Genomic DNA, 144,179 nt, shown 5'->3' with positions numbered 1-144,179 from the left:
ATAATGTAATAATGCAAAAGGGTATAATACTAACATTATATCGTATTGTAGCTATACAAACATAGCATAACATAAATACCAAGTGACAAGGTAGCACCCCATAAAATATATATAGTGTGGGAATAATAAATATACAATATATAGAAAATTAATAATGCAATAATTAAAATATATTGAAAATAATATATATGACCTTGTATAACCCTAGGGGTGAAAATTACCCATGCCGGCTCAGGGATCATCTAATGAGGCATAATTTTATACACAGAAGGATTACGATAAAAAATAAATTTATACAAATGAAAAATATATGCAAACAATGACAAAAAAGATGTAATAATGGTAACTCAATTGAAAGCTGCCATGTCTATGTTTTCATTGAGACCATGGGGTTTCAAAGTTTTTAATTTCCATATCCAATAGGTCTCTCTTTGTCGCAAGTGTATGAATCTATTTCTACCCCATTTGGGAGCTACATATTCTATAGGAAGAATACTATATATATCAGTTTCCCCCGAGTGACATTTTTCCTTATGGCGAGGAACACTATGGTTCACCAATTCCTTATTTACATTTCTCATGTGCTCACCCCATCTCTTTTTGATGGGTCTTGAGGTTCTCCCAATGTACTGAACCCCACATTTACATTGTAGTAGCCTGTATCTGTAGTAGCCGGCTCAGATGAACATCTCATTGGTTCATAGTTTTACCGTGCATGCGCATTGTAAGGCTTGAGACGCCGAGAATTGTTTTAAATAGTGTGATGACTGTTAGTTTTTTACACCTGATGAAACGGTTGTTGTGACCGGGAAACACGTAGTGTATTAGGTTATAATAAACTTAATTGTTATATTTTAACCTTGCTGTCATCACGCTTGTTTTATTATACTGTTTTTATCAGCCGATTTTTACACCTTTATCGGCTTGAGCTTTTTATGAGCTGTATTTTTCCCAGATTGGGATTTCACAAACAAGTTTGGCTCATCTCCAACTTCAGTACGTGTGGGGGACTTTGAAGTTAACCCTCTGGCTCTTCGATCGTGAGGATAAGCTCGCTGGACAGCTTTTAATGGTTCAGTCTGCACCTGTGGCACTTCTCAAGTGCTTGCAATCTAGTAAGTGATTCTGTATCGTATTGTGGGGGTCTCTTTCATCTACGATCTCACACTATTGTGGCGCCTCCTTTTTTCTCCCTTCTATCTGCAGATCATCGCTGGTGCCATCAGCCTTGGAAGGAGTGTTTGCTGCCACACACCCGCTATATAGTGGACATTCGGAGGAATATCTCCATTACATGGATTGTGTATGAGGACTATACATATGATCTGTAGTGCCTGGGTACCTTATTGTATGTATCCTGCCTTGCTATCTAACACTGCTACCACTGTGTGTTTTCAATATTACTTGTATTGATAGTCATTTGTCTTTAATACACAGTTAAATGTGGTTTAATATCATTATATATATTGCTGGTTATTAGCATACCACATGTATATGCACATTTTTTGTAACTGTCTGTTTTAGTTTTGTGGATTTTTCGCTCTTTGTTTGAAGGACATCTGAACACATCATAATAGTTTGGCACTGTATATTACGTTATACTTTGTTCACATACATTCACATTATTTTTTTACATACATTCACATCATTGTGAATTTATTATTATTTTTCCTTGTTTAGTTTGGTGGATATTGTAACCAAATTATATCACCCACATTTAGAGGTTTGTTTTCCTTTGTTGAAGGATATATAAAGGACATATATTTTTGCATGCACCATTTCTAGGCGCCTTCACTTTTCTACATCAGAATCTCATAACAAACTACGTATGGAAAAACCATAGACCTCGGACTTCTAGAACCACATTACAGAGACCAATTTCACACGGGGGATTAGCACTTCCCAATATTATTCTTTATTACACTGCGGCCAGACTGTAACACATACACAGCTGGTCAATCGCAGCTGATTCCCCCCATTGGGTCGATACTGAATCAACTGCCCTACCGTCAGGGCTCACATTACCTGACCTACCATGGATTCCCTCACACTATAGGGAAAGACTAGATAATTTACCACCAATTATACTAGACACCCTAAAATTCTGGGACCACATCAGACATAACCCTGATGTAGCACCCACCCCTCTCCTACCCTCACCTTGACTGGAGCCCTCTACTTTCTCCCAGACTCCCATGTTAAGTCTTGGTGAGATCTGCCACCTTCTCTAGTTACAGACCTCTATAACCAAGGTCACTGGATCCCACACTCACAGTTTTGTATGAAATATGATATTCCTATTCTTCTACGTTTCGAAGCCTTTCACCTTAAATCCTGGCTGAAATCTTAGATTTACCCTAGACAAGACTTGAGATCATTGACCAAATGGGAGACAAAGTGGCTTCAGGGACACAACCTTAAACACATTCTATCCTTCCATTTTAATCTTATCCTTGAACCTACCACTCTCCATAAAATATCCCAACATAGAGCTTGGGAGAGAGAGAGATAGGTTTTACAGTTGACACCAATACATGGCATACGCGAATACTCATAACCAAAAAACTCCTTCACTGTGCTACTCTTTGGGAACTACAATACAAAATTATTGTATGGTGGCACTTAGTACCCTCCACATTACACAAGATATATGGCACTCACTCCCCCATATGCTGGCGAGGCTGTGAACAGATAGGGACCTCACTACATGTTTGGTGGTCTTGCCCCAAGATACGTCCCCTCTGGAGATGGCTCTTTCGAACTCTCAATCTACTTCATATAGACCTACCTTTGAAACCAGAGATAGCCCTACTTCATATACATTTCGCCGACTTAACAAAGGCAAAGGAAGCTCTCGCAAACTATCTCCTTATGGCCACAAAATTGGCTATTGCCAGATTATTGAAACATGAGGAGCCTCCTCCTACACCACAGGTCCTTTCTATTGTGCATTATATTAAACAGATGGAACTACAGTATATTCCCATAGATCTCTTGACAAAACTGCCTTTTACTATGAGGTTTGGTACCCCTGGATAGAAACCTTCTCAGACTAGAATGAACTTTCTTCCACCACAATCTCTGCTCATTATCTGTCCACCTTTGTCTTCCCAAACCCCACCCCTCCCCTCCCCTTTTTTTTCTCTCTGTTCGCTTTGGCCCCTCTTCATCCCATTACTTGTTCCCTCCCCATTCCCCCCTACCGCCATCCATGGACGTGGTCACTCCCCATGAGCTGGAAATATTGAGATCAGTTCTCACCAGACTTTTCCTTTGTACACTCTCTCACCTTTTCTCTCCTCAATTACTTATCACATGATCCAGCTACTCCTGACATTCACAGCTTTCAATTTTCATTGGATACAAAAAACCATTGAGGCATTAGGTTCTAGCTTATAGACCAACCAAGACTGTTAATCTTCATTGCTAATTGTATGTTTGTACCTTATATATTTTGTCATATCTTGTTAATGTATTGTTGTATATTTGAACCGAATTCTCAATAAAAATGTTTAAAAAAAAAAAATTTTTTTTACACAGAACATTTTCATGTTTTCATTTCTATGTCCCTGAATATTGAAGATAAGTTTTCAATCACAAGTTTCCTTTACAAAAAATCACCTTGGAAAAAAATATGTTAGATTTGTTTCATCTACAAAAAATACTAGACTTCTGCATTTCAACATGACTGGACTTGGTGCCAAGGGAACAGCCTGTAACCTTCATTTTAATTTTAATACTTTATAAATGGCAGCTGCTCGAAACTACTAAGTGTTTGCAAAGCTTGACAAAATGACATTTGCAGACATTAAACCTTATGCACTGACATGCCTGTATGTAAATGTGCTCTAAACATCTAAAAAAATCTCTTAGGGAAAATAATACTGCATGCAAAAAAAAAAAGGAAAGAAAAAAGGAAATCCGAAAAAACAAAATTGTTTTCTGTGGATTATAAATAGCATATTTATTAGCACTAGTGCAGATAAGTTTCACAGTTAGATAGCAATTCAATAGAAAATGTAATAATCTTGACATTTAAAATGTAATACTTCATTAAAGAAATTACAGAGTACAAGATTCTCCTCATACTTGTACAGATCTGGGACTGCATTAAATTTGTATGAATTCATTAAAATATTTATTTCACATTCATTTACACTTTGAATTTCTAAAGTAGGAGTGGTGTCTGTGGACAATGGATTTTAATATATGAAATAACACAGAAGATTTAAATCTTCATTACTGTCATTAAACTAAACACTTAGCCATTTTTTTAACAGTCTCTCTATATTACTTTTGGTGAGAGTAATAAGGCTAGAGAGGATGTTAGTTGTTGTCTAATAACTAGAAAATGCACCAACTTAGGCATAGTTTCCTTTGAGTTGGTAAATTGTGCAAACCGGTGGTAAAAAACTTTTATCTCCATTAAATATTAAAATGACAATTTTATATGTTACCACCAGTTTCCAAACATTACCACCTCAATGGAAACTAGGCCTAAATTGGAAGAAAATGAAGAAATACGGACAACATTTGTGTTGGGGTGATGCACTAATCCCAAATCTTCTTCACAGAGCTCATGACCACACTAATAGAAGGTTGAGGGGCCCATTTACTATGGTGCTAACGGACATGATCCGATATAGCGGATCATGTCTGCTGCACATTGATAAATGTCATATCATTGCACCAGCAGTTTTTGTGAACTGCTAGTGCAATGCCGCCCCCTGCAGATTAGTGACCAATCAGCTGCTAGCAGGGGGTGTCAATCAACCCGATCGTATTTCTGTCCGCGGCCTCAGAGCAGGTGGACAAGTTATGGAGCAGCAGTCTTTAGACCGCTGCTTCATAACTTCTGTTTCGGGTGAGCCTGAAGGGGCCTAAAGCTCCATACGGAGCTTGATAAATATGCCCCTTAGTGTGCACTAAGCATCCCATTAGCACAGACTGGGGCTCTGTCAAGAGGAGTCAGACGTAGTGTGACTCTCTAGGGAGGTAGAGATAAGTATAACGGTACAGGTGAATTATTTAGATTGTTTGATGAAAACAAATTAAAATGTCTCACAAATATTTAGTATTCCTTTTTGTCTAAAAAACCTGCTGGGCATTTAGAGGAAGCCTTTTTGAATTGCTCATCTACGGCTGCAGGAGCCAGAGGTCCGCTACTCACAGCCCGGTCGCTGCCATCTTCCCCCTCAAGTTCCCGCACTGGGAATAGCCCCGGCTCACAGGCGCACAGCGCTGAAGAGGATTCCGACTCTGAGGGTGTTTATCCGGTGCTACGGCACCTACCCGCAACAAGACCGGACATATAACCCATCGCATTGTACATAGCAACGGAACTGTGAGTACCGGCCATGTTTACTCAGCAGCCCATGTGGGTATGGAGCAACCTTTGGCTCTAGACATGGGGGAAGCGAGGGAAGGGCAGCAATCAATGTAAAATTGCATATGCAAACGGGTCCACGCTACCTCAATTGCACTTTAAAAGGTGTAATAAGGGGTAATAAAAAGCATAAACTCAGCCAGGATAATAAAAAGTACCCGGACATTGCTGAGTCTGATGCTTTAGATAATAAACAGGTACTTCAAGGGCAGGGTACCCCCATCAAGCAGAATAAAACCTTATATATGTAAAAGGTCCCCTGCTATGAAAAAAGTGCAAGCTTCACGGGTGACAATTGATTTAGCAAAAGGCCTCAGGCTACATTACATTACACGTGGCAAAGATGACACGATCCTCTAACTGCTGCACATTAGTTTGAGTAGGGAATGTTCATGAACAGAGTACCTTCTAAGCTTCTTTATTGTTAACATCAGTTACAGGTAGAGGGTTCCTTTTATTTATGGCCCACTAGTCTAGTGGCACCCAATAACTGAACCTACAGAAATAACTACAGCCCAGGGACTGGGCCTACCTCTAATCCCTATATCAGCTCTAAATCTTCAAGAAACACCCTATAAACAGCACGAGACTGACACCTTGTGGTCAAAAGGGATATAGCTACCTAACCTTCTTACAAGCTTCTTTTCAGGCCATGAATTACACACAAAAGGTGCAGACACTGATTATATTGTTTTTCTGACAATAAATTTAAGGAGAGTGAAATGGCGTCAAAAAGAATAAACAGACCAGAGAAGCCGAACAAGTCCACGTCAGTTTCTTCCTTTTTTAAGCCCTCTCAAGGGGACAACACTCAAACTCAGCCTAGGGACATGAAGGAAGCTAATGAATCCATCTCTACGGGGTCAGACCCAGTGGGGGATAATACCCATTTAACCAGAGCTGATTTACAAATGCTTGTCTCTAAACAAGACATTACTAGTAGCTTTGACAATCTGTGGGCCAAAATGGACACTATGCACACCTCCATGACGGAGAGTCTAGGTGACATCAAAAAGGATATTTCAGAGCTTGGTTCAAGAGTGGATACTTTAGAAGATAATAGTGACAATCTGGTGGAAGATGTGGAAATGGCGGTTCAACAGGTGACTCAACAACAACAAGTAATCAACGAGTTACTCAACGAGATTGAAGATATGGAAAACAGAAATAGGAGAAGTAATATTCGCCTGAAAGGTATCCCAGAATCCCAGAGTTGCAGATAGAATCACACTATGACCCTCCGACCCGCAAGTCTAAGCTTAAGTATCTATTAAACTAAATGTTATAGATCTAGGGGTACTATGTTCTCAACTAATCTTTGGTTAATTTGCACAGTTACAATTATTTTAGTTATGTTATTGTTCCACATTTGATAGCTAATCTGGTAACAAAGTACGGAGGATGATTTGAGAGTCTCCATAAGAGTTACTATATTAGGAGTTGAATGGCATTTCTCCAGTTCTCATGTTCTCTCCTAGAGTGTTACATGTCATTACAAATGTTTAAATCTTTATGTTTCACCTCAGGTTTGCTTATACAGTTTGTATGCCTTGGTTTAACTGTTACAAACCTGCTCTGTTCTCTTTTTCAGCTTTTTTTTTCTTCTTTGACACCCCCTCCCCTTTACATTCCTTCCCACAAAAGGACTGCAAAGAATCTCCACACTCTGGCAGAGGTTATATTTTCCAATCTGGATCCTCAAGACTAAAGGATTGGGTGAGCTGGTGGCTTCATTTTACACACTTAAGCTGTTACGAGACATGGGGGCACCCTATATACATAATAAATGTTTCAATGGCAGCCACTAACATCACCTTGATCTCGCATAATGTTAGAGGGCTCAATTCTGATGTGAAGAGATGAAAGGCCATCTCACAATATAGACAGTTAGGAGCTAATGTGATATTTTTGCAGGAGACACATTTTAGGTCTGGGCACACTCCGAAATACTGGGCGAGACAGTTCCCCCTACACTTTCATTCCACTAAAGATAAGAAAAAAAGAGGAGTCTCAATTATGCTGCATTCTTCTCTGAATTTCAAACACATAGATACAATCTCAGACAAAAAAAGGGAGATACATTATTGTTAGGGGTACCCTAAATGAAGTGGAGATTGTTCTCTGTAATGTATACGCTCCAAATGAACGTCAAGAACAGTTCTTTACTAAACTGTCTTATCTCTCTCAGGGTGGAACTCTGCAAGGATTTTCCTTGCAGGGGATTTCAATGTATCCTTATATAATCATGGCCATTTAACACAAACACAGCAGCATACCCCACAGTACAGGGAGTGCAGAATTATTAGGCAAGTTGTATTTTTAAGGATTCATTTTATTATTGAACAACAACCATGTTCTCAATGAACCCAAAAAACTCATCAATATCAAAGCTGAATAGTTTTGGAAGTAGTTTTTAGTTTGTTTTTAGTTATAGCTATTTTAGGGGGATATCTGTGTGTGCAGGTGACTATTACTGTGCATAATTATTAGGCAACTTAACAAAAAACAAATATATACCCATTTCAATTATTTATTTTTACCAGTGAAACCAATATAACATCTCAACATTCACAAATATACATTTCTGACATTCAAAAACAAAACAAAAACAAATCAGTGACCAATATAGCCACCTTTCTTTGCAAGGACACTCAAAAGCCTGCCATCCATGGATTCTGTCAGTGTTTTGATCTGTTCTCCATCAACATTGCGTGCAGCAGCAACCACAGCCTCCCAGACACTGTTCAGAGAGGTGTACTGTTTTCCCTCCTTGTAAATCTCACATTTGATGATGGACCACAGGTTCTCAATGGGGTTCAGATCAGGTGAACAAGGAGGCCATGTCATTAGATTTTCTTCTTTTATACCCTTTCTGGCCAGCCACGCTGTGGAGTACTTGGACGCGTGTGATGGAGCATTGTCCTGCATGAAAATCATGTTTTTCTTGAAGGATGCAGACTTCTTCCTGTACCACTGCTTGAAGAAGGTGTCTTCCAGAAACTGGCAGTAGGACTGGGAGTTGAGCTTGACTCCATCCTCAACCTGAAATGGCCCCACAAGCTCATCTTTGATGATACCAGCCCAAACCAGTACTCCACCTCCACCTTGCTGGCGTCTGAGTCGGACTGGAGCTCTCTGCCCTTTACCAATCCAGCCACGGGCCCATCCATCTGGCCCATCAAGACTCACTCTCATTTCATCAGTCCATAAAACCTTAGAAAAATCAGTCTTGAGATATTTCTTGTCCCAGTCTTGACGTTTCAGCTTGTGTCTTGTTCAGTGGCGGTCATCTTTCAGCCTTTCTTACCTTGGCCATGTCTCTGAGTGGGCACTCCAGTGATGTTGCAGCTCTGAAATATGGCTAAACTGGTGGCAAGTGGCATCTTGGCAGCTGCACGCTTGACTTTTCTCAGTTCATGGGCAGTTATTTTGCGCCTTGGTTTTTCCACACGCTTCTTGCAACCCTGTTGACTATTTTGAATGAAACGCTTGATTGTTCGATGATCACGCTTCAGAAGCTTTGCAATTTTAAGAGTGCTGCATCCCTCTGCAAGATATCTCACTATTTTTGACTTTTCTGAGCCTGTCAAGTCTTTCTTTTGACCCATTTTGCCAAAGGAAAGGAAGTTGCATAATAATTATGCACACCTGATATAGGGTGTTGATGTCATTAGACCACACCCCTTCTCATTACAGAGATGCACATCACCTAATATGCTTAATTGGTAGTAGGCTTTCGAGCCTATATAGCTTGGAGTAAGTCAACATGCATAAAGAGGATGATGTGGTCAAAATACTCATTTGCCTAATAATTCTGCACTCCCTGTATAGAAGTAACAAGAAAATAAAGTCAATATTAAACACTATGGAGGGTCATAATCTTTTAGATTCCTGGAAGGCATTATATGGGACTACCTTTGACCACACCTTTTGCTCTACGGCTCTCCACAAATATATTAGATTAGATTATATATTCGTAAGTCAGACACTTTTAACGAATGTGAGGTCCTCCTCCATTTCTCCTTGTGTATGGTCTGACCATTCCATAGTTGAGCTGAGAGTTGAGGGGCTCCTTTCACTCAATTCCATGAAAACCTGGACCTACGACCCCACACTTATGAAAAACCCACTACACAGGGAGGCAATACTGAGGAACAAGCTAGAATTTTGTGACATTAACACTGACACAGTAGATAACCCTATACAGGTGTGGGCGGCCCACAAATCTGTTTTAAGGGGTTTACTAATTCAGATTAAATCACAGGCTAAACGCAAAGCAAGAGAGCAATTTAACGCTCTTCAAGCAGAAATAGTAATTCTAGAAAAGAGACACAAGCTGACTGGGTCTGCTAGCATATATAAAACACTACAGGATAAACGCTAAGCATTAGATTCCATACTTAATGACCATTCAGTAAAGGCTGGGTTCCAGCTACTATCTAAATACTTTGTTTACGCAAATAAGCCAGACAGATTTTTAGCCAATAAAATCAGAAACAAAATTAAAGATATATCCATTCCCTCACTTCGTGACTCCGATGGGATAATGACTTCTAAACCAATAGATATAGTTAATACTTTCGCAAAATATTACAGCTTATTATATGACAGGAAAAAAGTCAATAAAATAGAGGCGGACATGCCTAAGATTGCCCAATCAGAACTAGACACCCTAAATGCAGATATTACGAACAGAGAGGTACTAAGTATCCTACAAGACTTGAAACCAGGGAAAGCAGCGGGCCCTGATGGCTTCCCTGCAGACTACTATAAGTTATTCAAATCATCTCTAGTCCCTCACTTAGTCAAGTTTTGTAATCATATACTCCAAGGTTACCTCATTCCTCCTGAACTACTAGAGGCTAAAATTATAGTTCTTCCCAAACCAGGTAAAGATAAGACATTATGCCATAATTATAGACCAATATCTTTGATTAAGCAGGACCTAAAAATCTTTACAAACATTTTAGCCAATCGCCTTAAATATCTTCTTCCTAAAATAATCCACCCTGACCAGGTGGGCTTTATTAAAAATAGAGAAGCTCCAGATAACATTAGAAGAATGGTGGCACTGCTAGATTACTTACATGAGACAAAGACGCCTTCTCTGCTGCTCTCTTTAGATGCAGAGAAGGAGTTTGACAGAGTCAATTGGGACTTCATGCATGCAGTATTATCAGTGATTGGTATTAAAGGTCCATTTATTGCTGCCGTCAAAAACATATATTCCTCCCCTTCAGCAAGAGTTAGGGCAATGGGTCACCAGTCTGATAGTTTTGCGGTCCTTAATGGCACCCGTCAGGGGTGCCCACTATCCCCGCTACTGTTAGCAATGTGTATAGAGCCTTTGGCTCAACACATTAGAAACTCCCCGGACATCACAGGGGTCATCATAAATCAATGCGAGTACAAGCTCACTCTCTTTGCGGATGACATCCTTTTATCTTTGACCAGACCTTTGATCACTTTACCAAATTTATATAAAACCCTGGAGTTGTTCTCCAATGTTTCTGGATACAAGGTTAATTTGGAAAAATGCGAAGCTATGCCCATAGAGCTTCTGACTCATACTAGAAAGCTAATAGAACTCAATTTTGAATTTAAATGGGTCCAGAATCATCTAAAATATTTAGGGATTAATCTTACCAGTCGATCTTCAGAATTATATCATGCCAATTATCCCCCAATATATAAGTCTATTAAGCTAGACTTAAACAACTGGAACAAACTGGGATTTTCTTGGTTTGGAAGGTTATCGGCGATTAAGATGTCAGTACTACCGCGGATATTATATTTATTTCGCACCTTACCAGTTAAAGTCCCAACACAAGATCTAGAAGACCTCCAAAAACGCACTGACAGCTTTATAAGGGGCAACAAAAGAGCTAGAATCTCTTCAAACATTCTTAGTAGACATAGAAGGTTGGGGGGGGGTCGGGGCCCAAAATTTTAAGCACTACTACCAGGTGGCTAGACTCACACAAACCACTCTTCTTAATACTCTGGAAGACGAAATAATCTGGACGAAACTGGAATCAGATATTACGGCAACTGACCCACGTGAATTAATTTTATGGGCCCCAAAACAACACTCAGTTAAAACTCCCCAAAAATTTCCAATCTCAGACTTTATGATTGAACAGTGGTCCAAACTAACTTCATCTCTTAAGCTACTACCTTTTAGATCCATTAAAACACTGCTTAGATGCATATTAAAACCAGAATATAAACCGATTATTCGGAAGTGGGAAAATAGAGGACTTTATAGGATAGCTGACCTAATGGACAGGGGTAAATTACTTACCTTTACTCAATTACAAGACAAGCTATACCCAGTTGAACTCCAATGGTTTTTATATGTACAAATTACCTCTACTCTACACCACCTTTTTCCTCTAGGGTTGGGAGGTTCCCTTACCACATTAGAATCTATATGTAGCTCACCCTTCAAACCCAAGAAAACTATAACTAACATATACCAAGCAATTCAAACAGCAGGGGCGAACTCCAAAACTCCTTTACAAATTAAGTGGGAATGAGATCTTAACGTCGAAATTGAAGTAGTACAATGGCATTTGATATTATATAATGCGGGCAGGGGCTTGCAAGGCGCAGATTTGCTTGCGAGTTGTATTAAAACCAGCTTTCGATGGTATTTAACGCTTTTGATTACATCACACACTACAAAAAATGGCTCCAAACTCTGTTATAGGGGATGCGGAGAGGAGGGTAGTTATAGACATATGTGGTGGGACTGCCCTCAATGACCCAGTTATCTCAACTCTTAAGCACTATTTTTAATTGCCCCATTAGGTTAACCATAGACCAGGCACTACTACATACCATTCTTAGAGAGTTTAACAAGTATATAAACCAATTCATCAGATTAGCTTGTACAGCTACAAGAGTGTGCATAGCATGCCACTGGAAGGTAGGGGGCTCCACCTTGGGGAGAGGTTGTTTTAAAGATTAAACACTACTACAACATGTCAGCACAAGCAGCTATTCTCCAAGACAGGCAAGGAACCTTCCAGAAGGTTTGGTATTATTGGATTATGTATGATGTACCACAGTCTGGAGCCCAGAGGCAACGAGGAACCCATATATTCGACCTAGTAATGTCTGCATTCACGGGGCCCCTCCATGTCTCAACAAGTCGCAACAAGTGTTAATCCAGCAATAATAGATGGGAGGTTAGAATCAAACCCAGTCCTCCCTTTATTATCCTTCCCTTCCCCCCCTAACCCAACTCTTTTTTCTTCTCTTACTTACCTTTCCTCTTTACTATTTTTTCTCAATGATAGATAAACTCCGCTATTCAGGTTACATTCAGTGCGCACGGTTTCAACAGGCGGTGTTATATTTTCTTTTCATTTTACTGTGTTACCTTACAGATAATCTGTATGTCTTCAGCAAGTTTAATTCATCTGAGTCCTTTTTTTTAAGGGCGTTGTTTTCATCCTATCAGACGAAGACTTAATACTTGATTGTTATTATTGTTTTTCTTTTCCGGTTGTAAAGATATTAAAATGTCAATAAAAACTATTTCAACATAAAAACCTGCTTATAATCTCTCCCTGTCTCCTCCTCTGACTGGGGTGAATACTTTCTCAATTGCTGTCTACTAAAGGGCTAGATTACAAGTGGAGTGCTAAATATCGCTTGCGCTCAAGAGATATTAGCGCTCCACTGAGTCATACTAGCGCACGCTACTGTACACTGGTATTAAAATTAAGCGCAATGCAAACGCGAGCTTACGTTCACATTGCTAGGAGGCATTGCAATCATGAGCGTGTGCTTCCTTTCGGCTAGATTTAGAGTTTGGCGGCCAAAGGGGTGCGTTAGCTACGCATGCTTTTTTTCTCCCGCACCTTTTAAATACCGCTGGTATTTAGAGTTCAGAGAAGGGCTGCGTTAGGCTCCAAAAAGGGAGCGTAGAGCATATTTACCACCACTGCAACTCTCGATACCAGCGGTGCTTACGGACGCGGCCAGCTTCAAAAACGTGCTCGTGCACGATTCCCCCATAGGAAACAATGGGGCTGTTTGAGCTGAAAAAAAACCTAACACCTGCAAAAAAGCAGCGTTCAGCTCCTAACGCAGATACATTGTTTCCAATGGGGTAACACTTCCTAAGTCTGCACCTAACACTCTAACATGTACCCGAGTCTAAACACCCCTAACCTTACACTTATAACCCCTAATCTGGCGACCCCGCTATCGCTGACAACTGCATATTATTATTAACCCCTAATCTGCCGCTCCGTACACCGCCGCCAGCTACGTTATCCCTATGTACCCCTAATCTGCTGCCCCTAACATCGCCGACCACTATGTTATATTTATTAACCCCTAATCTGCCGCCCCCGCTATCGCTGACACCTGCATATTATTATTAACCCCTAATCTGCTGCTCCGTACACCGCCGCAACATACATTATAGTTATGTACCCCTAATCTGCTGCCCCTAACACCGCCGACCCCTATATTATATTTAATAACCCCTAATCTGCCCCCCACAACGTCACCGCTAGCTACCTACAATAATTAACCCCTAATCTGCCGACCGGAGCTCACCGCTACTATAATAAATGTATTAACCCCTAAAGCTAAGTCTAACCCTAACACTAACAGCCCCCTAAATTAAATATAATTTAAATCTAACAAAATAAATTAACTTTTATTAAATAAATTATTCCTATTTAAAACTAAATACTTACCTGTAAAATAAACCCTAATATAGCTACAATATAAATTATAATTATATTGTAGCTATTTTAGGATTTATATTTATTTTACAGGCAACTTTGTAATTATTTTAACCAGGTACAATAGCTATTAAATAGTTAATAACTATTTAATAGCTACCTAGTTAAATAATTACAAAATTGCCTGTAAAATAAATCCTAACCTAAGTTACAATTAAACCTAACACTACACTATCAATAAATAAATTAAATAAACTACCTACAATTATCTACAATTAAACCTAACACCACACTATCAATAAATTAATTAAATACAATACCTACAAATAACTACAATTAAATAAACTAACTAAAGTGCAAAAAATAAAAAAGAACTAAGTTACAAAAAATAACAAAATATTTACAAACATTAGAAAAATATTACAACAATTTTAAACTAATTACACCTACTCTAAGCCCCCTAATAAAATAACAAAGACCCCCAAAATAAAAAAATGCCCTACCCTATTCTAAATTTAAAAAGTTCAAAGCTCTTTTACCTTACCAGCCCTGAAAAGGGCCATTTGCGGGGCATGCCCCAAGGAATTCAGCTCTTTTGCCTGTAAAAAAAAACATACAATACCACCCCCGCAACATTACAACCCACAACCCACATACCCCTAATCTAACCCAAACCCCCTTAAATAAACCTAACACTAAGCCCCTGAAGATCTTCCTACCTTATCTTCACCATGCCAGGTTCACCGATCCGTCCACCGAAGTCTTGATCCAAGCCTCCGAAATCTTGTTCCAAGCTCAAGCAGGGGCTGAAGAGTGACGTCCATCCTCCGGCTGAAGTCTTGATCCAAGCGGGCAGAAGAGGACATCCGGACCGGCAAACATCTTCATCAAAGCCGCATCTTCTATGTTCTTCAACCCGATGACGACCGGCTGATCTTCAAGACCTCAAGCGCGGATCCATCCATCTTCACCGACGACTTCCCGACGAATGACGGTTCCTTTAAGGGACGTCATCCAAGATGGCATCCCTCGAATTCCGATTGGCTGATAGGATTCTATCAGCCAATCGGAATTAAGGTAGGACAATTCTGATTGGCTGATGGAATCAGCCAATCAGATTCAAGTTCAATCCGATTGGCTGATCCAATCAGCCAATCAGATTGAGATCGCATTCTATTGGCTGTTCCGATCAGCCAATAGAATGTGAGCTCAATCTGATTGGCTGATCCATTCAGCCAATCGGATTGAACTTGAATCTGATTGGCTGATTCCATCCATTTTTCTAATGTTTGTAAATATTTTTTTATTTTTTGTAACTTAGTTATTTTTTATTTTTTGTACTTTAGTTAGTTTATTTAAATGTATTTATTTGTAGGTATTGTATTTAATTAATTTATTGATAGTGTAGTGTTAGGTTTAATTGTAGATAATTGTAGGTAGTTTATTTAATTTATTTATTGATAGTGTAGTGTTAGGTTTAATTGTAACTTAGGTTAGGATTTATTTTACAGGTAATTTGTAATTATTTTAACTAGGTAACTATTAAATAGTTATTAACTATTTAATAGCTATTGTACCTGGTTAAAATAAATACGAAGTTGCCTGTAAAATAAATATTAATCCTAAAATAGCTACAATATAATTATAATTTATATTGCAGCTATATTAGGGTTTATTTTACAGGTAAGTATTTAGATTTAAATAGGAATAATTTATTTAATAAGAGTTAATTTATTTCGTTAGAATAAAATTATATTTAACTTAGGGGGGTGTTAGGGTTAGAATTAGCTTTAGGGGTTAAAAAATGTATTATAGTAGCGGTGAGCTCCGGTCGGCAGATTATGGGTTAATACTTGAAGTTAGGTGTCGGCGATGTTAGGGAGGGCAGATTAGGAGTTAATACTATTTATTATAGAATATGTGATAGTGTATAATTAGTGCGCCAACGGTCTGATAATCTACTGTCAATATGACAGTGAAACAAAATCACAGTGTTATAAAAAATCTAAATATATAACTATCAAATACAAATCGTTATAAAAAAATCCCGATCATATTTGGAATCAAATGAATTATTCCCAAATGGTGATAGTGATAACGTGATACAGTGTTGTCTTAGCAGCGACCACCCTAAATTATAAAGGTAATAAAACTGCAAGGCACTATAGGTGATAAGCACAGCAATGTGGTAGAATCATTAAATGATATAGTGAAATAGTCCCAGTAATCAGAGTTCAAAATGTTATTTAAATGGTGGGCGTAATGTCCAAATCACAGTAGGCAGGCTCTTCTCCAAAAGATCCCTGTTGGTGACCCAGGGGTGGATACTATATAGAAAAAAAGATAAAAGAAGGCGCCAACATAGTGCGGTTACCAATGGGATGGGACACGCTTAGCAAATATACCAAATACTCACAGGATGAAAGACACTTGAGAAGTGTCACTGGTGCCTCCTGGACTCTCTGAGTTGTCCAGCTAACTCCCACTCCACTGTGGTGGTAAGGTTCCGCTTGTCTCTGCCAATTTGGAGGGCTCCGCTGGTGGTCCTGGCTCCCAGCCAATGTTCCAAAAGGACTCTCTTGCGGTTTCCCCAGATCCAGTTATCCAATTAAGATCCGTGCTCTCCGGTGGGGAGTAATACAGCAAGGCTAAAAGTGGTTTGTATAGTGGTGACAAACTACAATATTGCCAATAAAGATGTCAAGAAAAGAAAGTTCGTGGCTGCAGTTATAAAATCAATAAGACTTTATTTACACAACGTTTCTCGGTCTGTACGTGACCGTTTCCTCAGGTGCATAAGTGTATAATGAAACACATGAAAACCACGAACTTATAACAAATAGTACAGCGTCTCCAAATGCATACTGCACATGTACGTGGGTGTGTCCCCATGCTGGGAGTTCCATTGGCGTAAACTATCCAATAAGGTGCTTGTAATCACACACCTCCATAATTACGAGTGTAGTGGGGAATTACTCAGTACGGTATTAACAGATAGATCGCACAGTTTAAAATACCGCAATGGGCTCTGATAATCTAAAAATCTAATGATTGATAAAGTACAATATAAAATAGTATATAAAAATATAAAAACATATCTATAAAATATAAATGTATACAAACTACCAGATCGGGCACACCCACTGGCTTAGTACACAAAAATTCTATTACTAACGTTTATGAAGTCATTAACTCTTCACATATTCAGTTCACATACAGATTGTAGATTTCATATATAAAAGATCTTACAAGTGAAATGCAAACTATGAACAATATAACCTATATGTAAAAAATATTGGAAATATATAATTCATCTCCCCAATGATATGGTTGATTCCACAATTGCACTAGTAAAAATGAATATTAAACCACAGTGTTGGATAAATTCAAATCAATAAACGTGATCAGAGAGAAAATTTCTTAATAATAGACAGAGTTATTAATGAATCGACCTCTCTAGGATAGATGCAAAGGACTTAGAACCACGTCCAACCTAATTGTCAGGAGTTATAATAAATATGTTAGCTCATCTATAGATATTATTCATAATGTGTCTATATTTAAATAGGGTACCTAGACTGAAACTAATTAAACTTACATTAATGTGCATAACGTGACATACATATATAAAAAAGTAAAAATAATAATAGAAATGATAACGATATAATATATATCAAAGTACATTACATTATGAAACCAAATATACATGTGGATGCTATCAGGAGTCAGGAACAGAGCCCTACATGTCTAGATAACAACTAACCTAGGATTAGGATTGTATATATTAAGATTTACTATATGTGGACTATAGTGTGATCAATTAAAGATGTTCAGTATTACTCATAATAGAGTGCTTATAATTTTAGTAAAATTGTTTAGCTAGCATATACCTTCTGTTTTGGATGAAAAAGGTCAAATTCAGGCTAGATAGTAATCTCACATTGATGAAAATGGATATAGACAATAGAGTTCTAATGTATCTAACAGTGTAATATTATCAGTGGGGGGCCTATATACGAGGGTTGGTGTTTGGGGCCTATATTAAACTAAATACAGAGAGACTAATAGTGGATCAATTAGTTGAAGGCAGCCATATCAATATTAGCGTTTAGGCCACCAGGGGACAGGGTGCGCATCTTCCAGATCCAAAAAGTCTCCCTTTGTCTTAAATGCAAATATCTGTTCCTGCCCCATTTGGGGTTCACTTGTTCTAGAGGGAATATGCTAAACACATTAGATGTATTAGTATGGCATGTATTAGCATGCCTAGGAACACTATGATTGGCAATGTTTTTACTAATATTCCTTAGATGTTCACCCCATCTTTTTTTGAGGGGTCTCGAGGTCCTACCCACGTACTGGACCCCACAGCTGCATTCTAACAAATAAACTACAAAGGCCGAATCACATGTGAAGTGTGTTTTAATATGACATTTTTCCTTACTGATATAAGATACAAATTCAGTTCTCTTGCTATTGGTGTATTGGCATAATCCACAATTTTCTTGACATCTTTATTGGCAATATTGTAGTTTGTCACCACTATACAAACCACTTTTAGCCTTGCTGTATTACTCCCCACCGGAGAGCACGGATCTTAATTGGATAACTGGATCTGGGGAAACCGCAAGAGAGTCCTTTTGGAACATTGGCTGGGAGCCAGGACCACCAGCGGAGCCATCCAAATTGGCAGAGACAAGCGGAACCTTACCACCACAGTGGAGTGGGAGTTAGCTGGACAACTCAGAGAGTCCAGGAGGCACCTGTGACACTTCTCAAGTGTCTTTCATCCTGTGAGTATTTGGTATATTTGCTAAGCGTGTCCCATCCCATTGGTAACCGCACTATGTTGGCGCCTTCTTTTTTTTTTTTTTTTTTTACTATTTATTATAGGGTTATTGAGGCGGGAGTGAGGCGGATTAGGGGTTAATAACTTTATTATAGTAGCGGTGAGCTCCGGTCGGCAGATTAGGGGTTAATAATTGTAGGTAGGTGGCGGCGACGTTGGGGGAGGCAGATTAGGGGTTAATAAATATAATATAGGGTCGGCGGTGTTAGGGGCAGCAGATTAGGGGTTCATAGGGATAACGTAGGTGGCAGTGGTGTGCGGTCGGCAGATTAGGGGTTAAAAATTTTTAATAGAGTGGCGGCGATGTGGGGGGGCCTTGGTTTAGGGGTACATAGGTAGTTTATGGGTGTTAGTGTACTTTAGAGCACAGTAGTTAAGAGCTTTATAAACCGGCGTTAGCCCAGAAAGCTCTTAACTACTGACTTTTTTCTGCGGCTGGAGTTTTGTTGTTAGATTTCTAACGCTCACTTCAGCCACGACTCTAAATACCAACGTTAGAAAGATCCCATTGAAAAGATAGGATACGCAAATGGCGTAGGGGGATCTGCGGTATGGAAAAGTCGCGGCTGCAAAGTGAGCGTTAGACCCTTTCCTGACTGACTCCAAATACCAGCGGGCGGTAAAAACCAGCGTTAGGAGCCTCTAACGCTGGTTTTGACGGCTACCGCCCAACTCTAAATCTAGGCCATAGGCTCCAATGGGAGCCTCATTCTGATGCCGTTAGAGACGGCATCCGAACCTAAGCCCAGTGAAGGGGTAAGAACTGCAGCGATGGCAGCAAATATAAATATACATGTATATGATTATATACATATATATTTCTGTTTTAATATGTGTATATACACATATTAACACATAAATATATATGTATATAAGCATATACATGTATATTTACAGGGAACACACAGTTCCCATAGACCTCAATGTAAAGGCAGTGCCGTTTTTTTCTAACACCCTACTCCCACCAACTTTACCCCAAAATACTGTCTAGTGCAGTTATTTTATTAAAAAATAAAAATGCTAAATTTTTTATGCTTTAATAAAATACACTACACTGTTTTTTTGGATCATATTTGTAAAATTATTTATACTTATTTATAATTTAACTTGTAAATTAGTGCTCCACTTGTAATCTAGCCCTAATTGTTTCAGTATTTTTATGGTGTAAACTCACAAAATGTTGTACCAGTTGGGTGCTGTAAGTCCCTACATTTATGCTTAATATGTATCCTTGACCTCACCTCATGGATTGTTAACCCTACATATTGCATATTACAGGTTGTGCAAGTAATAAGATAAATGACAAATGTAGACCTATGGTTCATGCATGCCTGTTTTGAAAAATATTGGCCTGTAGCTGTTGACCTAAATTGTTCACCCTGTTCCGCCTTTTGCCAGGTAATGCATTGACAGTAGTTGGATTTGAAGATCCCCTTCAATGACAGCCAAGAAGAGCCTGACAGTTGTGGGCTCCTAAGATTGATAGGGGATTTTATATTGCCTCCTGTAAGCAAACTGGCAACCCCCATTCACCAGCTCCACAAGACTGCCATCTGCTGGTAATATGGGGAAGTGATGACGAATTATGTCACAATTTTAAAAATATTGTTCTGAGTAGTTGGTAATAAACATTTATTCATTTATTTGTTGGATATGGTCTATTTATATAATCCACAGATCATCTCACCTTCCCAATCATTTTCTTATTATAGCCATGTTTTCTAAGCTGCTCAACTAGGTGATCTAACTGCTCTCTGTATTGCTTCAACTCAGAGCAATTCCTTTTTGGGTTGCAACTTTTAGCATGTAGCAGGGTATTCCCTGTTATTGGTTTTCTGCATCACTCAGAGCATATTCTTTGTCCACATATTCCCTGTAATGTAATATTTAAATAATTAATCCTTGTGTCATTACATTCAGATGTAAAACTGATTCCTGCCCCGTTAATGTTAAACCACTCCACAAACTTGATGTCACTCTCAGTACCCTGCCAATTGAATAGCAGGTCATCTATGAAACGCTTGTATAACACTATCTCATGCCTGAAGGGATTTGCATCCCCAAAGATGTGGTCCATCTCCCACCACCCCAGATACAGCTCCATGTGTGAAGCAGTGGAAGCTGCTCCGGAGCCCTTGCTTCCCGCAATGTAAGAGCAGCGGTCATTAAACCCCTGCTTCTTACACCCTACACCACCTCTGAGGTGGCGAGGGAAAATCACTAAGAGCTAACTCGCTCTCAGTGATTGACAGTCCCTTCAGTCGCGCGAATGAAGGGGCAGGCATTACACACTCCGATGAGTCTGTAATGATAAATATGGGCAAGCGAATCAACAGATCCGCTGCCCATGTGTAGCGAAGGTGGGCGGACAGCTTCACAAGTTGAGAACTTGTCCGTTCGCCGCTTAGTACATGGAGCCCATAGAGGTTAGTGTAGTGGGTGGCAAACTTTGCTCCCATTGCTGTCCCACTTCTCTGGAGATAGAACACTCCCTTAAATGTGAAATAGTTGTGCATCAACAAGAACTCTGTTACTCTAAAAACAAATTCACAAAAGGGCAAATTGTTGCCATGATATTTCTTTATCCCTTTGTTATGGGGTATATAGGTACATAAAGATCTGACATTTACTATTATCAACTTGAAATCACTTTTCCAAGTAATATAGGACATGTTTTCTGTCTGTTACACTGCTCCAGAGTTCCGCTACCATAGGTTGTAATATGGCTTCAATCCACTCCGACAGATGCTCTAAGAGTGACCTAATACCATTCCCTATTGGTCGACCTGTAACATTTTCAAGTGATCTATGTACTTCTGGGAGGTCATTGAATACAGGTATAACTGGGTGATCTACCATAAGATATTTACAGGCATCATCATAAAAAAAAAAAACATTTGTACACCATCATTAACAAGATCCTTAAATTGTCTTTAGAACAGTTGGATCCCTCTCCAGAACCCTGTAGTCAAGTTCATTAGTTAGCTGTCTCTATCATTGATAATATTTTATATAAAATCAGTGGAGCATAATTAATAGAGCAGGGTGTGTTATTTGTCTCACAATAACACAAAATCTGTTATTACAAGAAGAGGGTTAAATAATTTAACCAAAGCATCTTAACGCAGCTAAAATCCAGATTGTATTATAAGTGGTAAACTTGCATGATTCAGATAGAGCAAGTCATTTTAAGACACATAAATTTACTTCTATTTACAAATGTGCTTCGTTCTCTTGGTATCCGTTGTGGAAAAAGAATATTCACATATCATACACCAGTAGGAGCTAGTTGCTGATTGGTGCTTGCACACACTTGTCTCTTGTGATTGGCTAACTAGATATGTTCGTCTTGCTGCCAATAGTGCAATGCTGTTCCTTCAGCAAAGGATAACAAGAGAATTACATAAATTTGATAATAGAAGTAAATTGGAAAGTTGTTTAAAATTGTTCTATCCAAATCATTAAAGAACATTTTGGAGTTTTCTATCCCTTTAAGTGTTGCACGCGAGCACAATACAAAATACTGCTGAAAAAAATCAGTGCCTTTTGAGACCTGAAATAAAGCATTATCACCTGCTAGTTTGCATTAAAAAACACATGAAAATGCTATTTAAAAAAATATTTAAAGGGACACGAAATCCAAACATTTTCTTTCATGATTCAGATAGAGCATTCAATTTTAAACAGCTTTCCAATTTATTTCTGTTATCTAACTTCCTTTGTTCTCTTGTTGTCCTTTGTTGCAAAGGATACCTAGGTAGGCTCAGGAGCAGCAAAGCACTACTGGGAGCTAGCTGCTGATTGGTGGATGCACATATATGCCTCTTCTGATTGGCTTACCTGATATGTTTAGCTAGCTCCCAGTAGTGCATTGCTGCTTCTGAGCCTACCTAGGTATTCTTTGTTTAAAACTGTATCTGAATAATGAAAGAAAAAATGTGGGTTATATGTCCCTTTAATTGATATTTAGGTTTTGTGGCAGAATTTAAGGGATATGGAATGTGGCAAAGGGGGAAGGAAGGTGTCAAAGGTGTATGTGTAGGTACAAGTATATGTGTTTGCATATAAATATATATGTGTGTGAATGTATGTATATGTGAACTGTTTCATACATTTCAATATTTTTGTTAAAATAGTATAGCAAATAAGAACTCCACTACTTAAAAAAATTGTATGCTCTCCACTAGGTTAGCACTCAAGCGATTTGCAACAATAATTTTCCTGTGTGGCCCTATAGAAGTTTATTAAGTTAGGGTTATGTGATATACAGATGTTAGCATGTACTGAATTATTGGCAATATAAGCACAACAATTGAAGTAGTATTGATTGCATTTGAGTAATGTTAACACACAATAGCATTAATGTACTTTTGCTCCACTTGTAATCTAGCTTTAACTTTGATGTCCATGATAAGAAATTGCAACAAAAAAAGTGCAATCAGTGTAAATATAACATTCACTATCATTTGGCAACTTCCAAACCATTATTAGTATTTTTATCATAATGTGATATTACTTTAAATTAGGGTTGCCACCTTTTGTCCAGAAAATTCCTGGACACTTTTTAAGTGGGTGTGGAGAGGGTGTGGCTTGGGGCATGGCTTGGGCGTGGCTTAGGATGTGGCCTCTCGCGACCTCAAATTCATTATGAAATCAATTTTTATATATATATATATATATATATATATATAGATAGATAGATAGATATACTGTATAATAAAATATATAGACATACAATATATATATATATATTATATATAGATATATAATATATATATATATATATATATATATATAAAATACATATATTTATATATATATATATATATATATATATTATATTTACACATAATTAAGCCCCCACAAAAAAAAAATAACGATACCAATTTGAAAAAAACAGCAGACACAGCCAAGTATTACTCACAGTTTCTCTGTGGCTGCACTGCTCTGCACTTGTTGGCTTAGGGCCGGCCGGGGCAAGGTCTCCAGGAAGGCTGCTGCAGAGGACCTACAGTCGATGGTGGTGGTGGAACCACAAAGGTAACAACTGGCCATGTTTCGGCAGGCAGACATTATCAATGTGCGGACGGACATGATCCGCTGTAGTGATCATGTCCGCCGCACATCGATAAATGCAGATAGCATATGCTGTTGGCATCTATCACTGCACAAGCATTTCACAAGAAATGTTTGTGCAATGCCGCCCCCTGCAGATTCGCGGCCAATCAGCCGCAAGCAGGAGGTGTCAATCAACCTGATCACTGTTTCCGGTGAGCATGAAGGCTCACACGGAAACAGTTACATTTAGCTAAATACGGGGCTTGTTAAATCAGCCCTACAGTCTGAAGTCTGGTGGCGTGTTTTAAGTAGCAAAGTTAGCACATTTGCAAAATGTACACTCCTATTGCAGCATTGACAAACACACATTTTGGGCTATGTGCTAAAAAAATATCTGAAGGGATATTATATATCCTAGAAAGGGCAAGGATATGTTTTTCTGTAGGGCTGTAGGAACACCATTAGTGCTTAGACTGTTATTTCTGAGAGGGTAAACCTAGGCAGAGAGATATTAGAGAGGAAAAGGAAAAGTGGAGAAGAAGATAGCTTTATGAAAGTGTGGAGAGAAAAAAAGAGAGCGTAAAAAGATAAGAAAGAGTGTAAAGAGAAGATATGGCCTGAGAGATAAGGGAGAGGGTAAAAAGAGAGATTGATGAGAGGAGGGAGGGGAGAAAAAATGGTTAGAGGAATAGTCTAGTCAAAATTAAACTTTCATGTTTCAGAGCATGGAATTTTAAGCAACTTTCTAATTTACTCCTATTATCAATTTTGCTTTGTTATCTTTGTACCTTTATTTGAATGTAAGCTTAGAAGCCGGCACATTTTTGGCTTAGCACCTGAGTAGCGCTTGCTGATTGGTGACTACATTTAGACACCAATCAGAAAGTGCTACCAAGGTGCTGAACCAAAAATGGGCTTATGCTTACATTCTTGCTTTTTCAAATAAAGAATCTAAGGCCTAGATTTAGAGTTGGGCGGTAGCCGTCAAAACCAGCGTTAGAGGCTCCTAACGCTGGTTTTTACCGCCCGCTGGTATTTGGAGTCAGTCAAGAAAGGGTCTAACGCTCACTTTGCAGCTGCGACTTTTCCATACCGCAGATCCCCCTACGCCATTTGCGTATCCTATCTTTTCAATGGGATCTTTCCAACGCCGGTATTTAGAGTCGTGGCTGAAGTGAGCGTTAGAAATCTAACGACAAAACTCCAGCCGCAGAAAAAAGTCAGTAGTTAAGAGCTTTCTGGGCTAACACCGGTTTATAAAGCTCTTAACTACTGTGCTCTAAAGTACACTAACACCCATAAACTACCTATGTACCCCTAAACCGAGGTCCCCCCACATCGCCGCCACTCTATTAAAATTTTTTAACCCCTAATCTGCCGACCGCACACTGCTGCCACCTACGTTATCCCTATGAACCCCTAATCTGCTGCCCCTTACACCGCCGACCCCTATATTATATTTATTAACCCCTAATATGCCGCTCCCAATGTCGCCGCTACCTACCTACACTTATTAACCCCTAATCTGCCGACCGGACCGCACCGCTACTATAATAAATGTATTAACCCCTAATCCGCCTCACTCCCGCCTCAATAACCCTATAATAAATAGTTTTAACCCCTAATCTGCTCTCCCTAACATCGCCGACACCTAACTTCAAGTATTAACCCCTAATCTGCCGACGGGAGCTCACCGCTACTCTAATAAATTTTTTAACCCCTAAAGCTAATTCTAACCCTAACCCTAACACCCCCCTAAGTTAAATATAATTTTATTCTAACAAAATAAATTAACTCTTATTAAATAAATTATTCCTATTTAAATCTAAATACTTACCTGTAAAATAAACCCTAATATAGCTACAATATAAATAATAATTATATTGTAGCTATTTTAGGAATTATATTTATTTTACAGGCAACTTTTTATTTATTTTAACCAGGTACAATAGCTATTAAATAGTTAATAACTATTTAATAGTTACCTAGTTAAAATAATTACAAAATTACCTGTAAAATAAATCCTAACCTAAGTTACAATTAAACCTAACACTACACTATCAATAAATAAATTAAATAAAATACCTACAATTATCTACAATTAAACCTAACAATACAATTAACCCCTTAACGACCAACGACGTATGGGGTACGTCCTGCAAAAAAATGCAGTTAATGACCAAGGACGTACCCCGTACGTCGTTGGTCTTTGAAAGCAGTGGAAGCGATCCTGATCACTTCCAACTGCTTTCATGTTATAGCAGTGATGCCTCGATATTGAGGCATCCTGCTATAACATTTTTTAGCCCACCGATGAAGAGAGAGCCACCCTGTGGCCCTCTCTGCATCGGCCATCAATGGCCATGTTCGTTGGTGGGTGGGAGCTGATCCAGGGAGGCGGGTGGGCGGCCATCGGTGGGGAAGGGGGCGAGATCCAGTGCGCGCGCGTGCACGTGAGTGGGTGCGCGCGCGTGCACGTGAGCGGGTGCGCGCGCGCGCGGGTGGGAACCCTACACTATGGAACAAAAGTTAAGTGTTACACGGTGGGAGAGAGGGTGGGAACAGAAATTAAGTTGTTATTTAACGATCTGGGAGGGTGGGAGGTTGGGGGTTGAGGGGGGGCAGCTACACTACAGAAAATATATTTTTTAAAATAATAAAATATAATAAAAAATATATTTGATTTCAAACTGGGTACTGGCAGACAGCTGCCAGTACCCAATATGGCGCATAATAAGGCAGAGAGGGGGGTTAGAGAGCTGTTTGGGGGGGATCAGGGAGGTTGGGGGCTAAGGGGGGATCCTACAGAGCAGAATTATCTTTTTTTTTTTTTTAAATCCCCCAAAAAATCTTATTTTAGTACTGGCAGACTTACTGCCAGTACTTAAGATGGCGGGGACAATTGTGGGGTGGGGGAGGGAAGAGAGCTGTTTGGGAGGGATCAGGGGGTGTGATGTGTCATGTGGGAGGTTGATACCTACACTAAAGCTAAAATTAACCCTGCAAGCTCCTTACAAGCTCCCTAATTAACCCCTTCAATGCTGGGCATTATACACGTGTGGTGCGCAACGGCATTTAGCTGCCTTCTAATTACCAAAAAGCAAAGCCAAAGCCATATATGTCTGCTATTTCTGAACAAAGGGGATCCCAGAGAAGCTTTTACAACCATTTATGCCATAATTGCACAAGCTGTTTGTAAATAATTTCAGTGAGAAACCTAAAATTGTGAAAAATGTAACGCTTTATTTTTATTTGTTAGCATTTGGCGGTGAAATGGTGGCATGAAATATACCAAAATGGGCCTAGATCAATACTTTGGGTTGTCTACTACATTATACTAAAGCTAAAATTAACCCTAAAAGCTCCCTACAAGCTTCCTAATTAACCCCTTCAATGCTGGGCATAATACATGTGTGGTGCGCAGTGGCATTTTGCGGCCTTCTAAATACCAAAAAGCAATGCCAAAGCCATATATGTCTGGAATTTCTGAACAAAGGGGATCCCAGAGAAGCATTTACAACCATTTGTGCCATAATTGCACAAGTTGTTTGTAAATAATTTCAGTGAGAAACCTAAAGTTTGTGAAACAATTTGTGAAAAAGTGAACAATTTTTTTTATTTGATCGCATTTGGTAGTGAAATGGTGGCATGAAATATACCAAAATTGGCCTAGATCAATACTTTGGGATGTCTTCTAAAAAAAAATATATGCATGTCAAGGGATATTCAGGGATTCCTGAAAGATATCAGTGTCCCAATGTAACTAGCGCTAATTTTGAAAAAAGTGGTTTGGAAATAGCAAAGTGCTACTTGTATTTATGGCCCTATAACTTACAAAAAAAGCAAAGCACATGTAAATATTGGGTATTTCTAAACTCAGGACAAAATTTAGAAACTATTTAGCATAGGTGTTTTTTGGTGGTTGTAGATATGTAACAGATTTTGGGGGTCAAAGTTAGAAAAAGTGTGTTTTTTTCCATTTTTTCCTCATATTTTATAATTTTTTTTATAGTAAATTATAAGATATGATGAAAATAATGGTATCTTTAGAAAGTCCATTTAGTGGCGAGAAAAACGGTATATAATATGTGTGGGTACAGTAAATGAGTAAGAGGAAAATTACAGCTAAACACAAACACTGCAGAAATGTAAAAATAGCCTTGGTCCCAAACGGACAGAAAATGGAAAAGTGCTGTGGTCCTTAAGGGGTTAAATAAACTAACTAAAGTACAAAAAAAAAAAGAACTATGTTACAAAAATAAAAAAAATATTTACAAACATTAGAAAAATATTACAACAATTTTAAACTAATTACACCTACTCTAAGCCCCCTAATAAAATAACAAAGACCCCCAAAATAAAAAAAATGTCCTACCCTATTCTAAAATTAAAATAGAAAAGCTCTTTTACCTTACCAGCCCTGAAAAGGGCCCTTTGCGGGGCATGCCCCAAAGAATTCAGCTCTTTTGCCTGTAAAAAAAACCCATACAATACCCCCCCAACATTACAACCCACCACCCACATACCCCTAATCTAACCCAAACCCCCCTTAAATAAACCTAACACTAAGCCCCTGAAGATATTCGTACCTTATCTTCACCACGCCGGGTTCACCGATCGATCCAGAAGAGCTCCTCCAATGTCTTGATCCAAGCCCAAGCGGGGCTGAAGAGTGATGTCCATCCTCCGGCTGAAGTCTGGATCCAAGCAGCAGCGGAAGAAATCCATCATCGGGCTGAAGTCTTGATCCAAGCGGGCACTGAAGAAGTCCATCATAGGGATGAAGTCTTCTATGATGCGGCATCTTCAATCTTCTTTCTTCCGGAGCCATCATCTTCCAGCCGACGCGGATCCATCCTCTTCTACCGACGCCTACTCGCCAAATGACGGTTCCTTTAAATGACGTTATCCAAGATGGCGTCCGTCGAATTCCGATTGGCTGATAGGATTCTATCAGCCAATCGGAATTAAGGTAGGAAAATTCTGATTGGCTGATGGAATCAGCCAATCAGATTCAAGTTCAATCCGATTGGCTGATCCGATCATCCAATCAGATTGAGCTCGCATTCTATTGGCTGATCAGAACAGTCAATAGAATGCAAGCTCAATCTGATTGGCTGATTGGATCAGCCAATCAGATTGAACTTGAATCTGATTGGCTGATTCCATCAGCCAATCAGAATTTTCCTACCTTAATTCCGATTGGCTGATAGAATCCTATCAGCCAATTGGAATTCAACCGACGCCATTTTGGATGACGTCATTTAAAGGAACCGTCATTTGGCGAGTAGGCGTCGATAGAAGAGGATGGATCCGCGTCGGCTGGAAGATGATGGCTCCGGAAGAAAGAAGATTAAAGATGCCGCTTCATAGAAGACTTCATCCCGATGATGGACTTCTTCAGCGCCCGCTTGGATCAAGACTTCAGCCCGATGATGGATTTCTTCAGCCGCTGCTTGGATCCAGACTTCAGCCGGAGGATGGACGTCACTCTTCAGCCCCACTTGGGCTTGGATCAAGACATCGGAGGAGCTCTTCTGGATCGATCAGTGAACCCGGCGTGGTGAAGATAAGGTAGGAATATCTTCAGGGGCTTAGTGTTAGGTTTATTTAAGGGGGGTGTGGGTTAGATTAGGGGTATGTGGGTGGTGGGTTGTAATGTTGGGGGGGGTATTGTATGTTTTTTTTTTACAGGCAAAGAGCTGAATTCTTTGGGGCATGCCCCGCAAAGGGCCCTTTTCAGGGCTGGTAAGGTAAAAGAGCTTTTCTATTTTAATTTTAGAATAGGGTAGGGCATTTTTTTGGGGGGGGGGCTTTGTTATTTTATTAGGGGGCTTAGAGTAGGTGTAATTAGTTTAAAATTGTTGTAATATTTTTCTAATGTTTGTAAATATTTTTTTATTTTTTGTAACTTAGTTCTTTTTTATTTTTTGTACTTTAGTTAGTTTATTTAATTGTATTTATTTGTAGGTATTGTATTTATTTAATTTATTGATAGTGTAGTGTTAGGTTTAATTGTAGATAATTGTAGGTAGTTTATTTAATTTATTTATTGATAGTGTAGTGTTAGGTTTAATTGTAACTTAGGTTAGGATTTATTTTACAGGTAATTTTGTAATTATTTTAACTAGGTAACTATTAAATAGTTATTAACTATTTAATAGCTATTGTACCTGGTTAAAATAATTACAAAGTTGCCTGTAAAATAAATATTAATCCTAAAATAGCTACAATATAATTATTATTTATATTGTAGCTATATTAGGGTTTATTTTACCGGTAAATATTTAGATTTAAATAGGAATAATTTATTTAATAAGAGTTAATTTATTTCGTTAGAATAAAATTATATTTAACTTAGGGGGGTGTTAGGGTTAGGGTTAGAATTAGCTTTAGGGGTTAAAAAATGTATTAGAGTAGCTGTGAGCTCCGGTCGGCAGATTAGGGGTTAATACTTGAAGTTAGGTGTCGGCGATGTTAGGGAGAGCAGATTAGGGGTTAATACTATTTATTATAGGGTTATTGAGGCGGGAGTGAGGCGGCTTAGGGGTTAATACATTTATTATAGTAGCGGCGCGGTCCGGTCGGCAGATTAGGGGTTAATAAGTGTAGGTAGGTAGAGGCGACGTTGGGGGCGGCATATTAGGGGTTAATAAATATAATATAGGTGTCGGCGGTGTTAGGGGCAGCAGATTAGGGGTACATAGGTATAATGTAGGTTGCGGCGGTGTACGGAGCGGCAGATTAGGGGTTAATAATAATATGCAGGGGTCAGCGATAGCGGGGGCGGCAGATTAGGGGTTAATAAGTGTAAGGTTAGGGGTGTTTAGACTCGGGGTACATGTTAGAGTGTTAGGTGCAGACATAGGAATTGTTTCCCCATAGGAAACAATGTAGCTGCGTTAGGAGCTGAACGCTGCTTTTTTGCAGGTGTTAGGTTTTTTTTCAGCTCAAACAGCCCTATTGTTTCCTATGGGGGAATCGTGCACGAGCACGTTTTTGAAGCTGGCCGCGTCCGTAAGCACCGCAGTTGCAGTGGCGGTAAATATGCTCTACGCTCCCTTTTTGGAGCCTAACGCAGCCCTTCTGTGAACTCTAAATACCAGCGGTATTTAAAAGGTGCGGGAGAAAAAAAGCATGCGTAGCTAACGCACCCCTTTGGCCGCAGAACTATTTAATAGCTATTGTAGCTGGTTAAAATAATTACAAAGTTGCCTGTAAAATAAATATTAATCCTAAAATAGCTACAATATAATTATAATTTATATTGTAGCTATATTAGGGTTTATTTTACAGGTAAGTATTTAGCTTTAAATAGGAATAAGTTATTTAATAAGAGTTAATTTATTTTGTTAGATTTAAATTATGTTTAACTTAGGGGGGTGTTAGGGTCAGACTTAGCTTTAGGGGTTAATACATTTATTATAGTAGCGGTGAGATCCGGTCGGCAGATTAGGGGTTAATAATTGTAGGTATGTGGAGGCGACGTTGGGGGCGGCAGATTAGGGGTTAATAAATATAATATAGGGGTCGGCAGTGTTAGGGGCAGCAGATTAGGGGTACATAGGGATAATGTAGGTTGCGGCGGTGTACGGAGCGGCAGATTAGGGGTTAATAATAATATGCAGGTGTCAGCGATAGCGGGGGCGGCAGATTAGGGGTTAATAAGTGTAAGGTTAGGGGTGTTTAGACTCGGGGTACATGTTAGGGTGTTAGGTTCAGACTTAGGAAGTGTTTCCCCATAGGAAACAATGTAGCTGCGTTAGGAGCTGAACGCTGCTTTTTTGCAGGTGTTAAGTTTTTTTTTCAGATCAAACAGCCCCATTGTTTCCTATGGGGTAATCATGCACGAGCACGTTTTTGAAGCTGGCCGCATCCGTAAGCAACGCTGGTATCGAGAGTTGCAGTGGCGGTAAATATGCTCTACGCTCCCTTTTTTGGAGCCTAACGCAGCCCTTCTGTGAACTCTAAATACCAGCGGTATTTAAAAGGTGCGGGAGAAAAAAAGCCAGCGTAGCTAACGCACCCCTTTGGCTGCAGAACTCTAAATCTAGCCGTTAGAAAACAAAGAAAAAATTATAGTAGGAGTTAATAAAAAGTTGCTTAAAATTGCATGCTCTATCTGAATCATTAAAGTTTAATTTTGACTAGACTTTCCCTTTAAGAGAGGGTAGGGACTTGGAAGAGATGATAATTATTAAAAGAAAATCTCCAGGTTTGCTATGACCTTTTATGACTTACAAACTGGGGTTTGAATCTCAAAAGGAATTGGGATTCCAAGGTTGCACTTGTCTAGCACTTCTGTACCCCTAAACATGCATGGCACCCAAATGGGCTGAAAAGAACTTGGGGTTGAGATTTTTATTTAAAACATAACTTTTATTCTTAACATAAATTGTTTAAAATCAAAGAGTAGGTGTGTGCAGTTTAAAAACACAAAGAAACTCTAATCGGTATCAGTATTAATAGAGGATAATGTGAGAACCGCTTACTAGGGTTTGGGTTGGCTACAGAGTTATAAAGGACTCCTGTTTGGAGAAAATATAGTCTACTTTCTTGGCTTTAAAACATAGGTGTGCTTATTTACCGTAAGTTATAGGTATCACCTTTGTTAATAATTTTTTTCAAGTATCCTTAGAGTTTAATAACAATGTTTAAGGGATACACTCTTGATTATCCCTAAAATGAGATGGATCATATATTGTAATATTGCGAAGTTCAATGGATTTCAAAAAATATATTTTTTGTATAATATTAACACTTTAGATGGAAATATCACTTTTTGGTGATTATGAGTGTGCCCAAATTTGGGTCAAGTATTAGTTAATCCTATACCGAAGTGAACCAAGTGTTACAGTATTATGATGTTCGAAGACTGTCACAGAATTGTGTAATTTTGACACTGTTAGTAAGAATATCACTTTTTAGTGATTGTGAGTGTCTCCAAATCCGGGAGAAATACGTTACATAAATACTTTGTGTGTCTTTATATATCTTCTGGATATCACTTTTTAGTGATTGTGAGTGTGCCCAAAGCCGGGAGAAATACGTTACATAAATACTTTGTGTGTCTTTATATATCTTCTGGATATCACTGAACAACGATGTTTAGATGCATTCTTGTTAATTTGATATAGTGCTTATATATACATTGATTATATTTAATATTGAAGCGAGATAAATCAAAATCTCATAATTACTTTTCTCTATGTTCTGCAATATTGAGGTCGTGATACTCAGTAAAATAAGTGTGGATTTACACCTTACAATAACGGATTTGGTATTGATTGTAAGTTAATTTTAGTTGGAACTATTATAATAGCAAATATTCAGTGCCTTATTTTAGCATAAGTCTGTTGATGTTCCATACATTATAACCATTCGTATCTTATATGTTTTCTGTGAGATATAAGGAACCACTTAAAAGGAATATAATATAGTGCTTTTGATGTTGTCACGATTGGGTGATCTTTTAGTACATATATATTATTTAAGTAAGATCGTTCTTAATATTATCCTAGTTTGGTTGTCACACTTATTCGTATTTTTAGTAGGGCAATAAGCAAAAATTGTTCATCTATCTCTGTCAAGAAGTCAGTTTTTGGTATTCACTGATTACCATGACTAAACTTGTATTCACAATGGAAGGCTACCTTATTGTAATGTACAAATATTTGTATATTGGAACCTTATTAGGTTCAACTCTCACTTGTATTAATGATATATGGTGCCTTTGATATAATGTGCAATCATTTGTTTATCGGAGCCTGCTTAAATACTCGCTCTCGCAATACTGTGATTAGGTGGTCACGTTATTTTATAACTCTGTTTGATATTAGTGAGCAAATGATGTCAAAAAGTATATTATTTACGTGTGGGAAATAATCCCATATTACAACATTATAAAGCCACTGCCCCCACGTCTAACATAACAAGTAAGTTATCATACTTCAGTTGATTACATTTGTATCACCGCTTAAGTAAGCGGGTAAATTCTACTGTTCCCCTAGATGGAGCATTAAAGCGTCTTATATACTGAGTAGCCTACACATATAAATATTTTTTCTATATTTAGTTAAATTGTTTTAAACTGATTGAGTTTCTATGCAGTTAAAAAGAACAAACAGGGTATTTAACAGATACCCTTCCCTGACATGTTTCGCCGTTACTGTTATGGCTTTCTCAAAGGTGATGCGCGTCGGCGGGTATTTAAAAGATGTAACACCGCCCCTACATAATTTTAGGCCAATCCAAGCTTCTCAACTGGGGGGTATATCGTATGTGTCAAATGACACTGTATTGGGAGGCGTGTTGTGGACGTTGCAAAGAGACTAGAAGTTAAGCAGATAATTGACATGTTTGTGATACACCGAAACTATGGATTTTGTAGCGTATAAATCTGAGTGTTTTAATCATCATAATTTCGTCAACAAAGGTCCTATATTGCTGAAGTTATTTTTGCATACTATTTATCATAGTTGTAACAAGTACTAACATCCCAATAGCAATAAAATATATAAAAAAGGGAAGTGGTGTTATAATAAAATAAAGTAAGATGAAATAAAAGTACAAGAGAACATTATCTTAATTATTGTATATTTGTCCTGAATGGATTTTGGGATTTTAAATTGTCTTGAATTGAATTGGACTTTCGTCCACCAAGTGTGAATAATGTGAGTATTGTGCAGAGGTTGAAAGAAAATGGAATAGATGGGGAATACATAGTGCAAAAAATGAGATGATCATTGAGATGGATTGAAATGCAGAAGAATGTGAAGAATCAAATAAAAATGATGTGTGAGTGTGAGTGACTGGGAAGGAAAACGAGGTCCCTAACTGATAGGTTAGTGATCATGTGATACTAACATAATGTGTTTAAAAGGTGCTCAAATTGCTTGAGATGAATAGTACTCCTTGAAATTAGTGTCTAAAATAAATATTTACAATGGTTGTGAAAATTATGTGAAAAAATGAATGAACTTTTAATATTTCTTAGTCGATAGATATACTGAAAGAATTTTGTTGTGTTGTGTTACTAATAAATAGTGAGGATAGAATGATGGGCGAGCCAGAATTTATTGCAGGAGTGGAGCTAAAAAGGTAAAAAATGTAGTGTGAAATTTACATTGATCTGATAAAAATGATGAATTTTTAATAGATAATCATTACAGAGGAGTTGCGTTTTTGTGAGAATGAAAAGTGACTAGGGAGGAAAAAGAGTGTGAATTGGATGAATAAGGAGTGAGAGTGATGTCCCTGAACTAGATTTAGGTTGTTCAGAGAAATTAGGGCGAGAAATTGTCTTACTTTGAAATAATACCGTAGACAATTCTTTTCCAGTTATTCTATTATTTCTGTATCTGGAAATGGTACTCTCCAAGATGCTGGATATTGGTTATCTGATTTTGATGGGATGTGGTATTGATTTTGGTATGTGATTCAACTTAAAGATTGGTATATTTTAAAGAATCATTGAATAGGTGTTGTATTCATTGAGACCTTTTGGGCATACGCGGTCCATTAGGTATATCCATTTTGTCTCTGCCTTTAGTAACGTTTTTTCCAAATCGCCGCCTCTGAGACCCAAAGATATTTTTTGGATTCCATAACATTTCAGTTCAGAAGACTTGGATTTATGGTGCTTGAAAAAGTGTAAAGCTACAGACGTGATTTTATTGTCATCAGACAGATCCTTGGGGGCATTTCAGATATTCCGCAAATGTTCCATAGGTACACGGGCATTGGCATTGAAGGGCATATATTATGCCTGTCGAATTACAACTAATATAGTTTTTGATTTTGTGCTGTTTACCAAATCTGTTGTTGACATATTTCTTCTTTAACATATTGCTGCATGTAGAACAATTGCCGCAGGGGAAAGATCCTAGTTCTGCAGATTTAATTCTGGTAGTTTTTTGGATAAAGTGGCTTGGACTAAGAATCTCTTTGAGATTTCTATTTCTCCTGTAGCTTATCTCTACTTTATCTATGTTGACAATTTGAGGTGTGTGTTGATTATAGGTTAGAACCAACCTAATCTTGTTATCACTTTTTCAGTTCTTAACTTTTAACAGTTCTGATCTTCTGGTTTTTAGTGCTCTAGTTTTGGCTTTAGCAACTGATCTTATGCTATAAAAGTAAGCGGTTTTCTAACTCACGGGCTCTCTCTTTGAAGGTGTTTTCCTGTGAACAGTTTTTCCTCAGTCTTAGAAATTCAAATGGGATTTGATTGGTATATTAGTCATTTGTTTCTGAAAACATGACAGTTTGTTCCCACCACCCTAAGAATAGATTGGCGTATGTGGGTGCACACGCCGTGCCTGTCCTTGCCCACGTGGAGGAAGTGTTAAGAACCTGCCAGTCCACATTGCAGGTTAAGGCTTCACTTAACCTGCACTGTGGACTGGCAGGTTCTTAAAACTTCTTCCACGTGGGCAAGGACAGCACAGGGCAGAGCGTAGAAGAAAGATCAGAAACTGTGACATCAGCACAATAGAGAAACCCTGTGACATGTTCAAAAAGGAAGAATGAAAGAGTGAAGACAAAAATAAACACTGAATGGTGTCCTATACTCCTCTGGGAAAAGAAGGAAGTAATTTCTCAAAAAAAGACCAAGAGCTCCCTGCAGTACTCCAGAGATCATCTAAGGGGTCTCCTTACGGGCATTGCACTTACCTCATAAGATTGAGGTGAAATCTGGTGAGTACCCATTTCTTAACAAGATACGGATAAGAAGACTTTTAAGAACCTCATCTACACACTTAAAGATAAAGACTATCACTCCTCTTGAAACTTGACATCAAAATGTATCATCTTTACCCAGAATAGGACCCTTTTAATTGTTCAACTACTTTCAATATAATATATATACATATATATTATTTTGGATCTTACTGTGTCATTTTCAGACAGCAACAGAGACATTTCCTTACCCAGTATTTTATTTTAATTTATAACATCTAATTAGTTGGAGTCACTGATTTATATATTTATGCAATTGCTATCATCCATTTTTCTGCTCCAAAAAAAAAAATGCACATGTATACCTTTTTATATAAGGTATTTTACTGAACCCATTCCCTCAACTAACTATATATATATTTTTTTTTTCCATATATTTTTTTCCACTATTTGAATATCATCTGTGTGGAGTAGCGTCCCCTGACATTTACAGGAGATTATATAGAACTTGGCCAGACGCGCTCTTACCCCATTCTTTGCTCTATCTTTAACTTGTATTGGGAAATTTAATAGGGATATTACCTCCCCCTTTAGGGTTTAGCTGCTTTGACCATCTCCTTTAGCTACCCGGATAATACATACATACTATTGTTTTGCCTATAAATATAGACAAAGCTAAGCCTCAAATTTGTCACTGAGTTAAGCACTTACACAAGTTCTTTTTCAGGCTGATCCAAAGCGCAGTCGTCAAGTGTTTTGTTCTACTTTAGATCATCACACTTTCAGTCCTCTTGTTTATTCATATATATATATACAGTGTATATATATATATATATATATATATATATATATATATATATATATATATATACAGTATATACAGTATATACAGTATATACAGTGTATATATATATATATATATACTATATATATATATATATATATATATATATATATATATATTATGCTTAATTATACTGTAAATATTATTTATTATATAAATATATATATATATCATATCTTTATAGTATAATTAAGCATAATACTTTTTTTTTTACTGTGGCTGATAAGCATTATATAATAGTCATAATTACCTGATATTTCAAAAGAACAGTTTTAATTAGGTACATCAAATGTACCATTTTTATAAGTATGTTTAAAACTTGCATTGGTGATGATGGATTAATCTTTGAAAGGAATTAGAGTTTAATTCTCATTAAAACTAATTATCTTTGAACTTGTGTAAGTTTTAAAAAGGAACATTTTAAGGCAATGTTAACATGTAGTAGAAAAGAAAACATTTTATAAGCAGTGCTATAAAGTAAAAGGTTGTCTATATTGATGAAATATGACCAGTTAGAAGAATATAAAAGTACGAAATAAAAATGCTCTCATATAGAAAATATTATTACTGCACTATTGGTTGTATATAACTGTGTGTTTAATCTCCTGCAAATTGATTAAACACTTAGGGCAAGATTACAAGTCACGTGGCAAATCTCTTTTTCTTCATAAATGGAAAGAGTCCACAGCTGCATTCATTACTTTTGGGAAATAAGAACCTGGCCACCAGGAGGAGGCAAAGACACCCCAGCCAAAGGCTTAAATACTCCTCCTACTCCCCTCATCCCCCAGTAATTCTCATTCTTCTGCCTTTCATCTTATAAAAAAATATAGGGTCTCAGTGAAACTCCGTTGGTGTCTTGGAATCGAGGGTAAATATCTCCTGAGGGGATTATTGAACAGGGTTTTTTTTTAATCATGTTTGTTATGTAATTCCATCTGCTTATGTGTAGTGTTAACTAGGCTCCTGGCTTGGAACATAAAGGCCTTTGGAAGTGACACAACCTTATGGTTGGGCGCACTTTATTTGGACTGTACGGTTCACCTTGTAACTGGGAGTGTTTACGATCTGGTCTTCCATTTCCGCATTCCTGACCGTGTGGCATCGGAAAAATTCTGGTCTGCCAGTGTCTGGTTCATAGGAGGTTGTGAGTGCCCCAGCCATTGTGGGTGTCAGGTGCCATTTAAACTTTTCTTATAGTCCATATATTTTTATATTCTCTATCCAGTTATAGAGATGAGACTGTTCAAATTTCAGAGTTAGATTTTTGACTTGTGAAGAATTCGAATTGGCCCCGTTGACACATGTCAATCAGTTATGTTCTGTATGCCATATTAGAGCGCCTTGTTCCTCGGGCTCAGGGAATCAAGGGACCGCTGAGTCATCTGCCTCTGGGGGTTCTGTCCTCCGTGAGGCGAGTTCCCTACTGCTCCCTACTACTTCACATGTGGGTAACCCAGATTATGTTTATCCCTCCTTGCAGGGAGTCTTGTTCCCCCCGGAGGTCGCAGCACATTTTTGCTTTCACATATTTTTGGCGATTATTCGTCTGCAAAGTCCAGACATTTATTTGCGTTTGTGCCCTATTGTCCCGGGTCTCCCAGCCTTGGGTGGGCCCATGCAGTTCTCTGTGGGTGTAGCTGTCCCACAGAATAGCACGCCTTCGCATTTTACTCAGACATGTTTTGAGTTATTAGAGGACCCTATCCTTAACGTATACTGGAATCTACAGTATTCTACTTTGAATGGCTCACTTCATTAGACATGAGGGGATAATGTAATCTCCTGATTGTTGGTTTATTGAGATCCTTCCCAGTTTGCTGGAAGATCAAGGTTCTGTTTGGCTGGTCTTATTGGTATGCCTGTTCTTCTTAGGCATTAACCTATGGGTTGCCTTATATTTTCTTTTATAAGGGTAGGATGTCTTTTATTTTTGATTATATGTTTCCATCGGGAACTTTCTCTGGGATCGATCCTAGCTGTTTGCTTCTGCAGAAGTTTGTTACGAGACACATTAGTCCTATGTTTGTCTGTTATGCTCTTCACCTCTGAGGAAGGATTTAGGCAGCTTGACAGTTATGGCCCTGTCTGCAGGCTGGTGCTGCTAGGGTTCAGTTCTTCTGTCTTGTGGCTTGTTCAGACACGTGGCGCCTGTTCTGCCTGGCTAGGCCGGTTGAGGTGCCGAGTGCTGACTTTATGTTGGGTTTTCTTGTTTTTATTTTACAAGTTTCAGCTAAGCATTCTAAAGAGTCTGCAAGGCAGTAAGGATGTTTCTGTCTTTATTTAGCCTTCAAGCTGATTGACTAGGCAGTGGAGTTCTGCTGCATCACTCTCTTTTGATTCCGATACTCTCGGAACCTAGAGTCTTCTTCCTCACGTGGGAGTGTTGAGGGTTTAGTGCCTCCTTACTGCTGTTTTGGCAGTTTGGCCTTTCTGAGGCTCTGGGAATTTGTCCTTTTGGACTTGTTTTTTCCATGGTCCTTTTGAGGCCTGGTTTTCCCTTCAGGAGATGGTTCTTCCTTTTTGAGGACATTGGGGTCTCCTTTGGGTTCTGCTAGGGTTCTTCCCTGGATCTGAGGATGATCTGCATCCTTTTTTCATTTGATCTTCTGACTCATATTGGAGGTGATGTGGAGACTAGCCTTGCTAGAGCGACTTTGTTCTCAAGGTATCCCCTTGCTTTGGATGTCTTGTGATGGTTCAAACGCCTATGGGTTCTAGTGTCTTGATTCAAGATGCCTTAGCTCCTTTGGCGTGTTGGACTTCGGCAAGGGGTGGTCTCTTCCTTGGGTCAGGACTTGCAAGGTGTTCTCGTTATCCAGGTTATTCTGGATATTGCATTGATATCTCCCTGTGGGTCTGTTTTTTATATCAATTGTTTTAAACAATTGGGGGCTCGGACCTGTCATCACCCTGGTTCGTCCGGTTGCTGAGGCTTTCGCTCAGAGTTCTCCCTTGTGGTTCCCGTTGTGGATTGTTACCGGACTTTGCAGCCTTAGGGTGGGTTCAGGGTTCAGGGTTCTCCACTTCCAGGGAACTTGGACTATGACTTTTGGTCTTGCTAATAGACCTGGTCACGGTTGGCCAGGTTCTCTGAGTGCTGATGCCCATGGGGCTTGCCTTGAACTGTTTCCCTTGGACAGTTTGCTGAAGAAACCTGATGGCTTTGCGGTTGCGGTTCCGCAGGCGAGAGAGTTTGCAGGGTATCCACTGCAGCTATTGCACCTTGTCCGTGTACTAGCAGGCTATTTTCTAAGGGGGTTCCTTTATAAGTTAATTTGCGTTGGAGATTGATTTCTTGTTTGGCTTGTGTCTTGTGGGCAGGTGTATCTGTATTTAATGGCCCCTTTTTTCTTAGGGGGGCTTACGGTAGTGTGGTCCTTGGCTTAGAACTTCTCCTGCATTCAGGAGGTGGAACAGAGGATTTAACCTATGTTGAATGGAGACAAGATCTCTTGGTTGTTCTGTTCTATCTGGAGTCATGCTGGCTCTGCGTTGAGACTATGTTGGGCCTTTCTTGCTAGCTCGACTGCCTCTAAGGAGCTCTGTTGGAATGGCTTGGGCCATTCTTCCGCTTTTTTAGGAGCTGGTGTTGGGGTTCTTTTGTTCCGCTGTTTTCAGACCTGCAGACGCTTGGGCTAGTCTGGCTGGTAGTAGATTCTGAGATTGTTGTTCATCTTCAAGGATGCAGTGGGCCTCAGTGAGGTTCTGTGCTTCTCCCGTTTTGTGACCTATGTGTCGGTCTGGTTGCTTGGATTGCCTGGAGTGTGCTCTCTGTCTTGGAGTTTTTGCAATCTGATTTCTTGTTTGGCCGCTTTTTACTTCTCAGCAAGTATTTCTTCTATGTCATCCTGATGATGACTGCATGTTCTTGTCTCAGGTGTTTACCTCGTCTGGGTCTGCTACACGTATTATGTGTTGACTACTTCAGTAGTCTAAGTTCTGAGGGTTTGAGGACTCTGTCTTCAGTTGTCTTTTTTGGTGCTTTCACACAATGTTGAGAGGAAAGTTTTCTATGTTCTGATGCCTGGTTCTAGTCCTTGTGGTTTTTGTTTGGTCTGGGCATTGCCTCCCCTTGTTTGTCAGGCCCATTTAGGTCTTTGTGAGCTGGGCTAGCTCTAGGAGTTCTTTCTTTTATGGATTCTGTGGTGACCTTTCGGTTTCCTTTTGGCCTCCATGCTTTATCCCTTTGGGAGTTTTGGGCTGGTGTTCCCTTCACTAGTGAAGGGGGTGTGGTTGGGGACCGACTGCTGGGCGACGGTTTCTCCTGGAGGACTGTTGGCTCAGTTATGTCTGATTTTGCGGTCTCTAGCTAGGCTTCCAGGCTATCTGCGGGACAGTATCCTTGGGGCCTTTTTTCTTTTCAAAGTTTCTCTGCTTCGGACAAAGCGGGGTTTTGTTGGGTAGTGGTTTCAGGCCTGGTGCCTTCAGAATGGGCCACCTTTTGTACCCTCCCATCTTGGCATTCAGTGTCCTCTATAGCTTAGGTATTGTTTTCCCAAAAGTAATGAATGCAGCTGTGGACTATTTCCATTTATGAAGAAAAACTTATATTATGCTTACCTGATAATTTTATTTTCTTTAGATGGAAAGAGTCCACAGCTCCCCACCCGTATTTTTTATGTGGGGCATCTGTATTTTTATTCTTCTGGCACCCTTTCACCCTGATATTTCTTCTACTGTTTTCTTGTTCCTCTGCAGAATGACTGGGGGATGAGGGGAGTGGGATGAGTATTTAAGCCTTTGGCTGGGGTGTCTTTGCCTCCTCCTGGTGGCCAGGTTCTTATTTCGCAAAAATAATGAATGCAGCTGTGGACTCTTTCCATCTGAAGAAAATAAAATTATCAGGTAAGCATAATTTAAGTTTTTGCAGTTGCGAAAACACTGCGTGCGTTATGGCTTTTTAGCATTTGGGGTTGCGCAGGTATTACAAGTTGCAAAATAACTTGCCAAATCACATGCAGGTTCACGTATTCCACCATAGAAGTCAATGGAAAAGACCAATAAAGAAATACCCCACTAAAACCCTAATTTGTTGCACAAAGCCCATGACGTATTCTCTTCGAAAAGTGTACCTGAAAATGCAATTATTTCATATTGTAAGAATGTTTTATTAACGGAATATGTTCTATTTATTTATAGATAAATATGTCTTTATATATGTGATGATTTTTGGACTGATATTGCGAGATATGTATATGAATATACAAAGTGTTGGTATATGACTGGTTACAAAATTATTATTTAGCAGTAACCTCCAATTAAAATGTTGGTGCATTTAGCTCAGCATTTGCCAACCATGTACAGTATATACGCAACAATATATATTAAAATTAATATTTATTCCTTAATTCTAGATTAGTTATCCTTACAGTAACCTTGAATTATATTTATGTAGAAACTAGATTATGAATCAATTATACACGCTTATTACAATACCACAAATGGTTCTATATAATTCGTATTAAACTACCAGAAATTGTGTATTATTAATGCAACAGCCAATTTATATGCCAATTAATCTGAGCTAAAATAACCTCTTATTTAGCAACAATAAAACAAATGTTAAAATATATCACAATAGCTACAAATACTTAATAAACACCAGATATATTTAACTACAATAACCAATTTATATGAAATTTCACAATAGTAAAACTGACTTATAAATATGGGATTTAAAATCCTTTATAGCAAATAAAATTACTTACCATCAATATAATTATGTTTAAAATACACCTGGCTGTGGAACATAAATTTAAAATACAAAGTACCTATTTAAATTACCAGCTTCAATTAAACTGTAGCAAGAATGAATGTCTTTGTATAAAAATATTAAATTACAAAACTCCATTACATTACCACAAAACCAGTTTGTAAAGTTCAGCTTTTTTAGATAAATCCGTTCACCTCATAAATAAGAAAGGTATTTGAAATTATGGAAAAAGAAAGTTAGGCCCAGTTTTGCTTTATGGAGACTGTCTTCCAAAGGCAGCAGTTGTGAGTCAGTCAAAATTCCAGCAAAGAACCCTTTCTTTCCTCTTGCATGAGCTTTTATCAAGTGATAAGCCTGCATGTATTTTGTAATCATTGGTGAATATTCGGATACGCCCTAAACAGAAGCTTGTCTCTCAATTGGCCCTCAAAACTGAACATTTCATTGGCCTACTCTGAATGTATGGGTTTTAACAGTCAACCTGTTTGGCTGAAATTCCCGCATAAACCACCAGAGGGCAGCAGACAACCAGAAATGCAGTCTCATCATTAATATTGCTTACAGTTTAATATCTAACTTTTAAAGTGTATATTAAATATACTTTAATTTCCAGTATCAGCAAATAATGTGTCCAATATGTATGGGATTATTTTATACTATTTAATCTCAGTATTGTCATACTAAACATGAGTATATTCCACTTCATTATGACACTAAAAAAGGATATGCATATATTAGTATCTATTAGCCCCATCTGGAGCCCAGAGCCCAATCTGTCTCGCAGATGTCTGGAAGATAGAAAAAAAATATGTTATATATTTTAAATGTGATTAACACAATTGTTTATTACTTTCATATTTCTGAGATACATTTCATATTTGGTGTTTCACTGTATGATTTGATTTACAATATTAACTACACATGCATAGACAATTTTCTAGGATCATATATATATATATATATATATATATATAAACATAGAAACATAGATATTGACGGCAGATAAGAGCCATAGGCCCAGCAAGTCTGCCCGACCTTACCTAACAGTATAAACTTATCTAGTTCGTAGGATAGCCCTATGCTTGTCCCATGCATTTTTAAAGTCCCCCACAGTGTTTGTTGCTACTACCTCTTGAGGATATAGCTCTGTTGTACTGCTGCTGTAATGAAGTAAAACATCTGGATTTTAACCTAGAGTGTCTGCCTGTTTTTTCTTCACTATATATATATATATATATATATATATATATATATATATATATATAAAATCCACAAAACTTCAATGATAGCGACAGCACTGTTTCAGTAAACAATCCTTACTTTATTGAATCAACATTAGGATAGAACAGCAAAGTTTTGAGTCACGCGGACTCTTAGTCATGACTAAGGGTCCAAGTGACACAAATAGTTGATGTCTTATCCTAATGTTGCTTCAATAAAGTAAGGATTTTTTTTACTGAAACAGTGCTGTCGCTATCATTGGAGTTTTGTGAATTTATATTAAGAGAAGTTGACAGGCCTCCCTAGCGTACGTGCACTTTGTTACTTTTCCACAAGAAATTTGCCTTTGCACTTGGAAGTGTTAAAATAATGGTGCTGGACTTGCCTTGTCTGATATATATATATATATATATATATATATATATATATATATCTATATATATATCTATATATATATATATATATATATATATATATATATATTATATAATTGGGACAAAGGTTTGCAATGTGTCCTTGACAAATGAGAAAGGGGTGTTGTATTATAAACAGCTTCACAAATAAATGAATTATTTGGTGTGTGTATATATATATATATATATATATATATATATATATATATATATAATTTAATAACACTCACAGGTATCCTGACATAAATCCCACTTATCATTTTAATATACATAGGACATGTGTATATGAATTGGCTTAAAGTCTGTGGTACTTGGTGAGTGTACTGACAGTATGCATCATAGACAGTCTTATTATGAAGAGAGTCCATTATTTTTTTAATCCTCACATTTATGCTAGTTAGCTAAGCATCTTTAAACTACAATATTTCTTTAGTGCCTTTGGGGATATGACACTTCATTCTCCCTCTATGACTTGTAGTTGGGATCTAGGGTGGCATGCTCGCATTTGATTAATATGGACCCATTTATCCATAAAAGTATCATTTTTAGGTATCCTAATTTTATAGGCAACTGGAGATATTTTGTCAGTAATGACAAAAGGACCCTTCCATGATGGAAGGAACTTTTTCTCCTTAATCTGATCTCTTCCAAAGTTATAAAGATAAACTTTATCATTAATTTTATATTCCTTTTTGGAAGTTTTAAGATAATAATATGTTTTAGTGTCAGTTGCAGCCTTCTCTATGTTCCTTTGAGCAAATTCAAAGGCATATTGCAGGTGCTTCCTTAAGTTCTCCACATGATGATGTGTATTGGCTGCATTTATTAAGTTCTGGTCTGATGTACGGTACAATAGATGTTGATGGTAGAACCATTCTTCTACCAGTCATCAATTCAAAAAGTGACATCTTAGTAGCACTACTTGGAGTTCCTCTTAATGCCATTAGGACTGGAGGTAATTTTACATCCCAGTCTTTACCTGCTTCACTCACAAACTTTTTGAGGATTTTCACAATGGACTGGTTGTAATGCTCTACACCACCACTAGATGCAGCGCTATATGCAATATGGAGCTTTTTTTTTTTGACCCCTAGTATTTTCCACATTTTGGTCATCACTTCACTAGTAAAGTGGGTCCCCCGATCGGATTCTCTGGGGTAAACCAAATCTGGAAAACACGTGGTTGATGAGCAATGCTGCGCATGTTTCAGCACTATTATTAGGTGCACTGATACGCTGTACCCATTTGGTGAATAGGCATGTCACTGTTAACATGTATTTGTTATCTCTTGATGACTTAGTTAATGGACCAATAAAATCAATTTGTATATCTGACCATGGCATTACCATCCCCCTTTTCTGCAATGGCGCTCTATGCGTAGGCACAGTGGATTGGAACTGTGGACAGATTAAACACCCTTGACAGTAGGTTTGAACATTCTTCAACATATGCAGCCAAAAGGCATAGTCATGCAATATTTCATACGTCAATTTGGCACCACGATGGCCAGATGTGGGAGCATCATGGGCATGTTGAAGCATGAGACCTCTGAACTTTGTAGGTACCACCCATTGTTGCATACCAGCTTTGAAAGTTCTAATTAACAAACCATCCTGTAACTTGAATTGTTATCTGGACTTTATTATGATTATAAGATCTTCCTTGCCAATACCATCCTCAATTGAGATGGGGTTGTTTTTAGGATCTTCTATATATTTATATATAATATAAATATATAGTGGGGTCTTCTTTTTGACTAGTGATCAGGTTCTCACTAAGAGAATCCTGACTCCATTGTACCAGGTTAGGCTCATTTTGTTGTTTAGCCTGGTTTCTGGTAATGGCTTCTACCTGAATTGCACCCATTAAGTGGTCGATATTAAGGAGTTCTCCAGTTATGGCTCCTTGTTTGGCTAATAAATCTGCAAGATCATTGCCTTCCTTATCAGGACCTAGAATCCTGGAATGACCCTTGGTCTTTTTCCAGTGTATGGTTAAACCATTGGACCCCACTAACATCAATTTCGCAGAAAAACTTGCCATGTTTGACTGGTTTGTTGTTAGTTTTCTGCATGCCATTTCTTTTCCAAGTTGGCAGGTTTTCAACAAAATTGTCACGCAAATAATTTGAGTCAGTAATGACCACAAATTAATGAATATCTTGTTCAATAGCCATCTCAATGGTTTTTAGAACAGCAGTTAGTTATGCTACTTGACTGGATCTTGGTCAATGTTGAAACCTACAGAAATATTTGGGAATCCATTCACCTAAGTTATACCAATGCCAGCGACTTGTGCTCATTATCAATAGTGGCATGGTAAGAACAACCATCAACATTTACCCAAGGTAAGGATTTACAATGGTCATCATTGTATATTTGATATGGGGAAAGCAATGATTCCTCCAGAAAATCATCTTCTAATAACTCTTCCCCATGAACCTTAGCGGTACAGTCATGGAGCTTAGCAAGCCCCTGTGCGACTGGATTATTTTTGTTTTGCTTATAGCGAATTTCTAAAGGCCAGCCTTGTAAGGAAAGAGTCCAAGCTGTTATGCATCTATTAGACAGGTTCCAATCTCTTATTCTGTCACTTTGCAGATATAGCAAAGGCTGGTGGGCTGTTTCTACAATAATTTTCTTGCCCTGTATATAGCTGTGGAAATTTTGTAGAGCCCATACAGTAGATAAGAGGGATTTTTGCAATCACTAAATTTTATTTCTACTGGTGATAAAGTTTTACTAGCATAAACAATGACTTTGCTTAAATTATCATGCTTTTGGTATAAAACAGCACTCATATTTATATCTGTGTAATCTGTCTCTAAGTAGAAAGGTTTACCCCCTTCAGTGTATGCTAAGCAAGGTGTTTGGGTGAGTTTTCTCTTCAGCTCTCTGATGGCTGTCTCTTGAGTCTCATTCCAATGCCATTTCACATCTTTCTTTAGAAGAAATAGCAGTGGTTTAGCTAATTCGGTATAATTATTAATACATTTGCGAGAATAATTTGCCATACCCAGGAATGATCTTGATTCCTTTAAGTTACTTGGGTTCTTATAATTTATTATAGCTTCTACCTTTTTCTTCTGAGCATTTAATCCTTCAGAAGTAACTTCACGTCCCAAGAAGTTTACACGAGTACGGCACCATTGAGCTTTTTTACCTTTCTCACTCACAAACCTTTTGAGGATTTTCACAATGGACTGGTTGTAATGCTCTACACCACCACTAGAGGAAGCTCTATATGCAATATGGATCTTTCTTTTGACCCCAAGTATTTTCCACATTTTGGTAATAACTTTGCTAGTAAAGTGGGTCCCCGATTGGTTTTGATTCTCTGGGGTAAACTAAATCTGGAAAACACGTGGTTGATGAGCAATGCTGTGCATGTTTCAGCACTATTATTAGGTGCACTGATGCACTCTACCCATTTGGTGGATAGGCATGTCACTGTTAACATGTTTTTGTTACCTCTTGATGCCCTAGTTACTGAACCAATAAAATTAATTTGTATATCTGACCATGGCATTACCATCCCCCTTTTTTGCAATGGCGCTCTATGCATTGGCGCAGTTGGTTGGAAATGTGGACAGATTAAACACCCTTGACAGTAGGTTTGAACATCCTTCAACATATGCAGCCAAAAGGCATAGTCACGCAATATTTCATACGTCAATTTGGCACCACGATGGCCAGATGTGGGAGCATCATGGGCATGTTGAAGCATGAGACCTCTGAACTTTGTAGGTACCACCCATTGTTGGATACCAGCTTTGGAGGTTCTAATTAACAAACCATCCTGTAACTTAAATGGTGATCTGGACTTCATTAGGATTATAAGATCTTCCTTGCCAAGACCGTCCTCATTTGAGATGGGGTTGTCTTTAGGATCTTCTTTATGTTTATAGAAGATACCTAAAATGGGGCCTTCCTTTTGACTAGTGATCAGGTTCTCACTGGGAGAAACCTGACTCCATTGTACCAGGTTAGGCTCATTTTGTTGTTTAGCCTGATTTCTGGTTTTTAACCTGAGGAAACGGTTGTTGTAGACTGTGAAACGTTGTGTATTATTGTTTTTAAATAAAGTCTTTTAACTATATTAGACTTTCCACGGAATTTAATTTTATATTGAAGTTTTATAGTCACATCTAGCTGAAGTATCTATAACTTCTGTGACTGTCGCCTAATTATACTGTTGATTTGAACAGTTTTATCCCTTACTCGATATTTACCTGTGACATTGACCCAGTCTGATACTGTGTAAGCTGTGTATATCACAGAGGAGTCTATAGAGTACGAGGAATAGTTTGCTGAGCAACTATAAGAGCTCAGAAGGCCCTTGTAGCACTTATCAAGTGCCTTACATTCTGTAAGTACAACAGATTGAAGTGGGGGCTTTTTTGACACCATTGATTTTGCACTATTCTGGCGCCTTCTTTTGTTTTCTCTTGGTTTCTGGTAATGGCTTCTACCTGAATTGCACCCATTAAGTGGTCGATATTAAGGAGTTCTCCAGTTATGACTCCTTGTTTGGCTAATGAATCTGCAAGATCATTGCCTTCCTTATCGGAAATTAGAATCCTGGAATAACCCTTGGGCCTCTATTTATCAAAGTCTGGCGGACCTGATCCAACAGTGCGGATCAGGTCCGCCAGACCTCGCTAAATATGGAGAGCAATACGCTCTTCGTATTCAGCATTGCACCAGCAGCTCACAAGAGCTGCTGGTGCAACGCCGCCCCCTGCAGAATCACGGCCAATCGTCCGCCAGCAGGGGGTGTCAATCAACCCGATCGTACTCGATCAGGTTCAATTGCGGCGATGTCTGTCCGCCTGCTCAGAGCAGGCGGACAAGTTATGGAGCAGCTATCTTTAGACCGCTGCTTCATAGCTGGTGTTTCTGGCGAGTCTGAAGACTCACCAGAAACACGGGCCGTCAAGCTCCTTTCGGAGCTTGATAGATAGGTCCCTTGGTGTATGGTTAAACCATTAGACTCCACTAACATCAATTTTGCAGAAGAATTTGCCATGTTTGATTGGTTTGTTGTTAGTTTTCTGCATGCCATTTATTTTCAAAGTTGGCAGGTATTTAACAAAACTGTCATGCACATATTTTGAGTCAGTAATGACCACAAATTCATGAATATCTTGTTCAATAGCCATCTGAATGGTTTTTATAACAGCAGTTAGTTCTGCTACTTGACTGGATCTTTGTCCAATGTTGAAACCTACAGAAATATTTGGGAAACCATTCGCCCAAGTTATACCAATGCCAGCGACTAATCTGCACTAGTGATGTCGCAAATAGTTCGCCGGAGAACAGTTCCCAGCGAACATAGCTTGTTCGCGTTTGCTGCGGCAGGCGAACAAATGCGATGTTCGGTCTGCCCCCTATTCGTCATCATTGAGTAAACTTTGACCCTGTATCTCACAGTCTGCAGACACATTACAGCCAATCAGCAGCAGACACTCCCTCCCAGACCCTCCCAGCTCCTGGGTAGCAGCCATTTTAGATATATTCTGATCCTGCATTCTTAGTGAGAGGAGCGATAGTGTAGCTGCTGCTGATTTTATAGGGAAATTGATAGCTAGGCTAGTGTATTCAATGTCCACTACAGTCCTGATGGACTCATCTGATCTCTGCTGTAAGGACAGCACCCCAAAAAGCCCTTTTTATGGCTACATCAGTCATTTTTTTTCTTTTTTTTCTTTGTAATCTAATAGCAGTTGCCTGCCTGGTACTGCCAGCCTGTGTGTCAGGCTCACAGCATATAATGTGCCTACTTGCTCAGTGCCACCCCTCATATCTGGTGTAACTTTAGTGTAAATTTAAAAAAAAAAACTTTTACATCAGTCTGCTAGTGTAATCTAATTTCAGTTGCCAGGCCAGCCTGCCACTGCCAGCCTGTGTGTCAGGCTCACAGCATATACTGTGCCTACTTGCTCAGTGCCACCACTCATATCTGGTGTAACATTATTGTAAATTAAAAAAAAAAAACTTTTACATCAGTCTGCTAGTGTAATCTAATTTCAGTTGCCAGGCCAGCCTGTCACTGCCAGCCTGTGTGTCAGGCTCACAGCATATACTGTGCCTGCTTTCTCAGTGCCACCACTCATATCTGGTTGGTGTAACAGTAGTGTAATTAAAAAAAAAAAGACTTTTACATCAGTCTGCTAGTGTAATCTAATAGCAGTTGCCTGCCTGCCACTGCCAGCCTGTGTGTCAGGCTCACAGCATATACTGTGCCTACTTGCTCAGTGCCACCACTCATATCTGGTGTAACATTAGTGTAAATGAAAAAAAAAAATTTTTTTACATCAGTCTGCTAGTGTAATCTAATTTCAGTTGCCAGCCCAGCCTGCCACTGCCAGCCTGTGTGTCAGGCTCCAGCATATAGTGTGCCTACTTGACCAGTGCCACCACCACTCATATTATCTTGTTTAATAGTAGTGTAAGTGTACATTTAAAAATAAAAAAAACTATTTTGACTGTGAAACATCCGTCTGCTTTTTTGTGTCAGGCTCACAGCGTATACTGTGCCCACTTGCCCAGTGCCACCACTCATATTATCTTGTTTAATAGTAGTGTCAGTGTACATTTAAAAAAAAAAAAAAAACATTTTTGACTGTGAAACATCAGTCTGGTTTTCTGTGTCAGGCTCACAGCGTATACTGTGCCCACTCACATTAGCTTGCACGCATAGTAGCACTAATTGAAAAAAAAAATTACAGGCAGAGGCAGGCCTACCCACAGGGGCCGTCGTGATCATGGTGCTGTGATTCCCTTTGGCCATAGAATAATGCCCAGTGTTAGGCCACGTACCATGAACACGAAAAGTTCTGATGAAATAGTTGACTTTATAAAACAGGACACCCAATCTTCTACAGCTTCCGCTCATAACCTTACATAGTAGATAAGGTTGAAAAAAGACTGAAGTCCATCGAGTTCAACCTATACAAATCTAAAATACTTTCAAAAAGTTCCAGTTAAGCTTAAATAACCCCATTAAAATGTGACCCATTTAATACTAGCAATCATATCCATGAATTTTGTTTATATACAGAAATGTATCCAGACTATTTTTAAATGTATCTATGGTATTGGCATTCACTACCTCCTTTGGTAATGTGTTCCACAATTGTATTGCTCTTACAGTGAAAAAACGTTTCCGTTGCAGGAGATTAAATCTCCTTTCCTCCAACCTTAAATTATGACCTCTTGTCAGAAACAATTTTCTTGGAATAAACAGAGCTTCTGCCATCTCTGTATGGGCCTTGAATATATTTATATAAAGTAATCATGTCACCTCTCAAGCGACTTTTTTCTAAAGAAAACTGACCCAGTTTGGCTAGCCTCTCCTCCTAGGTTAATTTCTCCAATCCCCTTATTGGGGATTAGCTTCGGGCACCTCTCAATTTACCACTCACCCGCCTGCAGCCACCATCGACACTAGCACAACAGCCGCCTCACTTGATCTGTCAGAGGAGTTATGTACACCTCAGTGTGAAGAAATGAGTGATGCGCAACCATCATTGACAGAGGATGTAGATAACTGTGATATGTCTCAGTCAGGCAGCATTACAGACATGGACGACGCACGGTGTGATGATGATGATGTTGTACCCGCCGTTGCTTCCGTTGTTGAGTTGTCAAATACAAGGGAAGGGGTTGATGATAACGATGCTTCCGTGGATGTCATGTGGGCACCCGGTAGAAGAGAAGAACAGGTAGAAAGTTCAGATGGGGAGACAGAGAGGAGCAGGAGGAGGAGACGAGTTGGAAGCAGGGGGAGGTTGTCACAAGGAGCTAGTGGCACAGTCAGACAGCATGCATCGGCACCCAGGGTCAGCCAGACAGCATGCCAATCAAAGCATGCTGTTGCCACCACCAGAATGCCGTCATCGCACAGCTCAGCAGTGTGGCTTTTTTTATGTGTCTGCCTCTGACAACAGCAATGCCATTTGCAACCTGTGCCAAAAGAAACTGAGTCATGGGAAGTCCAACATCCACCTAGGTACAACTACTTTGTGAAGGCACATGATCTCACATCACAAACGCCTATGGGATGAACACATGAGTAGAAGCAGCACACAAACTCAAAGCCGCCATCCTCCTCCTGGTCCAGCATCTTCAGCCACGTCAACCACTGCTGTGCTCCTTGTCCCCTCTCAACCATCCTCCAATCCGTCTCTCTTCTGGAGCAGTTCCTGCTCATCTGCCCACAGTCAGGTGTCTGTCAAGGACATGTTTGAGCATGAGAAGCCAAAGTCACCAAGTCACCCCCTTGCCTGGCGTCTGACTGCTGGCTTGTCTGAAATATTAGCCCGCCAGCTTTTACCATACAAGCTGGTGGAGTCTGAGGCATTCAAAAAAATTGTCGCTATTGGGACACCGCAGTAGAAGGTACCTGGGCAAAATTTCTTTGCACAAAAGGCAATCCCCAACCTGTACTCAATTGTGCGAAAGGAAGTAATGGCATGTCTGGCACACAGCGTTGGGGCAAGGGTCCATCTGACCACTGATAGCTGGTCTGCAAAGCATGGTCAGGGCAGGTATATCACCTACACTGCGCATTGGATAAACCTGCTGACGGCTGCCAAGCATGGAATGCCTGGCTCTGCAGAGGAGTTGGTGACACCGCCACGACTTGCAGGCAGGCCTGCTGCCACCTCCTCTACTCCTCCTACTCCATCCTCTTCCATAACCTCCTCGGCTGAGTCCTCTTCTGTTGCTGTGTCTTGCTCCACATCAACGGCAGCCCCCCAGATCCCCAGGAACTATTACACATTCTGGATACGGCAGTGTCACGCCGTGTTGGGGTTGACTTGCCTGAAAGCAGAGAGTCACACCGCACCAGCACTCCTGTCCGCCCTGAACGCACAGGTGGATCAGTGGCTGACCCCGCACCCACTGGAGATTGGCAAAGTGGTTTCTGACAACGGAAGTAATTTGGTGGCGGCATTGAAATTGGGCAAGTTGACACATGTGCCGTGCATGGCACATGTGTGTAATCTGATTGTACAACGCATTGTGCATAAGTACCCAGGCTTACATGATGTCCTGAAGCAGGCCAGGAAGGTGTATGGCCATTTCAGGAGGAGGGAAAAAGCGGCAGAAAGGGGATTGATTCCCCCCCCCCTCACTAACTAACTGGTACTGATAGCCATATCCTTGGGAATATTCCTGTATCTATCTGCTGTATGAACCACTCAGATTTCCTAAAAAGCGGCTGTTAATTGTAATTGGAAGTTTATGGGAAGAGCCAAAATCAGAGGTTTCCATTTGGCAAAGAATCAATGTAGTTGTTTATCACTGCAAGCTTTCATGTTATATTGTTCCAATATTATTTGGTGCTGTGCTTTGCTCAAGAATTCTGAGAACCTTAGACTTCCCTTACTTTTCCAATTAGTAAATATCACATTCCTAGCTATCAATATTATTGCATTTAGAAATCTATAATTAATTGTTAGTGAGTCAAAATTGAAAAGGAAAAGTATCTCCTTTTGTGTAATCTGTATCTGGTTTCCCAGAAGTTTATTACACCAAAAATTCACTTTATTCCAAAATTGCACTATTTTGGGGCATTTGCAGACACAATGTAATAAATCTGCCATTGCCTGTCTACATTTAGGGCAATCACATCGCTCTGTGGAAACCGTCCACTTTGATATTCTAGCAGGAGACAAATATGACATGTTCAACAGCCTAAGATGGGATTCTTGCCAGCTAACTGAAAATGTGGCCTTGGATATTAACCTCATACTAGCCGCGACCCACTCCCTCTCCACCCAGGGTAGTACCTTCTTCCATTTCTCTGTTATTCTATCAATATGAAGAACACCTTGGGCATTGATCAAAGTTTTGTATAAATAAGTAGTTTTGCTGCACCCTTCCCGATATAACTTAATTATTCTCCCTAATTCTCCAGCCTCCAATTCCGAACCTGTTTCCAGTCTCAAGTTCCCTAACCAGTGGCTTATCTGTAAATAAGCAAAAAAAGATGTGTTTGCTAGATTGTATTTAACTTTCAACTCCTCAAAGGACCTTATTACCAGCTTATTGTCTAGACATAATTGACCAAGTGAGTTTAGGCCTTTTAAGGCCCATTCTGAAAACACAGATGGCTTCAGACCTGGTAAAAAGCTGAGATTACCCATTAAAGGAAGAAACTGTGATTTACGGAAGTTACTCTGTAACGCTTTACAGATCTTCTGCCAGGCGGTCACAACATCTTTCAAAATGAAGAATTGTGATACGTTAACTGGAAGTTTCGTCGCTGGATTATGAAGTAACGCTTTCAGGTCAAAAGGGGCTATTAAAAATGATTCCAAGTCGTACCAAGTAACCTGTTCTTTTTGGGTGATCCAATCAAGCGCAAACTTACCCACCGCTACATAGTTATAGAGTCTAATATTCGGACACGCCAGGCCCCCATGAGCTTTAGAAAGAGTTAACGTTGAAAGAGCTATACGTGGTTTCTTCCCACGCCAGATAAAATTGTTGAAGATCCTCTGGATTCGAGAAATATCTTTGTTATATAATAATAGTGGGAAATTCTGTAGAAAATAGAATAGTTTAGGGAACATAATAGTTTTAATAAGCATAATTCTTGCAGAAATTCTTAATAGCAAGTTGGACCAGTTCTGCAACTTATCTTGTATATCTGCTATACATTTCAGAAAATTCATTTCATACCATAGCAGGCCTTAGATGAGCGTGAAGAGGAAGAGGAAGAGTTGTGGTCTCCATCACCACCAGAAACAGCCATATCAGCATCGCTTGCTGGACCAGTGGCAACGCAGGAAGAGGATTGTGAGGAAGAGGAGTCAGAGGAGGAATGTGGCTTTGAGGAGGAGGAGGAAGACCAAGCACAACAGGCATTACAGGGTGCTCGTTGTTGTCACCTATCTGGTACCCATGGTGTTGTTCGTGGCTGAGGGGAAGGAGATACATTCAGTGAGATCAGTGAGGATGAGGAAGGGGACATGAGTAGCTCGGCATCCAACCTTGTGCAAATGGGGTCTTTCATGCTGTTGTGCCTGTTGAGGGACACTCGTATAAAAAAGCTGAAGGAGAACAAACTGTACTGGGTGTCCACGCTACTTGACCCCCGGTATAAGCATAAAGTGACTGAAATGTTACAGAATTCCCGCAAGTCGGAAAGGATGGAGCAGTTCAAAAATAAATTAAAAGGTATGCTTTACACAGCGTATAAGGGTGATGTCACAGCACAATGGGAATCTAACAGGGGAAGAGATGAAAGTAATGCTCCTCCTCCCACGACCACGCCGGCAAGGACAGGGCGCTTTCCAGACGTGTTATTGATGGAGGACATGTGGACCTTTTTAACTCCTATGCATCGCCACAGCCCTTCGGGATCCAGCCTCATAGAACGACTCAACCGACAGGTAGCAGACTACCTTGCATTAACTGTGGATCTCAACACTCTGAGGAGCAATGAACCCCTTGACTACTGGGTGTGCAGGCTTGACCTGTGGCCTAAGCTATCCCAATTTGCAATCGAACTTCTTACCTGCCCCGCTTCAAGTGTCCTGTCAAAAAGGACCTTCAGTGCAGCAGGAGGTATTGTCACTGAGAAGAGAATTCGCCTAGGTCAAAAAAGTCTTGATTATCTCACCTTTATTAAAATGAATGAGGGATGGATCCCGAAGGGACTGACATTGGGCGATACATTCGAGTAAAAAAGGCTGATGAGATGAGCTGCCTTGGGCTAAAAATGGTCCACACGCTGCTGTATTTTATCTTCGAATGCCGGACGACTTGTGTGACTTATCCGCCAACAACTAGGGTTCAAGCCGCAATGTTTTAGGGCACTTTCTAACTGTCAAACAAACATCAATTTTTCTGGCCGCTGCTACAGCAGCGGCTGCAACAATACCTAATTTTTCAGGCATGTGTACATGCCTAATTTTTCTGGCCTCTGGTGCTGCACTGTGGCTTCAAAACCCAAACCAAAAAAAAAAGGCACATAACAGGGATTAAACTGCTAAGAATAGTACTACTTAACACACCACTCATATCTGGTGGCACAGTAGATTGCAGGCGCAGTGCCCCAAATTTGAAGTAGTAGGACCGACCAAGCATCTTTTTCCATCTCCCGGGTCCTAAAATCCATGCCATATACACCTCCCCTGGCACCGCAACTGCCTCTGGGAACCTTACCATGGGTCACAGACCGCACGTCTTGCAATTCTCTGTCTGGGAAATTATATATTTATCAAATTTATCTATTTATATATCAAATCTATCTAACTATCAATCGTATCTAACAAATGTATATTGCATCTGTTGATCTATGTAATCTATGTATCTATCTATCAAATCTATCTATCTCGTGGTTGTGCAGATGGACTGCTTGCGGTTGTTTGCAGTGCGTTACATGGGGAGTTTGGTCTGTTACTGTGAAGCGGGCATAACCCTTACACTACCTGATAGATACAACATCATACCTGATGTTTTAAAGCACATTATTCCAAACAATTTAGGAATGTTAGGTGATTTATGCCCTTTATGGCTTAAAACCAGACTCTGCATCAACTATGTAATTTTCCGTGGGAGTTTTGCCATGGATCCCCCTCCGGCATGCCACAGTCCAGGTGTTAGTCCCCTTGAAACAACTTTTCCATCACTATTGTGGCCAGAAAGTGTCCCTGTTGGTTTTAAAGTTCGGCTGCCTATTGAAGTCAATGGCAGTTCGCCCGGTTTGCAGGTTCGCGAACAGTTGCGGAAGTTTGAGTCCACCGTTCCCGAATCGAAATTTTTAGGTTCGCGACATCACTAATTTCCACTCATTATCAATAGTGGCATGGTAAGAACAACCATCAACATATACCCAAGGTAAGGTTTGACAATGGTCCCCTGTGCGACTGGATTATTTTTGATTTGCTTATAGCGAATTTCTAAAGGCCAGCCTTGTAAGGAAAGAGTCCAAGCTTTCATGCAGCTATTAGACAGGTTCCCATCTCTTATTCTCTCACTTTGAAGGTATATCAAAGGCTGATGGGCCATTTCTACAATAATTTTCTCACCCTGTATATAGCTGTGGATATTTTGTAGAGCCCATACAGTAGATAAGAGATCTTTTTTGCAATAACTACATTTTATTTCTACTGAGGATAAAGTTTTACTCATATAAGCAATGAGTTTGCTTAAATTATCATGCTTTTTGTGTAATCTGTCACTAAGTAGAAAGAGTATGTTATGTTCAGAGTATGTTATGCAAGCTGCTTGGGTGAGTTTTCTCTTCAGCTCTCTGATGGCTGTCTCTTGAGTCTCATTCATATGCCATTTCACATCCTTCTTTAGAAGAAGTAGCAGTGGTTTAGCTAATTCTGCACAATTATTAATACATTTGCGAGAATAATTTGTCATACCCAGGAATGATCTTGATTCCTTTAAGTTAGTTGGGTTCTTAAAATTTATTATAGCTTCCACCTTTTTCTTCTGAGGATTTAATCCTATAGAAGTAACTTCATGTTCCAAGAAGTTTACACGAGTGGGGCACCATTGAGCTTTTTTACCTATTTCACTCACAAACGCCTAGATTTAGAGTTCTGAGGTAGCCATCAAAAGAAGCGTTAACGGGTCCTAACGCTGCTTTTTACCGCCCGCTGGTATTTAGAGTCAGCCAGGAAAGGGTTTAATGCTCACTTCCAACCCGCGACTTTTCCATACCGCAGATCCCCTTACGCCAATTGCGTATCCAATATTTTCAATGGGATCCTCCTAACGCCGGTATTTAGAGTCTTGGCTGAAGTGAGCATTAGACCCTCTACCAACAAGACTCCATCCGCAGAAAAAAAGTCAGTAGTTAAGAGCTTTCTGGGCTAGCGCCGGTTCATAAAGCTCTTAACTACTGTGCTCTAAAGTACACTAACACCCATAAACAACCTATGTACCCCTAAACCGAGGCCCCCCTCATCGACTCCATTATAATCATTTTTTTTAACCCCTAATCTGCCGACCGCACATCGCCGCCACCTACATTATACCTATGTACCCCTTATGCTGCACCTAACATCTCCAATCCCTATATTATATTTATTAACCCCTAATCTAACCCCCCCAACATCGCCACTACCTAACTACACTTATTAACCCCTAATCTGCCGACCAGACCTCGCCGCCACTCTAATAAATGTATTAACCCCTAAACCTTCGCACTCCCGCCTTGCAAACCCTATAATAAATAGTATTAACCCCTAATCTGCCCTCCCTAACATCGCTGCCACCTAACTTCAAGTATTAACCCCTAATCTGCTGACTGGACCTCGCCGCTACTATAATAAATGTATTAACCCCTAAAGCTAAGTCTAACCCTAACACCCCCCCTAAGTTAAATATAATTTTATTCTAACGAAATAAATTAACTCTTATTAAATAAAGTATTCCTATTTAAAGCTAAATACTTACCTGTAAAATAAACCCTAATATAGCTACAATATAACAAATAATTATATTGTAGCTATTTTAGGATTTATATTTATTTTACAGGCAACTTTGTATTTATTCTAACTAGGTACAATAGCTATTAAATAGTTATTAACTATTTAATAGCTACCTAGTTAAAATAATTACAAAATTACCTGTAAAATAAATCCTAACCTAAGTTACAATTAATCCTAACACTACACTATCAATAAATTAATTAAATAAATTAACTACAATTACATACAATTAAATAAACTAAACTAAATTACAAAAAAACCCACTATATTACAAAAAATAAAAAAGATTACAATAATTTTAAGCTAATTACACCTACTCTAAGCCCCCTAATAAAATAACAAAGCCCCCCAAAATAAAAAAAAATCCCTAACCTAATCTAAATTAAAAAAGTTAACAGCTCTATTACCTTACCAGCCCTTAAAAGGGCTTTTTGCGGGGCATGCCCCAAAGAAATCAGCTCTTTTGCCTGTAAAAAAAAACACAATACCACCCCCCAACATTACAACCCACCACCCACATACCCCTACTCTAACCAAAACCCCCCTTAAATAAACCTAACACTACCCCCCTGAAGATCTCCCTACCTTGAGTTGTCTTCACCCAACCGAGCACCGATGGACCAAAAGAAGACATCCTATCCGGGCAGAAGAGGACATCTGGACCGGCAGAGATCTTCATCCAAGCGGCATCTTCTATCTTCATCCATCCGACGAGGAGCGACTCCATCTTCAAGACCTCCGGCGCAGAACATCCTTCTTCAACGACGACTACCCGATAAATGAAGGTTCCTTTAAGTGACGTCATCCAAGATGGCGTCCCTCGAATTCCGATTGGCTGATAGGATTCTATCAGCCAATCGGAATTAAGGTAGGAAAAATCTGATTGGCTGATTGAATCAGCCAATCAGATTCAAGTTCAATCCAATTGGCTGATCCAATCAGCCAATCAGATTGAGCTCGCATTCTATTGGCTGTACTGATCAGCCAATAGAATGCAAGCTCAATTTGATTGGCTGATTGGATCAGCCAATCCGATTGAACTTGAATCTGATTGGCTGATTCAATCAGCCAATCAGATTTTTCCTACCTTAATTCCGAATGGCTGATAGAATCCTATCAGCCAATAGGAATTTGAGGGACGCCATCTTGGATGATGTCACTTAAAAGAACCTTCATTCGTCGGGTAGTCGTCTTTGAAGAAGGATGTTCCAAGCCGGAGGTCTTGAAGATGGAGCCGCTCCTCGTCGGATGGATGAAGATAGAAGATGCTGCTTGGATGAAGATGTCTGCTGGTCCGGATGTCCTCTTCTGCCCGGATAGGATGAAGACTTCTGCCGCTCTGGATGTCTTCTTTTGGTCAATCGGTGTTCGGCTGGGTGAAGACGACTCAAGGTAGGGAGATCTTCAGGGGGGTAGTGTTAGGTTTATTTAAGGGGTGTTTGGGTTAGAGTAGGGGTATGTGGGTGGTGGGTTATAATGTTGGGGGGTGGTATTGTGTTATTTTTTACAGGCAAAAGAGCTGATTTCTTTGGGGCATTCCCCGCAAAAAGCCCTTTTAAGGGCTGGTAAGGTAATAGAGCTGTTAACTTTTTAAATTTAGATTAGGGTAGGGAATTTCTTTTATTTTGGGGGGCTTTGTTATTTTATTAGGGGGCTTAGAGTAGGTTTAATTAGCTTAAAATTATTGTAATCTTTTTTTATTTTTTGTAATTTAGTGTTTGTTTTTTTTGTAATTTAGTTTAGTTTATTTAATTGTATGTAATTGTAGTTAATTTATTTAATTAATTTATTGATAGTGTAGTGTTAGGTTTAATTGTAACTTAGGTTAGGATTTATTTTACAGGTGATTTTGTAATTATTTTAACTAGGTAGCTATTAAATAGTTAATAACTATTTAATAGCTATTGTACCTAGTTAAAATAAATATAAAGTTGCCTGTAAAATAAATATAAATCCTAAAATAGCTACAATATAATTATTCGTTATATTGTAGCTATATTAGGGTTTATTTTACAGGTAAGTATTTAGCTTTAAATAGGAATACTTTATTTAATAAGAGTTAATTTATTTTGTTAGAATAAAGTTATATTTAACTTAGGGGGGGTTAGGGTTAGGGTTAGATTTAGCTTTAGGGGTTAATACATTTAATTATAGTAGCGGTGAGGTCCGGTCGGCAGATTAGGGGTTAATACTTGAAGTTAGGTGGTGGCGATGTTAGGGAGGGCAGATTAGGGGTTAATACTATTTATTATAGGGTTTGCAAGGCGGGAGTGCGGCGGTTTAGGGTTAGTAATCCGAGTAATCCCAAATACCTGTTTTTGATCGTTATTTTGTTGAGCTCCCTAAAGTCGATGATCGGACGAAGAGAGTTATCCTTGTTCCTAACAAAGAAGAAACCGGCTGCTGCTGGAGAAACTGAAGGGCGTATAAAGCCTTTATTTAAATTTTCATCTAAATACGTCTTCAAATGATCAAGCTCAGGTTGGCAAAGAGGGTAGAGATGACCATAGGGAGGTGTAGTACCAGGTTTGAGGTCAATGGGGCAGTCATACGACCGATGAGGAGGCAGGGTGTCTGCTTCCTTCTTACTAAAGACCTCTGCAAATTTTTTATACACCTCTGGTATATTAGGTGTTTCTGTCATCTGGAACAGGGTAGAATGATTCAAGCAGGTTTGGTGGCAATAAAGCAAATCAAATTTTAACTCTAGAGAACTCCAGTTGATCACAGGTTTGTGTAACCGAAGCCATTGCAACCCTAACACAATGGGAAAGAGAGGTGACAAAATAACATCAAATGAGATGTATTCTTGATGAGAATCTATGGTAGACACAAGAATGGGAATCGTGTGCTGAGTAATAGGACCAGAAGACATTTCAGAACCATACACAACCCGAATAGAGACAGGACACAATTTTGTGATGAGTGGTATTTTATTTTTTAACACAATAGCCTTATCTATATAATTTCCTTGGGTGTCAATTATGGCCTCTCTCGTCCCACTGTAAGAAGAGAGTTAAAGTACAGTGAATGGGTTTATCATGCACAATCAAAGAAGTCATATGAGAGAGGGACTTACTGTTTTTGTTTTTACATAGAGAGGGACATTCACAGATAGAATGGGTTGGACTTCCACAGTACATACAGAGGACTTTTGATTTCCTTCTAAACCTTTCTTCTGAGGTTAATGGACCACGCAAAAATCCTATATCCATGGCCTCAGGAACGCTTGGGGAAGAAACACTTGGTGTAGAATGGAGTTGTAGAATCCCCTAGTTGGCGTTCAGACTTTCTTTTGGGAAGCCTTCTATCAATTTGCATGGAGAGCTTCATAAGGCCGTCTAAGGTGTCAGGGAGATCGGTACGGGCAAGCTCATCTTTAACTGGTTCTGAGAGCCCAAGACTTAATTGGTTCCTTAAGGCAATCACGTTCCATTGGGAGTCGATGGCATGTTGTTTAAACTCCGTTATATAGACTTCAATGGGATGGTTGCCTTGTTTCAGTTTCCGCATCTTGCTTTCTGCAGTTATTTGTAAATTCGAGTCTGAATAGAATTCATCCATGACTGCCAAGAAGGACTGTAGGGAGGATAGGATAGGGTCGTTGGTTTCAAACAAGCTGTCTGCCCAGATACAGGGTTCACCCCTTAGGTAAGTAATCATAGTGAGGACTTTGATCCTGTCATTAGGATAAGTGGCTGGCTTCAGATTGAAGGTAAGAAGGCAGGCATGCCTATATTGGCGATAGAGGCTTCTTTCACCATTGAACAAATCAGGTGCTGCAATCTGTGGTTCCACTATTGTGTCAGCAGCTTTTGGTTTATGAAGAGTGGTGTCTCTAATTACTTTTCTTAATGTCTCATTCTCAAACTTTAGATCCCTAATACCTTGACTGAGTTCGTCCACTCTCTTGGAGAGGTTGTAAACAAATTGAGGCAACTCTGCTTGATCCATGATAAGGCTTATTTATTCTGTAATGATTCTGTGGGAATGAGACTGGATCACAACTGCAGTGTTGAAATAAAATGAGAATTTTGTATCACTTGAGCGTTTGGGCTATTGAACAGCATAGACCAAGCTGCATTCAGTGAAGTTGTTTTTTAAAGGTACATATGTTGCAGAGCAAAGGATTGTGATGCGACATAGAACAAAGAACAAAATTGTTTTTATAGCTTCACAACAACTTAATAAGAGTAATATAGACCGGTTGGTCAGAGAGTCTCAGAGGCTTAATGCAATTAGCATATGTAGTGATTGTGAACCGATGGCTAAGCGTGAGCAAATAAAGGGTTAAACACCAAAATAACATCCAGTATGCTGAGAAGCTTGTCAAACGTCTATTTACAGAGTATAGCAGATCCCAGCTCTAAGTGTCCCTTTTAATATGTTGTATTGGTTGTCGTCAATCTATATATAAAATACAGCTGAACCCAGCTCTAAGTGTTTTACTATTGATGCAGCTATAGTGGGGCTTAGCCCATGACACAAGATAAAACTTCCGAGAAGAACAGTCCGTTTGTAGGATCTGGGAGCTCAGACACTGTGTTAGCTGTGTGTGGAGGGCCTCCGTTACTCTGACAGCTGCTGGGAAAGGAGTCCGGTATGCGGAGAGGTTCAGGTTGCTCCGTCACTGAGTTAGCACTGTGCGGGGAAGCTCCGTAACTCAGAGACTGGCTGGGGGAGGAGTCCAGTATGCGATCTCACTGACAGAGATGGAGATTTAAAGTAACGCCAGAGGGAAGGAATGGGCTGTGTCAGATTAGCAGAGTAAATATCAGGCTTCACTGTTAGCATCCTAGAGTTGAGGCTTTTAACAAAGCACAGGATGTTAGAAGAGGTATGGTTGAGACCGTAGTCGAATAGTGCTTGCTTGCAGAGTATTCCCGAGGAGCGGGCAGGCTGTTTATTAGTTATAATCCTGGAAGTTGGATATTTTTAGCATAGCAGTTAGAGTAGAGATAGTTAGCAACAAAGGCTAATCAGAATGCTACAATGAATATAATAATTAAGCACCTGTCTGCAGTCACATGACACCTTAATTACAGGTAAGGCAGAAGTCAGGTGACTGCAAAGAAAGGAGAAAGGTAAAACAGGGAACGGAATCCTTACACTAGGCTTCTTCCAACCTAGAGGTGAGATCCCCTTGTTTATAATTTACATTGCTCCCATGATTCTGGGTATTGTGGTATTCTTGCTTTTTGATCGGCTGATCAAATACCAGGGAGGCTTCTTCAATTTTACAGATGCCTTCCTTTGAGCTGAAGGGATAAATAGACTAAATTGTAAATAATCCCTCTGGCATAGATGCAAAGGATTTTTCTATTAAATGTTCTTCAGTTAAGTATCCATCTGGTATTAGTCCAATTACATTATTCTGGAATCCAAAAGTGTAGTAACTGCATTCTAGAGCATATCCTATGGTCGTTCCCTTGGGCAAGGTGATAACCTGTGGGGTCATGTTATGCACAATAACATGTATTGGAATAGTTCCAATATTTAGCATAGGAGTATGGGTCATTGTTATACCTAGATATTGCATTCTATGGGAGATGCATATTAGTGTTTCAGACGTTTTTAGACACCTGCATATTCACAGCATATGGCATTTGCTGGTTTGATTTCAGGGCTGCATTTCCATCCTGAAATACTTCAGGGTCCCCCTTTAACCTACTCCAGAGGCAAAGGTTAATTAAATCTATTTATATGGCATATCTGTGTAAGAGATCATTGCCAATGTATATTTGATTATGGGGATTATTAAAAACTAAAAACAGGTGCTTCAATGATTTATTACCTATAGAGATAGATAATAAACATTTAGCTGTGACATTATAGTCCATGCAGTACCCTGAACTTCAAGAGAGTCACCCCAACACCTGTTAGTGAACCATCAAATTCCTTTAGTTTATGTTTGTAGGGCGTTAGCTCAATTAGCTGTGTGTAGTACTTGTGGGATAAAATAGTTGTCTGAGATCCAGTATCAATTAATCCCATTATAGGGTTAGTAACTGAGGTTTGTTAGAGCTTCCAGGCTGAGGCTGCCCGTCATCACCGCTACACCGTCCGTTTCTGGGCTGTAGGGAGAGAACTTGATTAGTACCATTATTGACATTTATCATTTCATTCCCTCAGGTAATACCGGTGTATTTATGACTGTACCTGTGGCCCACTGCTGGCCACTGGCTGTACCACTAAAAAAGGATTATTAGGGTGTTGATCCGTCAAAGCTTGACTCATATTAGTAAATAGTGTACATAATTTACTTACTTGCGTAATGAGTTGGCCCACTTGATTGGACAAGCTATCAATTATAGAATTGGTTTCCTTGTTGGAAAATGTAGGTACTGCACCACTTAAGAAATGTAATTATTTTAGGGGTGTCATATACCTTATTAGACGTTTATTGGGCCTTCCTAGGGACCTTATTTTTGGAGCTGGAGCACCCCCTATCTGCCCTACTTTTACTATGGGGAGATCCCTTACGTACATTAGTATTATGTGGGCTATCTGGATAGCTGGCTCTGCCCCCTTACTCCCTATTATCACTCCCCTCCCCCTCTGAAGTGTAGCAGTTCCCTGAATTTAAAGCATGAGGTGACTGTCTATTTGGGAAGTTTACCTCTGACCCAATAGGGGTCCTTTGTTTAAATTCTTCCCTAATGTTCTGCAGTTCGTTTCTCAAAAATTCTTTTAGGGTTTTTAACATACCTGCATTATTATTTTCATTACTTTTACTATCAAGAGAGGGGGTTTCTTATGTCGTTTTAATTCATTTAACTCTCTTTGACTCTCTGCGAGTTGTTTATTTAAATGTTCTATTTTAGCTACTAAATTTTGGTTATACTCTTGGAAGGTGGCCATGTCTTGTTTAAACGTAACAATTAAATTTTTGGCTATTTCTAAATTCTCTTCGCATTTGCGTGATGAGCAAATCTCATCTAGCTCCTGTAATTGTAGCTCCTTTTCTATAAGGTGGGTGGACATTTCATCAATAATGCATATTACAAGGTGCCAGGATTTGAGTATTAGTTAATCACGTTTTTTGAAATTTTTACATTGATTAATTTTTAATAATTCTTGGAACAATCCACTTTTTTCATTCCACCTTCCATTATCAATAGCAATATTTTTGGCCTTAGTTGCAAGCATAATAATATAATAATTAAAATCACCCTCAATGTTACACCTATTTTTAATGTGGCCTATAACATCCATTTTAAGAACGTCGCCCTTAGTGAGGGGTAATTTTGGGGAACATATTTCAACACACAAGTATAGATTCAATTGATTCACTTCTAGCAACAGACATAATTATTTTGGCTTAGTATTTGGTTAAATTAAAACACTAATACAATTTTGACCAACAAAATATTTTTTTTTTTATTCCTCCAGATTATATGTTGGTATATGACTGGTTATAACATTATTATTTAGCAGTAACCTTCAATTAAAATTTTGGTGTATTCATCTTAGCAGTTGCCAACCAATAAAATGTATATATGTAACAATATATATTCCTTAATTCTAGATTAGATATTCTTATAGACACCTTGAATTATATCTATGTAGAAACTAGATTATGAATCAATTATACACACTTATTATAGTACCACAAATGGTTCTATATAATTCCAATTAATCCACCAGAAATTGTGTATTGTTATTGCAACAGCCAATTTATATGACAATTAATCTGAGCTGAAATAACCTCTTATTTAGCCACAATAAAACAAATTTTAAAATATATCACAATAGCTGCAAATAGATAATAAGAGAATTAACTACAATAACCAATTTATATGATATTTCACAATAGTAAAACTGACTTATAAATATGGGATGTAAAATCCTTTCTAGCAAATACAATTACTTAGCATCAATATGATTATTTTTAAACTACACCCGGCTGTGGGACATAAATTTAAAATACAAAGTGCCTCTTTAAATTACCAGCTTCAATTAAACTGTAGCAACAATGAATGTCTTTGTTTTAAAATATTAAATTACAACAATCCATACATTACCACAAAACCAATTTGATATTTCAGCTTTTTCAGATAAATCTGTTCACCTCATAAATAAGAAAGTCATTTGCAAATATGAAAAAAAAGTTAGGCCCAGTTTTGCTTTATAGAGACTGTGTTCCAAAGGCAGCAGTTGTGAGTCAGTCAAAATTCCAGCAAAGAACCATTTCTTTCCTCTTGAATTAGCTTTTATCAAGTGATAAGCGCGCATCTATTTTGTAATCATTGTTGAATATTCGAATACACACTAAACCGAAGCTTGTCTCTCCACTGGCCCTCAAAGCTGAACATTTCATTGGCTTACTGGGAATGTATGGGTTTTAACAGTCAACCCATTTGGATGTAATTCCTGCATAAACCACCAGAGGGCAGCAGACAACCAGAAATGCAGTCTCATCATCAATACTGCTAACAGTTTAATATCTAACTTTTATAGTGTTTATTAAATACACTTTAATTTCCAATATCAGCAAATAATGGGGCCTATCTATCAAGCTCCGAACGGAGGTTGACAGCCTGTGTTTCTGGTGAGTCTTCAGACTCGCCAGAAACACAAGTTATGGAGCAGCGGTCACAAAGATCGCTGCTCCATAACCCTGTCCACCTGCTCTGAGCAGGCGGACAGGAATCATCGGAATTCAACCCGATCGAGTACGATCAGGTTTATTGACACCCCCTGCTGGCGGCCTATTGGCCGCGAGTCTGCAGGGGACGGCGTTGCACCAGCAGCTCTTGTGAGTTGCTGGTGCAATGCTGAATACGGAGAGCATATTGCTCTACGCATTCAGAGATGTCTTGCAGACCTGATCCGCACTGTCGGATCAGGTCCGCAAGACATTTGTTAAATTGGCCTCATTGTGTCCAATATGTATGGGATTATTTTATACTATTTAATCTCAGTATTTTCATACTAAACATGAGTATATTCCACTTCATAATGACACTTAAAAAGGATATTCATATATTAGTATCTATTAGCCCCATCAGGAGCCCAATCTGTCCCTCAGATGTCTGGAAGATAGAAAAAAAAAACGTTATATATTTTAAATGGGATTATCACAATTGTTTATTAATTTCATATATCTGAGATACATTTCATATTTGGTATTTGGTGTTTCACTGTGTGATTTGATTTACAGTATCAACTACACATGCATAGACAATTTTCTAGGTTCATATATATATATATATATATATATACATAAAGTTCAGATTGGAAATGGCACGCTCCAATTAAACAACCACCTGGTGCTCTGCCAAATCTAAATACAGCAAAAGTGCTGTGCCTGCTGTGTGAAGTTTCTGAATAGCAAGGATACTGTCCCTGGGAATCAACATTCACTTTTGCTATATGTATATATATATATATATATATATATATATATATATATATATATATATAAAATATATATTTAAGCATTTGGAATAGATTTGAAAATTATTATAACTATTCATTTCAAATGACTCTTTTTTCCTATGTACTTTTAGCTTCCCATAAGTTAACTGTAACATGAGTCCAGACGCCTTTGTGTATTGTATCCTATCAATGGATTCTTATCTGTATATCATACATATGCTAATGACTACACTTCCTGAGCTTCAGCTAGCTTCAAAAAGTCATTTCAGACTGAGCGACTACTGTTCACAGGGGGTCTGTAACTTTATTACACATCATGGGCAGTAAATCCATATATGGGCGTTCAAACTTGAAGACTATTTTGAAAGCAATTCCTTGAATTGGGACAAAAGTTTGCAAGGTGTCCTTGACAAACTAGAAAGGGGGGTTGTGTTACAAACAGCTTCACAAATAAATGAATTATGTGGTGTATATATATATATATATATATATATATATATATATAATTTAATAACACTCACAGGTATCCTGAAAACAGTCATGTCCAAAAATATTGGCACCCCTGCATTTCTGTCAGATAATGCCCCACTTCCCATAGAATATTGTTGCAATTACAAATGTTTAAGCATTCTCATGTTTATTTCTTTTGTTTGTATTGGTAAGACAAAAAAAAAAGTGGAAAAAAAAAATGCCAAATCTGACACATTCCACGCAAAACTTCAAAAATGGACTGGACAAAATTATTAGCACCTTCTCAAAAAATTAATAATTGCATTCCAAGTTTGTGAGGTTCCTGTAATTTGTAATTAAACTCTCATGTATCAATTAACAGGTGCTGACAATATAGAAACCAGACAAAGAACTGGTGTCTTAAAACTTTTCTGTGCTGCCAAGTGCTTGGTATACCTTAACTCCTTATGATATTAACCCCAAAGTAATATCTAGTGTGTACGTGTGGAGAAAGAAAGAGTTTAGGAGTTTGAGGCGCAAATTAATGCTTAAACCTAAATGCAAATATATAAAAAATATGTAAAATATATGAAATATATAAAAAATATAAAAATGAATATATATATATATATATATATATATATATATATATATATATATATGTAGTGTTATATTAATTTCAGAGATGTACCCCTTAAAAATGGATATGGACTTGTTTAAAAATATCACTGCAATTCAGGAGTTTCTAGAAAAAATGTTTTATTTGATATAAATAGAATAAATAAATTGATAAATAGATGCAAATTTAATAATATATATATAGAAATATCATATATCTGTGTAGTTCTAGGAGCTATAGAATAATTCAGGGTGGAGTTTTTTCTAATATATGTATTACACCTAGTACATTGAAACACCTAGTGTAGTATATGATAAAAGGTCAAACTTGTATAGTATAATCATAAATGCATAAAAAAATCAATAAAAAAATCAATCAATAAAAAATCCTAGACAATAGATGCGTAAAAAGTATATAAAAGATCTCTCACTATATATATGGAATATTAGATATTGGTATCAATATCCCCCTAGGAACAATGCATTACATAAATGAATTACATAAATGAATTTGGGGATGAGCGCCAAAGATTTGACAGTGATTCAGTAAATGAGGCTTAATACAATATATTAGCCTTAAAGGGACAGTTTACTCAAAATTTTTCTCCCCTTTAATTTGTTCCCAATGATCCACTTTACCTGCTGGAGTGTATTAAATTGTTTACAAGTAGCTCCTTTACCCTTATATTGGCATTTGAAATTGTTAATTTAGCATGTGGTATCCCCACCTATTCTGAAAGTTTGTGGCCGCGCGTACCAGCTATAGATAAGCTTTGTAAACACAGCCAGCAGAAGAAATTACACTCCCAGTGTGATAAAGCAGAGATAAGGTAATAAAATGTGGATTTTCCATTGTTCTCTCAAAGTATTGGTGATTGTTTTAAGGACAGATATAAGATAAAGAAACAGGTATATGTGCACAATGTGATACAGTAATGAGATCTGATTATACCTACAAGCTCAACCTATTTTATTAGGCTGTGGCTTCAAAACACAAAATCAGAGCTTTAATATACACAAATAAACCTTAAAAAGCTAATTTTCATACATTTTTTACTCTGCAGTTGGTATAAAAAGCAATTGTAAACACATTAAGGGAAAAACTATTTTACAGTATACTGTCCCTTTAATGCAACATATTAGCCTATGAGCAAAGAACAATTTAAAATTTATAAGCAAAAGCAGTTTGAAATTTATAAACGAAAACAATTTTAAAAAATTACGGTTATTTGGCCTATTCAGAGATAAAGAATGGATAGGCTTTATATCGGAGCCCAATATACTGTATATGTATACAAAGCCTGTATCTGTGTGTAACCAGAAAAATGGATACAATTGTAGATTTGACAGTTAAGAGTTTTGATGAGAACAGGGTTGAAATCAGTTTAGGGATCAAAAGATGCAGCCGGCCGACTGTTTAAATAACGGTTTTTATTTTGCAAATATTTTCTTAGGAGCAAGCCATATTTGAAAAGTCCTTTTGTTAAATTAGACTACCGGTAGATTTATTAGATAGCAAGATGAAGTTGCCGGGTGATAGGCAAAGTTGTGAATGTTTGTGAGTGTTGCCAGAGCTCTACGGACTAAGAGATATAGGGACAGTAAGGAGCGGTTTGTTTTTTACTTACTGTATGGTAGTGGTGGTATCTGACAGCGCTAATATTAAGTTGACCTCTAGCTCCTAAACAGAATGGGTCCCTAGCTACCCACAGATGTGTAGAAACAGACAAGGAAGAAGCTATAGGAGCACATAGTGAAAGGCCAGGTCCCAGGAAAATGCTAACTAAGAATTCTGATAGGGAATGAGTATTTAATACACATATAAAAACTATCTAGGAGATATCACTAAAAAGTTTAATAACATACAAAGCACAAAGTGTGCTACAAAGTATTGCATGGATCCATGACTCAACAATTAAAATCACAAAAGTTAAAAACAAAATATTTCTAAAATATGACAGTCAAATAAGAACAAGTATGTCTAGGAACGGCTATAGAACATGTAATAACTGCTCTCAGCTAGATCATAAAGCAAATGGTAATTTACAAACACTATAAAATATAAAAAAAATATATAAAAAATATAAAAATACAATCACTAAAAAAAATATACTATATCAAAAATAACAAAAAAGGTGACAGTGAAAAAAGTGTCTCAATGTTTCAGGTCTCCTCCTGGGTGTAAAAAAAGAGAAATTAAGTCAAATCCACCATGTTGTTGTTGTGTCCAAAAATCCAAGTGAAAATGTGTGATAGTGGGATGCAAAAAATACAAAGGCCTAGATTTAGAGTTCTGCGGCCAAAGGGGTGCGTTAGCTACCCATGCTTTTTTTCCCCCGCACCTTTTAAATACCGCTGGTATTTGGAGTTCACAGAAGGGCTGAGTTAGGCTCCAAAAAGGGAGCGTATAGCATATTTACCGCCACTGCAACTCTCAATACCAGCGGTGCTTACGGATGCGGGCAGCTTCAAAAACGTGCTCGTGCACGATTCCCCCATAGGAAACAATGGGGCTGTTTGAGCTGAAAAAAAACCTAACACCTGCAAAAAAGCAGCGTTCAGCTCCTAACGCAGCCCCATTGTTTCCTATGGGGAAACACTTCCTATGTCTGCACCTAACACTCTAACATGTACCCCAAGTCTAAACACCCCTAACCTTACACTTATTAACCCTTAATCTGCCGCCCCCGCTATCGCTGACCCCTGCATATTATTATTAACCCCTAATCTGCCACTCCGTACACCGCCGCAACCTACGTTATCCCTATGTACCCCTAATCTGCTGCCCCTAACACCGCCGACCCCTATATTATATTTATTAACCCCTAATCTGCTGCCCCCGCTATCGCTGACCCCTGCATATTATTATTAACCCCTAATCTGCAGCTCCGTACACCACCGCAACCTACGTTATCCCTATGTACCCCTAATCTGCTGCCCCTAACACCGCCGACCCCTATATTATATTTATTAACCCCTAATCTGCCGCCCCCAACGTCGCCTCCACCTACCTACAATTATTAACCCCTAATCTGCCGACCGGACCACACAGCTACTCTAATAAATATATTAACCCCTAAAGCTATGTCTAACCATAACCCTAACACCCCCTAAGTTAAATATAATTAAAATAAATTAACTCTTATTAAATAAATTAATCCTATTTAAAGCTAAATACTTACCTGTTAAATAAACCCTAATATAGCTACAATTTAAATTATAATTATATTGTAGCTATTTTAGGAATGACACCTGCATTATTTTATTAACCCCTAATCTGCCGACCGAATATCGCCGCCACCTACATTATAACTATTAACCCCTAACCTGCTGTCCCTAACACCGCCGACCCCTACATTATAGTTATTAACCCCTAATTTGCCCCCCCCAACGTCGCCGCAATCTAACTACAAGTATTAACCCCTAATCTGCCGACCCGATATCGCCGCCGCCTACATTATAGCTATTAACCCCTAATCTGCTGTCCCTAACACCGCCGACCCCTACATTATAGTTATTAACCCCTAATCTGCCCCCCCCAACGTCGCCGCAATCTAACTACAAGTATTAACCCCTAATCTGCCGACCCGATATCGCCGCCGCCTACATTATAGCTATTAACCCCTAATCTGCTGTCCCTAACACCGCCGACCCCTACATTATAGTTATTAACCCCTAATCTGCCCCCCCCAACGTCGCCGCAATCTAACTACAAGTATTAACCCCTAATCTGCCGACCCGATATCGCCGCCGCCTACATTATAGCTATTAACCCCTAATCTGCTGTCCCTAACACCGCCGACCCCTACATTATAGTTATTAACCCCTAATCTGCCTCCCCCCAACGTCGCCACAATCTAACTACAAGTATTAACCCCTAATCTGCCGACCCGATATCGCCGCCGCCTACATTATAACTATTAACCCCTAATCTGGTGTCCCTAACACCGCCGACCCCTACATTATAGTTATTAACCCCTAATCTGCCTCACCCCAACGTCGCCACAATCTAACTACAAGTATTAACCCCTAATCTGCCGACCGCAAATCGCCGCCACTATAATAAATGTATTAACCCCTAAACCGCCGCACTCCCGCCTCGCAAACACTATAATACATTTTATTAACCCCTAATCTGCCTTCCCTAACATCGCCGCCACCTACCTACAATTATTAACCCCTAATCTCCCGCCCCCATCGTCGCCGCTACTATAATAAGGTTATTAACCCCTAAACCTAAATCTAACCCTAACACTAACACCCCCTAACTTAAATATAATTTAAATAAAACGAAATAAGTTTACTATAGTTAAATAAATGAATCCTATTTAAAACTAAAGACTTACCTGTAAAATAAACCCTAAGATAGCTACAATATAACTAATAGTTACATTGTAGCTATTTTAGGATTTATTTTTATTTTACAGGCAACTTTGTATTTATTTTAACTAGGTACAATAGTTATTAAATAGTTAATAACTATTTAATAACTACCTAGCTAAAATAAATACAAATTTACCTGTAAAATAAATCCTAACCTAAGTTACAATTACACCTAACACTACACTGTCATTAAATTAACTAAATAAATGAATCATATTTAAAACTAAATACTTACCTGTAAAATAAACCCTAATATAGCTGCAATATAACTAATAGTTACATTGTAGCTATTTTAGCATTTATATTTATTTTACAGGCAACTTTGTATTTATTTTAACTAGGTACAATAGCTATTAAATAGTTATTGACTAATTAATAGCTACCTAGTTAAAATAATTACAAAATTACCTGTAAAATAAATCGTAACCTAAGTTACAATAAAACCTAACACTACACTATCATTAAATAAATTAACTACAAGTACCTACAATTATCTACAATTAAATAAACTAAAGTACAAACCCCCCCACTAAATTACAAAAAATAAAAAACCACTAAATTACAAAAAATAAAAAAATATTACAAGAATTTTAAACTAATTACACCTAATCTAAGCCCCCTAATAAAATAACAAAGCCCCCCAAAATAAAAAAAAATGCCCTACCCTATACTAAATTACAAAAGTTAACAGCTCTATTACCTTACCAGCCCTGAACAGGGCCCTTTGCGGGGCATGCCCCAAAGAAAACAGCTCTTTTGCCTGTAAAAAAAAAACACAATTCCCCCCCCCCACATTACAACCCACCACCCACATACCCCTAGTCTAACCCAAACCCCCCTTAAATAAACCTAACACTACCCCCCTGAAGATCTCCCTACCTTGAGTCGTGTTCACCCAGCCGGGCCGAAGTCTTCATCCGATGGGGCAGAAGAGGACATCCAGACCGGCAGAAGTCTTCATCCAAGCGGGGCAAGAAGAGGTCTTCCATCCATCATACAAGTACCAAAATACAAACAAACACTAAATTACCAAAAATAATAAAATATTACAATAATTTTAAACTAATTACACCTAATCTAAGCCCCTACTAGCTATTAATATAGCTTCAATATAACTAATAGTTACATTGTAGCTATTTTAGGATTTATATGTATTTTACAGGCAACTTTGTATTTATTTTAGCTAGGTAGTTATTAAATAGTTAATAACTATTTAATAACTACCTAGCTAAAATAAATACAAATTTACCTGTAAAATAAATCATAACCTAAGTTACAATTACACCTAACACTACACTATCATTAAATTAACTAAATAAATGAATCCTATATAAAACTAAAGACTTACCTGTAAAATAAACCCTAATATAGCTGCAATATAACTAATAGTTACATTGTAGCTATTTTAGCATTTATATTTATTGTACAGGCAACTTTGTATTTATTTTAACTAGGTACAATAGCTATTAAATAGATATTTACTGTTTAATAGCTACCTAGTTAAAATAATTACAAAATTACCTGTAAAATAAATCCTAACCTAAGTTACTATTAAACCTAACACTACACTATCATTAAATAAATTAACTACAAGTACCTACAATTAAATACAATTAAAAAAACTAAACTAAAGTACAAACCCCCCCCCCACTAAATTACAAAAAATAAAAAAATATTACAAGAATTTTAAACTAATTACACCTAATCTAAGCCCCCTAATAAAATAACAAAGCCCCCAAAATAAAAAAAATGCCCTAACCTATACTAAATTACAAAAGTTAACAGCTCTATTAACTTACCAGCCCTGAACAGGGCCCTTTGCGGGGCATGCCCCAAAGAAAACAGCTCTTTTGCCTGTAAAAAAAAAACACAATCCCCACCCCACATTACAACCCACCACCCACATACCCCTAGTCTAACCCAAACCCCCCTTAAATAAACCTAACACTACCCCCCTGAAGATCTCCCTACCTTGAGTCGTGTTCACCCAGCCGGGCCGAAGTCTTCATCCGATGGGGCAGAAGAGGACATCCAGACCAGCAGAAGTCTTCATCCAAGCGGGGCAAGAAGAGGTCTTCCATCCATCAGAAAAGTACAAAAAAACAAACAAACACTAAATTAGCAAAAATAATAAAATATTACAATAATTTTAAACTAATTACACCTAATCTAAGCCCCCTACTAGCTATTAATATAGCTACAATATAACTAATAGTTACATTGTAGCTATTTTAGGATTTATATTTATTTTACAGGCAACTTTGTATTTATTTTAACTAGGTACAATAGCTATTAAATAGTTAATAACTACCTAGCTAAAATAAATACAAATTTACCTGTAAAATAAACCCTAACCTAAGTTACAATTACACCTAACACTACACTGTCATTAAATTAACTAAATAAATTAATCCTATATAAAACTAAATACTTACCTGTAAAATAAACCCTAATATAGCTACAATATAACTAATAGTTACATTGTAGCTATTTTAGCATTTATATTTATTTTACAGGCAACTTTGTATTTATTTTAACTAGGTTCAATAGCTATTAAATAGATATTGACTAATTAATAGCTACCTAGTTAAAATAATTACAAAATTACCTGTAAAATAAATCCTAACCTAAGTTACTATTAAACCTAACACTACACTATCATTAAATAAATTAACTACAAGTACCTACAATTAAATACAATGAAATAAACTAAACTAAAGTACAAAAAAAACAAACACTAAATTACAAAAAATAAAAAAAATTACAAGAATTTTAAACTAATTACACCTAATCTAAGCCCCCTAATAAAATAACAAAGCCCCCCAAAATAAAAAAATGCCCTACCCTATACTAAATTACAAAAGTAATCAGCTCTATTACCTTACCAGCCCTTAAAAGGGCCTTTTGCGGGGGCATGCCCCAAAGAAAACAGCTCTTTTGCCTGTAAAAAAAAACACAATACCCCCCCCACATTACAACCCACCACCCACATACCCCTACTCTAACCCAAACCCCCCTTAAATAAACCTAACACTACCCCCCTGAAGATCTCTCTCTACCGTATCTTCACCCAGCGGGCCGAAGTCTTCATCCGATCGGGCAGAAGAGGACATCCAGACCGGCAGAAGTCTTCATCCAAGCGGGGCAAGAAGAGGTCTTCCATCCATCAGAAGTCTTGATCCAGGCGGCATCTTCTCTGTTCATCCATCCGGAGCGGAGCGGCAGCATCCTGAAGACATCCCACGCAGAGCATCCTCTTCTTTCTTGATCCGACGACTAGGTGACTGTACCTTTAAGTGACGTCATCCAAGATGGCGTCCCTTGAATTCCGATTGGCTGATAGGATTCTATCAGCCAATCGGAATTAAGGTAGGAAAAATCTGATTGGCTGATTTAATCAGCCAATCAGATTCAAGTTCAATCCGATTGGCTGATGGAATCAGCCAATCAGATTGACCTCGCATTCTATTGGCTGTTCCGATCAGCCAATAGAATGCGAGCTCAATCTGATTGGCTGATTGGATCAGCCAATCGGATTGAACTTGAATCTGATTGGCTGATTGAATCAGCCAATCAGATTTTTCCTACCTTAATTCCGATTGGCTGATAGAATCCTATCAGCCAATCGGAATTCAAGGGACGCCATCTTGGATGACGTCACTTAAAGGTACAGTCACCTAGTCGTCGGATCAAGAAAGAAGAGGATGCTCTGCGTGGGATGTCTTCAGGATGCTGCCGCTCCGCTCCGGATGGATGAACAGAGAAGATGCCGCCTGGATCAAGACTTCTGATGGATGGAAGACCTCTTCTTGCCCCGCTTGGATGAAGACTTCTGCCGGTCTGGATGTCCTCTTCTGCCCCATCGGATGAAGACTTCGGCCCGCTGGGTGAAGACACGGTAGAGAGAGATCTTCAGGGGGGTAGTGTTAGGTTTATTTAAGGGGGGTTTGGGTTAGAGTAGGGGTATGTGGGTGGTGGGTTGTAATGTGGGGGGGGGGTATTGTGTTTTTTTTTACAGGCAAAAGAGCTGTTTTCTTTGGGGCATGCCCCCGCAAAAGGCCCTTTTAAGGGCTGGTAAGGTAATAGAGCTGATTACTTTTGTAATTTAGTATAGGGTAGGGCATTTTTTTATTTTGGGGGGCTTTGTTATTTTATTAGGGGGCTTAGATTAGGTGTAATTAGTTTAAAATTCTTGTAATTTTTTTTATTTTTTGTAATTTAGTGTTTGTTTTTTTTGTACTTTAGTTTAGTTTATTTCATTGTATTTAATTGTAGGTACTTGTAGTTAATTTATTTAATGATAGTGTAGTGTTAGGTTTAATAGTAACTTAGGTTAGGATTTATTTTACAGGTAATTTTGTAATTATTTTAACTAGGTAGCTATTAAACAGTAAATATCTATTTACTAGCTATTGTACCTAGTTAAAATAAATACAAAGTTGCCTGTAAAATAAATATAAATGCTAAAATAGCTACAATGTAACTATTAGTTATATTGTAGCTATATTAGGGTTTATTTTACAGGTAAGTATTTAGTTTTATATAGGATTAATTTATTTAGTTAATTTAATGACAGTGTAGTGTTAGGTGTAATTGTAACTTAGGTTAGGGTTTATTTTACAGGTAAATTTGTATTTATTTTAGCTAGGTAGTTATTAACTATTTAATAGCTATTGTACCTAGTTAAAATAAATACAAAGTTGCCTGTAAAATAAATATAAATCCTAAAATAGCTACAATGTAACTATTAGTTATATTGAAGCTATATTAATAGCTAGTAGGGGGCTTAGATTAGGTGTAATTAGTTTAAAATTATTGTAATATTTTATTATTCTTGCTAATTTAGTGTTTGTTTGTTTTTTTGTACTTTTCTGATGGATGGAAGACCTCTTCTTGCCCCGCTTGGATGAAGACTTCTGCCGGTCTGGATGTCCTCTTCTGCCCCATCGGATGAAGACTTCGGCCTGGCTGGGTGAACACGACTCAAGGTAGGGAGATCTTCAGGGGGGTAGTGTTAGGTTTATTTAAGGGGGGTTTGGGTTAGAGTAGGGGTATGTGGGTGGTGGGTTGTAATGTGGGGGAGGGTATTGTGTTTTTTTTTTACAGGCAAAAGAGCTGTTTTCTTTGGGGCATGCCCCGCAAAAGGCCCTGTTCAGGGCTGGTAAGGTAATAGAGCTGTTAACTTTTGTAATTTAGTATAGGGTAGGGCATTTTTTTTTATTTTGGGGGGCTTTGTTATTTTATTAGGGGGCTTAGATTAGGTGTAATTAGTTTAAAATTCTTGTAATATTTTTTTATTTTTTGTAATTTAGTGGGGGCGGTTTTGTACTTTAGTTTAGTTTTTTAATTGTATTTAATTGTAGGTACTTGTAGTTAATTTATTTAATGATAGTGTAGTGTTAGGTTTAATTGTAACTTAGGTTAGGATTTATTTTACAGGTAATTTTGTAATTATTTTAACTAGGTAGCTATTAAATAGTCAATATCTATTTAATAGCTATTGAACCTAGTTAAAATAAATACAAAGTTGCCTGTACAATAAATATAAATGCTAAAATAGCTACAATGTAACTATTAGTTATATTGCAGCTATATTAGGGTTTATTTTACAGGTAAGTCTTTAGTTTTATATAGGATTCATTTATTTAGTTAATTTAATGATAGTGTAGTGTTAGGTGTAATTGTAACTTAGGTTATGATTTATTTTACAGGTAAATTTGTATTTATTTTAGCTAGGTAGTTATTAAATAGTTATTAACTATTTAATAGCTATTGTACCTAGTTAAAATAAATACAAAGTTGCCTGTAAAATAAATATAAATCCTAAAATAGCTACAATGTAACTATTAGTTATATTGAAGCTATATTAATAGCTAGTAGGGGGCTTAGATTAGGTGTAATTAGTTTAAAATTATTGTAATATTTTATTATTTTTTTGTAATTTAGTGTTTGTTTGTATTTTGGTACTTGTATGATGGATGGAAGACCTCTTCTTGCCCCGCTTGGATGAAGACTTCTGCCGGTCTGGATGTCCTCTTCTGCCCCATCGGATGAAGACTTCGGCCCGGCTGGGTGAACATGACTCAAGGTAGGGAGATCTTCAGGGGGGTAGTGTTAGGTTTATTTAAGGGGGGTTTGGGTTAGAGTAGGGGTATGTGGGTGGTGGGTTGTAACGTGGGGGGGGGGATTGTGTTTTTTTTTTTACAGGCAAAAGAGCTGTTTTCTTTGGGGCATGCCCCGCAAAGGGCCCTGTTCAGGGCTGGTAAGGTAATAGAGCTGTTAACTTTTGTAATTTAGTATAGGGTAGGGCATTTTTTTTATTTTGGGGGGCTTTGTTATTTTATTAGGGGGCTTAGATTAGGTGTAATTAGTTTAAAATTCTTGTAATATTTTTTTATTTTTTGTAATTTAGTGTTTGTTTTTTTTTGTAATTTAGTGGGGGGGTTTTGTACTTTAGTTTATTTAATTGTAGATAATTGTAGGTACTTGTAGTTAATTTATTTAATGACAGTGTAGTGTTAGGTTTAATTGTAACTTAGGTTAGGATTTATTTTACAGGTAATTTTGTAATTATTTTAACTAGGTAGCTATTAATTAGTCAATAACTATTTAATAGCTTTTGTACCTAGTTAAAATAAATACAAAGTTGCCTGTAAAATAAATATAAATGCTAAAATAGCTACAATGTAACTATTAGTTATATTGCAGCTATATTAGGGTTTATTTTACAGGTAAGTATTTTGTTTTAAATATGATTCATTTATTTAGTTAATTTAATGATAGTGTAGTGTTAGGTGTAATTGTAACTTAGGTTAGGATTTATTTTACAGGTAAGTTTGTATTTATTTTAGCTAGGTAGTTATTAAATAGTTATTAACTATTTAATAACTATTGTACCTAGTTAAAATAAATACAAAGTTGCCTGTAAAATAAAAATAAATCATAAAATAGCTACAATGTAACTATTAGTTATATTGTAGCTATCTTAGGGTTTATTTTACAGGTAAGTCTTTAGTTTTAAATAGGATTCATTTATTTAACTATAGTAAACTTATTTCGTTTTATTTAAATTATATTTAAGTTAGGGGGTGTTAGTGTTAGGGTTAGACTTAGGTTTAGGGGTTAATAACCTTATTATAGTAGCGGCAACGTTGGGGGCGGGAGATTAGGGGTTAATAATTGTAGGTAGGTGGCGGCGATGTTAGGGAGGGCAGATTAGGGGTTAATAAAATGTATTATAGTGTTTGCGAGGCGGGAGTGCGGCGGTTTAGGGGTTAATACATTTATTATAGTGGCGGCGATTTGCGGTCGGCAGATTAGGGGTTAATACTTGTAGTTAGATTGTGGCGACGTTGGGGGGAGGCAGATTAGGGATTAATAACTATAATATAGGGGTCGGCGGTGTTAGGGACACCAGATTAGGGGTTAATAGCTATAATGTAGGCGGCGGCGATATCGGGTCGGCAGATTAGGGGTTAATACTTGTAGTTAGATTGTGGCGACGTTGGGGGGAGGCAGATTAGGGGTTAATAACTATAATGTAGGGGTCGGCGGTGTTAGGGACAGCAGATTAGGGGTTAATAGCTATAATGTAGGCGGCGGCGATATCGGGTCAGCAGATTAGGGGTTAATACTTGTAGTTAGATTGCGGCGACGTTGGGGGGGGCAGATTAGGGGTTAATAACTATAATGTAGGGGTCGGCGGTGTTAGGGACAGCAGATTAGGGGTTAATAGTTATAATGTAGGCGGCGGCGATATTGGGTCGGCAGATTAGGGGTTAATACTTGTAGTTAGATTGCGGCGACGTTGGGGGAGGCAGATTAGGGGTTAATAACTATAATGTAGGGGTCGGAGGTGTTAGGGACAGCAGATTAGGGGTTAATAGCTATAATGTAGGCGGCGGCGATATCGGGTCGGCAGATTAGGGGTTAATACTTGTAGTTAGATTGTGGCGACGTTGGGGGGAGGCAGATTAGGGGTTAATAACTATAATGTAGGGGTCGGCGGTGTTAGGGACAGCAGATTAGGGGTTAATAGCTATAATGTAGGCGGCGGCGATATCGGGTCGGCAGATTAGGGGTTAATACTTGTAGTTAGATTGTGGCGACATTGGGGGGGGCAGATTAGGGGTTAATAACTATAATGTAGGGGTCGGCGGTGTTAGGGACAGCAGATTAGGGGTTAATAGCTATAATGTAGGTTGCGGCGATATCCGATCGGCAGATTAGGGGTTAAATAATGTTATTATAGGGTTTGCGATGTGGGGGGGCCTCGGTTTAGTGGTTCATAGGTAGTTTATGGGTGTTAGTGACTTAGTGTACTAAATGGGTGTTAGTGTACTAAAAACATACCGAATTTCGGAACGGAATAGAACCGAATTCAGCCGAATCCGAATAAATCCGAAACGAATTTATTCGGATCCGAATAAATCCGAAACGAATTTATTCAAATTTTGCCGAATCCGATTCGATCCGAAACGAAATTCGAAAAGTCCGAATCGATCCGAACCGAAAACGAACCGAATTTTTTAGCGGTGCACATGTCTAGAATTCAGCTCTTTTGCCTGTAAAAAAAAAAATACAATACCCCCCCAACATTACAACCCACCACCCACATACCCCTAATCTAACCCAAACCCCCCTTAAATAAACCTAACACTAAGCCCCTGAAGATCTTCCTACCTTATCTTCACCACGCCGGGTTCATTGATCGATCCAGAAGAGCCTCCGATGTCTTGATCCAAGCCCAAGCGGGGGCTGAAGATGTCCATGATCCGGCTGAAGTCTTCATCCGATCAGCCAATAGAATGCAAGCTCAATCTGATTGGCTGATCGGATCAGCCAATCGGATTGAACTTGATTCTGATTGGCAGATTCCATCAGCCAATCAGAATTTTCTTACCTTAATTTCCGATTGGCTGATAGAATCCTATCAGCCAATCGAAATTCGATGGACGCCATCTTGGATGACATCCCTTAAAGGAACCGTCATTCGTCGGGAAGTCGTCGGTGAAGATGGATGTTCCGCGTTGGCGGGATGAACATGGATCTGGAAGAAAGAAGATTGAAGATGCCGCTTGATAGAAGACTTCAGCCCAATCATGGACCTCTTCAGCTCCCACTTGGATGAAGACTTCAGCCCGATCATGGACCTCTTCAGCTCCCGCTTGGATGAAGACTTCAGTTGGATCATGGACATCTTCAGCCCCCCGCTTGGGCTTGGATCAAGACATCGGAGGAGCTCTTCTGGATCGATCGGTGAGTCCGGCGTGGTGAAGACAAGGTAGGGAGATCTTCAGGGGCTTAGTGTTAGGTTTATTTAAGGGGGGTTTGGGTTAGATTAGGGGTATGTGGGTGGTGGGTTGTAATGTTGGGGGGGGGTATTGTATGTTTTTTTTTACAGGCAAAAGAGCTGAATTCTTTGGGGCATGCCCCGCAAAGGGCCCTTTTCAGGGCTGGTAAGGTAGAAGAGCTTTTCTATTTTAATTTTAGAATAGGGTAGGGCATCTTTTTATTTTGGGGGTCTTTGTTATTTTATTAGGGGGCTTAGAGTAGGTGTAATTAGTTTAAAATTCTTGTAATATTTTTCTAATGTTTGTAAATATTTTTTAATTTTTTGTAACTTAGTTCTTTTTTATTTTTGTACTTTAGTTAGTTTATTTCATTGTATTTATTTGTAGGTATTGTATTTAATTAATTTATTGATAGTGCAGTGTTAGGTTTAACCCCTTAATGACCGCAGCACTTTTCCATTTTCTGTCCGTTTGGGACCAAGGCTATTTTTCCATTTCTGCAGTGTTTGTGTTTAGCTGTAATTCTCCTCTTACTCATTTACTGTACCCACACATATTATATACCGTTTCTCTCGCCATTAAGTGGACTTTCTAAAGATACCATTATTTTCATCATATCTTATAATTAACTATAAAAAAAATTATATAATATGAGGACAAAATGGAAAAAAACACACTTTTTCTAACTTTGACCCCCAAAATCTGTTACACATCTACAACCACCAAAAAACACCCATGCTAAATAGTTTCTAAATTTTGTCCTGAGTTAAGAAATACCCAATGTTTACATGTTCTTTGCTTTTTTTGCAAGTTATAGGGCCATAAATACAAGTAGCACTTTGCTATTTCCAAACCCCTTTTTTTCAAAATTAGCGCTAGTTACATTGGAACACTAATATCTTTCAGGAATCCCTGAATATCCCTTGACATGTATATATTTTTTTAGAAGACACCCCAAAGTATTGATCTAGGCCCATTTTGGTATATTTCATGCCACCATTTCACTGCCAAATGCAATCAAATAAAAAAAATTGTTCACTTTTTCACAATTTTGTTCACAAACGTTAGGTTTCTCACTGAAATTATTTACAAACAACTTGTGCAATTATGGCATAAATGGTTGTAAATTCTTCTCTGGGATCCCCTTTGTTCAGAAATAGCAGACATGTATGGCTTTTGTTGTTGCTTTTTGGTAATTAGAAGGGCGCTAAATGCCACTGCGCACCACACGTGTATTATGCCCCGCAGTGAAGGGGTTAATTAGGGAGCATGTAGGGAGCTTCTAGGGTTAATTTTAGCTTTAGTGTAGTGTAGTAGACAACCCAAAGTATTGATCTAGGCCCATTTTGGTATATTTAATGCCACCATTTCACCGCCAGATGCGATCAAATTAAAAAAAACGTTAAATTTTTCCCAATTTTAGGTTTCTCACTGAAATAATTTACAAGCAGCTTGTGCAATTATGGCACAAATGGCTGTAAATGCTTCTCTGGGATCCCCTTTGTTCAGAAATAGCAGATATATATGGCTTTGGCGTTGCTGTTTGGTAATTAGAAGGTCGCTAAATGCCGCTGTGCAACACACGTGTATTATGCCCAGCAGTGAAGGGGTTAATTAGGGAGCTTGTAGGGAGCTTGCAGGTTTAATTTTAGCTTTAGTGTAGAGATCAGCCTCCCATCTGACTCATCACACCCCCTGATCCCTCCCAAACAGCTCCCTTCCCTCCCCCACCCCACAATTGTCCCCGCCATCTTAAGTACTGGCAGAAAGTCTGCCAGTACAAAAATAAAGGGAATCTTTGTTTTTTTTTTTTTAAATATAGCATATTTAGATATGCTGCTGTGTAGGATCCCCCTTAGCCCCCAACCTCCCTGATCCCCCCCCAAACACCTCTCTAACTGTCCCCCTCTGACTTTTTAGGGGCCATCTTGGGTACTGGCAGTTATCTGCCAGTACCCAGTTTGCAGAAAAAATTTTTTTTTGTTTTTTTTTAGCAGTTTATTTTCTGTAGTGTAGCTTCCCTCCCACATAACAACCCAACACCCCCTGATTTAGCTTTTTTATTTTTATTGCAGTTTATAAGCCTGATTACCAAACCTATAGTGCAAATTTTCTGTAGTGCAGCATTCCCACCCGCTCCCCCCCATGCACGCGCCCGCCCCCTCCCTATCGTGCACCCGGTCATCCCCGCCCACGATCCCGCCCCCCCCGCACATCTCCAAGGCCATCGATGGCCGCCACCCACCTCCCAGTCCTGCTCCCACCCACCAACGAAGGAAGCCACCGATCTCCGGTGCAGAGAGGGCCACAGAGTGGCTCTCTCTGCATCGGATGGCCATACATGGTTATTGCAGGATGCCTCCATATTGAGGCATCACTGCAATAACCGGAAGGCAGCTGGAAGCAAGCAGGATCGCTTCCAGCTGCTTTCCACACCGAGGACGTGCAGGGTACGTCCTCAGGCGTTAACTGCCTTTTTTTTGAGGACGTACCCTGCACGTCCTCGGTCATTAAGGGGTTAATTGTAGATAATTGTAGGTATTTTATTTAATTAATTTATTGATAGTGTAGTGTTAGGTTTAATTGTAACTTAGGTTAGGATTTATTTTACAGGTAATTTTGTAATTATTTTAACTAGGTAGCTATTAAATAGTTATTAACTATTTAATAGCTATTGTTCCTTGTTAAAATAAATACAAAGTTCCCTGTAAAATAAATATTAATCCTAAAATAGCTACAATATAATTATAATTTATATTGTAGCTATATTAGGGTTTATTTTACAGGTATTTAGCTTTAAATAGGAATAATTTATTTAATAAGAGTTAATTTATTTTATTAGATAAAAATTATATTTAACTTAGGGGGATGTTAGGGTTAGGGTTAGAATTAGCTTTAGGGGTTAAAAAATTTATTAGAGTAGCGGTGAGCTCCGGTCGGCAGATTAGGGGTTAATGCTTGAAGTTAGGTGTTGGCGATGTTAGGGAGGGCAGATTAGGGGTTAATACTATTTATTATAGGGTTATTGAGGCGGGAGTGAGGCGGATTAGGGGTTAATACATTTATTATAGTAGCGGTGCGATCCGGTCGGCAGATTAGGGGTTAATAAGTGTAGGTAGGTGGCGGTGACGTTGGGGGCGGCAGATTAGGGGTTAATAAATATTATGTAGGTGTCGGTGGTATTAGGGGCAGGAGATTAGGGGTACATAGGGATAACATAGGTGGCGGCGGAGTACGGAGCGGCAGATTAGGGTTTAAAAAATTTTAATAGAGTATCGTCGATGTGGGGGGGCCTCGGTTTAGGGGTACATAGGTAGTTTATGGGTGTTAGTGTACTTTAGAGCACAGTAGTTAAGAGCTTTATAAACCGGCGTTAGCCCAGAAAGCTCTTAACTACTGAGTTTTTTCTGCGGCTGGAGTTTTGTCGTTAGATTTCTAATGCTCACTTCAGCCAAAACTCTAAATACCGGCGTTAGAAAGATGCCATTGAAAAGATAGGATACGCAAATGGCGTAAGGGGATCTGCGGTATGGAAAAGTCGCAGCTGGAAAGTGAGCGTTAGACCCTTTCCTGACTGACTCCAAATACCAGCGGGTGGTAAAAAACAGCGTTAGGAGCCTCTAACGCTGGTTTTGACGGCTAACGCCAAACTCTAAATCTAGGCCAAACTAATCCAAAAATCCAAAGAGGTGAAAAAATGTGAAAAAATATATACGAAAAAATATATTTAAAAAAGGGGGATGAATAAATAACAGCTGTAGTGGTCCCAAACTCAAAGAAAAAACAGAAAAGTTATGTGATTATAATCCAAAATAGTAGACAATAAAAAATGCTGTGAATGTGTTTATCTTCAAATCCTGTGAAAAAGAAATAATAACAACATAGAGCAGTACTGTTTACAAAAAACTACAAACAATTGAAATGTATATCACCATATATTGCCAACGCGTTTCGGCCAACCTATAGGGCCTTTCTCAAGACCCTTTCTCGAGAAACAAGTGAGAGAAAAAATCGACATCCAGAGGAAAACACCACTCGACAACAACCCACAAATTCTGGAAGTACATCACCATTACTCCAGCTGAATGGAGGATCTACACCCGGACCAGCAACCAGGCTCCATAATCGGCTAAGATACAGTAAGTAAAAAACAAACCGCTCCTTACTGTCCCTATATCTCTTAGTCCGTAGAGCTGTGGCAACACTCACAAACATTCACAACTTTGCCTATCACCCGGCAACTTCATCTTGCTATCTAATAAATCTACCGGTAGTCTAATTTAACAAAAGGAATTTTCAAACATGGCTTGCTCCTAAGAAAATATTTGCAAAATAAAAACCATTATTTAAACAGTCAGCCGACTGCGTCTTTTGATCCCTAAAAGGATTTCAACCCTGTTCTCATCAAAACTCTTAACTGTCAAATCTACAATTGTATCCATTTTTCTGGTTACACACAGATACAGGCTTTGTATATATATATATATACATATATATTGGGCTCTGATATAAAGCCTTTCCATTCTTTATCTATGAATAGGCCAAATAACCGTAATTTTTTAAAATTGTTTTCGTTTATAAATTTTAAACTGCTTTTGCTTATAAATTTTAAATTGTTCTTTGCTCATAGGCTAATATGTTGCATTAAGGCTAATATATTGTATTAAGCCTCATTTACTGAATTACTGTCAAATCTTTGGCGCTCATCCCCAAATTCATTTATGTAATTCATTTATGTAATTCATTTATGTAATGCATTGTTCCTAGGGGGATATTGACCCCAATATCCAATACTCCATATATATATATATAGAGCGATCTTTTATATACTTTTTATGCATCTATTTTCTAAGATTTTTTATTGATTGATTTTTTATGTATTTATGATTATACTATACGAGTTTGACCTTTTATCATATACTACACTAGGTGTTTCAATGTACTAGGTGTAATACATTTATTAGAAAAAACTCCACCCTGAATTATTCTATAGCTCCTAGAACTACACAGACATATGATCTTTCTATATATATTTTATCAAATTTGCATCTATTTATCAATTTATTTATTCTATTTATATCAAATAAAAAATTTTTTTCTAGATACTCCTGAATTGCAGTGATATTTTTAAACAAGTCCATATCCATTTTTAAGGGGTACATCTCTGAAATTAATATTACACTACATATATATATATATATATATATATTTATATTTTTTATATATTTCATATATTTTATATATTTTTTTATATATTTGCATTTAGGTTTAAGCATTAATTTGCGCCTCAAACTCCTAAACTCTTTCTTTCTCCAATATAGAAACCACACCGGCAACCAGTTAAAACGGTAAAAAAAATGACTCAACCTTTCTGTTGTGTGTCTCTTTGTGACACACTGAGCATGGAGAAGAGAAAGATCAGCAAAGAATTGTCTGAGAATTTGAGAACAAAAAAAAGCATGGACCATCTAAAGGTTACAAGTCCATCTCCAGAGATTTTAATGTTCCTGTGTCCACTGAAGTTTACAGCCCATGGCATTGTAACTAATCTTACTGGACATGGATGAAAGAAAAAAAAAATCAAAGGTTGCAACAAAGGATTGTTTGAATGGTGGATAAAGAACCTTGATCAACTTCCAGACAAATTCAAGATGACCTTCAGGCACAGGGTACAAATGTGTCAGCTTGCACTATATGTCGCCATCTGAATTAAAAGGGACGCTATGGTAGGATACGTTGTAAGCACTCAAGCACCTTTAGAGCAATCTGGGGGCTCCCACCGACTCCCACCCCGGCGATCGGGCCTATATAGTGACAGGCATTGCCGGGGCTTCCCGTTACATGCAGTGACATCATGCACAATGACGTGATGACGTCACTGCACAACTTTATTTAAAATTTACAATACAAAGTATAGGGAAAGTGGGCATGCTGCTTAGAAGCCTGTATCTATAGCATCTAAGCAGCTACAGACCCCCAAGACCCACTGTTGGAAAGGTAATCGCTTAACCTTCCCAAGGGTATAAGTCTTGGGAATCTGGGTGGGGTGGAGTCAATTTTTTTTAAAATATTAAAAAACAGAAAACAATTAAATCCAGCTTAGCACTCAAAGGGTTAAAAATACATGCTCTATCCGAATCATGCAAGTTTAATTTTGACATTCTATTTTTATTTTATTTTTTACAAATATTGAACCATTAAAGGAAGATGGGCTTTACTTGTGAGTGTTCTTACTTTGGATTTAAATATCTCCAATACTGATGCCATTGCACACTGTGGGTTTCTCTTTTGTTAATATGTGTTGTAGAGGACAGTGTCAATTTTTTTTCTAAATAAGCCCTCAAGTGTCACTGTTAGTTAAAATAGCTTAGTTTGCTTGAACAGCATCACTTGTTTGTGCTACATTTGTGATTGTATTTTGTTTTAAAGACACCAACATGCTGATAGTATTGCACAACTGGGGTAATGACATTTATTTACATTTCCATATCACTATTGAATACCTTATTGCTCTCCATAATGTTATGCCTCTGAACAATGTCTGTTCATGGATCTTTATGTTTATGTTTAAGTGAACCCATCCTCAATTAAAAGTAGTGTTAGGACATATAACCAAAGTGCCACCATCTTGTATCTAAGCAGCGATTGATGAACTTACATTGAACTGTTGTACTGATATTGAACTGTTGTTTTTTTCTATATTCTGTATCTGTTCTTCGGGGAGTAAAATCCTCTTGTTACTAACGTAGCTATGCAGCTAAGAGCATTTTTACATTCCTATGTTTTCTTGTTGTTCAAGGATGAATGTCTCCAGTCTTATACAAAGAACCTCAGTCTGTTAAGTTGTATTACCTCATTTGTCATAGGTGGTGTGTATGAAGACCCTCTGTGTCATTACATGTATGTGATTTGAAATATATAATCCAGCCCTGCTAAGAATAAACCAGGGTAGACTTAGATTCCATTGTGTGTGCATGACTGATTCTTGCTCCCCAAGGCCTTGAATGTTAAATACTCAATTCCAGTGCTAAGTGTAACATACTGATTATTATTATGAAGATTATGAAGTGGTACCCTGGCAATTTCAGACCTAACAGTTCTGGTGTCAGAAGATGGAATTTACACTGGGTAAGTAAGAAGTGTTTAAATCTCTTGCTTCCCTCTGTGAATTTGGACCCAAGGTCTGGCCAGCGTTAAGGGGAAATAATAAGGGTTTGGAGTCCTTTCAGGCAAGTTTGAGATATTTGCGCTGACCACAGCAAGTTTGAGTCTTGCTCTGTATTTAATGGGTTAATAGTCCCTCTGCCAGTTGGAGTCTGGGACTTTAATAATATATAAAATGGGTTGAAGTCCTCTTAAGCAAGTTTAAAGGGTTAATAGTCCCTCTTCCAGTTTGAGTCTGGCACTGTAATAGTTAATCTGCAAGTTTGAGTCTTGTATGATATTTAAAAACTTAATAGTTCCTCTGCAAGTTTGAGTCTTGCATCATATTATAAATATAGATAATCATGGATGTCACTGGAGCTGAGTACTCACTGATTGATGATTATTTGTGTGTATCGTGTTGTGCTGTCCTGTGTAAACAAGTATGAAGTGAATATGGAATTTGCTCAAGGTAAAACGTTTAGTCTGCTGTTGCTTGAATCTGAAGGAATGTGATGAGAGAGATATATATATATTTTTTATTTCAAGAGCTCTTGGCAATAGTCTCATGAGACGCTGCACAGAAACTGACTCATAGGCCCCTATTTATCAAGGTCTGGCGGACCTGATCCGACAATGCGGATCAGGTCCGCCAGACATCGCTGAATACGGCGCTGATGCAACACTGGTTGCTGGTGCAACACCGCCCCCTGCAGACTCGTGGCCAATTGGCTGCCAGCAGAAGGGTGTCAATCAACCCGATCGTACTTGATCTGGTTGAATTGCGGCGATGTCTGTCCATCTGCTCAGAGCAGGCGGACAGGTTATGGAGCAGCGGTCTTTGTGACCTCTGCTTCATAACTTGTGTTTCTGGCGAGTCTGAAGACTCGCCAGAAACACGGCCCTTCAAGCGCCTTACGGAGCTTGATAAATATGGGCCATAGACCTTAGTTTACTGACGGAAAATAAGTCTATGACTGATTCTTTAGCTTAAATCTTATGGAAAAAATGTTGTAATGTGAGATGTAAGGATGTATCTTGAAAAATAGCGTTGTATGTGAAAACCCTTTCTGTGTAATATATGTGTTAGAAGTGTTTCACTGTGTTTTTGTTACTTGTAAAGCTCTCTAATGAAGTTCAAAGAATTTATGTCTAATTATTTGTTAGACGTCTTAAATTGTTTGGAAATGGCCATTCTGAACAATTTTGGACACTCCTAAAATACATTTTAAATTTAGTAAAGAGTTTTATCTTGTTATTCTGTTACTAATAAATATATGTTTTCCTTACAGAGATAGAGCATTTATAAAATATGTTTTCTGTAGCTTTAAAAGTTTGCAGTTTGTTAAAATTGCTGAATGATGGGAGTGAATTCACGGTATGTATATTGATATAAGCTTGTGTGTGCGTATCAGTGTTTCTTAGCTAAGAAAGCTGATGCTGTAATGATTTGTTTTTTATTGCTGTAACTTGATTTTAGAGTCATGTAATAATAAAAATGTGTACAATGATTAATTCTGTGTGTCAGTAATAGGATTGATGAGAGATTTGATGTGTTGTTGGCACATAAAATATATTGTTTTTGCAAGTGAACTAAGGAATTTGTTAAGTGCCCTGATGGCCATGATTTTAAGTCTGGTAAGTGTAAGAGTTTTCTGGCAAGTGATTAATAGGTTGATTTAAGTATGTTATGTGCGTAATGTAAGATTCATGCAAGGAGTTTGTGAAAAAAATAAGAGAGAAAAGAAAAGACTATACACTGTATTTTTTTTTAAATGTATCTAAAGTATTTGGGTCAGTTTCTGTTGCAAGTAGAGTAATTCAGTAGAGTTTTAATTTAATTGGTAACATATTTCTGTGTACTATTATTTATGCTGGGATGGCTCTCATTTACATATATGCAGGTTATGATACAGTAAAGAAGTAAAATATAATGGTAAGTAATACAAGTTTTCTAATCATGGCTCAGTTATATATGTCATATGCATATTATAACTGGTCAGCCCTTAAAGGGACAGTACACTGGAAAATTGTTTTAAGATTAAGGTGTTTTCATTGACTTGTACCAGTAACATAGTTTAAAAATTTAGGAGAATTTGCATTTGCAGGTTTATTCGTATATAAGAAGTAGCTGGTTTAGTGCTTTTAAATCACAACCTATTACAATGGGTTCAGTTTCAGGTAATAGCATATCTCATTTTGTTTGGAAAACCAGAGCTTAGTGCTTGTACAGAGCAATGGAAAATTGTCATTTGATTTTATCCGTCACCCCACTGAGAGTGTGATTTCTTCTTCTGACTGTGTTTACTTGGGCTATTCAATAGATGAGGCTCCAGTATAACAGGCTAAATCAGCTATTTCACATGCCAGGGTAGGGTTAAAGGAGTTACTTGTCACAATTATATATATTCCATCATGTAAAAGCGATAACTCGGAACAGTTTAAAGGGGAGGAAATTTTGGTAAATTTTCCTTTTAATCTATTAGTGTAAATTATTATTATTTTCAGAAATTTCCTTTTTGTTGTATAAAATGGTTATATTTAGTCAGAGAGCTGCAAAAAAAGTGTTGAATATCAAATTGTATAAATAAAAAAAAATCATAAACTAAATTATTTGCGAGAAACATGATTCTTTAACAGTGGGTTTGCACTGTGCATGTGACAGTGACATTATTATCTGACCTTTCCCAGAATATAATATTTAGGTGTTTGTGTGTTTTCTTTGTCAATTCATGGCGGGGATTTTATTTGTAAATGTGCAACTAGAGTTTATTGATTTTCTAAAGTGATTGCATTATTAGCATGATCTTATAGTATTGTGCGGGGTAAAATTTACTAAACCATAGTTAAAGGGACAGACAAGAACAAAAAATAAATAAAAAAAAGGTTCATGATTCAAATGGGGCATGTAATTTTGGGCAACTTTGAAATTTGCTTGTATCCCCGGTTTTGCTTTGTTCTCTTGGTGTTCTTGGTTGCAGGCTTAACTTAGGAAGGCTCATATGATAATGTCTAAGCCCTTGAGGGCCGCCTCTTATCACATGCTTTTTGTTTGCTTTTCACAACAGGGGAGAGCTAGTTCATGTAAACCATATAGATAACATTGTGATGACGCCCATAGATTGTGGCAGACACTGCACTAATTGGCTAAAAGGAGTCAATAGATAATTAATAAAATGTCATGTGATCAGGGGGCTGTCAGAAGATGCTTAGATACAAGTTAATCACAGAGGTAAAAAAGTATATTAATATAACAGTGTTGACTATGCAAAACTGGGGAATGGGCAATAAAGGGATTATCTATCTTTTAAAACAACAAAAATTCTGATGTTGACTATCCCTTTAAAGGTTGTTATGAGATTTTAATTATTTGTAGTGTTTTGCTAGAATGTAGTATTTCTAATTGCTGTGTTTCAGTGAATGTAAGTATATGTGCTGGAATTCAGGTTGATTGTGGTTGTTAAAGTTTGTGCTGTCAATGTTTTGTTTTGTGTAGTGAACAGTTGGTTTTAAGTGTTTTAATGACACGATGAGTCCACGGATCATCTTAATTACTAATAGGAATACCACTCCTGCCCTGCAGGAGGCAGCAAAGAGCACCACAGCAAAGCCAGCAAAGCAGTTAAATATCACCTCCCTTCCCTCCCAACCCAGTCATTCTCTTTGCCTACATTAGTGCTAGGAAGTGGTAAAGTTAGGTGTTAGAAAAGATTCTTCAATCAAGAGTTTATTATTTTAAAAGTGGTGCAAGATTGTACTGCTTTGTTCTAGGGTGTAGCCGTAGTCCATATCAGTCTCTTCAGTAGAGCAATGGTGGCTTTAGAGCAATGGGAACTTGTGGAACATAATTCTCACTGCGCCTCCCATATATTGTTGCTGCCCTAACTCTAAAAACCTGAGGGATTTTGACTCAGGACTTTTCTTTATTTTACAGGTCCATGTGAGGGAGAGGACCTCTCAAACCTGACAACTGCCTTGCTGTCAGGCAGAAGATGAGGTAAGTGCTGGCTGGATTTCTGGGGGATATAAATAAAAAAGGTTGGGCACATTATTGACTAAAGGGTTGTTTATTGAAGGGACAGACCTCATCACTAACTTTATCAAAGACTCCCCTGGAGCATAGGGGGCAGCATAGATGCAGGCACTGGGGCTGGTTATTTAATGGCGGTGGTTCCACACTCCCGGTGGGTTTTTAACTTAATTAACCGACCGGGAGTTTTCTTCTTAACACGCCCACGATGGGAGGTACGCAAGGAAGCGGAAAGTTATTGCGCGCCATTTTAAGTCACTCCGCTCCATTGTAAGACATTCTACGCATCGCTATATGTTAGCTACGTGTTAACACCGCAGATTAACACAACTGCGTGTTATCAGTTGAGACTGTCTGTGCGATTGAAGCCAAGTTACGGGGACAGTCGGCTCCTGCTCAGAGGAGGTAGGCACCTCAGCAAAGTGTTGCTGAGGTGTGGAGGTGTTTAAAAGTTTATTTTAGCATTTTGAGGTTATTTATACTACATTTATTTAAACAGAATAAAAAAGTTACACTTTATTATTTCAAGAGACAGTAACTTTTTTCTGGTTTTTGCCTTTTATTAAAAAATTATATATTTTTATGTCAATTTGCTAATTGTGAGTTAGAAGATGGACCAAGAGGCCTTACAAAGTGTCACTTGCTCGCTATGTTTTGATGCCAATGTGGAACCACCAATCCCTTTCTGTTCCTCATGTGTTGAGAGAACTTTAAGCTATAGGGAGAGAATTTTTTCTGAGACAACATTTTCTAAAGAGGATGCTGTTCAGGAATCTAATGACAATGTTCAATATATGCCGCAGCTTTCTCCTCAAGTGTCCCAAATTTTACTGCACTCACATGCAGTGCCCTGAGCTTTCTCTCTAGCTCCCGCCGGAGTTACTTTAAAGGAAATTGCTTCTCTTTTGTCTTCTGCAGTTTCAGATGCGTTGTCTGCTTTCCCAATGTTGCAGGGAAAGCGTAAGAGGAAAATCAGACATTCAGTAAGCAAGGTTTCTGACGCAGTTGTTGCTATTTCAGATGTCCCCTCACAGAAGCCTGAGGAGGAGGATAACGGAGTAGCATCTGAAGGTGAAATTTCAGATTCTGACAGTGTAATGCCTCTTGCTGATACTGAAGTTGTATCCTTCAGGTTTAAGCTAGATCACCTCCGTCTGTTACTTAAGGAGGTTTTAGCTAATTTGGACGACAGCGACTCCACGGTCGTTGTTAATCCTAAGAAATCCAGTAAGACGAACAAATATTTTGAGGTACCTTCCTCGATAGACTTTTTTCCAGTTCCAGACCGAGCTTCTGAGATTATTGCTAAGGAGTGGGAGAGACCGGGTATACCCTTTTCTCCCTCTCCTATATTTAAAAAGATGTTTCCCATAGCCGACTCAGTTAAGGAGGCTTGGCAAACAGTCCCCGAGGTGGAAGGAGCTGTTTCCACTTTAGCTAAGAGAACTACTATTCCCATAGAGAATAGTTGTGCTTTCAAAGATCCTATGGACAAAAAATTAAAGAGGTTACTTAAAAAGATGTATGTGCACCAGGGCTTACAATGTCAGCCAGCTGTGTGCATTGCTACTGTCACTAGTGCGGCGGCATATTGGTTTGATGCGTTGACTGATGCTATCAGTACTGAAACTTCCCTGGGTGAAATCCAGGATTGGATAAAAGCTCTAAAATTGGCTAATTCCTTTATTACGGATGCTTCCCTTCAAGTTATCATGCTGAGAGCAAAGATTTCAGGTTTTTCTGTTCTAGCTCACAGAGCCTTATGGTTTAAACCTTGGTCTGCGGATGTATCCTCTAAGTCTAAGCTTTTAGATATTCCTTACAAGGGGAAGACCTTGTTTGGACCTGGCTTGATGGAAATAATCTCTGACTTTACGGGAGGTAAGGGTCATCTTTTCCCTCAGGATAAGAGAAAAAAACAAAAGGGACGACAGAACAATTTTAATTCCTTTCAAAATTTCAAGGGAAATTCTTCCTCTTCTGCCTCCAACCAGGAACAGTCCAAACCTTCATGGAGACCCAATCAGTCTTGGAATAAGGGAAAACAATCCAAGAAGTCTGCTGTTGAATAAAAAACAGCATGAAGGGCCTGCCCTTGATCCGGGACCAGATCTTGTACGGGGCAGACTTTCCTTCTTTGCTCAGGCTTGGGTTCGAGATGTTCTGGATCCCTGGGCAATAGAAATAGTGTCCCAGAGATACAAACTAGAGTTCAAAAGTTTTCCTCCCCCTCTTTCATACCTCAAACGAGTAACGGCTCCTACACGCTCACCGTCACACATTGTGCAGACCGGGAGAATCCCGCCTCACAGAGGCCTGGCCTCGATACTTCTCACGAGAGGCGTAGTTGTTTGGGAGCCAGCACCAACCCACTCAGCCAAACATCCCGGAGCCCCGCAACTCACCGGACCATCACTGCACACAGGTACTTTTGCAGTTTACTGCGGGAGAGCTACTTTTATAACTTAAGGGGCACTTCTTACTCATACTCCTGGGCCGCACCCATGTGGCTTTTACATAAGGCCTCTCCTAAGTCTGCTGCACTGTGCGGTTTAAATACCGCGATTAGGACTTCTTAAATATACTACCTCCTCAACCCCATAAACCATTAGAAATCTTATAACTCTTATTTTTATTGAGGAAATTAAGGAATCTACTAAGTCTGTGAGTGAGGGAGAGTCATAAAGAAAAAGGAAAAGCCGGTTAGAGGTTTTTATAGCAACTTTACAGCTGCATTGCTGCAGTTCCCCCATCCCTAATTTCATTTCATTCTCTAACTACAGAACTGTTGATGTGTGTTTTGCCTCTATCTGATACCTCATCTGGCTAATTTAATTTTATATCTCTAACCCAAACTACAGAGACCCACTGGATGTTTCTCCTGACTGCCCTTAAAGAGATATACACCTAGACAGGAACTCTTTACTACTACATTCACTCATGCAGGAACCCAGTCTCTAAGGTCATAGCCTTTCAACCTCATCTCAGTAAATAACTTATCTAACGGGCATAGCCCCCCTACCTCCTCACCCCCCTTTCCCGTAGGCCTTAAATTTCTGTGGGTCATATCCCATATAACCCTTTACCCAACCTGCTCAGGGAGAGCACATACCCCTGGTGAGTGAGGTAGAATATTATCCAGAGTGCCAAACTAGAGATATCGTATTGGTAAAATAACTCTTATCCTCACCTTTCAATAACCACTATCTAGAAAGGAAGATGTGCTGAGTGCACGCCATTAGGGGGGTGCTGAATCTTTATACTACAACACATTCAATACTTGGCATAGGAGGCCGCAGCCTGCAGTTGGTACCACTGATACCATCTTTCCTGAACCAAAAAATGTCTCATTTTCAAAAAAAGAAGACAAAGCATGCTGATCTACCGAAAAGAACCCTTTCTGACCATTTTTTACACAAGTCTACATACGAGCAAGACATGTCAGATGAAGATTCTAGAGATTCCCTTACCACCACAAAAGACCTTCAAAGATCAGTTTCTCACCCGACAGGTCGCTGACCCAGCACTCATCTATCTAAGAATCTATCAAAGATTTATCTGACAAGATGGACTCACATCACTCTTCACTGAAACAAGAGCTAAAAGCCTCAGTATCAGAACTTAAGAGAGACATCTCTCTGTTAGGTGAAAGGACTGAAAATCTAGAGAAAAAACAAGAAGACCTTCATCTAGACCACTCTAACTTGCTGACATATACGCAGTCGCTAGCGGAAATGATCACAGATTTGGAACAAAACTGGCGGACCTTGAAGATAGGTCCCGCCGCAAAAATATAAGAATTCTGGGTATACCAGAAGAAGTGGGCACCACTGATCTCCCCAAATTTCTCATAGATCTGTTCAAAGAATTACTGGGGTCAGTTCAGGAACAAGAGGCCCTGATTGATAGAGCACACCAGGCTCTACGACCAAGAACTGCACCTTCTGGCTCATCCAGAGACGTTATCCTCAGATTACATTACTTTACGTTCAAAGAGAAACTACTCAGAGCTTCATATCAAAATAAACAACTTAAAGACCCATTCAAATCTATCCAGATCTTTCCTGACCTATCCACACACACGCTGAACAAACGACATTCTTTCCAACAAATAACTCAGACTTTACGTCAAAATAATATCAAATACAGATGGGGCTTTCCGGTTAAGCTATTTTTCCAGATAGAAGAGCAATCCCACATTGTTTCCACGGTTGAACAAGGCTACAAGATCCTACAAACAGCAGGACTACTTCGTTCTCAAAATACACCCAAAGAATCTCCAGCCTCCTCTGAGAAGCTTAGTGCCTCTGCTCCAGAATGGAGACCTCTCCCATAACGGTTCAGCTTTCAAGCTAAAAGAAAAGAACTTCACTCTCAACAAGGAGGCCCCTGATACCAACCAAATGTGGACAGAATTTTACACATTCTGATCACCTCCCTTTGCCTTCTCACTGAATGAAAATAATTCATTTAAATTCCTATTTCAGAAACTACATAGGTGAACCGTACTCATGATGGTAATGTAGTGAAATCTGCTTTGTTTTGCTATTTTTTCTTAATTTTTTTTATATTTTATATGTTATATGGTTAATGCATTATTGGTTACATCGCTGCTGATTCTCTACATAGAAATTGTTAGTTCTCAACACTGATATAGGACCTATACTACACAGTCCTAAATTCCAGCAAAACCACAAAGTCATCACCTCTCTTTTCACAAGAGCCGTCACGCAGTAAGGTATACATTTCTACCTCCCCTCACTTTTACACTAAATAAGTACAATTTATTTAATTTCTTACTCCAGAAATTGCTTAAACACACTCATGATAATGTAATGTAGTGATGTTAGTATGGTTTTGTGACTTCTATTGTTATTTCTTTTTTCTATGCGTTATATGGTTAATACACTATCAGTTATACCACTGTTATCTCTTTACATAGAAATTTTCAGTTTTCAACACTGATATAAGACCTATACTGTATTCTCCTAAATTCAAGTAACACCACAAAGTCATCATCTCTCCTTTTACAAGAGCTGTCACATAGTGAGAAATACATTACTTCACCTACCAGTAATGATATACCGATCAAAGGTGTGTGGAACCTCCCGTGCATTAATCACCCCCCTCTTACCTTTCACTACTCGAACATAATGTGGTAGACCCTCATCTTAGACACCATAAGACTGTTCCACTTTGAAGACAATGATGTACTGATGTAAACAAATTTATCCTGTCTTATTTAGCTCTCCTCTATTTTTGTGTACTTTTTGGTCTTCATGATATAGGAGTATTACATTGTCAGATTGGTTATTACTGTTCATCTTTATAGACTCTGTTATGTTTTAACGTCAATATATGTTATTGGTTTGACTGCATTGTGTTATTATGGATGACATACATACTCATTCTCTTTTTTTTGCTACTTAATTTGATTTCTTTGCAAGAGAAGAGAAAAGGGAGGGAAAAAATCCCTTATTTACGACCTCCCACATGTCAAGTTAATGTTTCATTTCTCTCTCTAGAAGATCCCGGCACCCCCCCCCCCTCATCTTTATCATTACACTTACCTATCTCCCCTTTCACGGCTCTTTTTTTTTTTTAAATATTTATTTATTCAGGCCATTAGTGTGGAGAAAAAAGAACAGAACAAATTCAACATAGGTGAACATTTCAAATACCACGCAGGGCAAAGTCATGGTGCACAGAATAAGAACAAAAGATAAAAAAAATATTAGATACCCTAATACAAAACTGTGACCATTTATATCGCTTCAAAACATATTTATAAAAATACAATAGATCTAATTGTCCACACGTCAAGCCAATTATATTATCGCTATATACAAAGAACAGAACAAGAAATAGAATAAAAAAGAAAAAGCAGCAGGAAGAGAGAGAAAAAAAAAAAAAAAAGGAAAAAAGGCCCCTCTACCTAGTTTACTCTAAACCTATTCCCCCCCCACGGCTCTCACCAAATCCGAATTTAGCGTTCAAAACCTTAATGAATAAAATACGATTATTTTATTATATATCTCTATAACTCTATATATCTCTATATCCCTTATTTACGACCTCCCACATGTCAAGTTAATGTTTCATTTCTCTCTCTAGAAGATCCCGGCACCCCCCCCCCCTCATCTTTATCATTACACTTACCTATCTCCCCTTTCACGGCTCTTTAATATCTGCAGTTTCAGATATATGAATATCTTGATTTTACCCCCCCCCCCCCCACTTATATCCTCATATTATTTATAGCACTTGGTTTACTAACTTCCCTACTACATTGCGTACCTCTTACAATATTATTTTTACTGGCCTAGGTATACTCATAATTACGTGTCTTTCTAACCCCCTCATCCTTAAGCTATGTCATTTTTCTCTTAAGGGACTTTAATTACTCTTACCTCCTCATCACCACCCAATCCCTCACTCTTTGAGCGGCTCTTGTCCACTGATCACCCACTCCTCCTATTTCAATTTTGATAGTTTTACGGTGCAAACAACTTACTTGTTTATCCTCATAGAATATATTTAAACCCCTCTTCCCTCTCCTACCCCCCCTTTTTTTTTTTCTTTCCTTCTCTCTCCCTCTTCGCTCCCCTTCTCCTCCCTCTTTTCCCCCTCTTCTACCCCACCCTTCTCGCTCTCTCCATTAACTTAATATAGTAGTCATGGCCCAATTACGCATTCTGACCCTTAACACTCAGGGCCTCAACTCCCCTACTAAACGCAGCTTAATGTTAAATATGCTACAACACACTAAAATTGACATTGCTCTACTCCAGGAAACCCACTGGCTCGCCAATATGGTCCCCTCTCACAGATATAAGAAATACCCAATAATTATTGAAGCCTCATTTAACAACAAATCTAGAGGGGTCACAGTTCTTATTAGTTCCCTGGTTAATTACGAACCAATCTACATAGAAATTGACCCGCAAGCCAGATTTATTATATTAATATGTAGATTAAATGACAAACTGTTCACCATTGTCAATGCATACACAACCAACACAAAACAAATTAGATTTCTCAGACGTTTATTAGACTTGGTAATGACTATCCAGCAGGGCAAGCTGATACTGGGAGGAGATATGAACATGATCTGGGATCCCACTTTAGATAGATTAGGCCCCAAAATATCGTCAAGTGAGAGATCAACGCATCCACTCTCAATGTCATTTCAGAAACTGTTCGCAGAATTTGATTTATTTGATGTTTGGAGGGCTTTACATCCTTTTGACAAGGAATTTACCTTTTATTCCCCGCCACATCTCTCCTATAGTCGTATTGACTTCTTCTTTTTGAGCTCACGGACCTTAGACCAAGTGACTCTAGCTAAGATACTTCCAATCTCTTGGTCTGATCATGACGCTGTACTACTCACATTAGGCCTACATCCCACACCTACCCCCCCTTATTCCTGGTGGCTTAAAAACTACTTAATTACTCACCCAACTCTCAAACTCGAAATCTCAGACCTAATAAAAGATTACCTCGAAGATAATGACACTCCTCATATCTCTGCAGAAATAATATGGGCATCTTTGAAAGCATTTTTGAGAGGTCATTACATGACTAAGGAAACCCAGTTCAAAAAAGCAAGAGACTCATCTCTAGCCACTCTAACTTGTCATCTCAGATCACTTAAGAGTTCCCTAGCTACCTCTTATACTATTGACTTAAATACTCAAATATCTGACCTGACGAGACAGCTCAGGGACTTGGAGCTTCAGAGAACACAGGTAAACTTGGAGAAATTTAAACAGATTTATTACTATAAAAGTAATAAGACTTCCTCCTTACTGGCCTCTAAATTGAGATACAGAACTGCTCAGTCCAAAATCATACGAATCAACTCGAGTCGTGGCGTTGTCACTTCGCCAAAGGATATTGGAGAGACCTTTCGTACATACTACTTAGATTTGTACAATTTATCAGAATCTGACCCAACCCCTCTTTTAGAGGCGCAGGAGATTTGAAAGTTCTTAGAGTCTCTCAACCTCTCTTCAGTTAATCCGGAGCTCTCTCATGACCTCACTGCCCAGATCACTTTGAAAGAAGTCAGTGATAATATTAAGGATCTAAAAATCTCTAAGTCCCCTGGCCCAGATGGATTTCCAGGCCAGTTTTACAAGACCTATGTTGACACTATAGCCCCTGTACTATGCAAAGTCTTTAACGAAGTGATGGGAAAAGGTTCCTTCAGGGCAGAATATTTAGTGGCTATCTATTACTACTATTCTTAAGCTGGGTAAAAACCCACTAGAGTGTGGGAGCTACCGCCCCATTTCCTTGTTGAATATCGACACAAAGCTATATGCCAAAATACTGGCTAATCGGTTATCCAAACTACTTCCTTCCCTAGTACATCCTAACCAGGTTTGATTCATCCCCATGAGAGAAGGACCTGATGCTACCAGATATGTACTGGACATTTTAATTCAAGCAGCCAAAGCAGAGATGCCCATGCTCGCCCTGTCATTAGATGCCGAGAAGGCCTTTGACAGGGTGAGATGGGTTTACTTGTGGGAAACCATGAAAGTCTTTCAATTCCCAATAGCTTTTATCACAGCCATACAAGCACTCTATTCCAGCCCCTCGGCGGTAGTTAGAGGGGTCGGATTCCAATCTGACCCTTTTACAATATCCAATGGCACAAGGCAGGGGTGCCCATTATCTCCCTTACTCTTCGCGCTAGCAATAGAACCCATGGCGCCGGCGATCAGACTGGACCCAAATATTGAGGGGTTCTCCACCCAGGGAATACAGCATAGAATTTCACTATATGCCGATGACATCACATTACTTCTAACACAACCCTTTCAATCCCTTCCTGCAGTATTTAACCTTCTCAAATACTTCTCATCTCTAAGCTATTATAAACTGAATTTTTCCAAGACGGAAGCTCTTTATATTCACATATCTCCATCTGATCTCACCCGTCTACAGAGGCTATATAATTTTCACTGGTCTGCACAGTCCATTAAACTGTTAGGAGTTCACCTTAGTATGGACACCTCTATTGCTATCTCCAAAAACTTCTCTGACAGACTCCCTGAGTGGCGCGGCCTATTAGGCTCTTGGGAATTCCTGGAGATTTCTTGGACGGGTAGGATAGCAGCGATCAAGATGACATTCATCCCTAAAATCATTTACCTATTACGGTCCCTCCCTATAAACCTGCCCAGATCCATTCTAAATAAAATGCAGAGTCTCGTCACATCCTATGTATGGATGGGCAAGAAACCAAGGACGGCTACTCACACCCTCCAGAGACATGTCTCTGATGGCGGTTTAAGTCTCCCTAACATTATACTATACTATCAAGCTGCCCACCTCACTCACTTATTAAGCTGGAGTTATTCCTCTAACTTAGCATCCTGGTGCTCGGTGGAATTAGCCCTACTCCCTAGCGGCCTCCAGCTGCAAGATTTACCTTGGATACCCACTCATTATAGAAAAGACCTTAATCTGACACATCCAGTAATTTTACAGTTTTGGGACCAAATCAGACACTCCCCTAATATAGCTCCCCACCCTTCCTCAAGACAGACAATATCTAGCAGTCTCATTTGTCTACCAGACTCCCATATACTTGCATGGACTCAATATGAGGTTAAATACGTTTCAGACATATATGACCGGTCTAATACCCTTTCTCATACTAACGTATGTAGAACCCTCCAATTGCCTCGTTCACTGAGTTTCGAAGCTTTCCGCCTCTGTTCTATTCTTAAATCATGGGGATTCCCCAATACAGCCCTCAGGGAAACCACAAACTGGGAAAGGCGCTGGTCGCTGGCTTTACAGATTAAAGGTGCTCTCTCTTATCACTACAATACACTTATTGAACCATACTCACTGCATAAATTATCCCAACATATAGCGTGGGAAAAAGAGTTACGTTTCGTCTGTGATATTGATATCTGGCATAGAGAAATTTTAATTACCAGAAAAATTCTACACTGTGCCACCCTGTGGGAATTACACTTCAAAATAGCAGTACGTTGGCACTTAGTCCCAGTCACTCTACACAAGATATACCCTACCCATCCACCTACCTGCTGGAGAGGCTGTGGGCATCTGGGCACACAGAGTCACATCTGGTGGTCCTGCCCACTTATTACTCCCCTCTGGTCCCAACGCTTCAATATACTTGAGCAACTTGGCATCACCCACCCATTAAGCCCCCAGACATGTATATTACATCTAGAGTTCCCTCCGCTTACTACTCCACAAAAATATCTGACAATATACTTATTAATGTCCACCAAACTAGAGATTGCGAAGGCCTGGAAGCAGAAATCCCCCCCCCCCATCCATCAGACAGGTCATAGCCACCGCTTCATTTATCCACAAGATGGAATCCTACGCATATGCAGCCTTGGATTCGTCTGACACTTACCTTGATATATGGCGCCCCTGGGTAGAGCAAATTATCCCCTCAGAAAGTTAAGCTTCCTCCTTAGATGTCTCCCCACCTTATCCCTTATCCCAAAACTCTCACTCTCATCTCTCCCCTGCTATCACTCTCTCACCATTTCCTCCTTCTCTCTCCCCCTTTTTTTTTCCCTTCTCCCTTCCACATATCCCTTCTACGAGCCGTGAGATTTTACCAATTCTTTCACATCAGTAATAATTATCAGAAAAAGAGAAATCACCCTTGTAACTTCAGGTCATGCTTCTATCAATGTCTTATCCATCATTAAGCTTAAGTTTTTAACCTTTTTTTCCTTCCCACAAAGATAAGGTACTGGGGTTACGACCCCTCTGCCATTGTTAGATATAATGCATCATTGTCTGAATGTTCTTCTCACCTGTTTTTATTTTTCTTGTATCTGACAATAACTGAAGTTACTTTAGAAAACAATAAGAAATCGTGTATATTGGAATTAATGTTATCCCTGAGCGGATACTGATCATTCACTTGTTCGCTTTTATTTTTCTCAATAAAAAATCTTTTTTGCAAAAGTTTTCCTCCCAGAGGCAGGTTTCTGCTTTCAAGATTATCTGCAGACCAGACAAAAAGAGAGGCATTCTTACACTGTGTAGGAGACCTCTCCGACCTGGGAGTGATTGTTCCTGTTCCAATGCAGGAACAGGGTCTGGAATTTTATTCCAATCTGTTCTTGGTTCCCAAAAAAGAGGGAACCTTCAGACCAATTTTAGATCTCAAGAGTCTAAACAAATTTCTCAGAGTACCGTCCTTCAAGAGGGAAACTATTCATTCCATTCCCCCTTTGATCCAAGAGGGTCAATTTATGACAACAGTGGATTTAAAGGATGCGTACCTGCATGTTCCCATTCACAGGGATCATCAAAAGTTCTTAAGGTTTGCCTTTCTGGACAAACACTTCCAGTTCATGGCTCTTTCCTTCGGTCTTGCCACAGCTCCCAAAATTTTCACAAAGGTTCTGGGATTGTTGTTGGCGGTGCTTCGGTTATGGGGCATTGCAGTGGCACCCTATCTGGACGATATTCTAGTCCAGGCGCCATTCTAACAACATGCAAGATCTCACACGGACATGGTGTTATCCTTCCTATGATCTCACTGGTAGAAGATACATTTGGAAAAGAGTTCCTTAGTCCCAAATACAAGGGTAACTTTCTTGGGAACCATAATAGATTCCCTATCAATGAAGATTTTTCTGACAGAAGTCAGAAATTCAAAGATTTTTGATACTTGTCTAGTCCTTCAGTCCACTCCTCTGCCATCAGTGGCTCAGTGCATGGAGGTGATCAGGCTGATGGTGGAGGCAATGGACATCATCTCGTTTGCTCGGTTTCATCTCAGGCCTCTGCAGTTAAACATGCTCAGGCTACGGAACGGAGATTATGCCGATATGTCTCCACAAATACTTCTGGAGCAGGAGACAAAGGATTCTCTTCAATGGTGGTTGTCTCTGGATCATCTCTCCCAGGGAACCTGCTTTCGCAGACCATCTTGGGTGATTGTGACTACAGACGCCAGCCTTCTAGGATGGGGAGCAGTCTGGGGCTCCCTAAAGGCTCAGGGATTTGGACTCAGTCAGAGTCTCTTCTTCCTATAAACATTCTGGAACTGAGAGCGATCTTCAATGCTCTTCTGGCCTGGCCTCAGTTAGCCTCAGTCAAATTTATCAGGTTCCAGTTGGAAAACATAACTTCAGTGGCTTAAATCAATCATCAGGGAGGAACGAGGAGTCACTTAGCGATGACAGAGGTAACAAGATAATTCAGTGGGCGGAGGCCCATTTTTGCTATCTGTCGGCAATCAACATCACAGTAGTGGACAACTTGGAGGCGGACTTCCTGAGCAGGCAGACCTTTCATCTGGGGGAGTGGGAACTCCATCCAGAAGTGTTTTCCGACCTGATTCTCAAGTAGGGTCAGACGAAATTGGATCTCATGGCATCTCAACAGAATGCCAAGCTCCCAAGATATGGGTCGAGGTCCAGGGACCCCCAGGCGGAACTGATAGATGCGCTGGCGGTCCCTTGGACCTTCAGTCTAGCATACCTATTTCCTCCGTTTGCTCTGCTTCCTCGGGTAATTGCTTGAATCAAGCAGGATAGGGCATCGGTGATCCTCATTGCACCAGCTTAGCTTTGCAGGATTTGGTATGCAGATCTGGTGCATATGTCATCTCTGCCACCTTGGAGACTTCCGTTGAGGAAGGACCTTCTAATTCAATGACACTTCCTTCACCCAAATCTAGTTTCTCTGAAGCTGACTGCTTGGATATTGAATGCTTAATTTTATCCAAGCTGGACTTTTCTGACTCGGTCATAGAGACCATGATTCAGGCTCGTAAACCTGTAACTAGAAAGATTTGCCATAAAATATGGCGTAAATATCTCTATTGGTGTGAATCCAAGGGCTACTCATGGAGTAGAGTTAGGATTCCTAGAATTTTGTCTTTTCTCCAAGAGGGTTTGGAGAAAGTATTATCGACAAGTTCCCTAAAGGGTCCAATCTCTGCCTTATCTATTTTGTTACACAAATGTACAATCATTTTGGCAGGCCTTGGTCAGGATCAGGCCTGTGTTCAAACCAGTTACTCCTCCATGGAGTCTGAATTTAGTTCTTAAAGTTCTTCAAGGGGCTCAGATTGAGTCTATGCATTCCTTAGATATTAAGTTGTTATATTGGAAAGTTTTATTTCTTGTTGCTATTTCTTCTGCTCGCAGAGTGTCAGAGCTCTCGGCATTGCAGTATGAGTCCCCTTACCTTATTTTTCATTCAGATAAGGTAGTTTTATGTACTAAAATGGGATTTCTTCCTAAAGTTGTTTCTGATCGGAATATTAATCAGGAGATTGTTGTTCCTTGCTTGTGTCCTAATCCTACCTCTCAGAAGGAACGGCTTCGGCACAATTTGGACGTGGTTCGTGCCTTAAAGGGACAGTCTAGTCCAAAATAAACTTTCATGATTCAGATAGGGCATGTAATTTTAAACAATTTTCCAATTTACTTTTATCACCAATTTTGCTTTGTTTTCTTGGTATTCTTAGTTGAAAGCTTAACCTAGGAGGTTCATATGCTAATTTCTTAGACCTTGAAGGCCACCTCTTTTCAGAATGCATTTTAACAGTTTTTCACCACTAGAGGGTGTTAGTTCATGTGTTTCATATAGATAACACTGTGCTCATGCATTTGAAGTTATCTGGGAGCAGGCACTGATTGGTTAAACTGCAAGTCTGTCAAAAGAACTGAAATAAAGGGGCAGTTTGCAGAGGCTTAGATACAAGATAATCACAGAGGTTAAAAGTATATTAATATAATTGTGTTGGTTATGCAAAACTGGGGATTGGGTAATAAAGGGATTATCTATCTTTTAAAACAATTAAAATTCTGGTGTAGACTGTCCCTTTAAAGTTATACCTGCAGGAGACTAAGGACTTTTGCCAGTCTTCTGCTTTGTTTGTGGTTTTCTCAGGAAAACGTAAGGGACAGAAAGCTACGGCTACTTCTCTTTTTATTTTGGCTGAAGAGTATCATACATTTTGCAAATGAGACTGCTGGACAGCAGCCTCCAGAGAGAGTTACGGCTCATTCCACGAGGGCTGTTGCTTCCTCATGGGCATTCAAGAATAAAGCTTCTGTGGAAAAGATTTGCAAGGCTGCAACTTGGTCCTCTCTTCACACTTTTTTAAAAATGTTACAAATTTGACACTTTTGTCTCGGCTGAGGCCGCTTTTGGGAGAAAGGTTCTTCAAGCAGTGGTGCCTTCCGTTTAGGTTCCCTGTCTTGTCCCTCCCGTATTATCTGTGTACTCTAGCTTGGGTATTGATTCCCATTAGTAATTAAGATCATCGTGTCATTAAAAAGAAAAGAAAATTTATGCTTACCTGATAAATTTATTTATTTTTTGAAACGATGAGTCCACTGCCCGCCCTGTTTTTGTAAGACAGGTTGTTGGTAATTATAGACTTCAGACACCTCTGCACCTTGTTACTTCCTTTCTCTCCTTTACTTCGGTCGAATGACTGGGTTTGGAGGGAAGAGAGGTGATATTTAACAGCTTTGTTGTGGTGCTCTTTGCCGCCTCCTGCAGGGCAGGAGTGGTATTCCCATTAGTAATTAAGATGATAAGTGGACTCATCATGTCAAAAAATAAATAAATTTATCAGGTAAGCATACATTTTCTTTTTTAAGTAATATGCGTGTGGATGGGTGCTGTATGAATGGAATATTCAATATTGAGGTGTATTTGATTTTGCCTGATTTTAAGAATAGTATTTTACGGAGTGCATGAATTGTCTTTTAGTTTGCTGTTATATTGTGTTTGCATGACACATGGGGAGTATTTGAGGAGTATCTTTATTTATGGGATTTAAGTAAGTGTTTTTTAAGTAAGAATATTATTAACAAAATATTTATATTTGCAGGATGAGATCATGGAGCTGTATCCAAAAAATAAAAAGAAACTAGCTAAATTATTTTTTTGAGTTTTCTATACTTAGGGTAATCTGTACAGATACATTTCCATAGTGCACTCTGTAAAAGATTGAATATTGAATGCAAGAAAAAATTTTACATAAAAAAATGCCTAGGTGCCTAGGTGAAGAAAAAAAAAAGAAGAAACAAACAAACGCCTAGATTACGTGTCTTGTGTTATGGTTAAAAAGCAGCGTTGAGAGGTCCCAATGCTGCTTTTTAATGCCCACTGGTATTACGAGTCTGGCAGGTACAGGTGTACAGCTCACTTTTTTTCCGCGACTCGAGCATACCGCAAATCCACTTACGTAAATTGCGTATACTATCTTTTTTATGGGATTTTCCTAATGCCGGTATTACGAGTCTTGGAAAAAGTGAGCGGTAGACCCTCTCCTGTCAAGACTCCTACCGCATTTAAAAGTCAGTAGTTAAGAGTTTTATGGGCTAGCGCTGCAACATAAAACTCTTAACTAAAGTGCTAAAAAGTACACTAACACCCATACACTACCTATTAACCCCTAAACCGAGGCCACCCCCCACATCGCAAACACTTAAATAATTATTTTAACCCCTAATCTGCCGACCGGACATCGCCCCCACTTCAATAATATATTAACCCCTAAACCTCGCAAACATTAGTTAAATTTTATTAACCCCTAATCTGCCATCCCTAACATCGCCGACACCTACCTACATATATTAACCCCTAATCTGCCGCCCCCAACGTCGCCGCAACTATATTAAATGTATTACCCCCTAAACCTAAGTCTAACCCTAATCCTAACACCTCCCTAACTTAAATATAATTTAAAATAATCTAAATAAAATTACTACAATTAACTAAATTATTCCTATTTAAAACTAAATACTTACCGATAAAATAAACCCTAAGCTAGCTACAATATAACTAATAGTTACATTGTAGCTAGCTTAGGGTTTATTTTTATTTTACAGGCAACTTTGTATTTATTTTAACAAGGTAGAAAAGTTATTAAATAGTTATTAACTATTTAATAACTACCTAACTAAAATAAGTACAAATTTACCTGTAAAATAAAACCTAACCGATGTTACAATTACACCTAACACTACACTATCATTAAATAAATTAACTAACGTCTAGATTTAGAGTTCTGCGTTAGCCGTCCAAACCAGCGTTAGGGGGTCCTAACGCTGGTTTTGGCTTACCGCTGGTATTTAGAGTTAGTCAGGAAAGGGTCTAACGCTCACTTTCCAGCCGCGACTTTTCCATACCGCAGATCCCCTTACGTCAATTGCGTATCCTATATTTTCAATGGGATCTTTCTAACGCCGGTATTTAGAGTCTTGGCTGAAGTGAGCGTTAGAACTCTAACGACAAAACTCCAGCCGCAGAAAAAAGCCAGGAGTTAAGAGCTTTCTGGGCTAACGCCGTTTCATAAAGCTCTTAACTACTGTGCTCTAAAGTACACTAACACCCATAAACTACCTATGTACCCCTAAACCGAGGTCCCCCACATCGCCGTCACTCTAATAAAATTTTTTAACCCCTAATCTGCCGACCGCACACCGCCGCAACCTACATTATCCCTATGTACCCCTAATCTGCTGCCCCTAACATCGCCGACACGTACATAATATTTATTAACCCCTAATCTGCCCCCCCCAATGTCGCCGCTACCATACCTACACTTATTAACCCCTAATCTGCCAACCGGACATCGCCGCCACTATAATAAATGTATTAACCCCTAAACCGCCTCATTCCCACCTAAAAAACCCTATAATAAATAGTATTAACCCCTAATCTGCCCTCCCTAACATTGTCGACCCCTAACTTCAAGTATTAACCCCTAATCTGCCGACCGGACCTCATCGCTACTCTAATAAATGTATTAACCCCTAAAGCTAAGTCTAACCCTAACACTAACACCCCCCTAAGTTAAATATAATTTAAATCTAAGGAAATAAAATAAATCTTATTAAATAAATTATTCCTATTTAAAGCTAAATACTTACCTGTAAAATAAACCCTAATATAGCTACAATATAAATAACAATTATATTGTAGCTATTTTAGGATTTATATTTATTTTACAGGCAACTATTTTAACTAGGTACAATAGCTATTAAATAGTTAATAACTATTTAATAGCTACCTAGTTAAAATAATTACAAAATTACCTGTAAAATAAATCCTGACCTAAGTTACAATTAAACCTAACACTACACTATCAATAAATTAATTAAATAAACTACCTACAATTATCTACAATTAAATCAACTAAACTAAATTTAAAAAAAAACAAAAAAACACTAAATTACAAAACCCCCCCCCACTAAATTACAAAAAAATAAAAAAAGATTACAAGATTGAGCTGGCATTCTATTGGCTGATCAGAACAGCCAATAGAATGCAAGCTCAATCTGAATTTCTGATTGGATCAGCCAATCGGATTGAACTTGAATCTGATTGGCTGATTCAATCATCCAATCAGATTTTTCCTACCTTAATTCCGATTTGCTGATAGAATCCTATCAGCCAATTGGAATTCGAGGGATGCCAGCTTGGATGACGTCCCTTAAAGGAACCTTCATTCATCGTCTAGTTGTCGGGAGAAGAGGATGTTCCACGCCAGAGGTCTTGAAGATGGGGCCGCTCCTCGTCGGATGGATGAAGATAGAAGATGCCGCTTGGATGAAGATGTTTGCCGGTCTGGATCTCCTCTTCTTGCCGGATAGGATGAAGACTTCAGAGCCTCTTCCGGACCTCTTCTTGCCGGATAGGATGAAGACTTCAGAGCCTCTTCTGGACGGATCGGTGATACCCGGCGTAGTGAAGACAAGGTAGGAAGATCTTCAGGGGCTTAGTGTTAGATTTTTTAAGGGGGGTTTGGGTTAGATTAGGGGTATGTGGGTGGTGGGTTGCAATTTTGGGGGGGTATTGTATGTTTTTTTACAGGCAAAATAGCTGTTTTCTTTGGGGCATGCCCCGAAAAAGGCCCTTTTAAGGGCTGGTAAGGTAAAAGAGCTGTAAACTTTTTATTTTAGATTAGGGTAGGGCATTTTTTTATTTTGGGGGGCTTTGTTATTTTTTTAGGGGGGTGAGAGTAGGTGTAATTAGTTTAAAATTCTTGTAATCTTTTTTATTTTTTGTAATTTAGTGTTTTTTTTTGTAATTTAGTGTTTGTTTTTTTGTAATTTAGTTTAGTTGATTTAATTGTAAATAATTGTAGGTAGTTTATTTAATTAATTTATTGATAGTGTAGTGTTAGGTTTAATTGTAACTTAGGTTAGGATTTATTTTACAGGTAATTTTGTAATTATTTTAACTAGGTAGCTATTAAATAGTTATTAACTATTTAATAGCTATTGTACCTAGTTAAAATAAATACAAAGTTGCCTGTAAAATAAATATAAATCCTAAAATAGCTACAATATAATTGTTATTTATATTGTAGCTATATAAGGGTTTATTTTACAGGTAGGTATTTAGCTTTAAATAGGAATAATTTATTTAACCCCTTAATGACAGAGGACGTACCAGGTACGTCATAGGAAAAAACTCCCTTAATGACAATTGACGTACCTGGTACGTCCTCTGTTGTCTGAAGTGCTGGAAGCGATCACGATTGCTTCCAGCTGCTTCCAAGGGATTGTAGTGATGCCTCAATATTGAGGCATCACTGCAATCCCCTATTTTACATACCGATGCAGAAAGGGCCACTCTGTGCACGCAAATTATGCCAAAAATTAAAGTAAAAAAAAAAGACTGATGTGGAAGCAGGGGGATCTTAGCTCTTTAGTAAGGGATCTGGGAGGGGGAGGGATGTAGATCGTTTAGGGGGGCCAGCTACACTACAGAAAACAAGTATTACATATAAAAAAGTAAAAAAAAAACTATTTTGGTAGGCAAATTGGGTACTGGCAGACAGCTGCCAGTACCCAAGATGGCGGCAAATAGTTAGAGGGGGAGGTTTAGAGAGATGTATTGGGGGGGATCAGGGAGGTTGTGGGGTAAGGGGAGATCCATCACTGCAGACTGTATGAAAAAATTAAAAAAATAATAATAAATTATTTTTATTTCAGTACTGGCAGACTTTCTGCCAGTACTTAAGATGGCGGTGACAATTGTGAGGTGGGGGAGGGAAGAGAGCTGTTTGAGGGGGGTCAGGGGGGGATCAGGGGGTGGGATGTGTCAGGTGGGAGGCTGATCTCTATGCTAAAGCTAAAAATTAACCCTACAAGCTACCTAATTAACCCCTTAACTGCTGGGCATATTACAAGTGTGGTGCGCAGCAGTATTAAACGGCCTTATTATTACCAAAAAGCAATGCCAAAGCCATATATGTCTGCTATTTCTGAACAAAGGGGATCCCAGAGAAGCATTTACAACCATTTGTGCCATAATTGCACAAGCTGTTTGTAAATAATTTCAGTGAGAAACCTAAAATTGTGAAAAATGTAAGTTTTTTTTTTTATTTGATCGTATTTGGCGGTGAAATGGTGGCATGAAATATACCAAAATGGGCCTAGATCAATACTTTGGGATGTCTTCTAAATATAAATATATACATGTCAAGGGATATTCAGGGATTCCTGAAAGATATCAGTGTTCCAATGTAACTAGCGCTAATTCTGGAAAAAAGTGGTTTGGAAATAGCAAAGCGCTACTTGTATTTATGGCCCTATAACTTGCAAAAAAAGCAAAGAACATGAAAACATTGGGTATTTCTAAACTCAGGACAAAATTTAGAAACTATTTAGAAACTATTTAGAATGGGTTCTTTTGGTGGTTGTAGATGTGTAACAGATTTTGGGGGTCAAAGTTAGAAAAAGTGTGGTTTTTTCAATTTTTTCCTTCATATTTTACATTTTGTTATAGTAAATTATAAGATATGATGAAAATAATGGTATCTTTAGAAAGTCCATTTAATGGCGAGAAAAATATATATAATATGTATGGGTACAGTAAATGAGTAAGAGGAAAATTACATCTAAACACAAACACTGCAGAAATGTAAAAATAGCCATTGTCATTAAGGGTAAGAAAATTGAAAAATGGTCCGGTCATTAAGGGGTTAATAAGATTTATTTTATTTCGTTAGATTTAAATTATATTTAACTTAGGGGGGTGTTAGTGTTAGGGTTAGACTTAGCTTTAGGGGTTAATACATTTATTAGAGTAGCGGTGAGGTCCGGTCGGCAGATTAGGGGTTAATAAGTGTAGGTAAGGTAGCGGCGACTTTGGGGGGGGGCAGATTAGGGGTTAATAAATATAATATAGGGGTCGGCGGTGTTAGGGGCAGATTAGGGGTACATAGGTATAATGTAGGTGGCGGAGGTGTACGGAGAGGCAGATTAGGTGTTAATAATAATATGCAGGGGTCAGCGATAGCGGGGGTGGCAGATTAGGGGTTAATAAGTGTAAGGTTAGGGGTGTTTAAACTCGGGTGCATGTTAGGGTGTTAGGTGCAGAATTAGGAAGTGTTTCACCATAGCAAACAATGGGGCTGCATTAGGAGCTGAACGCATCTTTTTTGCAGGGTTTTTTTCAGCTCAAACTGCCCCATTGTTTCCTATGGGGGAATCCCTTTTTGGAGCCTAACGCAGCCATTCAGACAACTCTAAATACCAGCGTTGTTTAAAAGGTGCGGGGGGAAAAAAACATGCGTAGCTAACGCATCCCTTCTAACGCAAAACTCTAAATCTAGGCGTAAATTAACTACAAATAATTACAATTAAATTAAATAAACTAAAGTACGAAAAAAACCCCACTAAATTACAGAAAATAATAAAATAATTACAATTTTATTAAACTAATTACACCTAATCTAATCCCCCTAATAAAATAAAAAAGCCCCCCAAAATAATAAAAAGCCCTACCCTATACTAAATTACAAATAGCCCTTAAAAGAACGTTTTTCGCGGCATTGCCCCAAAGTAATCAGCTCTTTTAGCTGTAAAAAAAAAATTATAACCCCCCCCACAACATTAAAACCCACCACCCACACACCCAACCCTATTCTAAAACCCACCCAATCCCCCCTTAATAAAACCTAACACTACCCCCTTGAAGATCACCCTACCTTGAGACGTCTTTACCCAACTGGGCATAAGTGGTCCTCCAGACGGTCCAAAGTCTTCATCCTATCCGGGCAGAAGAGGTCCTCCAGACGGCCAGAAATCTTCATCCAGGTGGCATCTTCTATCTTCATCCATCCGGAGAGGGTCCATCTTCAAGACATCTGACGCGGAGCATCCTCTTCTTCCGACGACTAACACTAAATGACGGTACCTTTAAGTGACGTCATCCAAGATGGCGTCCCTTCAATTCTGATTGGCTGATAGAATTCTATCAGCCAATCGGAATTAAGTTAGAAAAAATCCTATTGGCTGATGCAATCAGCCAATAGGATTGAAGTTCAATCCTATTGGCTGATCCAATCAGCCAATAGGATTGAGCTCACATTCTATTGGCTCATTGGAACAGCCAATAGAATGCAAGCTCAATCCTATTGGCTGATTGGATAAGCCAATAGGATTTTTTCTACCTTAATTCTGATTGGCTGATAGAATTCTTTTAGCCAATCGGAATTGAAAGGACGCCATCTTGGATGACGTCACTTAAAGGTACTTAAAGGTAGTGTTAGTCGCTGGAAGAAGAGGATGCTCAGCATTGGATGTCTTGAAGATGGACCCACTAATCTCCGGATGGATGAAGATAGAAGATGCCGCCTGGATGAAGACTTCTGGCCGTCTGGAGGAACTCTTCTGTCTGGATAGGATGAAGACTTCGGACCGTCTGGAGGACCTCTTCTGCCCGGTTAGGTGAAGACGTCTCAAGGTAGGGTGATCTTCAAGGGGGTAGTGTTAGGTTTTATTAAGGGGGGATTGGGTGGGTTGTAGAGTAGGGTTGGATGTGTGGGTGGTGAGTTGTAATGTTGGGGGGGGTATTGTTTTTTTTTTTTTACAGGTAAAAGAGCTGATTACTTTGGGGCAATGCCCCACAAATGGCCCTTTTAAGGGCTATTTGTAATTTAGTATAGGGTAGGGATTTTTATTATTTTGGGGGGCTTTTTTATTTTATTAGGGGGATTAGATTAGGTGTAATTAGTTTAAAAAAATTGTAATTATTTTATTATTTTCTGTAATTTAGTGTTTCTTTTTTTTCGTAATTTAGTTTATTTAATTTAATTGTAATTAATTGTAGTTAATTTAGGTATTTATTTATTTATAGTGTAGTGTTAGGTGTAATTGTAACTTAGGTTAGGATTTATTTTACAGGTATATTTGTATTTATTTTAACTAGGAAGTTATTAAATAGTTAATAACTATTTAATAACTATTCTACCTAGTTAAAATAAATACAAAGTTGCCTGTAAAATAAAAATAAACCCTAAGATAGATACAATGTAACTATTACTTATATTGTAGCTATCTTATGGTTTATTTTATAGGTAAGTATTCAGTTTTAAATATGAATAATTTATTTAATAATAGTATTTTTATTTAGATTGATTTAAATTATATTTAAGTTAGGGTTAGGGTTAGACTTAGGTTTAGGGGTTAATAACTTTATTATAGTGGCGGCGAAGTTGGGGGCGGCAGATTAGGGGTTAATAATTGTAGGTATGTTGCGACTACATTCGGGCGGCAGAATAGGGGTTAATAACTATAATGTAGGTGTTGGCGATGTTGGGGGCAACAGATTAGGGGTTCATAAGTATAATATAGGTGGCGGCGGTGTCCGGAGCGGCAGATTAGGGGTTAATAAGTGTAAGATTAGGGGTGTTTAGACTCAGGGTTCATGTTAGGGTGTTAGGTGTAGACATAAAAAGTATTTCCCCATAGGAATCAATGGTGCTGCGTTAGAAGCTGAATGCTGCTTTTTTGCAGTGTTAGACTTTTTTCAGCCGAATCAGCCCCATTGATTCCTATGGGGAAATCATGCATGAGCACGTTTAGCCAACTCACCGCTACCTTAAGCAGCGCTGGTATTGAGGTGAGATGTGGAGCAAAATTTTGCTCTCCGCTCACTTTTTTGCGACTAACGGCGGGTTTAAAAAAACCTGTAATACCAGCGTTGTTTGTAAGTGAGCGGTAAGCATATACTGCGTGTTAGCACCGCAAGCCTTACCGACAAAAACTTGTAATCTAGCCGAATGACTTTGTGTTTTAACCACCATACTGCAGTAAAAGTTGCTGAATTATTTTGGATCCATTCTTTGCTTTGTAAGCTGGTACAAAACCCCAGAACTGGACTCTGGACAACCTATGACTGTTTTCTATGATGTGTGTCTTCAGAACATATATACTATCCTTATCTGGACAGTGCCTTGCCTGTTGGAGTTATATACCTTTTATGGTACTACAGAGCATCCCCAGCGAAATTAGGGGAGTATTGTTTTAATTTTTTCTTTTGTGATTCAGATAGAGCATGCAATTTTAGGCAACTTTCTAATGAACTCCTATTATCAAATTTTCTTCATTCTCTTGGTATCTTTATTTGAAATGCAAGAATGTAAGTTTAGATGCCGGCCAATTTTTTGTGGACAGCCTGGGTTGTTCTTGCTGATTGGTGGATAAATTCATCCACCAATAAAAATGTGCTTTCCACAGTTCTGAAACAAAAAAAAGCTTTGATGCATTTAATTTAAATAAAGATAGCAAGAGTAGAAAAATTGATAATAGGAGTAAATTACAAAGTTGCTTAAAATTGCAAGCTCTATCTGAATCACAAAAGAAAAAATGTGGGTACAGTGTCCCTTTAAGGTTTCATTTAAATTACATAGAGTAGCTGTAAGTTATTCCCTGTAGAAATGCAATAAATGTATTTAATTTGTATTATATACCCACAATGTTTTTTCCTAGATTTAGATGACATATGATAAATTAAGGTATTAAAGGACATTGTGATGCTTAGAAAAGAGAAAAGTTATGTTGTGTATAATTGTGGTTGCATCAGAGTGCGTGCTTATCTTGTGCTGTTTTGCTTCCTTCTTAGACTCCTTCTGACTCAAGTATCTGTTGCTGTGGGATCCACCTATATCCCTTGTCTACCCCATGAACAAACCATCATACTTCCATTATGTACCTGCATATGGAAACTTTCTTATGTGCAAGTCACCCCTACTGCAATAGACTATGGTATTGAAGCAGAGTGTCTGAGGGAGGTGGAGCTCTAAGAGGACAAAGACTGTTCTTAAAGTGATAAGAGGCCACCCAGAGATGCTTATGCTGTTCACATGTTATGCTTCACTGTGTACAGTGCACAGAGCAAGAAACTGTCGGAAATATTATGGGGTGCTAGCTATGCAGTTTGAAAAATAAAGATGCAGTATTTGAGGGTTTGGCTGGGTCTTGGAGCTGATAGATCAGTAGAGGGAGGTAGATGGAGAGTATTGGAGAGACTGTACTATTATGCTGTGACAAATTGTGCTCTATTTGCCTATTGGCTATTATAGCAATAAGTGTATGGATTTCTATACAGTCTTCTCACACAGATTCTTTTTATACCATAGTATTAGGCTTACATTGGTATTAAGAGATTTACTAATTTTCTGTGCCTTTTATATAGCTGTTATCTGTTTTAAATATTATATAATTTTATGTAATGTTATTCTGTTAGAATAAAAGGGTGGAATGTTAAGACATATAAACAAAGTGCCGCCATCTTGTATCTAAGCAGCCATTGATGAACTTACATTGAACTGTTATACTGATATTGAACTGTTGTTTTTTTCTGCATTCTGTATCTGTTCTTCGGGGAGTAAAATCCTTATCTTGTTACTAACGTAACCATGCAGCTAAGAGCATTTTCACATTCCTATGTTATCTTGTTGTTCAAGGATAAATGTCTCCAGTCTTATACAAAGGACTTCAGTCTGTTAAGTTGTTTTACCTCATTTGTGTAACATACTGATTATTATTATGAAGATTATGAAGTAGTACCCCAACGATTTCCTACCTAACAAGTGGTGTAAACAAATATTTTTATCAGTTTTCATTTGCAGACCCTCCCAGAACCTTGTATTTATCATCTTAGGTTAAACCTTATGTGCTCCATTTATCAAGCTGTGCATGCAGGTTTGGAGGTCCTTTGCTGTAGGCTCACATGATCGAATTTGGGTTCAGTATCCCTTTAAGAAGCAGCAGTCATCAAACCTGCACACCAGCCACCCACCTTTTTATTCTCCTCTCTTCTTTTTTATTTATGTACAGAATATATAAGCCTCTCCTTTTCAGACAGCTAGTATCTAAATCTGAAAAAGAGACCTGTGAGGTCCTAAAAATATTATGAAAAACAATTCCTTTATTTTTTTTGGTCCATTAAAAGGTGTCACAATCTACAAAAAAAGGAACATTCTCTGTGGGACCAATAGGAAAATAACCCATTTTTTGCTCAGTTCTATGAACAATGCCATACTTATTTTATAGACATAAACAGCCAGATTATACGTTTTTCGTTATGAGCTGTGCTAAAAAGCAGTTTTGTCTCACTGCTCACTTACCTGCAGCGCTGGTATTACAGGTTTTTACAAACCAAGCGTTATTAGGCAAGAAGTGAGCATTGAGCAAAAATGAGCTCCTTACCACACTCCAATACCAGCACTGCTTAAGTCAGTGGTGAGCTGGTCATACGTGCTTGTGCACAATTTCCCCATAGGAATCAATGGGGAGAGCTGGCTGAGAAAAAGTTTAACACCTACAAAAAAGCAGCCTAAAACTCAATAACACAGCTCCATTGATTCCTATGGGGAAAAACATTTTATGTTTACACCTAACACACTAACATGAACCCCGAGTCTAAATACCCCTAATTTTACACTTATGAACCCCTAATCTGCCGCCCCCAACATCGCCGACACCTACATTATTCTTATTAACCCCTAATCTGCTGCCCCCAACATCGCTGACACCTACATTATATTTATTAACCCCTAATCTAACTCCCCCAATGTTGCCGCCACCAAACTATACTTATTAACCCCTAATCTGCCACCCCCAACATCGCCGTCACTATAATAAACATATTAACCCCTAAACCACCGCACTCCCGCCTCGCAAACATTAGTTAAATATTATTAACCCCTAACATTGCCGCAACTTACCTAGATTTATTAACCCCTAATCTGCTGCCCCGAACGTCGCCGCCATTATACTAAATGTATTAACCCCTAAACCTAAGTCTAACCCTAACACCCCCTAACTTAAATATAATTACAATAAATCTTAATAAAAATTAATATTATTACCTAAATAATTCCTATTTAAAACTAAATATTTACCTATAAAATACACCCTAAGATAGCTACAATATAACTAATAGTTACATTGTAGCTCTCTTAGGGTTTATTTTTATTTTACAGGCAAGTTTGTATTTATTTTAACTAGGTAGAATAGTTATTAATCGTTATTAACTATTTAATATCTATCTAGCTAAAATAAATACAAAAGTACCTGTAAAATAAAACCTAACCTAAGTTACACTAGCACTTAACACTACACTATAATTAAATAAATTAACTAAATTAACAACCATTAAATAATTTAAATTAAATTAGCTAAAGTACAAATAAAACAAACACTAAATTACAGAAAATAATAAACAAATTACAAGATATTTAAACTAATTACAACTAATCTAATAGCCCTATCAAAATAAATAAAGCCCCCCAAAATAAAAAAAACCCTAGCCTAAACTAAACTATCAATAGCCCTTAAAAGGGCCTTTTGTGGGGCATTGCCCCAAAGAAATCAGCTCTTTTATCTGTAAAAAAAAAATACAAACAACCCCCCAACAGTAAAACCCACCACCCACACAGCCAACCCCCCAAATAAAATACTATCTAAAAAAACCTAAGCTCCCCATTGCCCTGAAAAGGGCATTTGGATGGGCATTGCCTTTAAAAGGGCAGTTAGCTCTATTGCATGCCCAAACCCTAACCTAAAAATAAAACCCACCCAATACACCCTTAAAAAAACCTAACACTAACCCCTTAAGATTGACTTACTGTTCTGAAGACCGGACATCCATCCTCAAGGAAGCGGCAGAAGTCTTCATCCAAGCCGTGCCGAAGGCCTCAATGAAGCCGGGAGAAGTCTTCATCCAAGCCGGGTGAAGTGGTCCTCCAGACGGGCAGAAGTCTTCATTCAGACGGCATCTTCTATATTCATCCATCCGACGCGGAGTGGGTCCATTTTCAAGACATCCGAAGCGGAGCATCCTCTTCATCCGGAATGAAGGTACTTTTAAGTGACGTCATCTAAGATGGCGTCCCTTAGATTCTGATTGGCTGATAGAATTCTATCAGCCAATCGGAATTAAGGTAGAAAAAAATCCTATTGGCTGATGCAATCAGCCAATAGGATTGAGCTTGCATTCTATTGGCTGTTCCAATCAGCCAATAGAATGAAAGCTCAATCCTATTGGCTAATTGCATCAGCCAATATATTGTTAAGTAGCTCTGCAGAGTAAAACATTAGTATGAAAGAGCAAGGTCACTTGTCTTCCTCTTTTATTGAATTTAAAACAAAAAGGAGTAAATTATTTTTACCTTCATGAAACTTTAGTCAAGAATTCATGCTTCAATATATTTGACTCGTTATAAACGTTTGATGCCTTTTAGTTAATGAACTTGATCATAACTAGCCATGTGCATTTCGTTTCATTTCGAATCGAAATTCGGATGAATTCCCAAAATTCGGAGATTCGAATCAATTCAAATTTCCGAATTACCCTAGCAACAAAACTAAACTAATCCGAATGCATTTGTAGCTAATAAATCCAAATTAGTTCAAATGTATTCGCTACTTTCGAATGGCCAAGGATTAATCACAATTTAGTATAAAAATTAAATTTATAATCACAATTCAGTATAAAAATTAAATTTAGTGAGATTTAGTGAGATAGAACAGTGAAATAATTCAGTTTGTGTAACTTGGAACCATCTGAATCAACATAATACATACCAAACTTCTGAATTTATGAATCGAATCAAAAACGAATACATCCAAATTTATTTGAATCCAAATGAAGCTGAAACTGATACATTCAAATGTATCCGAATTCGAATCGATCCAAAACGAAATTTGAAATAATCTGATTCGGTCCGAAACGAACCTAAACACATTTTTCCTCTTCGCACATGTCTAGGAAATACTTTTTATGTCTGCACCTAATACCCTAACATGAACCCTGAGTCTAAACACCCCTAATCTTACACTTATTAACCCCTAATCTGCCGCTCCGGACACCGCCGCCACCTATATTATACTTATGAACCCCTAATCTGTTGCCCCCAACATCGCCAACACCTACATTATAGTTATTAACCCCTATTCTGCCGCCCGAATGTAGTCGCAACATACCTACAATTATTAACCCCTAATCTGCCACCCCCAACTTCGCCGCCACTATAATAAAGTTATTAACCCCTAAACCTAACTTGTCTAAGCCTTCTAGGATATTTCTGAGGTCTGCTCTCACCACTCTGTGGTGACCACAGGTTTCCATGCAAAGTGCAGAATCTTATATTTTTTATTCCAAATAATTTTTTATTGAGAAACCAAATGAAAATATAACAGAAATGTGTTTCGTACAAGTGAATCAACATTACACTTTTACAATAAAAACAAACAAACATTGCCAATAAATGAAATCAAACATAGGTTCTCAATTAAACTCAGCAAAGAGAAGACTTTGGTTATATAAGCAAACAATTTAAGTTCCAGTTACATAATATGAAGATTGCACCAATTTTGCTGTTGAAAAGCTCAGGTAGGTTACCGTAGTCTAGTTTAGTTCGTCTCTATCCTCTCCATCATTTTTAAGTGTCATCCTGTCATAAAGTCTTTGTGAAATATGGGAGTTCCAGATATTCTGTGCTAAAATAAAGGAGTCCCCAGTGTCTGTCATATAATATCTGTATTCCTCTAATTCCAGTAATTCTGTAGTCTTCTGTCTCCATAAGTGCAGTGAGGTGGGGATATTTGATTTCCAGTTTTTAGCTATCAGTGTTTTAGCACTATTAATGCATATCCTAAAAAGTATTCTATGTTCTTTAGCGGGAAGCCTCAGAGGTTTATTAAGAAGTACAATTAAAGGATCCATAGGGATCTGTGTCTGAAGGAACTCCTCTACCTCATCTATTATGTTCCTCCACATGTGATTTATGTTATTACACCACCACCACATGTGGCCCATACCACTTCCCACATGGCCACATCTCCAACATCTGTTAGTAGCTGTGGGGTACAATTTATGAATACGCCTAGGAGTGAGATACCAGTTGTGGAGGATCTTATAATTTAGTTCTAAGATGGTTGCTGATGCAGAGGATTATTTAGTATTCCTAAAGATCTGAGATGCTGTTTGAGGGAGAATGATAATCCCCAATTCCCTCTCCCAAGAATCAATGAAGTGTGGCATATTACCAGGAGGGGGTTGGGCTATGATATTCTGAATTTTCGATAAAGTGTGTTTCAAAGGGTTTTGGGATGCAAACAATTTTTCTATATCGGTTAAAGGTCTTAACATGTTATGACTAAGTTTGTGTGCAGATATGTAGTGGTGAACTCTTCTATAATTATACCAATTATACGCCCACAAAAATCCTTTCTCCTGTAATTGTGTGTGAGATAATATTTGTTCCCCCTCAGATAGATGAAATACAGCAATCTCTAGGAGAGGAATATTTGTGGATGTTCTGGGCCCTAGGTCTGTTAGGGAGAATTCAGAGTTATGAATCAAAGAGGTCAGAGGAGAGGGGCTCGAGGATAAATAGGGGTTTATTCTATTCGCAAACTTCCATTGTAGATAGGTTTCCTTGGTGATTGGGTCAACTATAACTTTACTTATTTTCCCAAAATTGGGAGACCAACATGCCGATGCGAGGTGAAATCCACTATTGATGTTCTCCTCAAGCTTGACCCATCTCTTTTGCTCTCTATGTATCCTCCAGTCCAATATACGCTGTAAAAATATCGCTAGCCTATAGGACTCAATGTTTGGAACTCCCAATCCCCCATTTCCCTGGAGCACATCATGATGGATCTATTTATTCTGGGGTGTTTACCCTGCCATATAAACGAGCCGAACAGTTGTTGCACTTTTGTAGTATACCTGATAGGGCAGGGTTTGAAGTATATATAAAAGTCTAGGAAAGGCCATCATCTTTATAGCGTTAATTCTACCCATCCATGTGAGGTGTTTAGAGTGCCATGAAGAAAGATCTCTGGCTAAGGCTAATTTTAGTGGAACATAATTAAACTCATAGATTGAGTCTATATCTTCAGCTAGGTACACTCCCAAGTATTTTAGAGTTCTATTACATCTACGAAAGGGGCAGATTTGGGCTAATTGGTGTTCAATACTAGGTGTGAGGGAGATACCTAGGTACTCTAATTTTGTATTGTTGATCAAGAAGTTAGTTAATTTATTGAAGAGCTTTAATTCTTCCAATAAGAGGGGTATTGACTTAACTGGGTCTGTGAGGGTAAACAACACGTTGTCGGCAAATAAGGATAGTTTATATTCTTCTTCTCCTACTAAGATACCTTTTTTTTTTTTTATATATGATTTTTATTGAGGATGAAATAAAATAACATACAGGAAATCCAGTATACAGTAACATGAACACATCGGGCATCCAGTGCCACAACAAAATGTAATATATGATTAACGTAATACAAAAGCGTAAAAGTAATTGAGTACCAAATTACAGTCAATAATCTGGAATATTCCTGCATGAGAGTGTGAAAGGAATAGAGAATATCAACTTTTCATCCCTGATTATCCACCTCCCTAAGAGAAATGAGGCCATTTTAAGTCCTCCTATATAATTATTATAGCGAATAACAGGAGGGTTTTTACATTATAAGATCCCATTTAGGACCTTCATGAAGCTTATCAAGTCATAGTACTCCCTCTCCTAGTACATACCTCCAGGACAGGGAGCAAATATTATGAACAAACATAAGGGAGGGGTAATATCAAAAACAAGAAGCCTATCAATGTTAAAACATACAATGGTCTGATCAAATGAGAGCTTAAGAAATAACATACACTAGATAAAGTTATCTTCGTATCTGATGGTGACAATACACAACCTGTGCTGAAACAATGATCTAGGTTAAATGCTGCTAAATTGTCTCAGCTTATCCAAACTGCTCTGTACAAATATCTGCTTCTGATAGATAGAATGCTATATTTTGATAATAGATGGGGAGTTTCTTTGGGAATCTGCGTTCCTATGTTTACAAGGTAAACAGAAAGTTTAGGGGGGGGGCGGAATGATAGCTATATAAATCATGTTTGCAAGTCTGCTAGGATTAGTCAAATAAGGTATAGATGGGCATATATAGTGGACAATAACCTTATGTAAAAGCATAAAATAAATTATATAAGTACCTCCTTCAGAGTAGAAATCTACTAGTCATGGGCACATGGGGGTAAATATACATAACTAATATAGATCAGAAGTATACCCTGTATACTTTCTCATGCAACATATGGGAATGGATGCAGGCAGGACCAGAGTGAAGCTGCATGGATTATAGAAAAATAGTCTTATTTAAGACCAGTGCACTTCAGGGTAAATCTTATGCCAATGTTAACAAAATAATTTTCTACAGGACTATAACCCTACAGACAAGTTTGTAACTAGCATGTCATGGATAGGCATTTCCGTTGAGGCCTGTAGGGTTCTAATATAATAGCGGTACTGTAAGCATGGGTGGTGTCCCTATTACACTATACATATCGAGATCAACAAATAGGCTAGAAATATATATTCCCTATTGGAGAACATTACTACGTGTAAATAGTGTCACTTTAAATACAGCATATAACAGGTCCGCAAACCAACACATCGCACACACATACAGTCATAAATTTTAAGAGCTGCTATCAAAAACAATATATCTCTAAGGAGAAAAGTAATAGTGTTAAATATTAAAGCGTGTCAAGGCAATGTTTTATGCCAAGTAGTGACACATGTAATATATAAGCCTTAGTTTTGAATTATCTATGAGGCCAATATGTCAGACATAGTATACTATGTAGTCAGCAGTATCTATCCTTCATGAGCAAACAATAGACTATTGTATAACCTAGTGAAGGTCTTCACAAAGTCACTAGCAAGTAAATTTCAACTGGATTATAACTTCAGAAACAAACCTATATAAAACGATATCACATGTAATATGAATCAAACGTATAAACATTGCAAAGAATTAACTACTAGGATATATTTTAGCTGCAGCAGTAAACCAGTTAGCAGCACGACTTAACACAAAATAGTCATCCTTCTCCCACTCCAGATCGCCAGGCTGAGCAGTGTTCCATAGACCCCAATTCAGTTCTAGTCCCCATGTTCACATGTTGCACAAACCGACCATTTAAGGCGATATATGGCGGCACTGAATCATCTTTGGTCGCTCGTGAGCCCACCCCGTCAGTTCTGATCAGCTTGCTACATACTAGATGCCGCTTGCCGCAGCCCCGAGGGCGCCTTCCCAGGGCCCGACCCGCGGCATCCGCCAAAATGGACGAGGTCAGCACAATACAATACCGGGTTCGCTCTCCGGACAGTTCCTCATCTGCGCCAAATAATCCTTGAGGCCTCTTACACATATCTCTAGCCACACACTGGGGCGATTCCTCCAGAGTTCCACGTGGCCTTCCTGAGTAATCTTTGACCGTGGGTCCTAAAACTTTAACCCGGTTGCATACACTAATAGTAGAGATCTCTCTCCAAAACAATCCTGTTGTCACCCGGGAACTCTCACCATCAGTGCTCTGTGCCTCATTGAAAATATCACTGTGGGGGCTCCGGTTCTGAGAGCATTGCTGTGCGTCGTCGATAAGTACACTGCTGTATGCAGATTGCAATGTCACAATTAGGTCTTTTTCAAACTGCCCACATAGGTTGCGTATGAGCTGTATGATGTTCTCCTCCCAGCTAGGAACTACATCCATACTGTCTTCAGTATATAATGTCGGTATTTCCATTATATACCCCAGCTGCGTTGGTAGAGGCGATATCTGCGCCATCACTCACTGCTACCTCGAGTTCAACCAGAGTGTCCTTGATTCCTGTGATTAGTATACGAAATGTTCCCAGCCTCATTCAAACTGTTATAAAGGGAAGTTTCTCTCTAGGGTCTTGGTCATAGATCATAAATGTCCAGATAATCCAAGTATTAACCCTAATATCCATCAATTTGGCAGGAGCTCATAAGATGTGCGACTTGTCTGCTCAAAGGCTAGCTCCGCCCCCCCTAAGATACCTTTTATTCCTGGGTTCAATCTTATTTTGATAGCAAAAGCTTCTAAAAGGCATACAAATAATAAGGGGGACAGGGGGCAACCCTGCCGAGTGCCATTCAATATAGGGAACAAAGACGATAGAATTCCATTTCAGGAAATTTTTGTACTTGGGGATGTGTACAAAGCAAATATTCTGTGTATCATAGGGTTCCATATCCCGAATGCTTGTAGTACTTGTTTTATAAATGACCAATTGACCCGGTCAAAGGCATTCTCAGTGTTTGTGGATAGCCACACCATCGGAAGACCTTGCCTTTTAGTGTGCCATATAAGGTGTAAGTTACGTACCGTATTGTCCTTCGCCTCTCTATTTGGGACGAAGCCCATCTGATCTTTATGGATTATAAATGGAAGGATGGAATTCATTCTACCTGAGATAACTTAAGCAAAAATCTTAATATCGGCATTTAGGAGGGAAATGGGCCTATAGTTAGGGATCAGATCTGGGACTTTATTAGGTTTTGGGATAACTGTAATGTGAGCTTGAAGGGCCTGTGGGGAGAAGGTTTTATTGTTGTCTATATCTTGAAAATAAGAGAGAAGGGGGATAGCTAATGTGTTGATAAATTTGAAGTAATAGGCATTCCCGAAGCCATCGGGGCCGGGGGCCTTCCCTGCTGGGAAAGAAAGTATGGCCCTCTGTACTTCTTCTAATGAGAACGGGGCGTCTAGAGCTAATTTATGTTCCTCTGTTATGGAGGGGAGACCAAGACATGTGAGGTAATCCATAATGGCCTCCTGTGTAGTGTGAGTGCTGATCCACCCCAAATTGTATAACTTTTCAAAATACTGTTTGAACTGTTCAGCAATATCTCTGGAAGAGGACCACACCTTTCCACTATGATCCTTTATAGACATAATATGTTGTTTATTAGTCCTATGTCTTAAAAGTTGGGCAAGCATTTTGCCCTGCTTATTTCCCCCTTTGTAATATCTTTTTTTGAGAAAGAGCGCCTTACGTTTGGCCTCTGTTCCTAAAAGGAAATTAAGTTGGTTTATGTTGTATGTTTTCAATGAGAGAAGGGGCCTTGGGGAACCTCTTGTTAATGGTTTGAAACTTATCTATCTCCTCTAGTAGGTTTTTTAATAATAAAGATCTCTGTTTGTTTCTGGCTGCTTTTATAGCTATTAACTCCCCCCGAATCACACACTTATGAGCTTCGCACACATGACACAACTCCACATCTGGGCTGATATTTTCTCTAAAATAGGTTATCAATGAATTCTCGATTTGGAGAGGAACAAGGGGGTCTGTTAGCAGGGTCTCGTCCATCCTCCAAACTTTGTCCAATTTTTGTGATGTGGGCCATTTAATCATAAGGCTAATCATAGCATGGTCTGACCATATAATGGGGAATATGTTGGTATTTTGAATTAATTCTAGGTTAGTTACATCTATCATGAGGTAGTCTATTCTTGAGTAGGTTCGGTGGGGGTATGAATAAAATGTGTAGTCTTTTGTGTGTGGATGGTATAATCTCCATGCATCATGTATTGTAAGTTTGGAAAGGCCCAATTTGATTTGTTTCAGAATATTTTGGGGGATCGAGGAGAGGCCCATCGAACAGTCAAGGTCTGGATCAAGTGCCAAATTAAAGTCTCCCCCTAAGATAAGACATCCTCTAGAGACCTCTAAGATCTTATTACAAGCATAACTAAAAAACTGCAATGAGTTTGTATTAGGAGCATATAGGTTGGCGATGGTCACAGTTTTGTTAAGGAGTTGTCCAGTAATAATCACTTATCTCCCCTCTCTATCTCTAAAGACATTGGAGAGGTGGAATGGAGTTTTATCCTTGATCAGTATGCCTAACCTGTTATGTTTAGTGGTGTGAGATGCCAAATATACCTGTCCAAATTTCCTAAGGGACTGTAAGGGTTCACATCCCTTTTTAAAGTGGGTTTCTTGCAACAATACCACATCACTCTTGAGCCTTTTGTAGTCCCTTATGGCCATAGCCCGTTTCTGTGGAACATTAAGACCCCTGACATTATGTGAGAGGAAGTTAATAGTCAATATGTCATCCGCCATTAGTCATTATAAGAGGGGTTGCAAAGTAAAAAAGATCAGTCCGACCCTATTTGTGTATACAATAACTATGATAGGCCCCACATTCTATCAGGGTGTTTCTAACAATTTTGAATCTTGCTGTAATGGAGAGAGTTATATGAGAATATTTAACCAGGGCAATATATCTTATTAGTAACCAACTAGCTGACTGAGCATAAGGGGAATAATAAGAAAAAAGAGCTAGAGAATTGTTATAATTTGAAAAGGTGCAACATATCAGTAGTCTAGAGAATATCACTGGAATGTAACAAGAAAAACTGCTTGAGTCTGTTATGAACTGAAATTTTACAGGAAAAAAACCCCACTAAAAGCAAACCATAAACATGTATAGCCAGTATACCAACTTGTGGTGTATGTAAATAACCTATTATACACCATTCTGGGGGGGGGGGGGGGTGGAACGGTGTTAGGTAACTATCTAGAAAAATCTGAAGGTATTATAAGTTGAGTAGGGTATGTCATGGGAACTCTAGTAACCGCTCTTATGCATATAATATGTAGGGTAACAAGGAGTAACAAACAATTATAACAATAAACCTGTGTGAATCATCACTGTACAGAAGATTAACATATGCAAAATGGTTCAAAATAGTTCAATACTGTACCATATTCTTTGCCCTCCAAAAGGGGCCCAGAAAGGCTGTCCAGAAATAGAAAGGAAGTAATGTAAACCTGAAAAAGTAATACAGCCCATAAGTCTCAGGATCCAATAAGTGGAAAGCAAAGTCCCAAAAAGTTAGAGATAAACAAGGTGAGGAAACTCCTAAGATGGTGAAGCAGTCGATGAAGGAGCCAGTCCTTTTCTTCTCTTTTTTGCTTGAACCCTGTTCCAATTAGGTTGCTATTCCCTAGGGCTGCTTATCTCTGCATCCCTCTGTGGCAACAGAACATCTATGATCCTTTCTGGGGGAGGTTCAAAGGTTAAATTCAGCCTCTTGGCTAGAGTGTCCATATCTGTATAGTTCTTGTTAACTATTGGGAGCCCTCATGGGTAACAATAAGGCTACAGGGGAATCCCCATCTGTACTTTATGATATTTTCTTGAAGTTTTTTAGTTATAAATCTGATCTCTCTCCTCCTTTGTATTGTTTGGGGGCATAAGTCCTGAAAGACTTGAAGGTTGTGATTCTGGAACAAGATTATCTGTCTGGATCTAGCTACCCGCCAAATCTCCTCCTTAGTGGTGTATTTCAGCATTTTTAAGATGACATCCCTAGGAGGGGTGGGAGTTTAGCAAATGGCCTCAGGGCTCTGTGGACTCTTTCTATATCTTCATCTTGGATAGGAGGAGCTCCTGGAAGCAGATAACGGAAAAACTTTTCGACATAAGTTTTAAGTTGATCTTGTGATATTTCTTCAAGGATACCCCTATCCCTCAAATTGTTCTGCCTTCCGCGGTTATCAAGATCTTCTATCCTGTCTTGCATGTTTTGGATCATGGAATCCTGTATAGAAATCTGCTGTGAGTTAGAGCTGACCATCTTGACCTTCCTCTAAATATTCCATTCTGGATCCCAGGTCATTTAGATCTTTCTTTAAATCTTGAATTTCATCTTTTATAAAAGATTTCAGTGATTCAATGTCTGTTTTAGTAAGGAGGCCAGCAATTTGGGTTTGCAAAGATACCAGTGGGTCCTGGGAGGCGTTTGACATAGTGTTGCTAGGCTTGGTTGGATGTGCCTCCTGCGAATGGGTTATGTCTGGGTCTGTATGGTCAGTAGAGTGGAAGAAAGAGGAGACCGATGGGGCAAGAGACAGGGATTTGTGCTGTTTATCCTTGTTAGACCCCTTTCTAGAGGCCATAATCTTCGGCCACCAAAAGTAAGAGCAGAGTACCTGGGTATTGCAACTGCAATGTAAATTGTGCACTGTGACTGTCAGAGTTCTTTGCAAAGTAGAATGTCAAATATCCATCAGGGTCCTCTACAGCATTTTAATAAAAGACCAGATTCTGTGAAACCTCCTAAAAGGTTCAGATGGTGCTCCTGTGCTGTAGTTAATATGGCCACACACTGTTAGGGACTGTTATGATGTCATCACACGACTGTAGAATAAGCTCTTAACTGAGTGTTAGGCCCCCAAAGGTTTATTGTATATATAAGTGCCACTTGCCTACAATATGTCACTTTAATGATGACTACTTTTTAAATATATCACATAAGGAACGCCACGTGGCGTCTGACACTTACGTATGTGCTGGAATGTCCATCTGGTCCCAAATGATGCGACCTGTGCTCCATAAGCTATGAGGCATTTAAATCTTATGTTTGAACCCCGTAAGGGCTAATCACAGGTTGAGGAGCTTGTCTGTCCACAGTAGCTCTGTCAGGTATCTTCATTATTGGCTGCGTGTGAGCCTCCGGTATAGCTGGCAGCTGAAGTAATGTAGCCAAGATGGCGCTTGTCACCTCCGGGCCTCCACAGAAATCAAAGTCCCACTGGTTTATCTAGTGACTGCTCCTGCAGCTAATGTGGTCAAATTAGGCACTCGGTCAATACAGGATATACCTGTTAGCAAAGTTCTCTAATGAAAACCCCTTTAGACACCCCTTATTATGGTCTAGAAGCACTGACAGCTCCGGAGCTGTTTCAGAGTGCGTCCATGCCCCAGCACGGCTTAGCTCTGCCCCCAGAATCTTATATTTTTTAATAGATTCTGGGAGGCAAATCTCTCTTATATCGCTTTGTCTTGAATGATTGCCAGACCTATTGAGAGAAAGCAGAATGTGCTCATGTGCTTCTATTCTGAAGCTTGATGTCTGTGATGGACATGTTGAGTTATGCTACAGTGCATGCATGAACTGAAACCCAGAGCAAATGTTTGACCTATCACCTATCTTTTGCAGCCTATTGCCAGAGGGTGTTACTACCACTAACATATATAGGGCTGGATTACGAGTGGCACACTAACAGTTACGCACAAGCAAAATGATATTTATTATGGCTCTTTTAGTGCATCAGAAGTAGAACACATATTACAGGTTGACTTGAAAGTAAATGCAATTGAATTTAACGTGCATCGGGTTACCACAACTCAAATTAAAAGTTGCACAAAACACATATAAAATACATTTACATGTACAGTTACACTCATAATAACACATACCAATAAAAAGTTATAAGTGATTTGTAGTCAAGTAGCTGAAATCATGAAAAAAAAATCATATTTATGCAATATTCATATTTAACCCCTTCACTACTGAGAATTTTAGAGAAGAATTTGGCCAGAATACCAGAGAATTTTTAGCATTTTTGCTATCACTCCATTAAAACAGAAATAGAGCCTTTTTTATTTACCTCTCAAAACATATATACTGTATATATGTTTTGACAGGTAAATAAAAAAAGGCTCTATTTCTGTTTTAATGGAGCTGTCTGCCAGTACCTATACATACTTTTAAATGTTTTTTTCTGTAGTGCAGTGGTCTCACCACCTCCCCCCTCCTGCGATTGTTAGTTAGGGACCCCCACCCCCTCTCCCCACATTTTTTTTCAGTAGTGTAGCTCCCCATCCCTCCCTACCTCTCCCTTCACTTTATTTTCTGCAGTGTAGGGCCATCCCACTACCTTCCGCTTCCTCCCCCTTCCACTTCCGCTTCCTCTGCCTTCATATGGATCTGGAGAACTGATCGTGCTTTGGTTCCATATGCAGGCAGATTCCTGGAGCTAAGGAAATCCAGCTCAGCTGTAACTTAACAGCTGAGACTGCTGGAGCTTTCTGCAGCTTGGACGTATATATACATCATGCGGTACAGTGAGCTTCATACTGCTTGATGTATATATACACGTCTAAATGGGTTAAGGGGTTAATGAAGTGTTTAACTGTGTATGTACTGTAAATATTTCACATTCCAATGTTCTTTACATAAGGGAATATGTTGTAAGTATTTTTAAATAGATATTCCTATATATATATCTGTATATGAATAGAATACAAGAAGGGAACAGGCACAAAGCCTGACTCAAGTGTATTACAAACACAATGTATTAGCCCCAAATATAGAAATATACTTACAAGATGCAAAATGTAAAAGTGCACACAGAATTAAAAAGTCTGTTTTTTCCTGAATTCAGTCTCTATATGGCCTCTAGTTATCATGGTCTGGCGGACCTGATCCAACACTGCGGATCAGGTCCACCAGACCTCGCTGAATACAGCGAGCAATACGCTCGCTGAATTCAGCATTGCACCAGCAGCTCACAAGAGCTGCTGGTGCAACGCCGCCCCCTGCAGGCTCGCGACCAATAGGCCGCCAGCAGGGGGGTGTCAATCAACCCAATCGTGTTGATTTCTGGCGATGTCTGTCAGCCTGCTCAGAGTAGGCATACAGGTTATGGAGCAGCGGTCTTTGTGAGGCTGCAGGCCCGCCAGAAACACGGGGCATCAAGCTCCATACGGAAATTGACAATTTGAAGTATCTAATCTAATGGGCTTGACATGGTTGTCACCATTACTCATTTTATTTTTATTATATTATGTTAGATTGGACTGTTTTTTAGAGGATTTCCCCGCCCCCCTTATTCCCACCTTTTTTTGTGATGCCAGAATTCTGTGGGGACAATTTATCATAGTACGAGTGGACATGATACAATGTAGTGTATCATGTTCGCTGCACATCGATAAATGCCGACAGCATATGCTGTCGGCATTTATCATTGCACCAGCAGTTCTTGTGAACTACTGGTGCAATGCCGCCCCCTGCAGATTTGCGGGTGTCAATCAAACCGATCGTATTCGATCGGGTTGATTTCTGTCCGCGGCCTCAGAGGCAGCGGACAAGTTATGGAGCAGCGGTCTTTAGACCACTGTTTCATAACTTCTGTTTTGCTGATCTCTCCACTCACTATTTTAATTTTTGAGCCATAAAGTTATTATTATTATCATAAAGCAAGGAAAATAAATGCCAGCCCCAATATCCAACAAGTTTACTGAACATGGGTGAGTTTGTTCTAGCAGTTATTTGGATGATGCCTTAGGGGCCTATTTATTAAAGGTCTTGCGGACCTGATTCGACAGTGCGGATCAGGTCCGCAAGACCTCGCTGAATGCGGAGAGCAATACACTCTCCGCATTTAAAATTGCACCAGCAGCTCACAAGAGCTGCTGGTGCAACGCCGCCCCCTGCAGACTCGCGGCCAATGGGCCGCCAGCAGGGAGGTGTCAATCAACCCGATCGTACTCGATCGGGTTGAATTCCGCCGATTCCTGTCCGCCTCATCAGAGCAGGAGGACAGGGTTATGGAGCAGCTGTCTTTAGACCGCTGCTTCATAACTGGTGCTTCTGGCGAGTCTGAAGACCCGCCAGAAACACGGGCCCACAAGCTCCGTACAAAGCTTGATAAATGGGCCCCCTTATCTTTAAAAACTTGCCAGAGACAAATAGGTAATATAGACAGGAGACAACATGTTGCAGAATAAAACTATGCTTGCAGATGATATCTTTTTATAAATACATTTTAAAACCAGAATATATATAATATTCTCCTTTTAAAGAAATGTTTCTGCCAACTTTAATTGTGAGCTCTGACTTTTTATAAACTGTGACTATAGAGCAGCCAGACAACATATGTCCCTATAAAGACACTTCATTACATTACGTCCCTCACAATGATATTGCTGTGTTATTGATGAACAGAAAGAACATTTTATGGGGCATGATTCAGTTAATGATTACACTCATTGCGTCTTGTGGCAGAGATGTCTCTATGAGGAGTGAATCACTTGCCTTGCCTTCTAACTGCTTGTTTGCTTACTCACAGATGCTGGTGCTCAGGGCTAGAAGATGATTGTGACAAAGTAGCCAAGGAGTTCGCTGCAGTGGTCATAGATTCATCTGCTGCCAGGTCGCGGATCTCTTATAGGGCAGAAGTGATTTAAAGGGACATGAAAACCAACATTGTTCTTTCATGATTCAGACAGAGCATGCAATTTTACAATTTCAAAAAACTTTCTAATGTTCTTCTTTTATCAAATTTGATTTGTTCTCTTGATATCTTTTGTTGAAAAGCAGGATGTAAGCTCAGGAGAGTGCACGTGTCTGGAGCATTATAGGCATCAGTTTTGCAAGAATGTTATCTATTTGCAAGAGCACTAGATAGCAGCACTATTTCCTGCCATATAGTGCTCCAGACACCTGCCTAGCTATCTCTTCAACAAAGAATAGCATGGGAACAAAGCAAATTTGATAAAAGAAGTAAATGGCAATCTTTTTTTAAGATTGTATCCACTGTCTGAATCACAATGTTTTTGTGTGTGTGTGTTTCATATATCCTGAGCTCAGCAAATGAGTAACCGAGCAAATAAACAATCCTGATCACTTCCCCAAGTGTGGTCATCCACTCTTTTACATAAATATAGGGTAAGGGCACAAATCTATTTCTTTTGGTGTTTTGCTCACTGCTGGAGAAAATTGGTATGCACTTTAAAGGGAACCTAAACCCAATTTTTTTTTTTAAAGCCTGCAATTTTAAGCATCTTTCTAATTTACTCCTATTATCAATTTGTCTTCGTTCTCTTGCTATCTTTATTTTAAAAGCAGGAATGTGAAGTTTGAGAGTCGGACCATATTTGGTTGAAAACCTGGGTTATGCTTGCTTATTGGTTTGCTATCCAGCTCTTGCTCATTGGTGGGTACATGAGCAAACCAAGAGAACGAAGAGAAGTAAATTATAAAGATGTTTAAAATTGCCTGCTCTATCTGAATCATTCAAGAAAAAAAAATTGGCTATCCCTTTAAATAAGCAAACCTGAAACAATTTTGTTAAGTAGCTTTTGAGTTAAAACATTATACCTTGAGAAATGTAGAAAAAGTGCCTGCATTGTTTTTGCAAGAGCACATATAATGGATACTGAATAAAACAAATAATAACAATGTAATCCTTACATGGGTTTTTCTAGGATTGCTGGTACTTTTAGATTTATATGGCTACATTGTTAAATAACAATAACTTGGGAGTCAATGGGAGTCTGACCATAGCGAAAGCTCATGTTCGCTGCTGCCCAATATCCCATTGATTCCTATGGGAAAAACGTCTGCACCTAACACCCTAACATGTAACCCGAGTCTAAACACCCCTAATTTGCCCCCCCCTACACCGCCGCAACTAAATAAATGTATTACCCCCTAAACCGCTGCTCCCGGACCCCGCCGCAACTATAATAAACATGTTAACCCCTAAACCGCCGCTCCCGGACCCCGCCGCCACCTACATTATACAAATTAAACCCTAATCTGCCGCCCCCTATACCGCCGCCACCTATATAAACTTATTAACCCCTATCCTGTGGATCCTGGACCCCGCCACAACTAAATAAATTGTTTAACCCCTAAACCGCCGCTCCCGGACCCCGCCACCACCTATATTAAAGTTATTAACCCCTATCCTGCCCCCCCTATACCGCCGCCACCTATATTAAACTTATTAACCCCTAACACTAACACTACGCCCCCTAACTTAAATATTATATTAATAAATCTAAATAATATTACTCGCATTAACTAAATTATTCCTATTTAAAACTAAATACTTACCTATAAAATAAACCCTAAGATAGCTACAATATAACTAATAATTACATTGTAGCCATTTTAGGATTTATTTTTATTTTACAGGCAACTTTGTATTTATTTTAACTAGGTACAATAGCTATTAAATAGTTATTAACTATTTAATAACTACCTAGTTAAAATAAGTACAAAATTACCTGTAAAATAAATCCTAACCTAAGTTACAATTAAACCTAACACTACACTATCATTCAATTAATTAAATAAATTAACTACAATTACCTAAAATTAATTTAAATAAACTAAACTATAGTACAAAAAAAAACAAAGATAGAAGATACCGCTTGGATCAAGACTTCGCCTGGATGGAGGACCCCATCGCCCAGATTGGATGAAGAATTCGGCTCGGCTGGGTGAAGACGACTCAAGGTAGGATGATCTTCAGGGGGTTAGTGTTAGGTTTTTTTAAGGGGGGTTTGGGTGGGTTAGAATAGGGGTATGTGGGTGGGGGGTTTTAATGTTGGGGGGGTATTGTATTTTTTTTTTACAGGTAAAAGAGCTGATTACTTTGGGGCAATGCCCCGCAAAAAGCCCTTTTAAGGGCTAGTAAATGAGCTGGTTACTTGGTAATTTAGAATAGGGTAGGGCATTTTTTATTTTGGGGTGCTTTATTATTTTATTAGGGGGCTTAGATTAGGTGTAATTAGTTTAAACTTCTCGTAATTCTTTTTTATTTTCTGTATTTTAGGGTTTGTTTTTTTGTACTATAGTTTAGTTTATTTAATTTAATTTAATTTTAGGTAATTGTAGTTAATTTATTTAATTAATTTAATGATAGTGTAGTGTTAGGTTTAATTGTAACTTAGGTTAGGATTTATTTTACAGGTAATTTTGTACTTATTTTAACTAGGTAGCTATTAAATAGTTAATAACTTTTTAATAGCTATTGTACCTGGTTAAAATAAATACAAAGTTGCCTGTAAAATAAATATAAATCCTAAAAAAGCTACAATATAATTATTAGTTATATTGTAGCTATCTTAGGGTTTATTTTATAGGTAAGTATTTAGTTTTAAATAGGAATAATTTAGTTAATACGAGTAAGTTTTATTTAGATTTATTAAAATAATATTAAAGTTAGGGGGGTGTTAGTGTTAGACTTTGGTTTAGGGGTTAATAAGTTTAATATAGGTGGCGTCGGGGTCCGGGAGCGGCGGTTTAGGGGTTAAACATTTAACTTAGTTGCGGCGGGGTCCGGGAGCGGCGGTTTAGGGGTTAATGAGTTTAATGTAGATTGCGGCGGTGTAGTGGGGGGCAGGATAGGGGTTAATAAGTTTAATATAGGTGGCGGTGGGCTCCGGGTGCGGCGGTTTAGGGGTTAAACAATTTATTTAGTTGCAGCGGGGTCCGGAATCCACAGGATAGGGGTTAATAAGTTGAATATAGGTGGCAGCAGTGTAGTGGGGGGCAGGATAGAGGTTAATAGGTATGATGTAGGTGGCGGCGGGGTACGGGAGCGGCGGTTTAGGGGTTAATATATTTATTATAGTTGCGGGGGGGGTCCAAGAGCGGTGGTTTAGGGGGTAAAACAGTGTAGTTTAGTGTGGGTGCTTAGTGACAGGCTATCAAAAAAGCTACGAAGAAGCCGATGAGCAGCGAGATCGATAACTGTTAGTTAACAACAGTCCGCTGCTCATCGCTCCGTACATGGTGCGCAGCTTCTTGACAGCTTTTTTTATAACTTTGGTGAACGTATTCAGGTCCGCGGCGGCGATGGTAGGCGAGCGTATTGGGCCGGCGAATGCAGCTAAGTAGACGGCTTCATACATAGAGGCCAATGTATTAAAATCCTACAACCCAAGCACTTAAAGGGACGTAAAAGTAAAAAAAAAAGCTCTATGTTATGCTATTTTACGATTGCTTGCATATACTGGCTATCGTTAGAGCGAGGAGCATAAATGCAATTGTGAGATTGCGGTGTTCTTTACGCTCAAATCCATATTACAAGTGGTACACTGTTAAAATTACCGCAAATTCGTTTGCGAAAACTTGCGGTAATTTATGCTCCCCATATTTTCTATTTGTAACATTGAGCGGTAATGTGCGCTTGTATTACAAGTTCAAAGTAAATGCGATCACACAAACACAATAGCATTTACTGCACAAACTTTTTACGCAACCTTAAAAGGTCGCTTAAAGGGACACTGAACCCAATTTTTTTATTTCAAGATTCAGATAGAGCATGCAATTTTAAGCAGCTTTTTAATTTACTCCTATTATCAATTTTTATTCGTTCTCTTGCTATCTTTATTTGAAAAAGAAGGCATCTAAGCTTTTTTTTTTTTCAGAACTGTGGACAGCACATTTTTTATTGGTTTATGAATTTATCCACCAATCAGCAAGAACAACCCAGGTTGTTCACCAAAAATGGGCCAGCATCTAAACTTACATTATTGCATTTCAAATAAAGATACCAAGAGAATTAAGAAAATGTGATATTAGGAGTAAAATAGAAAGTTTCCTAAAATGTCATGCTCTATCATCTGAATCACGAAAGAAAAATTTTGGGTTCAGTATCCCTTTAAAGAGTTTGTCCAGATGAAACAGTTGCACCAAACTACATTGTCAACCCCTAAACTTCCACCCCCCATATCGCAAACTACCTCTTTACACTATAAACCCCTAAACCATCACACCTCCACGGCAAAGTATGTTTTTACACTATTAACCCCTAAACCGCCACACCCCTACACCACAAAGTAACTTTGTACACTATTAAACCCTAAGCTGCCAGTCTCCAGCGCAAAGTAATCTTCTACACTATTAACCCCTAAACTGCCAGCCCCCCTAACGCAAAGTAACCCACTAATATCTAACCCCCCTAACCTAACACTCCCTAAATTAACCCAAAATAGACTAACCCTACCTTTACAAAAAACTAATTACATTTAAAAAAAGGCTTCAGGTCAATGGGCATTTTAAATGCCAATTTTTCTAATTACATTGCCTGTAGTCATACATGTGTAGCTAGTAGTTTCCAGTCTAGAGCAACCCAAAGAATTGTTAATATATCTGATTGTACTTACTGTCGCACCAGGTTTGTCATTTACCTAGCGGAATGCTCAGATTGTAAGTTACAATACGTGGGTTGTACAACACGAGAGGCACGCTCACGTATCAGAGAGCATCTGAATAACATTGAACATGGGATGGATTGTTCAGACCTGGGGCGATATTTTATCTTTCAACATAATAAAAAGGTAAATTATAGATTGCATACGCAATGCACCCAGGGGAGGCGATAAAACCTCTAAGCTGTTACACAGGGAGGCTTTTTGGATCTTTACATTGCAGACAAGACGCCCCCAGGATTTAATGTGGACGGTGTTATTATCAATCACTGGCAACATAGATAACTGATGCTGATACATTCCTTTTCAATTAATTTCAAATAAAACTCCTCCCCCCTCCCTCCCTTTAAATTGGACATTGACTTGTTTAGCCATTTGTTTTCAGGGGTCTGCACATACATATCTATTACCCCTTTTGAAAAGTCCTGATAAGAAAAGTGTATATATGTATATATTTATCACATAGTATCAGTAGTCATAGATAAAACATAGAGTGCAGTTTAAGTAATAAGCTGGCCTGGAGTGTATAAACACTGCTTTAGGAGACCAATAAATACTCTAGCAGAAATACACAATCAACAGATGCATTATGAAAATAACATGCAATAAAATCTACTTTGAATTTCAGAGGAGTAGTAGATTTTTTCAGATTCTTTTGATTCCCTTGTCCCCTGTACCATGTGACAGCTATCAGCCAAAACAGACTCAGATGTATAAACTATAAAGCCTTGCACATGTTCCGTAGGTGCTGTTGCCTTTAGATAATGGAAGTAAATTGCAAAGTGTTGTAAAGTGGCATACTCTATCTGCAAGTTTCATTTTGACTTTAGTGTCCCTTTAATATACATAAACATAATGGGCTAGATTACAAGTGGAGTGCACATTTACAGGCGCGCGTTAAAAAAACAGCCATACAAGTGACTGGTTAATGCTACCACGAGCTTGCGGTAGAACTTTGTGCCAAGCCCAATAAACCAGAGGTCAGACCTCTGGTTAATTAAAAAAAATGTCCCCAATTGCCCCCCAAATAAAGTGTACAGTTCCTTTATTAAAATAAAAATGATGTACATCTTTTTTTTTCTCTTTAAACTGCACAAATCAGTTATAAAGAGTTAAAGTGAGGTGATGTGGGTGTTAGAAAAAAACGGTACTGAAAAGTGCCGTAACATATCGGTCTATAGGGACTGTGTTTTAAACTGTAAATATATACGTATATGCATAAATACATTTATATTTATGTGTCAATATGTGTATATAATGTGTATTTTCCTGAAATATGAATCAATTTAAACTAACATATGATTATCAGTTTTGTACTAATGATAAGTGGCTTATAGATATTTTCTATAAATGTTCAGTGAGTGTTGACAGTACCAGTCAGCCAATGAGCATTAGCAGAAGGTACTGATACATCTATATTACCCTCAGTTTAAATTAAAAAAAACTTTTAATTAACTTTTATTTTTATGCAAACAAAAAAATATTTTCTCCTACATGTTAAAATGCTACGATTTTAGATTCCTGACAGCTATGTTTTTGAATACAGTGTCCCGTTAGATTTTAATATACAGTTCCTTACATATTCTAAATTATTAATTTTCCATGGAATACTAATCAACACATTCGTATAGCTCATTCTGTACCCAGATGATCCAATTATGAATACACAATATATCCACTAGAATCCTCCATCACTATATCTAGTAAAAGAAAATTATGTGGGGACTTCCGGTGGGCGGGCTTAGAGATAGCAGCTCTAGTAAAGAGCTCTGTGCAACCTTGGTAATAAGTGTGGAATTTCACCCCAATTTTGCTGCCCGAGCCTATTTGCCCTTGACAGGGATCGTGTCTGGGCTACAGAGAGGCTGGCTAATACAACTATCCCCACCGAAGTGCAAGCCATAACTAGCTGTGGGACCCTGTGGCTGAAAGGTCCGTGCTCACGGCGGACATCTTGGCGCACTACAAAGAAGGAGAAGATATAGAGAACCCTGCTTGGTGAGGTGCCTCCCTGAATTGACCCATTAACCTGGAGTGACACTGATAGCTGTTCGCTACGAGTGACTGAATTGACTGATCTCCGCCAAGCTCACCTGAGACCAGAGGGATCTTACTGGACGGCCACGTGGCACAGAAGCTGTGCGATTCATCAGGGCCCACAGACACGGATCGGCTGGTCGGGTGAGTGAGGACGCAGCGGATTAGGCTACCAGATATCCTATTGCACTGGAGCAGGAGACAGTGCAGAAGTCCACCTACCGACTTAAGGAGCCGCTATATTTCCAGGCCTGCGCTGAAAAAAAAATAAACGTCGGTAAGCCAGAGCCGTAACCGGCAAACATTCTCACTATATAACTGCCAGGTAGTGGTGAGAAGGTTTAGAAGACGATTCCGTCAACTTTAACTATTGCCCTTCCTTGTTTGAGGCCATTCTGGGAGGAGGTAGGCGACAGAAGAACAGAAAGTGTTAACGGAGGCTGGATAGTGATTTTGGGGGACTCCTTTTGGAAATATATGATATGCTATAACAACCCCCTGTAAAAGAACTGTTAGATTCATTACCCAAGGGTGACTGAGCATATAATTCTTGGTGTATTTGAGGATCTTTATCTTGCATAGAAAAGGAAAATTAACTGGCTCTTTATGTGAAAGATCACTGCAGTGGGCTTGTATGAGCAGGAGCTCCTCTTATACTGTATGTTTGACTCTCATGTACACTCAAAGGGAAGATACCCCCTAATCTTTTGAAAAAGAATTTTATCAACGTTACAGGGGACTTCTTGCAACGCAGCACAACCTGAAAGGCAGCCGTTACATATAGAAGGGATTTTTCATTATTGACTCTCTAATTTCTTCCACAATGTGCTATGAATCAGCGTACTGGTTGGGAGAGGCTCACTAACTAACCTTTTTTTCCACTGCAGGCTCAGCAATAGACACTTGTAAGCAATTGATAGATGTATATGTCTCAAATGAACCGCAATTGTGCCTTGTTATATTGTCATGTTAACTGATCACTTTCTATATCAATGCTGAGGTTTTTCTGACTTGCTATAGAGAGAGAGCTATATATTTGTTTTTGTGTTAACTCTCGGGTCCTGAGAAATAATAGTGACAGGTTGCAAAATATGGTCACATTTAGATGAGAGTTGTTTAGACACTGACTGGGAAATAGGTGGCTAGAAATTGTATGGAGAAATTCTTAATACCAAATACCATGGCGCATAGAAATAAAAATGCAGATCGCAGAAATAAAGTGGGATCTGATATCGGTACTCAGGCCTCAACCAGTGACGTGTTCCAGGAAAATCATATCCTTGACCCCCACCCAATAGTCAAACAAATATCTACCCTATTTCTACCGAAAATAGAGAACCTCCAGAAAGGGGTTGATACTCTTGTGGAAGAGGTCAAACAATTCTCGACTAGGGTGTCAGAGGTTGAGAATAGGGTATCTGATGTGGAAGACACACAAAATGTCCACTCCAGTAAAATAATGGCGTTAGAGAAACATGCTACAGTCCTTGAACAAAGGATAGATGTTCTAGAAAATAGATCCCGGCGGAATAATGTTCACCTGATAGGGT

The sequence above is a fragment of the Bombina bombina genome, chromosome 1 (genome assembly GCF_027579735.1).
Source record: "Bombina bombina isolate aBomBom1 chromosome 1, aBomBom1.pri, whole genome shotgun sequence".
Classification (NCBI taxonomy): domain Eukaryota; kingdom Metazoa; phylum Chordata; class Amphibia; order Anura; family Bombinatoridae; genus Bombina; species Bombina bombina.
This window is presented reverse-complemented; position numbering follows the sequence as displayed.